Source organism: Falco cherrug, chromosome 19 (assembly GCF_023634085.1).
Source record: "Falco cherrug isolate bFalChe1 chromosome 19, bFalChe1.pri, whole genome shotgun sequence".
Lineage (NCBI taxonomy): Eukaryota > Metazoa > Chordata > Aves > Falconiformes > Falconidae > Falco > Falco cherrug.
Genome location: NC_073715.1, coordinates 5,708,054 through 5,837,416, shown reverse-complemented (window position 1 = coordinate 5,837,416; position 129,363 = coordinate 5,708,054). Strand labels below are relative to the sequence as shown.

The 129,363-nt window shown below is 51.5% G+C and overlaps 7 protein-coding genes across 7 annotated transcripts; 4 read left to right on the top strand and 3 right to left on the bottom strand.

Moving 5' to 3' along the window:
• Positions 1–7,346: 7,346 nt before the first annotated feature.
• LOC102048267 (keratin, type II cuticular Hb4-like) lies at positions 7,347–11,220 on the top strand. The gene is made up of 9 exons (XM_055697250.1): positions 7,347–7,661; positions 8,155–8,363; positions 8,879–8,939; positions 9,203–9,298; positions 9,550–9,714; positions 9,855–9,980; positions 10,376–10,596; positions 10,898–10,929; positions 10,994–11,220. Exons 1-9 carry the CDS (start codon positions 7,347–7,349, stop codon positions 11,218–11,220), a joined length of 1,452 nt encoding a protein of 483 aa, XP_055553225.1.
• Positions 11,221–16,043: 4,823 nt separating this feature from the next.
• On the bottom strand, positions 16,044–25,973 carry LOC102059645 (keratin, type II cytoskeletal cochleal). Its single transcript, XM_005443281.4, has 9 exons — positions 25,572–25,973; positions 24,604–24,812; positions 21,962–22,022; positions 21,375–21,470; positions 20,440–20,604; positions 20,175–20,300; positions 18,735–18,955; positions 18,179–18,213; positions 16,044–17,353 (listed from the first exon to the last, which is right to left on the bottom strand). The coding sequence occupies exons 1-9, from the start codon at positions 25,965–25,967 to the stop codon at positions 17,166–17,168; spliced, it is 1,497 nt and encodes a 498-aa protein (XP_005443338.1). The 5' UTR covers positions 25,968–25,973; the 3' UTR covers positions 16,044–17,165.
• A 13,574-nt stretch (positions 25,974–39,547) lies between these two features.
• Positions 39,548–55,827, top strand: KRT80 (keratin 80). Its single transcript, XM_005443282.3, has 9 exons — positions 39,548–40,129; positions 43,602–43,816; positions 49,081–49,141; positions 50,148–50,243; positions 52,773–52,937; positions 53,436–53,561; positions 53,656–53,876; positions 54,249–54,304; positions 54,397–55,827. The coding sequence occupies exons 1-9, from the start codon at positions 39,803–39,805 to the stop codon at positions 54,597–54,599; spliced, it is 1,470 nt and encodes a 489-aa protein (XP_005443339.2). The 5' UTR covers positions 39,548–39,802; the 3' UTR covers positions 54,600–55,827.
• A 19,835-nt stretch (positions 55,828–75,662) lies between these two features.
• On the bottom strand, positions 75,663–79,409 carry BCDIN3D (BCDIN3 domain containing RNA methyltransferase). The gene is made up of 2 exons (XM_055696463.1): positions 79,204–79,409; positions 75,663–77,140 (listed from the first exon to the last, which is right to left on the bottom strand). The coding sequence occupies exons 1-2, from the start codon at positions 79,393–79,395 to the stop codon at positions 76,526–76,528; spliced, it is 807 nt and encodes a 268-aa protein (XP_055552438.1). The 5' UTR covers positions 79,396–79,409; the 3' UTR covers positions 75,663–76,525.
• A 4,240-nt stretch (positions 79,410–83,649) lies between these two features.
• Positions 83,650–99,831, bottom strand: FAIM2 (Fas apoptotic inhibitory molecule 2). The gene is made up of 12 exons (XM_005443280.3): positions 99,455–99,831; positions 97,662–97,842; positions 94,128–94,231; positions 93,905–93,969; positions 93,070–93,123; positions 90,716–90,766; positions 90,145–90,184; positions 89,702–89,739; positions 88,595–88,682; positions 87,936–88,031; positions 86,022–86,075; positions 83,650–84,269 (listed from the first exon to the last, which is right to left on the bottom strand). Exons 1-12 carry the CDS (start codon positions 99,467–99,469, stop codon positions 84,120–84,122), a joined length of 936 nt encoding a protein of 311 aa, XP_005443337.1. The 5' UTR covers positions 99,470–99,831; the 3' UTR covers positions 83,650–84,119.
• Positions 99,832–111,931: 12,100 nt separating this feature from the next.
• On the top strand, positions 111,932–116,791 carry AQP2 (aquaporin 2). Its single transcript, XM_055696461.1, has 4 exons — positions 111,932–112,299; positions 114,415–114,579; positions 115,432–115,512; positions 116,300–116,791. The coding sequence occupies exons 1-4, from the start codon at positions 111,934–111,936 to the stop codon at positions 116,513–116,515; spliced, it is 828 nt and encodes a 275-aa protein (XP_055552436.1). The 5' UTR covers positions 111,932–111,933; the 3' UTR covers positions 116,516–116,791.
• An 8,469-nt stretch (positions 116,792–125,260) lies between these two features.
• On the top strand, positions 125,261–128,955 carry AQP5 (aquaporin 5). The gene is made up of 4 exons (XM_005443278.3): positions 125,261–125,697; positions 127,128–127,292; positions 127,562–127,645; positions 128,234–128,955. Exons 1-4 carry the CDS (start codon positions 125,335–125,337, stop codon positions 128,417–128,419), a joined length of 798 nt encoding a protein of 265 aa, XP_005443335.2. The 5' UTR covers positions 125,261–125,334; the 3' UTR covers positions 128,420–128,955.
• Positions 128,956–129,363: the final 408 nt, after the last annotated feature.

Below are 129,363 nucleotides of genomic sequence, written 5' to 3'. Positions count from 1 at the left end.
GTTGGCTCCAGTGCCCTGGTGCAAATCCCGAGTAGATGCAGGACTTCGATTTGCACCAGCACACACAAGAGCAGAACGTGTCCCTTCACCTGCTTATGACAGAAACCAGGAGGTGTGTTGAGGCCACGGGCTCCTGTCCTCCCCCCTAACCAACACTGCCCCTGCTGCTGGGCTTGCTCTCCCCAAAGGCTTGAAGAATCAAAAAAGCAGCATCTTTCAGTACAGAGGCAGCTGCTCTGCTTCCCCATTCCTCTAGCATCGCTGTTGTTCCACTCCAGGGCTCTCTAGCTCTACCCACTCCCAAAAACACAGCCTCGGTTTTCCATAGGTGAAAGAGGTTGGCTCTCTATAGCGCCCAACTCCTCAACCACCCAGAACATATATAACTTCAGCAAAAAGACCACAAAACCTACAGGTTGCTGGAGCCTGTCTCAGCAGCAAACCCCCCTCCTTTCCACCAGCTGGAGTGAGCTGGAAGTAGAGGCAGGGATTAAAAATATAGGAAAAACAAAAAGGAGGAACAGCAGGCTCCGGTAACATAAATTTTACATAACCTGGAAAAACATCTCTGGTTTAACGCCTTTGTTCTTAGATTATTAATTTTTTTTCCTTCCCTTATATGGAAGGCAGAGGGAGGCAAAGAGGAGGGTTGGAGAATTATGTGCCAAGATGTAACTAGTTCATTTCCACATCTTCTGCTCCCGTTGAACTGTATGACTTTTACGAAATTTCTTCAATAAACTGCCACCAAACTTACCATGAGCAATGTGGGTCTTCTGTGCCATTATGAAATTCACCTAAAAGTGTAATTGTAGAATAACGTTTAGAAGGTTTGTGCTGTCACTTGGAGCCTTCCCATCCCCAGCTCAGTCCTGGAGAGGAGGGGAAACATTGGAGCGAGGGGTCACAGGGCAACAACACCCGAGCACTTTGGGAGGTTTCCAAGTTGCACAGGCAACAGAGCAAGGCCAGAAGGTGGGGCTGGTTTCACCTGGCCACAAACGCCTACATCTGAGCCAGTCAAAGGGCAGAAACAGGCAATTTTGGGTCAAACAATTTGTTCCCCAGCAGCACCTCCCTCCTTCCCTCCCTTTGCGGGACTGAAAGCGCTCCAGGCAGTTGGCTGAAGATGTCTGCGTTGCAGGAGCACTCCACTTTTTTTTTTAAAGTCAGGAAAGATAGATCCCATGCGTGAGAGCTAACCTCGGGCTCGTTCCAGGCCTGCAGCTTGTGCAGGGAAAACGGGGGATTTCTCTGTCCCCTCCCTGGAACGGCCAACAGAGCCATCAGGCCAAGCGCTGGACGAGGATGCGATCCCAGCACAGCGAGATGCTCCTGAGCTGAGGTTTCTGTTGGGTCAGCAGATCGGAGCCGGGCTGGCTCAGACAAGCTGGCGGTGCTGAGTGCCGCTCAGGTCTGTAATTAAAAACCCAAGAGAGAGAAAGTGAGAAGAGAAGCCAACATGACTTCTTCCATTTCACAGAAGATGCCAACTATCATATGTAGCAGCTGTTCTCCAGCATCCAGGGCACAATCATGAAAGATGCTGAGCTCTCTGAACTCCTTTCAGGCTGAGTCCCAGAAAGTGCTCAGCACATACAACCCCCACACGGCTTCGCCCTGGATAAATGCGTGGCGGAATGAGGCAGGCCAGCTTTCAGGCTTGCATGCATGAACTTCTCTCCGATCCTTTTCATGGAGCAGAACGTGTTCTCAGGCCATGGTGAACGCCAAGAAAATCACATAAAAGCAAATCCACATTAGAAAAGGCCAAGATTCTCAGGGCTAAGCCCTCAGTGTTATCCCGCTGGAAGCAGAAGGATTCAGAGGGTTCCCACCCACGGCACAGAACCCTTTAAATATTTCAGCAAAGATGGGACTGAAGATCACCTGTTTAATTTTCTAGGAAAGACTTATCTACTTTGTTGGGTCTTTGTCACTCTGAACCCACCTCCTTTGCTGAAAAAAAAAATAAAAATATATATATATTATTTTTTTTTTCAAACTTACATTCAGAGGGATTTGCCAAACGATTTCACCACAAAGGAGTGACCAAGCCCAGTTCTCCTGTAACCTGTTCCCCGTGGCAGATGCTTCTGCAAGCAATGAGGTGAGAGGCATCGATCCACCTGACCGGTGTCAGTCACGCTGTCCCCAAAACTAGGGACAACAGCAGGCTCCCTCCAGGGCATTCCATAGAGGAGGGAAGCACGCAGGTAGCTTGAGAGATCACCTCGATCTATTCATCCTTTGCCTTTGGGCTTTTTCCTGCTGGAGCAAAGGTCTGAGCTGGAAAAGCCGTTCATCGCCCTCCCCTGCTCTCCCCCCCCTTCGCTGCACCTGTTTTCTGCTTGTAGTGATGGAGCAGCAGAGCCCTGGCACCCAGGAACGCACTTGCACAGGCCCATCTCCACTCCCCAGGGAACGAAAAGATTGTTCTCGAGGCCAACAAAATCACAGAGGTCAAATGGAAGAAAGAAAATGAGTAAACTGTAGAATCAGGCTAACAAAAGGAGCAACTCCGGCTGAAGGCTAATGTAACACCCAACCAAATCAGCCTCAGTGTTTGGATCCCTGGAATATTCGCAAGGGTTTAACTCAGATTCTTCTTTTCCCACATGTAAAACAAAGCAACGCTCCTTCCCTCATGCCCGGCGCCCTGCAAACATCAAAAGATCAGTTCTGCTTCTCCCTTTCATACTTACTATAAAAAAAGGGAGGTTTGCAAATGCAGTTTTTATGGGACCAGGGATTCCCTCCCATTCCAATTAGAAATGCAGCCTGTAACTCAACAAGAGGTGTGTGCTTAAAAGCAGCTCAGGTCACTGTTCAGCAGAAGAGATGAGTGGGACATTACCAAACAACCTAAGCTCATAAACATCTTTATAAATGGTCTTTTGGGGCTGGTTGTGCAGCCAAAGCCCGTTTTCCTGGGACATCAAAAGGTGATGGCTCTGCTTTTATTGCAGAGGGTGCGTGGCAGGGTTAGCTCACGTGCATTGCCTCCCGCTCCTGCGTTCCCTTTTGGGCTGGTCCCAGCATCTTGCTGGTCCCACCGTGTCTGCTCCAGAGCTGGGGGCACGTGGAGCCTCAGCTCTTGCTCTGCTGTGGTCCTGAGAGGTGTGAAGAGACACCCCACCAGTGCTGTCTCATGCCGGGGATGCCTCAGCAGCAGAAGCCTTGGTGGCAACAGAGGTTGCAAGCCCGAGCTAGCGGTCAGCAGCCTTAAAGCCTGAGATCTGGGACTGCGGCCCCAGAATCACACAGTAGGTTTAATTACTGACTCACCTCCTCACTCTGGTATTTATTTTCATTGCGTCTTCTCTCTCCTCAGTATGAGGAACTGAGAGAAACCACCGGCAAACACGACGTCAGCTTGCATAACACAAAGGATGAAATTGTGGAGCTGAATCGGGTGATTCAGAGTCTGGCTGGAGAACATGGAAACACCAAAGCCCGGGTAAGGGTGACTCAGGGGCAATCATGTGTCAATCGCCATCCAAGGTTGTGGCTTTCCCGAAGTTCTCCGCTAGAGCAAGGGAGCAATAGACAGTTTTGATGAAACGCACGTCAGCTGCTCGACACTGAGACTTGCCTATTGCCCAGAGTAAAATGCTCTGTCGTGACTAACAACTACACTACCATCAGCAGAGACCTGCAGTAAGAAGACACAAACCCCAACACCCACCAGGTCCCAGCTAGGCAGAGAGAACTGTCCTGGAGTTAGAGGTTTTACCTACAGAGGCTGAAAATGCAAAGGTGCAGGTGGGTGAACGCACCGACAGGCAGAGTCGGGAGCTCTGAGCTATTCAAAGCACGTGCGGATGAAGAGCAGTAATTAAAATCTCCTACCTGCAGAGATGCAAACGGGAAGGGGCATCGCTGAGGAGCACAGGGAAGTGGTTGTTGAGGATGCAAAGTGCCAACACTCCAAGCTGGAGGCATCCCTGCGGGAGGTGAAACAGGACACAGCCTGCGTGTACCAGGAGCTGATGAACATCCAACTGGCCCTGGACATGGAGCTCCTGACCTGCAGGAAGCTGCTGGAGGGCGAGAAGAGCAGATAGGGGCTGGCAAAACCCTGCAGGATCCTTGCAAGGAGGAAACAGTAGCACATGTCACCTCACAGCTACCTGATGAGCATCACCTCTGATGGCAGTAAATCCCACCGAGAGCCGTCCTGGGGAGCGGCGCGTCCCAACGCGCTTTCCAGCACTTATGGACCCAAACGCCTGACGAAGCCAGAAACTCCTAATGCAGTCAGGCATTGGGTCTTCTGCCAAGTGACGGACCTCACAGAAATAAAGATGATGAGCTGTGCAGCCTCAGGTCTTATCAAGCCAAAGACTCAGCTGCAGCCAGAACGACCGGGTACCTATTCACACGCGAGCCAACGAGGGGACGGGGGCAATCCCCCGGGGGGATCGCATACTGACCCCATGCTTTGATGGCAGCAACTCTTCCAGCAGCAGATCCCAGTCCAGAAGCAGAAAGCTGGTGACCGGAGGAGGCATCAGCAGCAAAGGCATTACCACCTCTGGGGACACTCGTACTCTCATACCAGCACAGGTGGATAGTGCTGTGAGTGGGAAGATCTCCAGTGTCAAACTGGGATCCTCTACAACCTCCTACAGGTCAAAAGACTAAAAATCAAATACTAAAAAAACAGAAAGCATTTGAAAGGAGGGTCCTTGCTCCACCAGTTCACGACAGCAGCAGCCTGCTAGCAGCACACACAGGGCACATGGGGGGGGGGGGGGGGGCGGTGTTAAAGCTTTTGATCCATGCCGCATCACTTATTCCCTTACTACCATTAAGAAACTTGGTCTTTTCGTCACCTCATGCTACAGGTTTACAAATCGGCTCTTGCCAAAGTTTGCCTGTTCCTCCTGGGCTGTGTAGGTCTGGCAAAGCCTGGACGGCAAAGCTATTTTACCAAGGCAGCGCACAGCTAGCACAGCATGTGCACTAAGGAACCCCTTGCCTGGAAAGATAACTGGGTTAAAAATACTGCGGGAGAGAAGTTTCTGCTCCTCCAGTGTATGGACATGATTGCGACGAAAAGGTAAAAATCCAGGGGAGCAGAGGAGTCTCAACTAGATCATCAGATTCCTCTATGATGCTTGTTGTTGCCTTTATCTTGTTTCTCTATTTCTCCCCAATAAATTGACACAGCAAGTCTGAGATGACATGATACAGCTTTTCTTTTTAGAGTTACAAAACACATGCTAACGAGACAATTTATGAAAAAAACCAACCCCAAACTCAAACCCAGGCCAAAGACATCTCTCTTTAGTGTCCCCAAGAGAGCCACTGGCTTTTGGAAAATGCAAGGTGGAGAGCTGGTTCCTGGGAAGAGGGAGGGGTGAGGACATCAGGTCACAACATCTCCCCCACCATGCTGCTCCTGTGTCCATCACTCAGCAAACATCACACCCCTGACCTGATCCCCCCCCAGACCAGGATGAAGGAGGGAGGGATGCTCAGAATCACCGTGGCACGACAGACCCACTAAAAGTGGCTACAGCTGGGATAAAAGAACATAACAGGAACAAACCGGGTGATACTTTTGTCCTCTGAAGACTGTGGTAGGCTGGAAAAGGAGGAATTCTCCCATCAAAAAGGGGTTTTTTTCTGAAACAAAGGCTTGTTTTCTTTTTTTAATTGAGATTTTTCCGTTAAAAAAAAACACTAAGTAGCACCAAAAGGGCTCATGCTCAGCCTGATTTGGACTATTTGGCTTAACTGAGCTAGCTCAAAACATCGCAGGTTTTTTGGAGTCCATTCAATAACACATTCAACTGCCTTTTTGCCCTGTTGCATTGGAGAACCTGCAGCCTTATCCATCACCTCTCTCTCTTTCTGGGTCACCTCCCTGCAAGCCCAGCCTCCTGCAACCCCCCATTCTCGGATTTCTGTCCAAAAATGCTCTACAGTCACATCTGGCACCAGTTGTCTCATCCCGAGCAGAAAGTGTTTCCTAGAACAACAATGCGGGTGGAAGAGATGCAACCAGAGCACCATAAAATACATCTACAGTCTGGTGCAACATAGTCTGACACGTGAAGATTGAGGACGATGGCAGGATTAACTCCAGATCTTCTCATGCTCCGTTCCCCTAAGGACGCCTGCGAGCCCGGGAGCTGCAGCGTCCCAGCGCTCCCAGATCCTAGCAGCAAAGCTGGTAATTTTGGCTTGCAATTGTAACCAACCACTGAATAGGGAAGGGGAAAGAAACGCAGTAAACAAAGCAAAATCATTAGTTGGAATCTTCCACCCTGCCCCTACCAAAGACGCTGCCCTCCCACACAGGTCCTTCCCGGGACCCGCACGCGCATACCAGTGGAGGAGGCGAAGGACCAAGCCTGGCCCTGCCCCACACCAGGCGGGAACCCAACCCCAGGCTGAGGGATGTGGGACAGGAGACGCCGGTTTTCTGAGGATTTGGCCAATAAGTGTCTGCAAAAAGCTACCAGGTTCCAAGTATCGGTTTCAATTTCAACTGATCAGCAATTCCCCCCAGATAAATTACCATGTTGGAAAACACTCGTATCAGCAACCTGCAGAAAAATCACCTTGAGAAACACATGTGGCCCCATGGATATTCGCCCAGCGTTAAACCGTGTCGCCTTTTTGTAGGCAGAACCAACAAAACACGGTCATTTACCACTAACCTGCCTGCAAGACTTTGTTCGTTAATTCTCAGTAAATTCACATTTATTACTGATAGTTTTTATTAAACAGCAGGCTGAATCACATTCTCCTTCAAAGCTCTCACTGGCAAGCTGAGGTACCAGCAAAACGTCAAGACACCCTTTGATAGAAAAGGATTTTCCATTTCCAAAGTCTGAGATCCGATTCATCCAACCTATAAAAAGGGAATCTGCAGTTTTGATCACGTCTCCCGAAAGCAAATCACCCAGCACAACTCCCCTCATTTTTGTTGCTATTACACAAGAACTAAACACGACCGCTCTGCCTTAACAGCGTCCTTCAAGCCTTTATGGGACAAACACACTGCCGCGTTCTCTGCTGGTGAGCACAACATGCTAAGCAGTTCACATTCTTTGCATCACAAAATATTTGGTGGAAGTTTCACGCAGCCTCGCCCCATTTTCCACACAAATAAAAGGAAGAAGGTGCTCCACCGTGGTCAGAGGGAAACACACTTGGGATCTGCTCCCAGCGCATCGCCTCCACCAACCCCTCTCCCACCAGCATCCATGTCTTGCTGCTCCTACAGCAGCAGCTCTGGCCATGCCATCAGGAATTTCTGCTCTTCCTCCGTAGCTTTTCCCAGGAATCGACGCAGTTTCAGTGCTGCTTCGTGTCACTGGGGTGGTGGCATGGGCTACCGTGGCTTGGGTTACTCCAGCAGCAGAAGCCTCGGTGGGGTGGCACACTCCAGGACCACAGCAGTGGCTGGAAGACGTGGATGCGGCTTTGGTGCAGCCAGCACAGGGCTTGGCTGCGGAGGCGCTGGCTTTGGCTACAGGGCTGGTGGGGTCTTCAGGCCACGCACCATCACACCCATCACCATCAACGAGCAACTGCTCCAACCGCTCACACTGGAGCTCGACCCCAACGTGCAAACGGTGAAGTTCCAGGAGAAAGAGCAGATCAAGGCCCTCAACAACAAATTTGCTTCCTTCATTGACAAGGTGAGCTAAGAACCCCCTCCCAGTCCCAGTTTGCAGGCACTGGAGTCCACGGGAGGTGCCTGGTGCGGAAAGGGCACGGAACCCGTGTAAGACAACTCATTTGAGACATTGAGGACAATTTCCTAAGGGTGCCAGCTGAGCACCAAGGGGGTTATGAGCAACTGGGGAAGCTTCAGTGTACAGGCACCATTGCTCCGATCTCTGTGCCTCACTACAAGGAGGGAATAAGCTAAAACTAGTTTCATCAGCCTCCCAGTCCCTTCCCATTCCTCTCCACTCATCCCAAGTGTATTGCAAATCTCTCCTTTCTAGAAGCACTTTGTTTGCTTGGTGCATTTCCACCTGGGTGGCCCAGAACAGAAGCACACGGGAACAGGACACACTGCACTCGTGTAGCAGCAGCAGCAACAGGTTTCCCTGCTGTTGCACGGACACTGGCTCTCCTGAGCTCTTCATCCTCATCTCATTTCCTATTTTGCTTTCTGGGATTCAGGTTCGATTTCTGGAACAGCAGAACAAGGTGCTGGAGACCAAGTGGAGCTTTCTGCAGGGTCAAAACCCCTACAAGAACAGCATCGTGCCCACGTTGGAGGCTTATATCGGTTACTTGAAGAAGCAGCTGGAAGCACTGGGGAGCAACAGAGCCCAGTTAGAAACAGACCTGAAAACTGCACAGCAGGGTTTGGAAACCAACAAGAAAACGTAAGTAAGAAACCAAGAGATGTGAATGCAGGGCTCAAAATGTTCACAATTTGTAAGCAGGCACAGACCGCGAACTTTCCATGGTAGTAAATGGTTCCAGGGAATGAACAGGTGGATGGAGAGATCTACCAGGATCTCAGTATACAAGACAAGGTCCCAGCTGACAGAGATGGAGGGAACAGAGGATGTACCTCTTTGAGGTTCTCTTTCTCTCCTTCCTAATTCAAGGAATTAGCATTTAGAAACACTCAGCAGGTATTCACTGTTGCAGAGGTCAAACGAAAAAACAGTTCTGCTGCAAATTTATAAAGATGCAGAAACCTCCCTGAAAACACATTTGCTTTCCCATGGGCTACGAAACAAGACCAAAGCAACCCAAAACACTGTTTGGGGAGAGGGGAAAAAAAAAAAAAAAAAAAAAAAAAAAGAGTTTCACTTCTTGAGAGAAGGCCTGAAGAAACCCAAACAAAGGTGTAATTGCACCAAATTCAAAGATCTCCCGTTTTCCCATGCAGGTACAAGGATGAGCGCAGCCAGCGGACGAGCACCGAGAGGGAGTTTGTTGCCCTGAAGAAGGTGAGCAAGGGGCTGTTTGAACTCTCCTCCTCAGGTTCAGGTCTTTGGGCTGCACACAGTGATTTATTTCCCCAAAGCAGCACACGGGACAAGTACAAGCAGGAGCTGGTGCGTGGGTTTGCTCGGACTAAAATCATCAGCAGCTGCGTAACGGGGCGCTGGCGCAGTCACGGCACCAGCAGCGAGAGTCCCTCACCCCAAGGGCAGCCCCAAGCCTGCTCTTGCCAATAACCTTCCTTCTTCTATCCCCACCGCCTCTCCAGGACGCGGACTGTTTTTTCTTAAACAAAGCAGAGCTGGAAGCCAAGGTGGAAAGCCTGAAAGAAGAGGTTGAATTCCTGAGAACGTTCTACAAGGAGGTAAGAAGCCTTAACATTGCACCAGCCGTGGTTTGCATTTCCCAGCTGGGTTTTGGAGGGGGAGGAAGGGGGGACGCAAGGCAGTGGTCACCCCTTGTGGTGAACGATGAGCATCAGCAATTCACGTCTGCATGGTCACTGCAAAGGGGGACCAAGCGGTGCAACGCGGGTGATACCCCGGCTTGGGGCTGGACTGGGAGCACAGTGGGACCAGTATCTCTCTGACCAGCTCAGCTCCGTGTTGCCACCAGGAAATCCACCAGCTGCGGGCCCAGATCGCAGATTCCTCAGTGGTCGTGCAGATGGGCCACAGCCAAGACCTTGATGTGGATGGCATCATTGCGGACATCAAGGCTCGGTACGAGGATGGTGCCCGCAGGAGCCGGGCAGAAGCACAGGCGTGGCATGAGAGCAAGGTAAGAACACTGGGCAGCGGGAGGATCTGGGACCAATTTCAAATCCAGAGAAACACCCCCCACTCTCCTGATTTGCTCTGATTTCACCCAGAGCACTTGTTTTGGGGATAGGCAACGATGTCTTTTGAGTGTTTTTTTAGTTTGAGGAGCTGCGAGCCACTGCAGGCAGAAATGCTGACAGCCTGCGAGAGACGAAACCCAGGATAGCTGAGCTGAACCGGGTAGTGCAGAGGCTGGACGGAGAAGTCAAAAGCGCCAAGGACCAGGTGAGCACAGCCAGGTCTGGTTGTTCCAGCAGGGCACAGAGGGAATTGCTGTTCCTACAAGCTCCCACGGCCAAATTAAATGGTGCTGTAGCACCTCGCAAGGGGCGTTCATGAGCTGGCTCTGCTGCTCCAGGTCGGGCTGCATGAAAGCCCAACTCATGCAGCACCTGAAGGCAGATGCGGTTACAACACCCCATCCTCCGCCAGCAACACGGGGGGGGGGGGGCACCGAAACTGCATCTCCGGCTGCCCCAAACCCCTGCCAGAGGGGATCGCATCTCCATCTTACTGCTGGGCTGAACGTGCAACCAGGCTTTAAACCCGTCTCTCGGTAACACGTTACGCTTGAAGACAGCAAGAAACAGCCAAGACTGATGGTGTCTCACTCCCTGTAGCGCTGCAAGCTGGAAGCTGCTGTGGCCGATGCGGAGCAGCGTGGGGAAATGACCCTCAAGGATGCAAAGCAGAAACTGGCCGAGCTGGAGGATGCTCTGCAGAAAGCCAAGGCTGACCTGGCCCGGCAGAGCTGCGAGTACCAGGAGCTGATGAACGTCAAGCTGGCCCTGGACATCGAAATCGTCACCTATAGGAAGCTGCTGGAGGTCGAGGAGAGCAGGTGGGTGACAGACCCCAGCAGGGCTGCACAAGCTGCTCTAGGTGCCTGGGTTGGAAGAAGAAACGTCTGGACGATGCTATCGCAGCTGCCACACTGCACATCGCCACACAGCCCTGATGCAAGATCAGTTCTCCCCATCAGTCCTGATGGGCCTCCACCAGTGCAAACCCACCCAAACAGCTGGTCCTGCTGCCTCCGAATGGTGGGACAGGCTCGGGAGGGTCAGGCTCGCTTCTGAGGCTAAAGGGCTTTGCACTTGAGGACAGGCTGGTGACATGCAACCTTCTCCCACTCCCTACAGGCTCGGTGCAGAAGGCTTCCCCGTCAGCATCTGTAAGTTATTCGCCTTCCACCAGACCCACGCCCCTTCTGCCTTTTCTCCAGGGAGTTCCCTAAGCTGAAACTCAGCTCTGCTCTCCTTTTGCAGCTGCTTGTGGTTCGCAGGGAGGTCTCCCCTACACCCCGGAGCCTGGCTTTGCAAGTGCCCATGGATCAGCCAACAGAAACACGTGCTGGACCAGCAGCACGGCGCTGAGCTGCTGTGATGGCGTTAGCAGCAGGGGCACAAGTTGCTCCCACATGACGGAGGGATCTGTGACCAAGTCAGCCAGGGCCAACATGTGAAGAGCCATAGATAAATGGCAAGGCTGGAAACGAAGCGACACGCACAGCAACAGCCGAGCCAGAGCCAGCGCACATCCTGCTCCCCAGCACCGCCTGCGCGTTCCCCGTTACGTGGGGGTACAGAAAGCAAAGAGATCTTTTCTATGCTCGAGAGTTTTGCTATTGCTGCCAGGGAATCTAGGAGCAAGAAGGGCTAAAATCCCCCTCATCGTGCCCATTGCTCTGATGCCTTTGGTGTAGCTCCCTGATCTTCCCACTCCTACAGGTTCAAGGATTGAAATGAAGTGGGAGAGACGGCGCCTTCCACCTCAGAGCGTTTTCATTCGCACTTTATCCATCCCAGCTGCCCCAGCAGCTCTCACCCTGCACCAACCCAGTCCTATCACTCAGCCTTTTAGCTACAGATACACCCTGGCACGAGCAGAGCCCCCCCGCAGCTGCCCAGCTCGCAGCTCCCTCGCACGCCACATCGATCTCATCGATTACTTGCCCCAAGGGGTGGGTTTCAAGGGCTGCTGCTGTCCGAGGCTGACGTACTCGCGTTACCTGTTTTGAAACCGATCCACAACTTTTCATCTGGGTTTTTCAATGGTCTGGCTCATCCGTTGCCACAAAGGGCATCGCGACCGGACGGCCGGGGGACCAGGGTTCCGGTGCGGGTTCAAGGGGTTGATCCGTTGACACGCTGCCTTAAGGCACAAAGCTCCTCTGCGATCTTGTTCCAGGGATCCAAACCCCACCTGAAACATGTGAGACCAGCACCAGTTGCCTTCCCAGTCACCCAGCATCAAGGGCGCTGAACTTGGAGTTAAGTACATCGACCCTGTTTGAAGGGAAAGGGGAAGCAGAGATTTATTTCTGATGCCCACGTATTTTGCCAGCAGCTTTTATTCTCGCTTTAGTCTTGCGTCTCCAATAAATTGACATAGCAACTCGGTTACCTACACCCACCTTCCTTTGGGGAAAGGAGGGTTAATTCTTGTGTCTGCTCCCCGATCTCAAATGCCAAAGCTTACAGGGGTCTGCAGCAGGCACAGGCAAGCCTTACACCCGATGGGGGCTCTTCCTTCGTAACCCAGACACCCCAATGGTCTCCCACAGCCCCCAGCACATCCATTCCCATGCAGATGAGCAGCTACGCAGGGAGCGGGGTTATAACCTCTCCAGAGCAGCACCGAGCTGAAGGCACAGCCCTCTTCTCCCTCACACCTGCGCACGAGGAGCAGGACCCATTCCACCCAAAGCTGAGCCGTTACGAGAGCTGGCTGCCAGCGAGGCACCAGACGCGGGTGCTTCCCAGGTCAGATGTCTTCGTTACGACAGGGTGGAGCCCCAAATGGGTTTTTTCCCCCAGGAAAACCAACGCAACAAAAACATTTAGAAGGCACTGACTAAGCAAAGATGCTCTAGCAATTTGCATAAAGCTAACTGAAACTTTTCATTGCTACCATTGATTGCTAGATCCCCTTAAAACCGTCACCAATTGCCTCGACTTACCTGGCAGCTCTGGGTGGTGTGACACCCCCTCGTCCTTCCCCTCACCCTGGCGCTGACCAGGTCCCGGCTCAGCTCATTGCAGGACCCCCGGGGGCAGGGCAGACCCAGCTCCTGGCCTGTGCCATGAACCCCTTCCCAGGCTGGAGCTGCCCCGAGCACAAAGTCCCACCACCTCCCTCTGGAGTAACCTCTTCTCATCTCCAGTCTGTGGGGTGTTGCCCTTTATAACCTCATCAAGCCAATTAGGCTTCCCATCAAGCTAGTTAGGCATCTCAGGTGGAAGCCCTCCCAGGACTGGAGTTGTCTCCCCCGCACCTTACCCAGTGGAGCTGGGGACTCAGGCCAGCCCATACTGGTTTTGTGCCGTTTAATTCCTTTTAAACAGAAGATGAAAATCTCAACCAACCTCGGAGTGGGGTTTTAGCCTTAGTAGTTACTGAAAAAGTGATGGAAACTGAAGCAAACGCAGCTTAAACATGGGGGAACTGAAGAACGCTCCCCACCGTCTGCAGCTTCCTTCCCAGGCCTGGTTGCACCCAAACGCTCACCCCTCCTCTGCCTCAGTTTCCCCACAGAACAGAGCAGAACTCACTTCCTTTGTAAAACCCTCTTGCCATCCGCGGGCGAAGGAAGCGCGTTGCCAGTGACCTCAGTTATCACAGGAACACACGTCCAGCCTCACACCCCAGCGCTTGCAGCTGGGGGTACGGCAATGCCGTGGCGGGAGGCGGATGGAGCAAAGGGACCCCATCCGGCAACGCAGCCCAGAAGGAACCACCAGAGATGGTCCAGCAGGAACACAGTGGGGCACTTACCAGAGAGAAAATCAGGACAGCTCACGAGGTGGGGAGAAATACAGAGGCCGGGAGCAAGCAGAGGTGGCAGAAACACTCAAAGAAGCATTACGTAAAGTATTAGATAAAAAACTTATAAAGTATACATAAATAAGGTATAATTATTGTGCACTTTAGCCTACAGAGAGCAAGAGGCAGAAGCTGAAGTGCTCTGAGCCTTGGCAGGGAGAACCAGGCTTTACACCCGCGTGGAAACCAGCAGTGCCACGAGAAGGAGAGAAGGAACATCGCTGCTTTTATGAGCTCGGGAAGCAGCAAGGTTTGCTGGCGGAGCTGGCTGGGGGAGAGGATATATTACTGACGGTCCCAAACGCAACCAGATGGGCATCTCGAATGCCTGTGAGTAAAGCCCATGCAGGGGGCGACCTGCCCAGCTGTAACAGCCTCACCAGGGCAGAGCTGCTCAGGTATTTCAGTGATGTGATAACAGCGACGGGCTTTGGGGTGTTCCAGCGATGAAGGCATCAGCTACGGAGCTGTACTGAGGAAGGCACAGGTGGATGCACTCCCGATCGTGCACCGTTACCTGCTAAACCATAACGGGAGGGAAAACAGGGCTGGGATGTCCCAGCCTTACCCTGCCCCGATGCATGAGCAGAACAGTGTCCCTCAGGTGGCCCCAGGGTCCCCGGCAGCCAGACCAGGCGCGTTCCTGGCCCCGCACCGACACCAACACCCTTTGCCTGGGTGGGATTTTATGCACATTTCAGATGCTGCTTATTTTTCTTAGTCACTGCTGCAAAGCAGGGAGGCCAAAATAGCCTGCCTTCTGCGCCGTGTTACGGCTTCTACCTTTCCGTACCTCGAAGCCCGTGTGCTGCCATCGTGGTTCTTCTTGTGCCGCTGTTCTCCCCAGCAGCGACACCCAGCCCACCAGCGCAGGCAGCTCAGCGGCTCTTCAGACAGGCAGTGGGAGGCGAAGTCTGGCACCCAGGAGGCTCAGCCCCGGCGAGGAGAGAGGGGTGACAAGGAGAGATGGGTGACGGGCGGCAGCACCCCTGCAGCTCAGTGCCGCTCAGCCTGTTGGTGGTGGGGGGCTCGGCAGCGGGCGGCAGCTCGGTGTCTCAGTCACGGCTGTCTCGCTTCTCTAGAAGTGCTAAAATCTCCCCCATTGCGAAGAGCTTCTGTTATTTCCCCTGAATCTAACCCAAGGACAATGACAGTCAACAAGGCACCGAACACGCCTGCTTTTACACCAGCTCAGGGCACTTTGCCTTGGCAACGCCAGCAGCCCCTCCAAGCAGAGATCCAATTTCAACCAGCTCCACGCACCAGCCCAGGCTGAGCCAAGGTTGGACCCCAAGAAAAGCACAAAGCACCAAGTCCCCCCATCCCCACGGACTCACAAAGCTCCTTCCCGCGGTCCCCCGAAGCGCGTAGACCCTTGTCCCCAGCACCACGACGCACCGTGTCCTTCCGTGGACGCGGCAAAGCTGCAGCCACGCAGCTGGCACGTGCTCCTGCCCAGGCCACGCTGCAAGCCCGAGAGCCACGAATTCGAGGGGCAGCGACGGAGCTGCTGATCTCCTGTAATGCCAAGACCACCCCACAGCTCCTCACCAAGCGCTGCAAAGCCGGGCAAAGGACAGCAACCAGTGCCAGCCCCCACCAAAAACATCTGGGCAACGTCTGTCTGAGCTCTTCATGCCAACTAACTTCAAGGGATTTTTTTTTTTTTTTTTTTTTTTAATTTTGATTTTCTGGCTGCAACATAAAAGCCGCGAGCTGGGTATGCTGGCTCTGCTGGGCAGCCTGGCTTCCTCCCTTCCTGGCCGTTAGTGCTGCACGTGTAGCAAAGCCACCCACAGGCTCAGCACCGCGCTCACTTGGCCGTGAGGTGCTGGGCTGCGTTGGAACGGGGTCTGGGTAGCACACCGGCAGGTGAAGCATCCTTCAGGGATGCCATCCTCGTCCTGGAGGGAAGAGCTTTTCTCAGTGGCTACAAAAGCTCTGCCTGGCCCCAGCCCCGCTGCGGTGATGCCCTCTGCGGCAGCAGCTCCCCGGAGGGCTCGCCACACATCTGGGGGGTGGGAGCAAGCACAAACCACCCGTGGGGTGAGCCCTTCTTACCCCACAGCATCCCAAAAGGAGCAGGAATGAGTCGTCTCCACACAGGAAGGCTCAGTTTCACCTCTCCGAGTTTTGGCCATCTGCAGGAGAGGTGTCTCCTCCAGCACGTAGCTCCTCTCCTTGAGGGGAGATGGTGCTCAGAGAGGGACTGGTTTCAGCCCTGATCAGGAGCTGGGCTCAGGCAAAGTGCTGGAACAAAACCAGTCCCGTCCCGCCACTGCCCAGACGGTGCAGAGCAGGCAAGGTAACACTCACCCAGGAACGAGACTGCAGGCAGCAAACCCTGACCCCTGACCCTGAGCAGAGCGTGGCACTGCTCCGGGGGACACAGCCGGAAAGGGGTGGGTGACATTGGGATTTTTTCCTGGGCAGCACAGACAAGGAACTCCGCTGGGACCGAAGAAGCATGCAATAGGGAAACTTTATTAGCGGCCTCATGACAAACTCTCAGACCACAAAGGCATAAAAAGTCAACCAAAGATACACTGCTAGGACATGGCTGAGCACGCGACGCGACAATTCTGCGCAGTTTCTTGGAGTTATTTATCTAACAATTCTTCCTACTGCAGTAACGACCTAACTATTTCCCTGGCATGTTTAAGTTGAAGACACATTTTGGCAGGAACAAGTGGTTATTGTAATGATGCATCAACAAAACACGCTTTTTCCTCGCTGTAGTACAGACACCAGGTATCACTACACTATCACAGACACACTTTAAAATACAGGGTGGTAATCAGAGACACCCGAGGATGGGGAATGTTACCTCCTGTTTTAATGTGCTACTTATCATTTTAAGCAGCTTTGTATCCCTTAAGCTTCGGGCTTCTCTTAAGGAGAGGGAATGGGCAGGGGAGCTTCTTTATGAGTTACTTTCCTATAAAGAGCCTGCAAGTACATTTCTCTGCATTGTTTTCGGTGAGAAACCAGCTTCGTTTGGAGGAAAATCGTTGAATTCCATTTCTGAGCCCATTTCCAAAGAAAATGAGAGGCCCAGAACAGTTTCACTGTTTACTTCTTGGTATACTTTAAGAAAACAAACCCAGGCTGAAATCTTAACAGGGGTTGGCCTTCTCTGAGAAGCCTAAGGGAATAAAGTCTTCCAAACCATATTAAGAGGGAGATAATCTTCTGGTCTCTTTTGTAAAACCACAGCAAGAAATGCAGAATAGCTTGCCACTCACATGATTACTTTGCCCTTCAAAGGGTGAAATCCAGCCCTGAGCAGGGGGTACCAAGCACACAAGTAACAAAAGCTTTATCCCGCCTGCTTCACTGGATAAATTTCACCCTACAGGCTTGAACCTGCTCTCAGTGGAACGGTTCCCGCCAAGTTCAACAGTGCAGGATCAAGCCTTAGGCATGAGACGGCAGGGTCAGGTGCTCTGATGTGTCTTATTCCAATTCGTTCATCACTGCAGAAATGTTGCAGCCAATTTGTCCTATAAAAGGCAACACGACTTTTCTTTTTAAGGTTTCCCTCCTCCCACGTAACTGATACCCCGCTGCTCTCCACGCCTGTAGTTACTTCCTGAAGCTTCTCCTGCTGGACGAGGTTGTGGTGACGGTGTAGGATTTGGAGCCACCCCCAGAGGAGAAGCCGAGCGCCCCGCTGCCCATGCCTGCTCCCAGGCTAAGGCCTCCTCCGATTCCTCCTCCCAGGAGTCCACTGGAACCGGAATAGCCACCTCCACCGCTGGAGCTGACCACAGCTGTGGCACAGAGAGGAGGAAACAAAATGTGAGCACCAGGAAACTTCAACCCCGGCTTGGCGCTCCCACAAAAATGGCTTTTTTAAATTGCAGCAACCAGATGAAAACTCTCTACAATCTCCCGCAAAACACAGGGCCTGGGACACTAATCCCTTTCACGTTTTGGCCCAGAGCATTTATTCCCTGTGCTGAGCCAGATGCACGTGGGGGCTGAGCAATCCATCCCCTTCTCCGTCACTCGCTCTGGCTCAGGACCAGCTGCAGCACGGAGAACCCCGTATCATAAACACACCCAGCTCATCTCTGGGTGCACCCAAGAGGCTGTGGGCATGCGGCTCACCAGCTATCGGCAGCAATGAAGTGGATGAAAAGTGCAGCCAACTGGTTTAGAGCTGCAGACAGCTTCCCCGAGCCACCAGCACCCACCCAGTGTCCAGGCACGGTGATCACTCGGTGCCTCCCAAGCTGGAAAGACACCCTCTAACATCACCTTTGTGCTAACCTCCGATTAGGCAAGGCATTTTGTCATTAGTACATTTTTCTCTGTCCAAAAACAGGAGGAAAGAAAGATCAGCATTCTCCCAAGTTAAATTTCTAACAGATGAGTTCGAGCTGAAGTCCACCACGGAGCCAAGAGCACACGATTAGCTTCTGTCTCGGGGGGCTCCTGCTTGAGAAGGGGCTTAACTGGGCTGAGGAGCTAAGGCAGGGCGCGGCGAGGCCCCACCACACCGACCCAGCTGGTCCTCACCTGCATTTTCCATAGGTGTATTTAACACACACGTTACCTATGTGTAACTGTTACAAATTCTAAAATCAACTCACAGATATTGACGCTGCCAACTCCATCACCAGCCAACCTGTCAGGGAAGAAAAACACAAAGGCAGAAAGGAAAAGGATGGGTGAGACTCAGCATTACTCAGTGCTCCCCCAGGGCCTCGGCGCTGGGGATGGAGACAATGGCAGTGAGTTATTATTGCTGTTGTAAATAATTCAGACAAGATAAGTGTGCCATCCAGCGCTTTGTTCTGGCCCTACATTTACAAGCTCTGTTATCACCCGGGGGGAGCTGGAAGAGCATGGAAGCTCTGTCCTAATTCCGTGGGGATTTGAGCCACTCGGAAATTCTCTGCCACAGTATTGAATATGATGGAAAACAACTTTTCTCCTCTTTGCCTGTTTTCACCGTAAGTATCAAATTTTCCCCAGGATTTGCCTCTTCAGCCAAAGCATTTTCAAGACCAAAACTCAATTTCAAATGCAAGGTTTCTTCTTCTGCATTTCCTTGCAGAAACTGGAATTGGGCCCCCACAGTGTCCCCAAGCAAAGGGAACAAAGGGCTGGACCCTTCCCCACGTAAAGCCCACCAGTTGCCCCCACCTGCTCTCCTCGCCCTCCAGCAGCTTCCTGTAGGTCGCGATCTCGATGTCCAGGGCCAGCTTGACGTTCATCAGCTCCTGGTACTCGCGCAGCTGCCGGGCCATGTCCTGCTTTGCCTTCTGCAGAGCTGCCTCCAGCTCCTCCAGTTTTGCCTTGGCATCTTTGACAGCCAACTCGCCACGTTCCTCGGCTTCAGCAATAGCCGCCTCCAGCTTGGCACGCTGCAAGGACGGAGCAGGGTATGGCAGTGGGCATCTCACCTCCTTGATGGAGCACACCACTGCCCATGGACTCCTGACATCTACTGGCCAGACCATCCCTGTGTATCTGCAGAGCCCTGGAGCCATCTGCTCAACTCACATCCCTAGGAATTCACGCCTACACATTTTTGGGGGCACTGGATGGAGATCAGCCTACAAAGGAAGCTCATCTCACCCCAAGATACGTTCTTCCATAAGGCAGACCCTATTTCTCTCCACTGGGTACATTTTCAGAAGACTTTCTTCAGGTGTTCCTCAGCTTCTCAGCCCACCCACGCCGCACACAACAGCACAACACTGAGGGTTACTGCAAGCTCAGGTTTCCTCTCCTGTTTTGCCCCACAGCTTGTTCAGAGCCAGCTGGTCTCCAGCAAGCTTTGATGCGAGGCAAGCCTGGACTGGAGCAGCCCTGCAGTTACCAAACAATGCAGACTGACCCCAAAAGCATCCCTGTGGGGCCGCATTGAGCTGGCAGTCCGATGCACCCTCAGCTGTGCCCCTACACCTCCAAAAAAGCCCCATGTTTGGCAGGAAGGGCTCACAACGAACCTGTGCTTTATACTCTCATTACTCAAGAAAGCTGTGCTGGGTCAGCTCCTTGCTTGTAAGTGTGTGTTGAAGCCTCCCTGCCCTGAAACCAAATAAATATGAACGCATGAATCACACTGGCTTATCTCCAGCTTCGTGCACCCTGGTTATTCACAGCCAGTTTTCAGCCCTGAACATGGTCTCAACCACTCACTGGTCTGGCTTTCACCAGCCTTTTGATAAACCGATAAGAGCCCCGGGAGAAAGCAAACAGAACTCCCGTACAGCTGGAAAATTCTTTTATACGCCCAAACACAGCGTTCCTTTCTGCAAAAAGGGAGTGGACAAAGCTCCCAGAAGCAGGAGGGCACAAGGAATGTGTGTGGCTGGGAGGGGGACCACATGCAGCCTTGCCCTTTGGAAGCGGCTCTGCATCACTCCCCTTCTGCGCTGCGGGGTGGCCTGCGGGCTCCTTCTCACCAGCTGTGCAGCTGCCTGTCAGCATCCTGTGGCTCACAACTCTCAGCCGTGGGGGTGAGCACGGCAGCCACCCCCAAAACGTTTCTACCCATGTTGTGTTACGCCCAGATCCCTGGCACAGCTGCTGCTGCTAAATCCACTGCTCTGCAGCAGGAGAAGGGCAGCTCCTCACCTGGGCCTTCACGTTTTCAATTTCACCCTCCAGCCTCTGGATCATGCGGTTTATCTCTGAGATCTCGTTCTTTGCGTTGCGCAGGTCATCTCCGTGTTTCCCAGCAGTGACCTGCAGCGCCTCGTACTGTGACATAAAACAGGGCAAGAGAAAAGGATGGAGTCAGGCCGGCAGTCAATCAGCTGGCTGAAATCTCTCCCATAAACATGTTTTTTTCTGGCTAAAAGCAGAAGCTGTCACTGCCTTTATCTCTCCCATAACTCACCTTGCTCTGGTACCAGGACTCTGCCTCTGCCCGGCTCCGGTTGGCGATCTCCTCGTACTGCGCTTTGACCTCGGCGATGATGCCGTCCAGGTCCAGGTTTCGGCTGTTGTCCATAGACAGCACCACGGAGGTGTCAGAGATCTGGGCCTGCAGCTCACGAAGCTCCTGCCAGTCGAATTAAAAACAATACCATTAATCACTGACTTTTAAGGGACCCTTTTCCGGAAGCCAATTAAAGAGAGAATCCAAGAAGAAAAGGGGAAGGGAGGCAGATAAGAAGAATTCAGTCAAAACAATCATTAATTAGTAGGAAACCATCTGAATCCCATCAACCTTGCAAAGCACAAAGTAACAAACAACAGCAGAAATGGAGCTACTCACCACCCACGTTTGGACAGCAAGGTTAGTTTACCTCACTCCTGAGGTAAGAACACAGCACGAAATGCCAGTCCAAGGAGCTTAAGCATCAGCTTCACAACAACAAGACGGCCAAACTCCATCACCTCACCCAAGGATGCAATGTGACCTGTTCAATCAATCTCTTACCTTGCAAACAGTGGGTAAGGTGAAGGAGTATGGGATAAGGAGCTTTCCTTTCTTTCTCTCACACAGCACACACCAGCACTACAGCACTGGCTGCAATACACTGGTTTTCCTTGTTTTCATACTAACAGCATCAAAAAAATAATGCATGTCCTGGCTAAATTGGCAGCAAATTCATCTCATGTTCCAGACAGAGAAATCACTGTGACTATTCACAGGTTACACACTCTACTTGCAGGCTTCTTTTTCCTTATGTAAGGGAAGACTCCATGTCTCCATCACCCCTCTCATCTCTGGTAACAGCACATTAATGGTCTCAGTCACCATTCACTGTTCTTCACCCGCTAGTGGCGCTACACTGCAGCAGCTGCAAGAAGCAGAAGGGACCTTACCGCTTCATAGAGAGACCTCAGGAAGTTAATTTCATCCGTCAGCGCATCCACCTTGGCCTCCAGCTCCACTTTGTTCATGTAGGCAGCATCCACATCCTAAAAAAGAGTGATAATCCACTGAGAATGCTACAGCTTTGGTGACTTAGCTCACCCAGCCTTTGACGGCTTCAAAAGCAGCCATGAGCCCACCAAGCTCCCTGAGCCATCTGCTCTCTGCCCAACGACCCACCACGTCCTAAAACTATCTACTGATACTAAATATTGCTGGTGTGCAGGATCCCACATGTTCTGCAGGGTCCCCTGGGCCTGTGTTTGCAAGTCCACTGTCAGTTTGAACCGTCCAGGGAGCCCTTAGGAAACACCCCAAAGGAAAACAGAGCCATAACTTCTGGTACCCCTGGGATCCAGCGCTCCTGCCCAGCTCCCTAGAGAGACTTTGGTGCCTCCAGAGAGGCCAGAAATGAGAGCTGCAGTTCTTCACCTGCAGGTCTCTAGGCACAGCTGGAGCAAAGGGAGTGTAGGGGCAGAAGGGGGAGACGGGCTGCAAACATCTGTGATCAGTCCCAGCCAACCCCCATGGCACGCACCTTCTTCAGCACCACAAAGTCGTTCTCTGCTGCCGTGCGCTTGTTGATTTCGTCTTCGTATCTGCCAGAAAGAAAAAAAAAAAAAAAAAACAACAAAGGGGTTGGTGTGAAGTCAGAGCCTGGGTAAAAGGAAAAAAACATCACAGTGAAGAGTTGCCCCGATTCTCTTCCCTCTCCCTCCGTTTCTCTTTGTGAGCCACCCCAGCAAAGCCTGTGACCTCTCCAAGCAAGCCAGCCCCAGGCAGAGCCTTGCTGGACAACTACGATGTGTGCTTTGCACCAGAGGTACCAGCTGTGCGCCACAGTTCCAGGGTACTGGTTGGACGAGCTGATGCCTGAAAGCTACTCTGGTCCACACCGCCAGACCACTAACCTGGAAAGCATTTCTCACCCCTGCTTTGCCATATTCCTTAAAATTCACTGCACTTAGGAAGATTTCTGTGCCTCGTCCTCACTCACGGACAGCTGAGGCTCTCTGCTTTTTCACTTGCCCCTTAAGAGAACAAATACAAACGCAGAAGAGACGCAAGCAGACTCAACGCATTTCTCTAGGCTGATCAAAGCACCTGCTAATGCCACTTTCACTGCACGCTCCCTTATTCCAGACTTTTGAGAATATTGTGCAGGTGTCGATCACATGCCATTGTCCTGGTAAGAGTTAAACGGAATTATCCTCACTCTGAACCGAGTGGCTACGCTTCAAAGCTGCACCGACTTCTAATAGCGGCTACAACCCTCCTCTAGGTGTTCACCTTTAGATGGAACGAGCCAGACCCACAGCAGCTAAAAATCATGTTCCATTGACTTTACGGAAGGATCGCGGATTTGCACCACTTGCAAACCTGGCCCTCAGAGCCTGCCTTCCACCAACCTGTGCACAGCCAACCCGCTGAAACCAACAGCAAGAATCTGCTGAACGAATCCTGAAAGTCATCCCAGGAACAGAGCAGGAACCACTTGCTCCGGCTGCGTCAGAACTGCTGCTGCCGAAGCTCGAACACTGCTCTCTATTTACACAGTCCCTGCGTGGCTGGTGCTGTAATTTGCCTTCCAAAGTGTGAGCCACTTCACTTCCAACGGCCTTCGTGTGCCTCCCCTGCTGCTCCATGCTGGAAGCTTGCCCACCCACACTGGCATAGATGGACACTGTCCCTTTGGAACCAATGACCTGCATCTGTTGCTATTGCAGAGTAATACATGACCTGGGAATTACGTGATTGTGCTGCGTAATACTGCACAGCCTGCAGCGCAGAATGGACGGTCTGGTAAATATATATAGGTAAATAAATATATCTGATATATAAATAACAGGTAAAAAGACTGAATTATTCTTAAATTGTCTGTGAAAGTCCTCATTTCCTGGGGGAAGCTCCACCAGGGATCAATGAACTACCAAGTCACGCAGCGTTCTCCGCTGGCTCCCGACGTGCCTTGGGAAGTCCGGCACACCTCAGCACACCTCAGCACACCCGGCCAGCGCGGACACAGGCTGCTCCTACCCCTGCTTGCTGCAAACCGCACCCCTCATCAACGCAGCTTCCGAGTAAGGGACTGAGCCCATCCCCTGGAGCCTCGTGCGTAGGAATCTCCTTCCTGACCCCCCGATGTAAACTGAGAATTACTGTGTAAATTACACATTACAACCGACACACAGAGCGCTAGTCATGTTTTACGTATCCTACACAGAAGATGGTATTTTCTTCGTACAAATGGGGAGAAGCAGGTTCTGAGCTCGTTACTACTGCCTCACTCCCTCTGCTGCACTAGCATCTCAGGCTCCCAGTTCTTGCTCCCCTTCTCTTAGCACAGACAGGGTTGGGTTTTACGTGGACCTGTAAGCTGAAGGAATAAATATGCACCTGTGCACCTTGCAGTCGTGTGACATGCAACTAAAATTAGGGCTACAGTTCCTCTGGGTGCAAACCAGCCCCGTGCTGCTGCCTTGCAGAGATGCAAAGTGCAGCTGCGGGTGGGCACAGGGTAGAAGTGACTGAGCGGGGCGGGGGGAAACATCATTCCTATGCACCTCCTTGGGAATCACTGGCTATTGACTTTCCCTAAACACACCCTGGGGATTATCAGATCTGTTTGTTTTCAGTTCCTGCTCGATCCAGTTTGCCAGCTCCCTCTTTCTTTCTTTTCCTTTTTTTTTTTTTTTTTTTTAATTAAAGGCATTCCCCTTTACAGCTGGGTTGGGCACAGGCTGGGACAAAGGCTACTTTCTTCATGGGACTCCTCCCAAGCGACACGATTTAGACTGAAAAAGTTGCTTAAAAATAACAGCTCACCTGCTCCATTACCCACCCACAGAACAAGCAGCGGCTGGCTCCCCGCCTGCCAGCCTGCTGAGCTCCCGTGGGGTTCCTACAGACCCAAAACGGCACATCCAACCCAAAGCCATCCCTGAGGAGGCCCCAAAGCAATGGAGCCACCAAAGACCATGTGGGAAGAACGTGCCAGGAACAGCGAGCGATCCAGCCTGGACAAATCCAGGCAGCTTCCCTGGCCTGGCCAACCTAACTCATGGCTGGAAAAAAAAAATAAATCTCCCTGCCTAGCAGAAAAGCTGGGGACATCTCTGCCAAGCTCCTGACCAACCTGCCAGCTCAACTACCCTGTTAGGTGGGAACATTGTACGTTACTTGGTCTTGAAATCCTCCACGAGATCCTGCATGTTCTTCAGCTCGCCCTCCAAACGCCCTTTGTCGTTCAACAACCCATCCAGCTGGCGCCGCAGGTTGTTGATATAGGTCTCAAACATGGGGGCAATGTTACTCCGGGTGGTCTTCTGGTCCTGCAGGAGGGTCCATTTGGTCTCCAGCATTTTGTTTTGCTGCTCCAGGAAGCGGACCTGGAAAGCAACCAGGAGGTCATTTGTGAAAGCAGGAGGAAGGGGGAGCTGCCACTACAGAGTCTGCAGCCAGGGGAAGGACAGCTCTGGCCGGTATCTGAGGAATTTAGATTGCTCATAGGAAGGACCTAAACTCTGGAGGGTGATAAAAACATGAGGGGGAACTGCTGCTCTGGGGCTTGCTTTATGACTTCAAGGCTTTATATGGATTAAAGATAAGCAGATTCTGCTTGCCTGACGCTTGACAGAAGCTATCCACAGACCTCAAAAGTCAGCCAATTACTCAAACTCCAGGTCTGGATTCCTTGCATTTCGGGGATGCCAGAGCTGAAGTTTACACAGGATTAATTAGTGCAAGAGAGTAAAGCCACAGAGGTACAGGGCAGTGCAAACAAACACAGCGAGCCCTGACTTAGGTAAAGGTCTGTTCTACCGGGAGGATTACCCTCCTCCCCGAGTTTGGTGGTGCTGTGCTTGGGTGCAGGTTTGATCTTTAAACCCTGCACCTGCACTGGGGGCAATGCCAGCTAAATAAAGGGGGTACAAAGCCAGCCTAAGCAGGGCAAACCCCTTCACTGACAGCAAAGCATGCAGGGCTTTAATTAAAGAGTTACTGGGTTGCAGCAGGCAAATCACACCATGCTCTTGAGGACCTGATCCTGACCCCGCTTATGAATTTCCCCCGGGGTTAAGTGAGCTTTGGGGCAGACCTGCTTTTAGGCAATGTCCACGGAGCTATCAGTCTTTCCAACATCTCACCTTATCAATGAAGGAGGCGAATCTGTTGTTGAGCGTCTTGATTTGCTCCTTCTCCTCCTTGCGCACCCGCTGGATATTGGGGTCAATCTCCAGATTCAGGGGCGTCAGGAGGCTCTGGTTGATGGTGACCTCCTGAATGCCCGTGGGGCTGAGTGTCCCACCAAATCCCATGCTTCTGTAGCTGGTTCCAGCGGGAACGCTGTAATAGGTAGTACCCACATGGGAGATCTGCTTGTTGGAGCCGAGGTTGTAAAGGCTGGAGCTGCCAAAGCCACCTGCCCTGCCTAAGCTGGCACCCCCTCCTAGTCCGCGGGTCGAGGAGACGGTGCTGAGTCGCACTTGGCTGATCCCTGGGATGGCGGCAGAGCGAGAGCTGAAGCTCACAGAGCGGGACATGGCTGCCTGGTGAGTGTCGGCAACACCCCCCACCACTCAAAAGCTCAGGGAAGCTGGGCTGGAGACCAGGAGAGTGAGCTCTCCCGACTGCTTCTCCTTTTATCCGTTAGAAAAGCTGGGCTTGGCCCAAGGGCAAAAGAGGGATCATTTTACTGCCCTGGAGGGCTGGGTGTGCCTGGCTGCCTTCCCACCCTCTGTCAACCTGCGGGATCGAGCAGAGGAGGAGGGAAGGGCCAGCGAAGGGACAGGACACACCTGGCGCCGTGTTCCTGCGGTCGGACCTGGCATTGTTCCGCACTTCCCTCGGCCTCTGCCGCAGGCACAGCCCAGGGACGTGAACCACGGGCTCCTCCGGGCGCCCTGGGCAGAGCACTGTGACAGGACAGGTCCCGTCCCTGCTCCCTCAAGGCTCCTCCGGTCCCCTGCGCTTGCCTAAATGGACGGTGAAATGAGAAGAGGGGGAATATGCGTTGATTTTTCACTCTTGCAGAGCAGGTAGCTCCCTGGAAAACAGCAGAAAAGAGATAAGGGCCCTGAGCATCACGTCCAGCCTAGTTTAATATAAACCAAAGCCAGCTGCAGCCTTGGACACACACGCCGTGCTCTGCCAGCAGCACCCAGCGAGCCTGTGCCATGCAGGGCAAGGAGGGCAGCACACAAGCAATGCCAAGCTATCCCCGGGCACCGTGGTTTTGCTTTCTCCCTCCTGTTAGCACTAAAACAAAGACTGTTTAGGTGGGCTGCACCCTGCATGGGGAAATACCCAACATGCCCGTCCACACTCAAGAGGAAACACGACAGGTTTCTGCTTAAATGTATAGGTTCCTATGCAGAAGAGGCAGTAACAAAATTATTTTTATGGGCTTTCTGCATTTTCAAATAGCCTTAAAGGGACAGGTCTCTCTACCACAGGTTTACTGTCAGGTGTAAATCCCCCATGAGATTTCAAAGTCTGGCCTGAATGTGTCACCCTTTGGCTTTTCCCCTCACCAGGACAGCAAGACAGGGCTGGCGACGTATTCCTGCCACAGCCTGTTCAAAGTATGAGCTTCCTTCTTTGTGGGAGGAACACCAGTTGGCTGGAAATTGCAGCTGCTAAAAGAAAATTCTCTTTTTGAAGAAGGGAAAAGGGGAGGACTGAGGCAGACAGAGGCATATGAGGCAAGATTCCTCCCTGGCCTGCAAGCCGGCTCAGCTTCTACCAGCAAAAAAAAAATAGCCTGTTCAGTGTAAAGCAAACTCGCATGCTATGCACGCCCAGCTACGCTTGACCTGATGCCTGATGTAGAGAGGCTAGGGTTCCTTCCATCCATCACTAGCAACAAGGCAGAAGCCTCCAGCTGCTTTACATATAGCTGCAGGTGAGTTCACAGAGAGAGGCAGGCTGCTCTCCCGCAACTCCCCTGGGCCGTCTTGCGAAGGCAGGGATTGAATCCGAATGTGTGATGTAAGAGTCAAGAACAACTCCCACCGAGGTAAGCCGCGGCTGCTGGAGCTCATCAGGTTGCATTCCAGCCTCAACCCCTTTGTACCAGCGGACAGGGATTTTTTACACACCATCACACGCGAACCAGAAGGCAATCCAGCCGGGTAAAATACAAACCTGCTGTCAGATAAACTGTCATAAAGGCAAAGCTGTTCTCAGCAGCCTCGGCAGAAACACTAATTCAACGGTAAGAACCGAACTTCACCCTGGTTTGCACTATCAAGGCCCAGATCAATGAAAAGCCATTTTCTAATCTTAATTACTGCCATGAAGCACCACTGATTTTAGGTAAGCATGGCTCTGTCTTCCATTCAAAATTCAAGCTTTCTTTTCTGTACCATTAGCAACCCAGCCAGTGCAGCAGACTCAAGAAAGCCTCGTTCACCTTGCTGCTACGTGCTCTCGGTGTCCCAGAGCCAGTTTAGACCCCTTGCACCCATCCTGCAAAGTGAACATTCCCCATTGAAATCCAGTTTCAAGTCAGGTTAAGTCTGAGCAGGATCCAGGAATCCAGAGATGACAAGAGCAGAGTTTGCTTGTGTTGTTGGGATGCCACGGCAACGCTGCACACTTGCACAACCGCGCAGGCTGGTAAATACTTCCAAGCCCCGGTTAATGACCCCCAGGGACTCGGGTTTGGTAACACAGAAGACAACACTGTATCAGCTGGTTAAACACCCTGTCAGGGAGCAGAATGCTTTGTGACACTGCTTGTTGTTTGCTGTGCTTGGTGCCACAGAAGCCAGCCCGGTCCCTGCACCCCCAGGAACAGCCCCTCGCTGTGCACCAACACTCACAAAGCCAACGCAAGAGCCACAAACGATAAATCCCTTCACAAACCCTCGGGAAAATGAAGCAAGCTCTTAATTCTAGCCCAGAAAGCGTGTGTGTGTGTGTGTGTGTAATCAAATATGGTCACGTCCTAATGGAAGAGGGGAAAACCCTCTGCAGGCGAACAAAATTGTGTAAATTTACCCAGAAAAGTGTAAAGAACATGTTACTACGCTGATTAGTGTCAGCCCATTGTTCCCACATCTTCTGTCGATATCCCATGGGATATCTCCTGCTGTCTGTTCAGATTGCAATGTTTGGATGGAAAGCTGTCTGGAGCAGGGAGTGTCCTTGGGTTCTGTGTTTGCACAGTGCGCTCCTTGGTTGCGGTGACTGCTCCGAAGGGCTTCGGCAGTGAGTCACACATTAATTAGTGCCCTACCGACAAGCAGTGTTTTGGTGGTCTCATGACTGGGGTCTCGCAAGAGCAGGATGGGGCACGGATGGGGCTCTTGCAATGACATCCTCAAGCTGTTAACTCTTGCTAACACCACCCCAAAGCAACGCCAACACGGCGGCACCTCCACCAGCACCTGCCACCACAAAACTGCCGTGCTGAAGGTTCCCCCCATGCTGCAACCACAGCTCCCCCCTTTCAGGATCTAAGTAGCCTCATTCAAACTTTCTAGCTCATCAATAATTCCTGCAAACATATAGAGCTTGCTCCAGAGGGAACTTGTTCTCTCACTGTCCCGAATGCAGGTGCCTTATGTCAACAAAGTGATGCACAAATGAGCCACGTTAGGATGTGGTGGCTAGCTATCATGAGGGTTTATTGACTTTAGTCCTCCTTCCTGTGTCACTTGGGCTATAAAGCTCAACATGATGACGCAGCTCTTCAGCCTAGTATCTCGATGACAGGAAAACGGCTTTTCCAGAAAGGCCACGGCTGGCTGATCTGAAGGATCATTTGTTCTAAAGGTTGGTACCTTGGTACGGTTCATTGCCTTGCAACAGCAACCCTCCTACAATAATCAGAGCCTGACATCTCATTTGAAGTTGTTTAATTGGTGTCTTTAGTTTCTTTCTTTCTTAACTAGTTTTCTAGTTAAATGCACTTCTGAAGCGCTTAAATGGCTCTCTTGAACCTGGTGTGATTCCCCTATTAACGTTAAGTCACTGCCCTCCCAGTCTTACTTTGGATGAACGGAGTGGGCTGAAATCATCATGTATTTCATGCACAAGTGGCTTTTCTGAGGACTGGAAATCCCTTCCGTGGCCTCTCTGCTCCAGCGCCCTTGACACACACATCGGCATTGTCTGCACTGCGACTTCATGCAGTTTTACACACGGGAACCTCATTTTGCTCCCAGCTCTTAGAGCCCTGCAGCTGCAGCGGCCTCAGGTCTCACCTGAACTGCGCTCCTTTTTGCAGCAAAGCAGCACAGCCTTAGCATTCAAGGGGCATCACAGGGAGCAGTAGGAATAGCTGGACACAGCTTGCCGGGGTCAGCTTGCCAGCTGCTGCCGAGCAGAGGCAGCTCCGCATTTAACAAGGCTTCCAGCAAGCTCCTGTCCCCCCAGCAGCTCATCTCACCTTTCCTCCTGCCTCTGCCGAGGATGGGAAGCTCTCGGCTCAGCTCCGTGCTGCCTGGCCACTCCTGGGAAGCTGCCTGTTGCTGGCTGTGTAATCCACTGCCAAAAAGCTCGGCTTCTGGAGCTCAGAATCGGCCGTACTTGTTCTGTGAGCTGGAACCCAAAAAGAACATCGGTCTAAACCCCACGGCGTTTAGATAATAGCACAAAACCCTTCGCCAGCACCTCCAGAACAACTTGGGACCCCAAAGGAATTGCTGCTGCTGGTGTCTCCCCACCTCCAGCCTTTTTCAGCAGCTCCCCACGGATGGAGCCCCATGCGCCTCCTGCCCTGCTCACAGAGGGAGCGTTTACACCCCACGCTGTGGCTGCAGCAATGGGAACCTCTGCTCGTTGCCATGAGCTCCCGGACAAACAAGCAAAGCCAGCCCACGCCGATGGGCTGCAGGAACCTTCCCGGGGACACGGCGTGTGGTGGGGCACCAGCTCATCAGAAAAACTCTCTGTGCCTGACGCATGGCGGAGGCATTCAAGCTATGGACTTCCCCCCCCCTCCAGCCTATTTTACATGCACCTAAAGCTGTTTTTTTTCCCCTCTCCCCCAAATTACAAGATCTTATGATTACAAGAAATCATGAAGGAATAACTATAAATATAGTTATAATTATGTATAACCATAATTACATGGATAATTTTTACATGAAAGTTGAGAGTCACTCCCACAGCTAAAGCCTTAAGGAAAACAAATAAACAAACAAACAAACAAATTAAAACATTACAGTTCTCAGAGCCGAGGTGAAATTGCCAGCCCTGCTAACGCTGGGCTCAGTTTTTCTGGAAACAGCACGTCTCGGGAGAGAATGGAAAATCCATGTTCTGTCCCCACAAAATCACACGCGACTTTTGAGTCCTGCCCATTGAATCTGTTCGGTTTCCTAACAGCTGATCTGATCTAACCTCTGCGGATACTCACACGCGACGGCGCAGGCAAGCTGGGTCAGATCAGAGTCCATCTATCTCAATACATGCTGGCCAACCCCAAAATACAGGGCAATTATAAAGTGATCCTTCCTCTGGCCACATTTCTTCAGCCATCAGCTGTTTAACCCTTCCCAAGTTGGAAGTTGCATCCTAACCAGCACCATTTAACTGCTGCTGCTGGTCCTCTCTCCCCGTTACTGGTCCACTCTAGTTAAACTCATCCCTGCTCACTACAGCCTGCAGCAGTGAGATCGCATGTGGCCTGAGATGATCTTCCTGTGTTCCTGTTTTAATTAACTCAATGGCAAACTAATGTGTCCCATTCAGAGCAGATGGAAACTGTGAAGTCATTTCACTGCAGTCAAGCGAACACCACCAGTTTATAGCAGCTGAAATAAAACCAGTGCAACAGTACTCAGTGTTATTACAGGAGCTTGCAGGCCTGATTCATGCCTAGGTTAAGGGATAACGAGTGGAGCAAGGAAGGAGAGCAACAATCTAGCACAGTCATCAATGAGCAATGCTCTTATCAGAATTCTGTTTCATCTAATGCAGCTTGGGCAGAGTCAATGGCACAATGCCACTTTACACGAGCTAATCCGCCACCTCTGACTCCAGGAAGGATTAAGTTCTTACTTCCCCCAAAATACTAAGCATTCAACACTGCAGCCATCCTAACTCAGCTGTGTTTGTACAGCCCTTGGCGCAGCGTTAATTGTGGACAATGACTGGGTTTCTTAATAGCTACCACAACACAAATAACCATCTTCACCCTGGTGACTACATAGGAACAAAGATGCTCTGCAACCTCTGACCCCCATTACAAATTCCAAGATCTTTTGCAAAATCAAAGCTGTCCAAACAGACCTGTTGCCCAATAAATGCTCCTAAGGAAGGAAAACAACAAAGAAAAACACAGAACTGTATGCGGTGTTTTAGAGATAAACTATCCTGCAGGCAGGAAGCACGTGGGAGAGGCAGGAGTAAAACCCGCAGTGCCTCCCTCCACCCCCTACGCACGGGGCGACACGTTACCAAACCTGTGGCTGCAAACATTCCTTTGCATCTTCAAGCCCTGGGACTGCAAAAACTCCATCAGATTCAGTGTAAACTGTCCTCCTGCTGCAGAGGGTGGTTTGTACCAGCCAGGGCTTCCAGCGACGGTTTCTCCCAGACAAGCACCGAGGATGTCAGCAGCAGGGACGTTCTCCATGTGCAGCTGCGGGAGTTTAACACATTCAAACTTGTAAAAGTGGGATCTACCAAAACAGCTCAACCTGGGAGCACACAAACGATTGTGTGAAAAGCAGAGGGGCTAAACCAAAGAGGTGTGTGACCTCCTCCCAGATGAGTCACTGTCAGAAGAGAAGGGCAAAAAAAAATTTAGATTATTAGTTTGTTACAGGTATTTTATTTTGGCTATAATCACCAAGCTGAGACTGTTATCTCTGCTTATAGAGGGGCCAGTTCAGCTCTCAGGGAGACAAGGGTTTTGTTTCCTACAATTACAAACAAGGGAAATGCAGAAACAAGGAGAATCGTGCTCCCGAGAAGTGGGCTTCAGTACTTCCCACCCGTCTGCAGCTGCACCAGCCAGGTATAAACTCAGCATTTATTTATCAGCCAGCAAGGCACCCTGCTTCAGCACCCAGCTTTTAAGCCAAATACGACCGAGCTGGAAGCTTCCAAAAGCCAAAAAGAAGGCGCAAGCTCCCCCCTCCCTTTGGTCTTCCTGGGACCTGGTATCAGGTGCTGCAGCGTGAGCAAAGGACACAAGCACAGCCCCGGACTGATGGGGAGCCAAGCCCTGGGTGCTGATAGCAGCAGAGGGTGTGGTGGGTCTGCGTCAGGCACCATCATAATCAATACATTCAACCATGACAATAATAATTAATTATAATTGCCTTGCACCTGCCCACATTGAATGAATCTTTCCAGGTCTGTGGGAGGGGAGGGAAGATCAGGTCCAGCATGGTGTGGAGCTGGGGCTACCCACGGCCCTGCCTGCTGCTCGGAGAAAACTCCTCCAGCCCCAGCACCCAGCTACCTCCTCCTTTCACCCGCCAGCACCCCGAAGCCACCTCCAGTCATCAGCTCCACTCGTGGCAGGTTTCCACGTTACACAAGGACGGTGTGGGAGGAGAGAGGCTTGGCAGGAAATAGAGAAGAGGAAAAAATAGTGCCAAGAGCAAGAACAGCTCTCCATAACACTGAGGATGCTTCCTCCATGCGTACCGTGGGCTGCACAACGCCTCAGCGAAGGGAAGAGCTTTACCCGGTACGGAAAAAGGTGTAAGGACCTTTCAGGGCAGGACCGAGCTTCCAGCTTACTGCATTCACCAGGCATGCACCAGGCATGAATCAGTCGTGCAGAATTTGACCCCAGGAATTAAAAATCAGGATGAATCAGATCTGGTACCCGATTTAACAGGGATTACAGGCTCGCTGCTGGGCTTAGTGCCGGGGTGGCCCTGTGTCGCACGCGTGGCGTTGTGTAGGGCCGTCGCATGGGCACGCGCAGCCCCAACATGCCACCTCACGACTGTCCTCGCGCAGCAGAGAAAAAGCAAAGCAAGCGGGCGATGCCTCCCTCTGCCTCAAGGTGCTGACTTGGGCCCGTGCCTGCACCTCGTGCACCCTACGAACCCGTTGAGCTACGCTACAGGGCACACTGTTTGCTGCCAAAATTTCCCTTGCAGACATGTCAGGACGGCAAATGGGCTCCCGACCGCTTGCTGCACTGCTCAGAGGCGGCTCCAGGAGTTAACCGGCCCCTGGGGTTAACCCAGCACCAAAACCATGCAGGCAGCAACGGCCCCTCTGCAGCAATTCCAGCGGTGGCCAGGCTGTGCCCTGCCCCTCTCTGCCCAGGCTGCGACGGGGTTGGATTGCATCATTTAGGAAATATGCAGCAGGATAAACTGCCCCAGGAAAGCCATGGTGAGGCATAGGCACGGCCAAACGCCTGCTTTGCATTTATTTCAGAAAGGTGTTGGTGGCACAAGGCAAAAAGTGGGAGACCGAGATCCGATCCACGTAAGCGTCCAGGAGAAAAATAAAATGAGACCTTCTGCCTGATGATTTGGGCACGTGGCCTCCAAAGAGCGTGGGCACAAGGCAGCTGCAAGTGAGGGGGCATGGAGGCACTGGTTCTCCAGCACAAGTAGCTCCCACCCTCATCTTTGTGGCATCCTGTGGCAAAACGTCCCTCAGTTTGTCCTAACAGAGCTGCTGCATCCAGCAGTGACACCGTCCCCTTCTCCCATTCCCACTCCTACCATGTCCTCGCTCCCAGCTTGTGGCTCCCACCTGATGACAAACACAGCGAAAGCCCAAATCCCTGTCTGTCCTCACCAAGAAAAAATACACCCAAAGACATCCTACCCGATGTGCCATCCCTCAGATTTCTGGGCTCACTCCCACTACGCTAATTTTAGGAGAGAAGCCACTGCAGGCTGGGATTACTCCGATCAGCCTCCAATCCCCACCTCGGTGCAAAATGATCTGTTTCTGCAATTCCCAATGCAAACCTTCTATCACAAACTATCACCTTGATGCCTTAGGTCTTCCCCCCCAAAAAAACCAAAAAAGATCCCAGTGTATTCTGGCCTCAGAACCTGCATGTTGCAAAATAGGTAGATAGCCTCATAAATATCCAGGCAACCTCATTAAGAGCTGAAGGTTCACAGCACCCACTGAAACACAATACATCATTATTTATGCTGCAAACCATGTGAGAATGACACAATGCAGAAACAAAATGCCTAATTAAAAGTGACACAAGAGCACAGAGCCAGATGGTAATCAGTGGTGGATACTGGGTGCTGTCTAAACGGAATGAAGTCATTTGTTCAAGTGTGGATTGAGAAACACTAAGCAGTAAATCCTCACATTGTGCGTCTCATTTATGCTCTTTTTATAAGCAGGGATGTTGAGAAAGGAGAAGCCGTTTGCCAAGGTAACAGGACAGGTTATTAGAAAGGGAACTGGCAGCCTTCGGGCTCCCAGCATAGCTCGGAAGAGTGGGCTCAACACAAGGACAAGTGGGGATGAGGGACAGCTGAGAGCACACAGAGATTCACAGACTTCGGGACAACCTTCGAGAGAATAAAGCAGCGGCTTCTAAGATGAAGCAGAGTCCCTTTATTTGGGAGGTGATATGAGGCAGCTGCCTGGGGGAGGTCTAGTGCCCAGCAGTTGCTTCCCCAGCCGGTATCACCCAGCCTCCTCGTACAGTGGGAAGGGAAGAGCCTGTAGCATCCCAGCAGAAACAAGTGATGTCACCACCACTTAATTAGTCTCATTTTTTTCAATACCTGAAATTTCCTGCAAACTACGTGAGCAAAAGCGCAGCAGATGGGTTGGAAACCTTCCTAAGTGTGAAGCAGATGTGGGCACGTCCCATCCTGCCTTCCAAACCCTTCCATAAATTCTTTGCAAGTGATGTCTATTTGGGGGAAGCGATTTAGATGGCTGTGCTCTAGCTACTTTCACCCAGAAATCAAAAAGGAGGAAGGAGGGAAAGGGGCTGGCAGGAGGAAGGGGATGTGGATGGCTCTGGGCAGGCATACGAAGGAATGGAAGGAGGAGGTGCGAATGGAAATGTGACCCTAAAAGGGTGGATGAGCACGGAAAGAAGGAGTAAGTGGGACAGAAGGAAAGAGCAGGGATGGAGGGGAGCTAGAGAAGGCTGCAGAGCTGTTCACAAGCACCCCCCAAACCAGGGTCCACAAAGACCCACAGTCTGGGGTGAAATTCTCCCTTCCCCGGCCACTGTGCCCCGATGCCATCGTGGGCAGGGTGGCCGCAGCGCTTCCCTCGGTGCCCACCCACCGTCTCCCGGAGTTGGAGGGGGTCAGACAAGGAGAGCAATGGTAAACCACAAGCGTGCCCAAATTAGCGTGCAGCCCTGTGGTCACTGGCGTGTCCCTGGCTGTCCTACCACAGCACTGGTCCGGGCATGCCTCCAGCCCAGCCCAGCACCTTCCCTTCTCCACCGGGCACTGCAGATGGGCTGGGAGCAGAGCTGAACTCGGGCGTCTCTGCAATCAAAGACTCTCACCACAAACCCAGCTCCGGGCAGCGCTGCTGGCTGGTGACCCTGTACACCGACCCCGTCTCCAGCATACACCACAGAGCAGGGAAATGCCTCTCCTGTCACAGCATGAGGGCCAGCAGCTAAATTTAACACCAGCAAATCACACATTCAACAAAATAGGCCCCCTTTTTTTTTTTTTTAGACCTGAAGTGAACTCGGTGGACTGAACCTGGCTCTCTGGAACCTGCAGCTGGTCTGCCTGGTCCTACCTGTGGCCACAGTATCAGCCATTCTCCTGCGATGCGTCATTCGGCTGAGCACACCGCTCCCGCTCCAGACGCTCCTCGCGTGCCTGACGAGGCTTAAGTCAGTCCTGCTGACCCACTCGTTACCGCCGCAGCTCTGCATCCCCCAGCCCGTCTCTGTCTTGCTTAACCTTAATCATTCAGATTCCTTGGGGCAAATGCTGATTTGTTGTTTACGCTTCATGCGTTACCCATACTTAATAAACAGCAATTACTTATGGAACCTTGATAAATAAATTATTCTACTATGCATACGCGTATTGAGCCAATAACCCTAAAAGGTGATTTTCCAGCTGGCCAGGATAAATCACCGTATGTCAAGGGAAGGGTGACAAGACTCTCTAGGTTTGCCTGCAAAGGTTTAAGCACCCCCAAGCCACCCTGTGCCCACCCCCAAACCTCAGCCCACCACAGAACCACACCACAAACTCAAAGCAACGTGTTGCCTTACTCCAGGTGTATCCAGAATGGGAGATCCTGGGACCACTTGGCATCTTTGGATGGCGATGACTCCATCCAAATGGATCAGGAGACAAGCTAGACCACACTGCAAGGACACAGACAGCAACACTACGGGAGTAGGAGGACACAGCAGTTTAGCTGGAGGTGACCGGACCCTTCACTGCAACCTCCAGAGCCTTCTTCACCCTGTTACCACCTTCCTCTTGTCCCCATCCTTTTTTGGCTTGTTTTCCCGTGTAGCCAAGAAGACTGGCACCAAACCTTAAAGCCCAGTTTTGGAGACCAGCCCATTCCAAATTGAACCAAATACCTGGCCGAGGAGGAGCATCGAGAACATCAGCAGGAAGGGAAGAAACACCCTGACTCAGCACTGCCTCTCCCATAGGGCAGGGAAGACAGCAAGGGAGAGAAACATGCAGCAAGGCCTTGGCTGCCGCTGTGTGAAGCAGCCCTCCCTTCTCCATCCTCGCAAAGACAACACGGGGTGACAGGTTTCTGCACTGCTAAATGCGCCTACGACACCAAAGGGCAGCGTCAGTTCAGCATCGGGCTTTCGGGTGCTGCCATGGGGCAATGCCCTGGCTAGACTGAAATTAGGGTCCCCCTAGGGCCCAGCACCACGAGCAGCAGTGTCCCCCCTTAACTGGCCATCCTTGGATCCCCACCTTGCCCCTCTGCCTAGGAGGCAGGACCAGCAGGAGCTTCAGCCTCGGTGCCTAGCAAGGAGAGAAGAGAAAGCAGGTTAATCCTTCTTCTGCAAGCTCTTCCCACACATCCTCACATCACCTGCCAGCAGAGATGACCACTTGCAAACACTTTCCTTAGAGGGTTACTGCAAATTACACCCATCTCTTTAGGAGGAGGCAGGACTTTGAAAAGCCTGGCTCATCTCAGAGCCGAGCGAGCCCAATATTCCCACTGAAAGATACTTTCCACCCTGTCTTTACCAAGCATTAAAGGCAGCTTTAATCCTAAGCCATCATCCTTCTGGGGCAGAAGAATTCGTTCGACCCTGCCTCCAGCACCTAATAGAGAGGATGTGCATTGTAGCACAGGATGCTGTGCAGGAATTGGGACTCAAAAGTCATCAAGCAACATGTTACAATTAGATCTGGTCACCTGGAGATGAGTTTTTTGTGCCATTCTGCACTGGGAGATGCTATTTCAGCCAAACTGGATATCCTCACAGGCTGGACTCCAGATTAGAAATTTCATTTCAGGAAAAAATAAAAAATAAAATAAATAAAAAAAAAAAGAGGCGTGCGAGAGAAAGAATTGATACTTAGAGGAGAAAGGAGTAGGGGTTGATGCTCAGGCTGCGACGACCAGCGGTGCTTTCTCCGCGGCAGTGCCTCCTGGGATCTTGCAAAACATAATCGTGCCACATCCCGCCTCGCTGCGTGCAGAACACTGCTCCCAGCTGCTAGTAAATTGAACTAGCCCAATTCCACCTCCATCTCCTTCCCTCAGAGGGATCATGCCTACGGAGCCATCACAACTGCCCTCGGTACCAGATGAAGCAAAAAACTTGCCAGATGACCCCATGACCTGATGCTAATCAGGAACACTGATGTGCCGGCAACCGCAAAGCCACAAACGAGCAGCCCACAATGAGATAGATAATCTCACCTCACCTTGCAAGAGCCACGAGCTTTGACATCTCCCAGATATAAATTTTGTTTTCATCCTTAAAATAAACCATCAGGTTTAAACTGCAAAGTCCTGACAAGGATCCATCAAGTGCAGGACTTGGATCAAATGGATCATCAGGGGAAAGAAACACTTTCCCTGGAAACAGTGTTTTGGCAAGATGGAGATGCCACGTGAAAGCACGCTGTTCTTGGCAAAATACTCAGACTATGCTTGAAGAAAAGGTTAACCTTACTGGAATGGGTCACCTGCCATGCAAAGTCCTTCTTAAGACAAAAACTACTACATCATCAGACACGTTTCTTGTTGAAGCAGGTCTGTGACAGATCCAAGCTTTCTTTCCCTTCACTTGGCAGGGAAACTGTCTTCCAATGTGGGGCAGAACCAGCCCATAAACCAGCAGCTTTCCCACAACACGGCAATTCAAAGTTTCGGCTGGAAAAGACCATCCCTATCCTGGGAACACCGATGCCAAAACCAGAGGCAGAAATGGGTGTTCTGTCCTGATTTTTTTCACATGAGAAACTGAGTTAAAGGAGGAAAATGCTTCCAAGAAAGCCACGTCCAACACTGATTTATACCTAGGTCCGAACAAGCCTTTAAGGGCGTGCCAGCTTGGCAGCCTCAAATTCATTAAAAGCCAGTGGGTTTTGGTGTCTCCACCAAAAACCTTTTAAAGGGCTTTCAAGGAGCGGGAATGTGGCGGCCAAAGATGGACCCGGGCACTTTTGAGATCCAACTCGGTGTCTACAGGTTTTGAAAGTCTCTGTTGTTGCCAGACCAGATGCCTGAATAACCTCTGGACCCTTGGTCCCCACACCCAGGGGCCTCAAAAGCAGACCTGTCATCCCTAAAACACTCAGAGTTCCAGAAGCTTCTGCAATGTGCCCACGCGGGCAGAGGAAGACCACAAGTGCCTCTAATCGTGATGAGCTTGAGCTGTGTTTCCAAACCCCTGCCATTCTTAGCCCATTCAGACTCTTGCTTTACAATTTTCAACACACCCCCACCAAAAAAAAAAAAAAAAATCACAATTTCTTCCTGCAGATTTTGGCTGGAAACCAGCCAGGGGCTGAACCCAGGCTCCGTGCACCGAGTGCTCCCTGAGCCTGCTGCAGCCCAGCACCTTTGCTTTCTTCACCATTTAAGGATGAGGAAAGCAGCTGCTTGGGGCCTGGCAAATTACCTGCGAGTGATTTGTTTTTGCTGCGAGTGCCTGTGCCCTCACCACACAAACAAGCTCCTGAAGAAAGGAGGGTACAGACAGAGGAGGGAAGGAAAAAAAAAAAAAAAGCCAACAGGTTGATCTGGATTACATCAACGGTTACACCCTCCTCCGTTTAATGAACATAGGAGAACAGGTGCTTGTAATTCATTAGCCAACCCACAAGCAGAGGAGACAGGAATTAAGCCGACCAAACTCCTCAGCGTGCCACTACTCTCCTTCCCTTTGAGGCAGCAGCAGCAGCAGCGAGAAAACTTCATCTCTTTTTTTTTTTTTTCTCCCCCTTTCCCTCCCCTCGAGCTGCAGAGCCACAAGCTGAGCATGACTAACCCCTGCAAAGCCTTCACCAGTGGCTCCCTCTCCTCCTGGGAGGTGTCAGGGAAGATGAGCAGAGGAAAAGCAGCCAGCCCGTCCCCGGATCGCCTGGGCCGCTGCAGTCCCAGCGGGTTTGCCAGCAACGGCTACAGCTCTCTCAGCCTCCATGGAGATGCTGGTTATGGATGCTCCCCCTACCCCTCCTTCTCCATCAACGAGAGACTCCTGGCCCCCGTGCACCTCGATATCGACTCAGACTTCCAAGCCATGCGGCAGCAGGAGAAAGAGGACATCAAGTTGCTCAACAACCAGTTTGTGACCCTAATTGAGAAGGTAAGGTGAGCTACCATGGTGCAGCACGGGGAAAAGGATGGTGGTGGGGAAGCAGGCACTAACCAGTCGCTCGGGAGACTTATCAAGGCCTTCAGCTAACCATTGCCAGGCTCTGAAAATTAAGCTAATTGCCTAATCGGTTATTCCTTCAGCGCTATCTGCTTTAACAAGGGCCTAGCATCACCTCTTGGGGAAGCCGGGCTGCCTCCGTGGTCAGCAGCATCGGGCAGCCCGTGCATCTCCTTCGCTTGCCTGTCACCCCACGGGTCCCTGGGAGGGCAGGCAGCTCTGTCCTCGGGGACACAGCCCTGCCCGAGCAGGCACGGCAGGGCCACAGGCACGGTGCCGGTGACAGCAGGCCTTGGATCCCGTAGTGGACAAACAGCCATGGGCGGTGACGCCGATTAAGGCGGCAGCTCAAATTCTTCTCCAACTGCCAAAGAGAGCTGGAGATTCACCTTCAGAGCAACGTGGTGGGCAGGGGACAACCCCCACCCACCTCCCTCCGCTGTGGTTTTTATTGCGAGGGGTTGCATGCTTAGCCAAGAAAGTGTCGCTTTCATCTCTTAAGATCCATGAGAAGGCAGAAGGTTTTCTCAAAGGAAAACAACTCATCTAGCTGGGGCAGGTTTCTGCAAAGCCCTGGTGCTCTGTAAACAGATGGTAATCTCCTAGGAGGATTGCTTCACTGCAGTCTACAATACAGGCACTCAATGCCAAGCTACTATGGCTTGGGATTATTTTATTTTTTTTTTAACTCTACCTCTAAGAGGACCTGAATTTGCACTGGAGAGGAAGGAGAAGGGCGGGGGAACCTACCGTAGCATCTATCCAAACTGAATAGCTGTGAACCAACCACACCTACCTGTGCAAACAGGCCTGTGGTGGTAGCAGGGGGCTGACCCTGGATGGAGGGGCTTGGCAGCCTTCACCTCCGTGCTTTTCCAAACATGCATCCTTGGCAATGTGGATTTGGAGAACCCCTGGTTTGGAAATCACCCAGGTGGGTCGTGTCGCACATGCTACAGGACTGGTCCTTTGACTATCTGGACCCAGAGGTCAAGGTTTGTGTGGATGTTAGCCCTGCTCGGAAACCAGAGCTCAGCAGAAAGGATGGCGGAGATGGAAAAAGACCACGCTGCGACAGTACGTACGTGAGCCAGGCCACAAGCACTAGCCTGTTCCGTGCAAAGAGGGATGGAAGGAGTGGGAGAGCCTCCAGGTTTCCTGACAGACCCAAGCGGGCAGCCTGCTGATAAGCGTGCACTACAGGGCACGATGGACAGAAGATACAAACACCCCACCTTAGCTGGGTGGCTTGCAGTGCTAGCAGCTCCTGCGTTTAGCTTGGAAGGCTGCAGCTTCAAGTGGCAAACTTCAGCCATCTGCCTCAGGCCCACATTCCAGAGGAAATAATGACACCTCCTTGTCAAAGAGAACTTGGGGTTTGATTAATCAGGAATTCGGATGGTCTCAGGCCTGAGCAGCTAATTCCTCAGATGAATGACCACATTAACTTCAGGAGTTTGCTGTTGATGGCTTTCCAGCAGGCTGTTCCAGATCTGCTAGTATCTATTTTCCATCCAGGTGGGAGAAGGGGAAAAGCCAAGTCATGGAGCCCCTGTTGGAAGCCCTACCTTTAGCCTGCACAGCACAGAGGTAGAGGCCTCTGAGAACTAAGCTTTCGTTGTTTCTGTGTTCAGGCATGATTTTCCAAGAAATGAGGCCAGATCTGGGTGATTCTTCTGCTGCAAAGCTCACATTAAAAGGCTCTGCAAGGAAGAATTTCTGCTAAGATGGACACAGCATAAAAAGCCAGGATGTAAGCAGTTCAGCCCAGCGGACAGGTACGGTTTGGGAACAGGAAAGAAGAGTGTCAAGGATGGAGAAAAAGAGCAGCTGAAGATTAGGAGCAAGGTCAGGACCTGAGATTTGATTGAGTGTCAAAGATGAACGTAGAACAACAGCTAATGCATTCGATCGTTTAGCACCCCAGCAGCAAACGGGGAAGCTGCCTTAAACGAGAGGCTGTTTGCTACAGCCCAACCTGCAGGCTGACCCCAGCCCCGCAGAGGGATGCTCTGTCACAGCCCCCGAGATGTCTCAGACCGAGAGTACAAGTGGCCCAGCTAGTTCCTGACGGCCCTGGAGGCCACCTACTTGTGCCACTTGCAATGCCCCTTCCTGGCTCTGTGGCAGCAGCATCCTCTTGGTTCCCAGCCTGACGTCTGCACACACACAGCATGCTGTGCTGGTTTTGTACCAGGACAAAGCAGCCAGTCAGCAGACTGGACGACTGATGGGATGTCTACAGCCACGGGTTAAGGTATCAGGAAGAAAGGATGAGGCCTCTGACACCGAGACCTGTAATATCCAAACATTCTCATCCCTTCTGCTGGGAACTGACTGTGAGCAGCCGAGTGCTTTTGATTTGCTCGGCTCCTCTCTGCTCCTGCTTCTCTCTCTGTCCAGACAAGAAGTGTTTTGGGAAAGATTCCGTCTCTCGCCACGTGCATCTGTGCAGCGGTCAGCAGCTGGAACTCTGCCTCTTCATTGCACTGATGCTGCTTCAGGCCACAGAAAGTTAATGTCAAAGCTGATGGTCAAGGCCAGATACCATCTGCACCCCGCACGGTGACGGTGTCAGCACTGAATCATCCCCGCAACAGAGGGGAGGACACTGGCGGAGGCAACTCGCACATCACCAGCCAAAACGTGGCTGAAGGAGTTTGGTTTTGTTCACAGAGCAGTAGGAGAGAGAGGTAGCAATTAGATAATTAATTGAAGTTAACCAAGAGCTTTGAAGATGAAAACTGTCAAATACTGAGCGTTACTGTTAAGATTGTGAATATTAGGAAAGAAGAGAGCCAGATTCATCAAGCAGTGGGTGGATGAAATGTGGTGTATCCTCTCCAAGCAGACAGGCGCATGCACACACAGACCTCACGTGGAGTCTGTAATTATTTTGCTTATTCTCTCGAGTTCCCATAGGCCTCGTCTCTGTTGCTTTGCAATACAAACTAGGGCTCTGATTCATTACTCCAACTTCACCATATAATCTAACAGATTTGACAGCAGTTATCTTTGTGCCACTCCGAGGCAGTAAATCTGCCTTTCTCTCGCTCTGGACATCCATGTGTGACCTGTGGTGGATTTTCAGCCTTTGCTTCGGTAGGTCCACAGGCGAAGGGGACTAGCATCAAGCAGTCCTTATCTTTCAGTGACTTAATAAAAGATGCCAGTTTGATGTGAACATGTTCAATCAAGAAATAAATTAGTAGGTAATGTGCAAAACCTCTAAAAGCCCCTATAACCCTCCATCCTCAGGCCTAATTTTCAGGGGATTTCTCACTTTTCCCTGGAAATCTCTGCTGATTCCAGCAGCTTCTCACTACTCTCAAGGTCTCCAGTTCAGTATCTCCTGCCCTGCCAGGAGCCAATGTCATGAATGTCTCCAAAACTTCTCCTGCAGGTCCAGTGCCTGGAGCAGCAGAACAAGATCCTGACGACAAGGTGGAACTTCCTGAAGGATCAAGACAACTCCCACTCAGAGTCTGACATCAAGGCCATCTACGACCAGTACATGAGCAAAATGAATCAAGAGATGAAGGCACTCAACTACGAGCAGGAAAATCTTGAGGCAGAGCTAACAAGGGTCCTGAACACCATGGATAACTTCCGAAGCAAGTAGGTGCCCAGCCTAGCTGGCGGTTACAAGGGGGGATGTGTTTCAAAGGTACCTGTTCAGCTGTGGGCACAAAGAGGAATGTGGGCTTGATTTAACAAGGATAGACTGGTATTCCCAGGAAAAAATTCCTAGTTTGGTGTGCAAAGAACTGTGTATTGGAGAAGTCAGCACCTTAGCCTCTTCTAACTAGAGATGAAAGCAAACCCATAAAAAGCAAAATACCAAAGAGCTCTCGGCATCTGACAAATGCCTCAGGCTCTGAGGAACAGTGTTATCGGGAATGACAGCCACAAACACAGAAATGTTTATTCTCCACACTATTATCACAAACTAGAACTTTCTTGCCAAACTGTTTTATGGATCGAGGCTGCTTACTATTAACAAACATCCCCTTCTTTCCCCCTTCACCCCACAACATTTAATACAAAACTCTGCTTTGACCAAAAAGTCAGACTTTTACCCAGAAAAGCTCTTGACAGAAAATACTGAGGGAGCTGAAAGTTTAAGGGAAGACCAGCTGCCATGTGCTTATCGATGCTTTTGCCAAGAGCTTTGAGATCTTTAGATAAAAGCATCTGAGATGTGCCATGGCTCATTCAAGAAGACAATGCTTTTCTTATTATCACTGTCATTTGCATACCACAGGTGAATCCACAATTAGATGCTTTCCCTTACACTTACACCCATCTGCCTGCACAAGATCACTGGAGTCTTCCATGCTGATTTTGTAGCAAAGAGCCGCCACGTATGGGCACTCTCAAATAAAAACCATGATGCTAAGGGACTACTGCCCTTTCGCTGGCACTGACAGACATCACGGCAGTAATAGCCCAAACCTGTTCCTGACGTACAAAGTGATGCACAAATAATAACAGTGCCCCCTCTAGAGAGTTTAGCCCCAGGGTCTTACAGCTCTTTGCAGACTTTGATTAAACTAGCTACCCGATGTGCCTGCCAGTTGGGGGAAGGACTGATACCTCCACTTTACAGATACACTAACGGAGACACAGCAATTAAATGCCTGTCTTAAGCTCACAGAGCAAGCTGGTGGCGGAGCAGGAATAGGAACTAGGAGTTTGGTTCTCGACCTTCTCTGTGAAACCATCATACTCAGCATCCTTCCAGAAGTGACACGCTGATACCCAGGTGCCTAGAAATACCTGAATTCTCCACAGTGGGTGTCTGTCTTCTCTTCATTGGGATGTTGGTTTCACTGTAAGCCCGGGGCTCTCTGACGCTTGCTTTGCTGACAGGTAGAACCCTGAGCTTGGATCAAAGCCACAATATGGACTGTGCCATTTACTCCCGGCCTTAAAAAGGTTAAGACCTGCCTTCCCTCTCTGGAGCACTTGGTCTTCCTTGCACTTCCCTGAGGAAGTAACTGTTCCGCAGCCCTGCAGTTATAAATGATACTTCTCGGGTTATTCCCTGACAGTCAGGAAAACCCAGCTAGGAAATGGCTGGGCTGGTGGAGAAACGTCAGATCGGTCACCCCTGTCTGCTCTCACGGTTTGTACTCATACTTGTACTCAGTAATTGCCTCGTTAATTGCCTATGCCTGGCACTTACTTATTTTTCAGCCTGATTTCTTAAGGTGCTGACACACACAGGCTGGCTGTGCGTTTCCCCCTACCTTTTGATTTTCTTGGACAGTTACTACCTAGCTGGATAAGACATGATAGGGATGCTACATCCCTCAAAATTAAATAAAGAGAATGACTAGAGGAACAGGACCTGTGCCACACCCAGCACAGAGAAGACAAGGATGTGCATGTGTGCTGTATTAGACAGCAGAGAATCCACAATAGCTACCAGCTTATGGCCACCTCAACTATCATTCCTGAGAAGGGTTCCTACTTTGTGGAACTACAGGGCCACGGCGAAAATACCGTTCAGAAATGACACGGCTCCTCAGAACACTTTTCCTTCACTTGCAGAGCCTTCCCCTTCCGCTTTCTCCCGTTTGTGAGCTGTAAGGCACAAGCCCTGCCAGGGGCGACCTGAGCCACGAACAGGCAAAACCCACCCTGCCACTGGGCGCTGTTAACACCCAATGCCAGCGCAGGTGGATTTCTGTGACTGTGACAATCCACTGCGCTGCTCCCAGCGGTTAGTGATTCATGGGGAGAGAACTGCTGCTTCTGCTGAGCCTTCTCCAGGCAGCAGTCCAACCCCGTCCTAACCCACGCTGGCTCTGTCGAGTCCTGCACGCCACCTTCGAGAAAGCCGCCTCTGCCCAGTTGTTTTTCTAGAGCAAACGGTCTGTCTAGACCATGCAAATTTTGGAGGCTTCCAACTCCTCTGGAGGCTTATTTTCCCAAGGGAAAGTTTTTCTGGGGAGGAAAAGCTAATAAATTAACTGGTTATGTTCTCATCAAAGCTGGGGTGCTCCACATGGAACGCGCCATACCTGTGGTGACCACTCAAGCAGGCTACTGCCCAGCAATACATCACTTACAATGTGAAACGTGCCTGCCCGTGCTCCTCTGTAAGGCCTTAATCTGTTTATCTTCTCCATCCAGCAACTGCTTTCCAAAAACCACACGGGAGATTTTAGTTGGGACACTCGCACCCCCTCCCCAAATTAGTTGCCACTGACCAGCAATTCCAAACGCAGAGGGGAGTGGAGAGGGGACAGGGAAGCAGCCTGGAGACTGGCACAGCATCTCAAACCCTGCTTCTTTAGGAAGTCAAGCTAAAAATCAAATACCAAGCCACACCTGAGTAGGGACGACTGCCCAGAGGTGCACCATCTGCACAAAGCGTTTGCTTCAGCTCCCCACACGTGTGATTTCCACATGCAAAGAGCCATTTGAATAAGGCAGGGAATTTTTGCCTGTGCTGACCTACCCTGCGGTGGCACTGGGGATATACAGCAGGGAAATATGGGGCATGCAGCCCTCAGAGGATCCACTTCTGAGATCCAACGACTACGTTAGTCAAATCTGAAGACCAGACAGTTGACAACCCTCTACCTTCAACCTCTGCAGCTGGTTTTCAGCTGCTTTCTGCCCCATTTCCTTGCTCCACAAGAGGAAGACTGACTTAAAGTCATGCTACCAGGCTCAGATTCATCCCACCGCTCTATCTTCACCCTAAAATAGTCTTGAAGGCACATCCAGAGAGGAACACAGCCTGCCTGAGATTTGGTTCACCTCTGATTTTGCTTCACTGCCTATGGAAGGAGCCCAAGGCGACTAGACACCTGTCTCAGGTGTGTCTTAGGCGCATGAATCGAGATGGGATGGATTTACACCGTAATGCAAGACTGCTTAAGGATTATCTCTAAGGAGATAAATCCTGCAGTGTGTTTGTGGAATGCTCCATCCCCATATGAGTCATCTCCCGGCCGCCAGGTCCCTCCAGAGCTGAGCAGTGAGCATGTTTGGCTGGCTGGGCCTGCTCTCTTTCAGTCAGGAGTGCTGTTTGTTCAATATGCAGGATTATGTCAACGCTTGGCAATGCGTGAAGGTGCCTCGGCAGGCTGGGACAGACTGGGATTGGGCTGAGGTGCAATGAGGATGGAGGAAGAGTGGCAGGCTGTAATTAAGCGCAGTACATAGTTGCTGGCAGCATAGCTAACATTCCAGCTAAAGAGGAGAGAAACCAGACAGGTAAATCTCGTTAGCCATGCTACCTGACATTATAAAAGCAGGCAAGGAGAGGGTGAGTTTTAACATCACGGGGGTATTCAAGAAGAACCTTAAAATTGCCTAACTGTAGAGCTGTGACTGTCAGGTCCCCTCCCTATCCCCTCTGTCGAGGGAGCAACAGCTCCAGGGTCCAGGGAGCTGGTTTTGATATTTCAGGCCAGCTCCTGAGCAGGACTTAACCCCTTGCCCCACAGCGTGATCCCCTGTGCTGCACTGCCAACACCTTCTCTCTCTCTCTGCAGCGAGGCACAGCTCCTCTTTCTCCTAAAGGTTTGTACAACAGCAGGGAAGGCTCTTGAGAGTAACTGGAGTGACGATGGACCAAACCACCAAACAACAGAATATGGCTGTCATTCCCAATTTTACCATCATCATCACTCTGTTAGGAGATGCCATTTTATCTCATTCTCAAAGGTCTCAGCCTTCCCCATATCAACTTGGTGGCATCTGTAAGTAGCACTGAAAGGTTTAATTCAAAGCCTGGAAATGCTATGCACACATTAGGGTCGGAGGAGCATGAGGTATCATGGAAAGCAGGGAAGCCACGACCTCCCTGAGAGCACAACCTGCCCTGGTCTCAGCAGAAAAGCCAACATTTCCAAAGCGTGTCCAGCAGCACCACAGGAGATACCAAACACTCATCACATAACGCTCCTGCACAGCAAACGAACAAACCGCTGCTGGCCATACACCAGGCCCAAAAAAAGACCTCGTGGCTTCCTGGTCAGACACCTGCTTTTAGCAGCCTTAGGGCTAGCCACACGCTTGTCCCGAGAGCCAGCAAGGGTTGGCGCCTTCCCTAAGCTACCCTCCCGTATCTGCTGCTGGTCATCCAGAAATGCATTTGCCCCTGGACTGTGTCTTTGCTATCCTGGTCCTGCCTTATCAAACCTCTTTTTAAACACCTGCAGGGTTGGTTCCTCTGCTGGATATTTGGCCATTAGGACTCCACCCTGTCCTATCCGGGTTTTGTTACCTTCTGCTCTGTGGGCACTGTTTTCCACGAATTGCTTTGCCAGGTCCTGCATTACTTCGCAAATCGCACTACGTTTAGGCTAAGTTATGACACCACACCGGTATTCTCGGAATTTTCACAAGCCAAAGTCTTCTCGCTGAGACGACTCTCGGGCTCTGGAAATTAAATGCTGAGGATACCTGAAAGAAAGAGAAGAGGAAGGCTTAGGGTGAAAATTTGGGAGTCTTTGGGCATGCGACTGGGTTTCACAGAATAACTCACCACACCCCACTTCTCCAAGCCTGCTCTCTCTTTCTGTAGCAAACGTGAGCTAACCTGAGGCTGCTCAGCCCTCAAATTAAATGAGAATTAAAGATACCTGCTCTCTACTCTGGGGCTCTTCAGCCTTAAAGTACTCGTGGTGTTAGTACAGAGCAGCTGGCATGTGGCAGCTTGTTGTCCTCTCACTTGTCCAGGATGCCCACACTTAAGACATATCTCTCCCTGCTGTCTGGCGCACATCAAGGAGGTGGGACATCACAGTAAAAGCAGACAGCTTTGATGCCAACGCTTTTTGGGGCCAGCAAGACAACCTTAAGCATCCCAGAGGCTCTCGCCATGTGTAGTTTCTAACTGTTTTTTTCACTCTCCTTAGATACGAGGATGAAATTCGCCTCTGTAGCGGCATGGAATACACCTTCACGGAGCTCAAAAAGGTCAGTGGCAAGAGCAGCTTTTCATCCGCACACCTCTACAGCCACCAGCTCTGTGTAGTCACAGAAGAACTTGGAGAGGCAAGATGGTCCAGGCTCAGCTAGCTCTGAACAGAGTCCTTGTACCACAGAGGTTTTGTGGGGTAATAAGGTCTTGAGGAGGACAGCAGAGCGGTGAACACAGTCACCATTTCAACAGAAAAAGTCCACATGGGCTGCCCGCGGTTCCAGAAAAGCCCCGTGGCTCTTGGTGGAAGCACCAGGGGGTCAGACCATGCCTGCACCCAACCACGCTGCAACTGCACTGGCCAGACCTGGCCTGGAGGGGTCTGCACCCAGGACCCTCTGAGGCAACACCCCTCCTCGCTGGCATGTTTTCTCTCAGAATGATATCGTAGGTTGGGAAAGGCTGGAAATTGATAAATGTGTTTGCTTTTGTTCCCTGTCACATGGCCACGTCCTGTTTAAACATCCCACCCCAGGAGTAGGTGCATTTGAGTATCAACTGGAACGGGAGGCTTTGTGCACAGCCTTTACATTAAAAAAAATAAATAATCCAAGGTGCATGAATGCAGGGTATTATTAGACAGAGGAAACGTTCTCCGCAAATTATTATTATGGCTAATTGCATGTTTTCCCTGACACACTCATCGACCAGTAAGGGCAGTTCTGGTGACTTTTGTGGATGGCATCAGAGTTTTCAATAACCTGTGCTTTTTGTGGTGAACAAAAGATGAGTGGGTATGGACCTGCCCTACCTGTTTCCTTCTCCACCCTACCTCATTTGAGACTTCCACCAAAGATCTCACTCAAAAAAAATTTAAAAAAGCAGAGGAAAAAGGTCTGCAAAGCAGCCACCCTACTTGCAGAGCAGGAGAGCAGTTTCATAAGTACCTGCCAATAAACAGCAAGCAGGGCACTTGCTGGGGGAGGAGGCGGCAGTGGGAAAGACTTCTGGCTACTAACTCAAAGCCAAACCATTGATTAATATGCTTTCCATCTCCTGTAGGATTTAGATGTGAGCTCCTTGCACAGAACTGAGCTGGAGGCAAAACTCAATGGGCTCCAAGAGCTGATGGAATTGAAAAAAACCGTCTATGAGCAGGTAAAAATTCAATTGGGAAAGTGGCCTGGGAACACACAAGCTACTATGCAAAAAGAGAAAAAAAAAAAAAGGGGGGGGGGGAAAAAAACCCCAACATTTTTGTGGCCTGTTCCACTACAGAGAGGGCATTCTTCCAGATTTACACCAAAATGAGAGCTTGTCCAGGGAAGTTGCATGGTGTTGCAGACAACTATTAAATGGCTTGAGGGTCTCATGAGATAATCCCCTTCCCTTCACTAAAGGAGTGCATTTTAAAGTTGACCAGGAGGGTCCTTTTGCCCCGCAGCTCCTGCAGGGAGGCTGCTCCAGCAGGTCCCCCCTCTAACAGCCAGGAATCCCCATCCAACACCGGAGCTGGCTCAGCACCTAACCCCCAGCGCCCAGGCTCCCCAGGTCACAAGCGAGCGGAATATTGTCCGATTCAGGCTCAGAGGAAGGGATCACAACGAACGGGGCCAAGCCACCGTGAGCCTGGGTGAGGTGCTGGATGCTCTCTAGCACAATCCAACATAACGCATCCCACCTCATGGGAAGCACGCACTCAGGTGTTATGTCACTGAGGGGGGCAAGGACGCAGAGGCTGCAGCCCTTCACACAAACCCAGAGGCTGCAGCGTGCCTGTAGCTACTCAAACCCAGTAAAGCCATTACAGCCACTTACTCAGAGCCTGTAAAATGTTACCAAGCAGGCTCAGCCGTGTTTTGGGAATACTAATGATTTGTCTAAATTCTACCAAAACAATTAAAGTGCTTGACAGAGGAATGTCAACATTCCTTGTGGGGAAACTGAGACACAGAGAGACAGAAGGACCTGCATAATATCAGAACTGCAAAGAACACATGCCCTGCCTGCAACTAACCATGAAACCTTACTTTCTCTAAAGTTCTAAGATTTAAGTTGCCTTGCACCAGGAATACAGGGGTAGATGGAAATCAGATCCTGCTGTCAGGATCTTCTTCTTGAGCTAATTTCCTCCAGGTTCCACACTGCTGTCCTGGCAGAAGGCTGCACAATTTTTTTCACCCATGCTTCATACAAAGAAATTACACTCCATCTCTTCCTCTCTCTCTGTGTCCTCTCAACAGCTTGTTTTCAGGTTAGTCATTTTCTCGCCTGTACCTGTTGATTTGACTGACATCAACATATAGGCACACATACCCAGTGTAAGGGCAAATGAGGAAAACTGCTTGACAGCTTTGCTCACAGCACGTTGGTGTGAATCAGAAGAAAATCCCAGCCTCAATCCTCATTAATGAGACACCAGGTTTTTTGGTTGGGTTTTTTTTTCCCCCTCCCCTGGCAGAGGATGCTCAAGTATTTGCAATACACTTGCATCTTCTCATACAGCTATTAACCTGCTCAAAGATTAACAAAGAGGCTAAAGGATTTTATACAGAGGGGGGGAAAAATACATTGATAATCCTGGTCTTTGGAAGAGCAGAGAGGTATTTTTCTGTTATTCATGAATCACTATGTCAGGGTACCCTTTGTTTCCCCAGTCAGGGGAAGGCAAGGCAAACAAGGTATACAAATGCTTCTCTAAATAGAAATCAGAGCCCTCAGCACAAAAGAGAAGAACAAAAACATCAAGATGAAAGGTAAGAGATGGGGAGAGATGGATGCTGCTCTCTAACACCGGTGTAAATCAGAAGCAACTGCAGAGATACTGATAAGGGTGACACCCCTGCAGGAACAGTCTGAGGCTGGGCAGGAGCTGCCAAGTGAATGTTTACACCATCTGCTCAATGTCAAGTCATGTCTTGCCTGGATACAAACCACCCAGGAGTGCAGTTTACAGGCATGGATTAAGGGTCCTTTTTAGGTTCACTGAGAGGAACAACTCCTCATTGTTTGGCTCCTTTTTCTAAAGCTGTGACCGAGTCAGCTATCAAGAGCAAATATCCCAGTCAGTGATACTGCAGCTTGTGTGTGTGCACGTTCCACCTTCCCCCGTGCTGGCTGAAGTTTGCCCAGCGTAGGAGAGCAGCTCTGGGGAGTGGGATAGGTCTGCCAGCGGTGGATGTGTTCAGAGAAGGGTCCTGTCTCTCTCCTCTCTAACTAGAGACAAAGCAGACTACAACACCACAAGCGGCAGCCACAGCCTCTCCAGGTAGCGAAGCAGAGCTGGGCAAAGCCATCTTCCCAGCACCACCAGCCTGCAGAACGGTTCATGCTGCCCTGTCTCTTGCCCAAGACGCACATGCCCACCATCTGAATACCGGTAGAGACTGAAGCATGGTCACCAGTTCAATTAACTTGCTGTTGATGCAGTACAAATGCACTATTTTACCAGACTCTTTAACAGATTGTATCCAAAGGTCCCGAACCAACACCTTAGCCCGAGTCTGGATTTTCCAGAGAAAGTACCAGCTCCCAAACTTCAGAGACTGAAAACCTAGGAAGTTTCACCATCTCCATACTGCGTATGGAAGATGTTTTGCCTAGCTACCTGCCCAGGTCCAGCTCTCTCCCAGTTCATAGCTTTCTTGACTACTTGTATCTCAATCCTATTCTCTCTTTGCTCTTCAGGAACTCGAGGAGCTGCTGACAGAAATTAAGGACATTTCTGTTGTACTGGGAATTGACAATGCATGCAAACTTGATCTGAGCAGAATTGTGGAAGAAGTGAGGGCCCAGTATGAAGCCCTGGCTCTTCGGAGCTGGGAGGAGGCTGAAGCACTTACCAGGAGAAAGGTATTTGTCTCCTTATCTGATTGATACTGGGGAGAGGCAGGGAAAGAAGAGGGAGAGAGATCAGCCCAGAAACTACAGGAATCAGCAAGATGTGGAGGGACAGACTACAGCTGGGAACTGAGGGAGGAACAGGGTGCTAACCCAGATCAACTCCTCCTAACACAGGTGTGTAAATTAGTAGTTTCATCGCTCTAGGCTCTCCATACTGTCAGTGGAGAAAGGCAAGGCCATCTCCCTGTCCCTCCTAAGAGGCAAATGACCTTCCACTGGTGCCTCCTCCAAACAGGGCAAGAATGCGATTAAGCTCAAGAGACAGAGTGCTCTATACCTGCACAGCTACAGCCAGACAAGGATATGAGAATGAGCCCTAAGTCCTTCCACACACCCATTATTTTTCCTGCTAGGCATTTCTCCTCAAGGGCAGTGGGAATCCTTGCAGAATCCTTTGCTGCAGCAGAGGAGGCGCACAGATAACCCAGTCTTCCACCTCTCCTGCAGCTGAATGAAGGAAGCACCCAGTCAGGCACCTACAGCAGTCATCTCCTTGACAGCCGACGGGAGATCGCAGACCTGAACATACAGATCCAGAAACTGAGGTCCTGCATTGTGTCCCAAAAGAGCCAGGTGCGTCCTGGGGTGGGCGACAAAACTCTGACACACAATCTGAAACTACAGCATGCCTAACACCTCCACCACCCTTTTCCCTTTGCAACACCAGTGCCTGTACTTAGAGGAGCATATCAAAGAAGCAGGAGAGCACGGTGAGATGGCCCTCAAGGATGCCAAAGCCAAACTGGTCAAGCTAGAAGAAGCCCTACAGAAGAGCAAGGAGGATATGGCTCACCTGGTGAAAGAGTATCAGGAGCTGATGAACATCAAGCTGGCACTTGATGTGGAGATTCTCACTTACAGGAAGCTGATGGAAGGGGAGGAGAGCAGGTAAGCTGGGCTTCCTTGTGGCTGAAGAGGGGAAGGGATGCACCCAAACACCTAGGAGAAAGCAGACATCCTGAGCTTTGAGTCTGGTATTGAAGGTTCGATCAAGGAAAGAATAAATCCCAGCAGTCCCCACACAGTTCAGCCCTGTTTCTCACTCTGAAGTTTTTCTTAGACTCCCCAGACTGGAGGGCTCCAGCACTTCTCTAGATGATGCTTTGCCCAGGTGCTGCTGAGTTAGCCTTTCACGATCCAGCTCTGCACTTGGCTCTGCCCACATAGGCCAGGCTCACATGGGCCAAACTCGAGTCCTCTGTACCTCCCCGGCATCGCAGAGGTTAATACATGTCCTCATGACTGTCCTTGTGTTCACAGCATGGAGCAACCAATACCCACAGTCATCAGCACCATCCGCTCCAGACCAAAGCACCGTAAGTGGTTTTATTCATACAGCTTGCTAGAGCAGAGTGTGAATGAAACGTTTCTAACCCCCCACCCTCACTCCCCTGCCCCACTCCTGCAGTTTCTGCCAGCACCTTGAGAAACTCCAAGCTGTTTGCCAGAGGAACACACAGCACCAACGGTGAGACGAAGCCAGACGGAGCCAGCACAAAGATACTGCCCTCTAGAAGCCACAGTGCCACCACAGTGCCACCTGAAGCAGATGCCTTCATCAGCAGCGCCCGGCCAAAGCTCAGCTCCTTGCCCACTGAAGAATGCTCCTAGGAGAAACGGAGCCTCACAGCATGAACGCCAGGCCTGTTGGCATCTGTAGCCAAATGAGGCCAAAGCACTTTCTCCTGAACTCAAGCCAACATCTGGAGTGGACTCTGGTCCTTTGTTCCTCAGGCTGTCTCTTTTAGTTTGCCTTTACAACATCCCAGCTAACAGCAACATTATCAGTTACAAGCATAAACCAACCCAGTATTTTAGAGATTCTCCCATTTTTACATTAACCACACCAGCATCTTCCTCCCTAGGTCTGTTTCCCCAGAAGATCTGCATTCACAGCCTCTGACACCTACCTACAGGAAGCCTGGCAGGAGGGGAAGCATCGTTACACCAGCAGCCAGGCGCCCCCGGCCCAGCCATTGTATCAGTATTACAAAATCACTCTCTCTGCTCTGTCCCTGCTCTGTGCAGGTCTGTGAGGTATCCACCGATGTGGCTTTCACAGGAAGGCAGCACCAAGCTTTCCAAACCCAGCTGGTGGGGAGATGCAGGTGAACAACCTGAGCCAGGTGGATTTGCATATCTGATGACAAACATGCTGGCTGTAATGGGGGATCCTTGGCCACCTCAGAGTATTTAACTGATTTTACTGCCTTTTGGGTGGCCCCTTGTTCCTCCCCATGCCGCCAAAGCTAAAACTCCTCAAAACTTCTATTTAAGCTATCTCTCTAACAGAGAGCATCTGTTGGTCTCCCCTAAAGGCCCTCCAGACTCCACACACATGGTGCTAGGTCCTACAAACGGCACGTTGGTTCCCATTTACAACAAGTAGGACTTGTCTTTGTATTTATTGAACTTACACAGCAGCTTTTACCTTACCTGGCTGACACTTCCAACGCACACCAGTCCCGTCACACCAAAGCTACTAGAGCCAACTCTGTAGATGCCATGTCGCCCTGCGAGCTAGGTGGGGGGAATGTTCTGGCCTCAACAGACATTTCCACAGCCCTCTTGCACAAACCAGCGTCGACAGTGCCCTGCAGCATTTCCTTTTACGAGGCCAGGCTCTGGCCTCAGCCGCTGCCATGCAGCCCCACTTGAGTTCCCAGATTTTGAGTTCACAGGAGGAGTTGTTAATAGTCTCTTGGCATATTTCCATTGAGTGCATCACAGTATTTGCGCACTTCTGTAGGATAGACTACTAACATAGTGTCTATGTAACCAGAACACTGGCTCTCTGGGGTTATGGCTGTTCTAATAAAGTACAGAGTGTCATACAGCACGCATTGGAGTGTTGGGTTTCTCTGAATTTCTTGCCACAGCCCACCTGAAACAGTAATTCCTTCCCCAGTCACCAGCACGTCTCAGCTGAGGGCTCCGGCTAAACTCTGGCAGCCAAGTGCAGCTGAAATCGCTTCCCAGGTGATTTGTGTGGTCCATGTGCGCAGGGAGAAGTACATGGGGCTGGAAGGGCAGACAGAGCCAGCAGCCAAGGCTCTGGGGAGCTCGCTGCTCCTCTGCCACCAGGCTCCCACGTGGCTTTGAACCACAGAGCAGCTCAAGCATGTTTCAGGAGGTGAAGGGTCACCGCACAGGCCAGCACAGGCCCACCACTGTACGCACCTCCACAAAGCCTCCCCTTGCACCTCTGCAAAGGGGAACTTCTGCACACGTGGGGCCCAAACCCACCCTGGGGAAATGCACTTCCATGCAGCCCCTCATCTCAGAGGTGCCCTTCCCGAGCACAGGGGTGTTCCTGGGGCTCTGTGCTCAAAACCACCCACCTCCAAGGGACTTATCTGGGAGATCCAACATGGACAAGGCCCCTAGAGGTGCTACGAGACCTGAGATGGGGAGCATCTCTGCTCTGCTGTTTTGCCCATCTGAAAGAAACACCGCGCTTTCAGGGTTAGCTCAAAGGGTACAGAGACAGAGGATGGGGGATGGGAGGACAGTCCAGACCAGCAGAAAGAGTCCCCACCTGTTAAACCTGGTTGCCCAAAGTGGCAGGGATGGGAAAGGGGGAAGCTAAGAGTGAGCTCCCAGTTGTACAAGCTACTCCCAGCTTCAGAAGTAGGCAGCACTGTAGTGCAGAGCTTCCCCTGGAGGCAGGAGCCAGCAGAACCCTTCCAGCTGGAGGAACAATGCTGGGTTTGTGCAAGGCTGAAGGGACACCAGAGGTGTGTGAGGCCCAGGAGATGAATGACTGCTCTGAACAGCCTGGCATCCTTGTAAGGCAGGGTGGGGCTGAGGCGGCGGGGGGGAAGGAAGGAGGAACACAGAGCTAGTGTTGCCCAGAATGAAAGCTGAATGGAAAGGGAGGCTTTGGGAGACCTGAACATTCAACCTGGGGGAGCGGAAGGAGAAGGTGGTCAGAGACGTGTGCTCACAGGCCAGGCCAGAAAGGGCAGGGGTTCAACAGCAGCCCAGTCCTGCAAGAAGAGAGTTTCCAGCTGTTCCCTCCCTGCCATATGGGGGGTTTGGGGTTTTTTTTTGCTGCTTCTGAGCCTTCACCACTCAAAGAACTGGGAAAGATCCCCGAGGCCAGAGCAAGGGAAGCTGGACTCCTGGGTTCATCTGCTGCTCCAGGACCCAGGAGAGAAGGACCCAACTCGCTGTTTCACTGTCTCAGTCACTTCACTGCTCCGTGCCTCTGTTTCCCCACTGACAACTGGAGAGTGTACATCAAGCCACATCATACCAGGGCAAGGATTTTACGCAGCAGAATAATTCCTGCACTGCACTGATGGGAGCCGAGCTATGCCAGAGATAGTCACACTGCTTTGGGACACTCGTACCTGCCCATGCAGGTATCCTTCCCCCTCCACCATACTACCCCTTAAGCACTGACTTCATCTGAAGGACCAGTCCTTCCTCAGCAATAATTTCTGCAGCTGTTCTCACACCAGACACACAGACAGCTCTAAACCCAGCTGTTTAACCCACTGGGGAGTTCTGTATGTTTTTTCTTTGTCCAGTGAAGGGAATCACACCCCTTGCCCCCTTCAGAAACACCAGGCAGTACCATCAACTGAGGATCTCTGATCCCCCTTAGGTTGCTGGGGGACAGCCCTACAAGGGCAAGGATGCTGAGCCAGCACAGTAATCAACACAGTGGCCAGATTTAGTTGCTGCTAAGGAGACTGGCAGAATACAGGCAAGCCCATCTGCGTTATCTGGCAAGCTACATCTCTGCAATCCAAAGCACAGCCACCTCCAGGTAAAGCTGTATCAATTTCAACTGCAAGAGGCTTCCCAAAGATGATCTCAAACCCTGTCTGGAGCCAAAGATTGGAGCATCTGCCCAAGCGTGGGGAAAGGAGACATCAGATGTCCAGGACATGGCCCAGTTGCGAGACAAAGCCCAGGGGCAAAACGCAGGGACTGATAAATCCACACACTGAAAGCAGGGGGCAGAGCCGATTTTGGTGGGGCAGACTGGCAGGGAAGATCACCAGGGAAATATTCACATCTGCACAACAGCAACTGGGCTGGAGTCCAGAAGACAAGCCAGAGCAGACAAGAGGGAAGCAGCAGAGCTCCTCTGCTGTCTTCCAAGCAGGGAGAGCCTGAGCCCCAGACCACATCTAAGGGTAGCGCGTACCCGGGCAGCGGAGCGCCCAAGTGTGAGCTCCAGGCTCCCTCTCCTGGGCAGGTGACTCCACTGCAAACGCCTCCAGAGGAAGCGCAGTGGCCTCCACAAGCCCTGGATCCCATAAGCTGCCACATCCCAAACAACCCCCTCCTCCCTTCCAGCACGCCCAGCCTCCCAGGGAGAAGGGAAACAGCTCCCACACAACAAGAGGACACCATGGTCAGGATCACTCCTTGGATGCTTCATGAGACTACGAAGGGAGTAAGGCACAAAGCTTCGCCCAATCTAAAGCAGTTCCTCACCCACGAAGAACCCACGTCCTGGTGGAAACCATGCCTGTAACCCAGCCTGGCTGGCCCAGATTCATTTCACCGCGCACAGACGGAGATCTCGTTCCTTCATAGCCCACACACACTTTGAATCAGTCTGGGGATCTGCTTGAGGAAGGTGAATTAGTTCCCAACAGAGCTACCAAGAACGAGAAACACCTCCCTCAATCAGATCCCATCAGCCCAGGGAACAGACCTGTTACGTTCCCCTCCTTAGTGTCTGGCTTTTGTGAGCAACACCGAGAGCTCTGGCTGGGGAGCGTACTGCCAGCCCCACGCTGAAAAAGGCCAAGGACCCTTTCTGGCCTGCAGACACACACCCCTTTTTTGTCCCCTTTGGGCTAAATCCTGCAAGAAAACACTAAAAATAACTATATAGAGAGACAAACCATGTTTCCCTTTGGAAGCTCAGCTTTCAGCCCATCTGCTCCCCCTGAAATAGCCATCCGGCTGCATGTGGAAGGATTTCTGGTTCTTCTCCCACCTCTCCTTTCCCTCCGGATGTAGGGATGCTCTTTTGCGCAGACCCAGAGAGCACCCACCAGGCTCATACCAGAACAAGTCACAGAGCTGGTCTTGAAGCAGACACCCATCTTCTAGTCCCCCCCTGGGGCGCTGAGCAGCCAGGCTCACAGAGACAAGGAAATTTAGACAGGGGAAATATGGCTCATGCTCTGTACCCAAGCTGGGGGGGAATACCTCCACATGTTCCATGTTGTAAAATGTGTAGGAAGAGAGATGGAAATGTGTTCCTGGGATGGAGAAAGGCTGGCCTAGAGCGTTAAGAGACTTTCCACTACACCTAGTCCCACTGAGTGCAATTGCATTCTTCCAGAAACACCCTCAAGCTCACTCCACTTTCCAGCCCCGTTTAACCTGCCAGTCCCACCTCACCCACAGCTGCTCCCCCTGGTTCTAGCTCAGGTCTGAAGTGAAGCCAAGAGACAGGGCACAAGACAGGAGGAGAAAGATGGATCCTCCCGGCTCATCCCCCAGGCCTGATACCTGGGACAGGCATTTCCAGGGACTGAAGCAGTTCACCCCAAGAAATCGGGCGCTGGGAAAAGGAACTCCCAAGTCTTGGGCAAAGACAAGAGCTTTATTTCCTTTCCCTATGCGGTCTTGGAGAAAACTGTGCCTCAGTTTCTCCTATTCATTTTTGCCTGCAGCCTAAGATGGGATCACATTGAGGGGGGGGTATAATTTAGTTTTCCTAACCAAATACTCCGGCCCAGGCCAGAGAGCAGGCAGTTCAGCAAGCAGGAAGGAGGCTCAACCAGGCAGGCAGTGATCTGTGCCGTCCCTACCGCCTCCCCGAGCTTGAAGAGATCTCCAGCCCCACCAAAGGGCACCCTTGCGGGCCCACCCGTCACTTCCCTGGCTCTTGGGGGACACAAAACCAGCCGCACTCGCTGTGGGGAAACAGCCTTTTTGCAAGCCCCAGAAATCAGCCACGTGGGCTACAAAGCCAAGGCAGAAATCATCTCCAGGGCACCTGGAGAAGGGAGGGGAGGACAGGGAAGGGCGGAGGAAAACATGCCCAACCCCATCAGCTCATCCACACCTCCCCACATGTCCCTCCTCGGCGCTGGCTTTTTTGACCGTATAAGGCCCGATTTTTCTCCCCGTGGCCCATCTGGGGAGGAATGGGAACACCTGAGCCTTGCCCGCTCTGCCAGGCCCTGCCCTGCCCACAGCCTGCCTCCTTGGCCAGGTGTGCCCAGCAGGGGAGGGGAGGCCACCTCCACCCACCCACCCCACACCTGGCACAGAGCAGGGGAGAAATCCTGCCTGAATTCACCACAGCGGACAGCACCCCAGCCCAGGCTCTCCTCTCCCGCAGCGCTTCAGACTCCCCAGGGTGGGCAAGCTGAGTGCAGGTTTTCTGCTGCAAGGCTGGGTTGCCCCTTTCTTTCAACTATTTCCAGTTTTCCACCACCCCAGACATGTGAAACACCTCTTCTTCTGTCCTGCAGCCATCCCTGTTGCTTAGTTTTCATCTCCACCTGCGCCTGGCTGGCTCAGGGCAGCCCTGGGGTCTCTACCTCCCAGACAGTGCCTGGGAGACAGAAACCTGCTAAGGAAGCTTCACCTTTGAAATGTCCTCAGCCTGGCTTTGGTTCAGGGGAACTGGATCACGGAGGGACTCCATGCATCACCCCGTCGCAGCTGGGACTCCCAGCAGTACCAAAACCAGTGCGCAACAGGGCTGGCAGCCTTCTAGCCCAATGGCTCCTGGTACCACATCTCACTGCCCTCAGCCCAAGGTGAGAAGAGGAATGAAGGACAAGGCTGGCTCATCACTTGGTGGCCCCAGACTAGTAAAAAAAGAAAAACAAAAAGCCACACAAACCAAAAACAAACAAAAAAGAGACCGAAGCTGCTACCAGCTAGGAAGGACATAGGAGAGACCCCGAGCTGCCAGCCCCCAGCCCCACAGGCCTGTCCCCAGGCCTCACCGCCTGCCTCTGCAATACCTGTGCCAACTCTGCCATGACTCCGCATGCCAGCGCCCTGACCAAACGGGCCCAAGAATTTCAGAGAAACCAGCATTCCCTTGTTCTGCTGCCAAGATTCGGTACCCGCCTGCCAACAATCCTGGTTAGAGTGGGACAGATTCCAGGAGAGTTGTGTCAGCTCGCTGCCCTTGGGCTTACAGGGTGGGAGTGCCAACAGGTCCCACACCTCCGCCTCCGGGCACGCCAGGGACTCGCACACGCAGCGCAGTGAGGCAGCAGCAGCTGCTGCTTCAACACACTCCCCACCCAGCCCAAATTCCTGCATATCCACAAGGCCGTCACAGGCCTGGAGGAAGCCTCACCTGAAACAAAATGGCAATAAGGTTGGCCATTTGATGTTTGCCCATATTTAATCTTGCACAGCCCTCCAGGAGGACAGAGCCCTGGTGTGGGGGCAAAAAGGGTGGGGAGCAGCGTGCGTGGGAGGGCAATGTTCCTTTCCCTGGAAGGCATGAGTCAAACCAATATTTCCCAGCACCTCCTGACCCGGCCTCCCCTCTACACACACGCCATTTACGCTACAGAGCCACATCACCCGGTGGCACGGGGAGTCTCTGGGACCCCAGGGCAAGAAGCAAAGGGGCACGGGGAAGAGCAGCAGCTCTGCCCACAGGTGGGGACACGAACACTGCCCGGCAGGAGGGGTGCGAGGTTGTGGCCCACGCTAACCTCCATATCGGGTCTCGGCAGAGATGGGGACATTCCTTCGCAGCGTGAAAAGTTCATCAGAGCTTGGAAAAGCCAGCCTGTCCAGAGCGCAGTTGGCATGCCAAGGATAGATGTGCATGAGCTGGTGTCCATTTTGCTGAGCAAACAAAGGAAATCAGAAAGAAGGTCAGGTCAAATCACTACCAGTGACCAGGACTGAGACTTCGCAGCTGAGAGCAGGGCCTGCCTGTGCCAGGTTTCACATGCTCCAAGCTCAGCATGGTGCAGAGACCATGTCCAACCTCACACCCATCATCTTTGCTCTGCACAGATGCCAGCTGAGCCCGAGACAACTTTCAGCTGTGGAGCTTGACAGCACATCATGGCAGGGACTGCAGACCTTCACTGGTGGCTTGACCTTGCTGGCAGGCACTGCGAGCACAGAAGACCTGCTCCCTTAAGCCTCCGTAGACTTTCGCAACCAGAGCTTGCAAGTGGGCTTTAGAGTTTGTTGTCTACTCGAGAGGTCTGAAGTCTCAGCTACTGCATCCTCTCTGCTTAGCTTTAAGCATGGCTACTTAAACCACACAGCCCTCAACATCCTCACCAGCAACAACCAAGCGCTCGTGGCGCGTTTGAGGAAGCAGAAGAAGCCCAACACATGGCAAATGTCCACCCTCAGGAAAGGGAGATGGTTCAGTCCCAGACCACCCAGCTGTGCCCCCTCCCAGCCCGACAGATCTCTCCAGTGCACAAATACGCCAGGCAGCCTCCAAACCTGATGCAGCACATCAAATCGAGACCCATGGAGGGGCCTGGGTGAGCTGAGGCAGTGCCCAGTGTGTAGGGCAGGGCAACAGAAAATATTTGAGATTGCAGGTTGGATGAGGTGAGTCACACAGGAGGATGGGCAGTCCAGCTGCTGGAGCTGCCGGCTCAACTCTCCACCCCTACCAGCACAGTACTCTGGGAAGCTGCTAACCGTGGGAACTGGGATATCGCAGCAGGCCAAGTGAGTACAAAAACATGGCTGTTGCTGAGAGGAGATTAAAACTGTCCATCTCTGCAAAGAAATGACTTAGCGAGAGGAGCAAAACTCCAGAGCTCAGCAGGTATCGGTGCTCGAGATTGGCTGCTCAGCCTGGCAGGATCCCCGTGGCAATCGGCCAGGTATTCATAACATAATGGGAACAGTGCTCACCCATTCCTGCTGGGGCCTGCGCGTGTTTGCAAGATTTTGTAGACACACCCTTCGATTCAAGGCTTTGGAAAAAAAAGCTCAGCACCTGGGGAGGAGGGGGAGAAAGAAGAGAAGGAACCACTTCAGAGCTGAGGAATCCCAGCTGTGACTCAGTGCGGGGCAGGCATGGGGGCCTCTGACGCAGGAAGCGCGCGGGGCTGGGAACGCTGGGGAGAGGGTCAGGGCAGGCTGTCTGTAGCCCTGCAAGGGGCCCCTCCGCTAGAGTCACCCAGCATCCAGCCTCCTCATGCAAAGCGGGGCTGGTGCCATCACAGACCAACTTCTGCTCATGGAAATGGGCCTGGCTATTTTTTAGCATTAGCAAACCTGGCCTGCACACCTCCCAGCTCCCTAACATCCATGTGCCCAGCTTTACCCACGTCTGTGGCACTGAGATCAGCTCCAAGAGTCCCAACATCTCCTTTGTCTCCGACATTTCTCAGGCTGGTGACATCCTGGTGCAACACCAAGATCTTGCCTGGCTGACAGTCTCTGCCACCCAACAAACACTGGCCCTTTTGAGCTGCCCCACCAACACATGCACAGAGGAAAAAGTTCACGCTTTAAAAACGGAATATAAAACATCTGGAGCTTGGTTTCCAACTCTTCCACAGACTTATCATGTAGCCAAAGTAATTGTGTCAGCTCCTTTCCACAGGGTAAGTACAGCAGGACTGGAAGATACCACTATCAACAGAAGAATGCCGATTTGGAGCCTTTTGTTCAGTTTGCAGGGTTAGAAATACAAGACAAGGCATGAGATAACACCAATTCAGATCCATAGCTGCAGATCCACTCTAGATTTACACATGCCTGTCCCACTGCCCTCAGCAAGGTGTAAATCCAGCATTCCCTCAGCATTTCACTGGATAGAAGCCTGTGTAACTTCACTGAAGTCAGTGATGCTGCACCAGTTTATCCCCCCCAGTACCAGCTCCCCCCAGAGGGTGACACTGCCTCAAGTCCCAGCTCCTGAAATCAGGGCAACATGGAAGAAGAGTTGCTCTCCTAGTTCAGAGCAAAGCTCTAGCCTACCAACAAGAGGAAACACTCAAAACCCGAGGCCCCAAAAGACTTACAAACTAGACAAGAGGGAACAACTCCAAATGCCTTTATCTTTTAAAGCAGCGGACCACAAGGCACAAAAAAAATAATATATCCTGAAGTTTATTTCACCTTGGATTTGCCCAGGGGGAACCAGAAACTTAGCAGCATGCAACGTTTACCCCTCTTAAGAGCCAGACCTGAGCTAGCATCAGACAAGCCATTTGGTCCCGCAAACAGATTACTGTTCAGCCTCCACATCAGTGCTTTCTCCAGCCCAGTTTGGAGCACACCAAGGTGGTGCGGAGTCTCTGCATGGAACAGAAAGGCTCCATCCATACATGCCCCGCTGGCAGCTTCCCGGACAGCCAGCTCATACTCATGGCAACAAACACCTATGGGACATGTTCTGACCTGAATGCTGAATTCAGTTCTCCCTGGAGGATTCGCCCACGTACATATCTGGAGGGTGCTCTGCAGATTATACAACACATGTTATCTAGGGCAACAACGGCAAGGGGATCCAGAGAAAAGCCCCTGACTTTGCAAGGGCCTGGGAGATCCCAGTTGGACCAAGGTTAAGGATTCAGTGGTTGGCAGGACTGAATTTCAATACAAAATGCCTGACTGTAGCCCAGAAACATGAACTTCTGCCTTGCTGGAAGCTTGTCAGCCCTTGGTGAGACCTTAAGTAGAGTAAGAAGCAACTCAGGGTCACATCTTTGATTTTATGAACAGCCCTTGACTGCAGCAACGATCCAGCCCTCTGCATTGGTTAAAAGACCCGGCTCACAACTGGAAATTGCCTCTTGGCCTCACTTCCTATTCACCACTTGGTTCTGGGAAGGGTCAGCATTTCAGTCTCTCCTCCTTCCCAAAGCCGGCTCATCCCTTCCAATCGTATTGCCACCCCAACCAGGAAAGAGCCCCAGTTCTTCACTCAAGCAAAGAAAACAACCCACAGCAGCCTGGCTGTGCTTGTCCATCCAGGTCTTCCAGCTGCACAAGGAAGAGGCAGCATCAGCATAGACAGACTTATGTTCCTTCTGAGGACTTACGTTCCTTCTGAGCCTCCTAAAATCCTGCTATCATCATAGCTCTGATCCCAAGATAAACCCTAGGTTTGTACCCAAAGCAGATACTTGACAGTGCTAAGATGACAGGGCTGTTGGGACCAGTTTCAACAGCATTGAGGATGCTGCTGTCCACAGGCAGCAGAGCTGGCAAATTTAAGATCAACTTCAGCCTGACTTCAAGGCCGTGCCATCACCTTGTTCCTGATTTATGCCGCTAATCACAAATATTGGCATCTGCCCCTCTGCCACCTTAAACCTAAGTGGAATAAGCAAAACTTCAGCAGTACAGTGGGACTAGAGTCCCTGTGGATTTTATGGGACCTGGACTAGGCCCCTTAGAGTTACTTTTGTGCCAATTTCTCCACAATTTATTGAGAAGTTTGAGCTTTTTCAAACCATCCCAGCCATGCAAGGAATGGGGTGGGGATGTTTTGACATGGAGTCTTGGATCACTTACAGATCCCACCCAGCTCCCTCTGTGCTCACCTTTTAATGCTCTCTACGTGCTCTTGTTTCTCAATAACATCAAGCAAGGAGCAATTCAGATAGCGTAATTTAAGAGAAAACAGACTGCAGGGAGCAAACACTGCACAGACCAGCATGAATATGCACGGAATGCTGCTCAGGACAGACATGGGCAGCTGCTAAAGAAACATTGATTTCCACTACAGGCTGGAGGGTTTAAAAAAAAAATAGAACTTACCAATTGCTGGTTGGAAGGGAGAGAGGACTTAAAGCCCATAGGGGTCTTCTCTCTTTCAGGCCTCTGGAGTTTAAGAGAAAGTAGACTGCAAGGAGGAGACACTGCACAGACTAGAGTGAATACACACGGCTGTTAGGCCCAGGCACAACCTGCATGTGGATGCAGCATCCGAGGCTAAACCTCCACCTGTTCCCTGTGTGCACAAACACATCTACGTGTGTGGGAGCATCTCTGCTTGTTGAGCTTCACAGCCCATACAGACTCTAAGTAATGCCACCACTTAACCAGGATTCTGAGAGGCTTGGCCTGGCAACAAGAAAAGGGGAATGCTTGGGGCAGGTCCTGGCTGCTGGTCAGAGATGGAGGGGCTGCAAGGCCCCTAATTAGCCTGGAGTGAATTTCCTTCAGCAGCACCAAATACCCTTTGCACCACCAGCTGCTAAGGTGGTGCAAAAAACCTCACAAAAAAACCCCTAACAGATACAGAATTGTGCTGCCTAACCAGATGAATTTAGCATTAGATTCCTGACAGGTTAAGCTAATCCTGTGAACATCACTAACGTTATTAAAGCAGATCCTCATCTCAGTGCAGTAGCACAGCCCTAATTCACATTACCCCCCTTATTTAATTTGCTTCACATTTGCTGCAGGTGAGGTTGGAACCAAGGCTGACAACACTCCCTTATCCTTCAGTTAAATTCTACCCTGTAAGAAAAAAAAATTCAAATTCTTCCTACATTTTCACAACAAACAGCTGCTTCTCACAAAGCAGAACAGACACAACTAATGAATGCATACACGACTGCCCCTGTTCTGAGTGTTTATCACCTAAGAAGCCTTGCAGAATCACATTTGTTTAGTCTGCAGTGAGATCCAAATCCAGTTTCAGACATGGATCTGCATTTCACAACTGGCTTTTGTTCCTCTATCACACTATTCCAACCTTTCCACCTGAATCCAAAAACCTGCCAAATTCAGTGGGTCTTCAGATCCGGTGCTCACCTGTTGAGCCACGAACCTTGCACTGATACAGCCCCTGATGAAGACACCTGAAGCAGCCCTACGAAGCAGAGCTGCTTTCAGTCTTCACCAGTAAGAGCTTTCCAGAATTCACAGAAGTGTATTAAGAGTTAGTAACAGTGCCCAACTGCACTCCACGAACCATGCCAGGGGAGGGCAGAAAGGCCAGGAATGACTTTGGTACTCCTAAAAGGGCAACAACAGATTTCATTTTGTATGCTGGGGTAGAAGTAGCCTCCTGGCACACACCTGGGTACCCCAGTCCATGCAAATACTGCTCTGAAGGTAGGAGAGTGATGGGGGCAGGCGGATGGCCCTTGGGCTGGGGAACCTCAGGAGACGCAGCCAGCTCAGGCTTCTTTTTCCACCTCGCTGGGAAAGGAGAATTCAGAGCCCTGGCCGCCCAGCCCCAGAGGGCTTTGTCAGCATTGTTTGCAGCAGGGAGCAGGCTGTCAGCCCCGCCTGGCGCTTCCCTTTGTGCATTTGCTGAGCTCTGATCTTACTGCGTCCATTGCCGTGGGGAGGGAACTGCTTGCAACCAGGGCAGACGGCTCCAACCTACTTTCGCTGGGTTTTGCACAGAAGGCAAATCTTGCAGGTTTCAAAGTTTCTACATCAGCAAATTGTCTGACAAGTGCCTTACCTGACGTATTGTCAAAGAAATGCCAATGTAAGGGAAGCGCGGCAGGGATGTTCTCTCATACGTGGAGGTGCCCAGCTTCTGTATTACACTCAGGAATAGCTCATCTACCGCCCCTTTCCTTTCCCTCAGCCCCTCAGGCCTAGCCCAACCTGCTCTTTGCCATCTTCACTGCCCCCCAGATCCTGTTTTGCCATCGTGCAAACACAGCGCAGGTGCCCCTGCCTCACAGCAGGTGCCCATGCAAAGCAGTTCCTGTGATGGGGGGAGAATGGGCCAGTCTCCCGTCTTATCACACAACCAAGTTTGTATTTCTGCTACATGATATCCATAAACAAATCACAAAGAGGAATCAGGGTGAGCCACCCTCCATGACCTCCCTCTAAGGGATCTGAAGGCCCCTTTGTGCTTCTCTGCTTTTTAAAAAGAGTCAAAGTCGTTAAAGACTACCCCTTAAGACAATACTACACAAGGTGCTGCAATAGCAACTGAGGGACTCTGTGAGCCCACCTGCCCCAGGCTCCGAAATTGGAGCAGGGAGTTTAAAGGAACCAGGTTCTGCATCAGCCAGTTGTTCCCTGTAGAAGTACGCGGATGACTGTCACAGTTGTCATCAGTGGAACATCAGGCCCTCTGGAAACCTCCAGGTATCTTGGTATGTGCCTTCTCTCCTCCCTGTCTCTGCGTACACACCTGCACATACACGACATTATCAGGTTTACTAGTGGCTTTATGAGCATTTACACACTCAATAAACATTCTTCTGCCTTGCAGATGTGCTAGCTGTTTGTAAATCCTTAATACTCTTCCTTTTGAGCCTGGAAGGGAACCAGGCCACCTCTACCAATACCATTCACTGTGGTTTATAGCTTGCAACTCCTTAAAAAGACTTTCCTCCCTCTCCCCTAAATCTCTACCCTTCTGAGTCATGCTCTGCGCAATGCCTGAAGTCAGCACTTCACACAAACCAGCTGAAGCTGGTCTCGGAAAAAATGCAGACACACACACACAGAGCAGGGAACAGCTACCAGCCGGGACCTGCAGCCTTGGCAAAGAGCGGAGCAAATTTGCTGGTGACAGCACCAGCTAGAAACGCAGATCAAGAGAGAACTTGGAGAAGCAGAGCAGCTCTCTGCTCTCCACCTCCCCCGAAGGCAAAGATCAGTGTTTGGGACACTAACTAGTCACCTGGGAAACTTGCACTGGGGGAGAGAAAGGCCTAGCACAGGCCTGTTTTTATCTTTGCATTACTCTATTCTTCAACCTACAGCCTAGGTAAATGCACCCTTTGGCCTTGGGAATGTCCCCCAAATCCATTTTGCACTGATGTTATTCAAGGCCAGATGAGATTCCTACTTTCAGCATCAATAGAACAATCCTCAGGAGAAAACTGCTCACAAATACAAAGGCCAGGAGGTACCCCAGGAATACCTAATTTGATTCCCAAGTCTCATCCACAGTTACTCTCCTCTTCCCTCCTCCTCTCCAAAGCAGCTACGAGGCTCACCACTCCCGTGAGGTCCCTGTTCCCTTTCACTGAGCCGTAGCCTCTCAGACAGTATCTTTTCCACTCAAGGATGAATACTCCATTACGCATTCCCATGCTCTCAGGGCCAACACCTCTGCTCTCTCAGGGCTCTTCCATGAAGGTAATGCTTGCCCTGAGCACTCTACCAAATGTCACGGAAGAAGCCACACCATTTTGAGAAGTCCCACAGGCTGGTTGAGGCAAGGTAGACAAGGTGCTTTCACAGGTCACTGCGGCTGCCCTGATCCAAGGACAAAGTTGTCCACTGAGGTGATCTGCAGTGGGCTCAGAAACAAGCCAGGGCAAACCAAAAGCAGTTCTGTTTTCTAGTATTCTAGTCCTGAGTAGCTGTGGGTATTTTGAGGAAAAGACTAAGCAACACCTGTTTAAGTAATGGTTAAGATGTGGAGTTAAAACTCAACCTGAGTCAGTAAGGAATGCACTGCAGGTCCTGCTCTAGGGGCTGGAGGACAGTAAATAATTCAGCATCTGCCCTACTTAGCCACCCTGGACAACCAGAGTCAGTGCTGGTCAGGCTAGGAATGTCCAGACAGGGAATGCAGCGGTTACACGAGTAAATCAGTCCCAGGAGATCCAAGAGCCCTGGATAATAGCCACCACACACATCCTGAAAAGCCCTCACAACTTTCAAATACAGCCCTGCCAATTCACTTGCCTCCATGCACTGGCAGCAGCGAGGTCTAATCCCTGACGTAGTGCGACAGCAGCCCCGCAGAGGAGCCCTCCTGCCCTGGTACCATGGAGGCACCGCAGCTGCGGAAGGGGATTGATGTCCTCTCAGGAGGGACTGACACCGGAGCCCACACGGGGCAGCTCATCCAGCTCCCCTGCACCCTTTTACGCTCGTGCTGTGTCACCTGCTCTGATGGGACATGGAGATGCTGGTTGTATTAGAAGGGTATGTTAAAACCTTCGCTGTCGTGCATGCTTTCTTCACAAAGGGCAAGAGAATTCTTCCCCAACATGCAACCAAGGACCACTTCCTCACACTAGCCACTTCACAGAGGAGCTTTTCCCACCACCATCTCACATGCTTGAAACTGTGATCTTCTAGGAGGTAACTGAGATTAAAGGGACGTGGAGAAAGAGATGAGCAGTCTCAAGGACCAGCCAGGAGAGGAGCCGCCCTGCTTACTCCCTTTTGATCTCCACAGAGAACACCACGGAGCTGCCCTTCTCTTTTGATGTGTCACCCTGCAGCTTGTTCTCTGGCAGGAGGGCAGGCCTGTTGCAGCATGACTGCTCCTGGATTTCAGCTGCTGGGGTAACAGTTGCATTTCAGCAGCTTCTGTGTGTTTCACAGCCTTCAGAGTCTCTGGGCTGACCCCAGGGGTGAAGGGGAACTGGGAAGGCCAGAGGGACACCACCCTCAGACTCAGCTCTAGCTAAACCACTGTCACTCGCATGGAAGATGCATAAATGGCTAATGTGACAATAAAACAGCATTATTTACTATGGAATCGTGAAGCACTCCACACGCTGAAACAGAGCAGAGGATCTCAGTGCCATGTCTAATCCTTGGCCCACCAGATACTGCTTAGATTAAGGGGCTTTTAATCATTTACAAAGGCGCTTACTGGAAGTGCATTCTGCTATGGAAACATGAGTAAGATCCCTCCTTACCTTCCTTGCTTCACAGCAAGGTCCCCACACCACAGCAAAGGAGTTTAGAAAGCTCCACTACTCCGAGAACATTATCCCACTGAATAAAACCTTCTGCTCAGAGCCAAGCCGCCCTGTGAAGGATCCAAGGACGGAGCGGTTTTGTTAAAAGTCAGGATAAAAATCCAGACAGCTGATAATAAGCATTTTGTAAGCCTGATCTACAGCTGATTGAACTCTGACTGTCTGGTGATAACAGATCAGGCCTGTATAGCATTTCATACTCACTCAAGAGCTTATCGCACCAGATGTCAGGTTATGCTTCCCAGTGAAACAGAGCACAGGATCAGAGGTCCAAAGAAAGGAGCAGCTCAGCCAAGCTCTGCAGCCAGCTACTGACAAACCTAAGAAAGGAACCCGTACTTCCCAACCTAAAATGAAGGTCCTTTAGAACTGAGCCCCTCCAGTTCTTGCCAGAGCATTATAAGCATATCCTGACCCCAGATGACGACCCCAAGCTTTCTTCTTCAAACTCAAGACCCCTCTGGAGTCTAAACCTAGTGGGTAACCAGCTCTAAGGCAACAAGGACACTCCCACATAATAAAGTCCAAGAAACTGAAGCTTGAGCTGATAAGAGAATTGGTGGCAAGGCTCCTGCCCGTCCAAGGGACTTTTGTGCAAAGGCCTGTGGGAAAGCAAACCTCCTGCCCATGTTAACACAAGCAAATCTAACGAGAGAACCGTGGTGCCTGCAACGAAACCCTGAAGACTAAAGAAGGATCCCAATGGCAGGAAAAACTTCCCACACACCACTTATCGATCACCTCTCCACTAGGCCCAGAGAGACTGCATCGAAGCTTTGGAGACTCAGAGCATTCTCATCCAGGCACCAAACTGAAGTGTACACAGCCGAGCTGCATCCATTTCCATAACCAAGAGGGCACAAAGAAGCCAACAATTAATCTTTTTGATCCCCTCTGACCTCCCCAGCGCTCCTCATTTGCAACAAGGCCAAACAGGACCAGCCTTCAGCACATCCAGAGTGAACCTCAGACTCACACCTTGGATTTGTGGTTGCTTTTCCCACCAAGCCCCCCAACTCTGCCAAAAGGGCTCCATTTCCTCATACCTCCACCTCGCCTAACAAATCAAAACTTTGCAAGAGAACAGGCTTACACCTGGAAGAGAAAAGATATGTGTTTGGTTTGTGGCTGTTCTTTTCTCAGGCTTCCACACTGCCAGAAACAGATGCCTCTATTTCCATGGGCTGACACCTCTCACTTTTGTCCTTTAACTCACGGGCAGCAAAGTGCCAGGAAGAACATGAACGAACTTGCCCTCAGCTGAGCAAAGGAAATCCGAAAATCTGCAGCTTCTGCCGTCCAAGCCTGTGGTGACAAGTTGCTGGGTTTCCAGCTAGAGGAAGCTGCTTATAGGAGCAGACAAGTTGCTGCCAACTTTGAGTTCCTAAACTTGATTCCTCCACTCTTGGGCTGGTCACACATTCTGGGGAAAGTTGAATTAAACAGTTTTTAAACCATGACACCATTTAGAAATGCTGATGAACAGCACCTGCATGTCTGTCAATACATATATGCGTAAGGGAAGCAGACAGCAGCGAGATAGGTGCCTAGAACAGTCATTTGTTCTGGCAGCTGTCAATGTTAAACTGATAAAATTGCTGCTGTTGCACCATATTTACAGACTAAACTAATCCCCACTGAGTGCAAACCTTGTATTCATCCAGCACAAGAATCCAGGAAACAACAAACTGTCTTCTTGGCATAAGCACGAGTTAAAGTTAAAAAAAATAAAAAATAATAAAAAAAGAAACTCTCATTGACTCCGTCTAAATCTTACTTCCTGCAAAGGCTGAAGGCAACTGCAGAATCATCCAGAAACCGGAACCTCCAAGTTCTCAGCCTCAACTTTGACATTAGCTTATGTGTGACTAGATGCTTCACCTCTTTTGCCTAGATTTTTCCATCCAAGGAAGGGGGATAGTTACCTGTGACTTGCTACACAGCAGTGGTGTGAGACTTAATTAGTCAGAACACTTTGAAGGTATGGTACCTAATTAGTATCTGAAGTGGCTGCAGTGATTATTATGGACAATGGCATAGCTCACAGCTTATGATACAGCTCAGCTCATCAGTACTTTTCATTCTCAAAACTGCTGTGCAAACAGACAATCAATATTCTACATCAGAAATCTCCACAGCGGTGTGTGGTTATCAAGCTCATTTTGTGGATGGAAAAACTGAGGCAAGGTCTGATGGGGCCCAGCAACAATCACAAACCACAGAGCATGGGAACTTCACAAGGTACTCACGGGAACGCCTTGCTTGCTGCCGGGATGGAACAGGGCAGCAGCCCGACAGTGCCATCGTAGTGCCCCGCAGTGTTCTGGGTCTCTTTGGAAATGCTCAGCTGTTGTGCTCTCTGCAGGTGTTGAATTTAGCAGGCTCCTGTAAGAATAGGAAAGAGCAAGCAGGATCTCTTAACTAACCCCACAACGCAGATGCACATACACACACAAGTAACATGGCACATGGTGAGCGAGCCAGGACAGCTACAGGACCTACACATCAGCACAGCCTGATGCCATACGCTCCCAGCTGAGCGGTGCGAGCACAGCCCTCCCTCTCCGTACTCGGGGAAGCTGCATCTCCCTTGATTTAGCAGCAGCAACCACCATCAGGTTGGCCCCATCCTTGGATCACGGAGATGAGCAAGCAGTACCTCCAGCAGAGGCCTCTGCGCCATCCCCTAACGTGGGTACCCCAAACTCTGCAAGGGTCACCACCCCCAGAACTCACACAAGGGGCATCTGTTTCACCAGCTGAACGACAACCAACCAACCAACTTTGCCAAGTGCTCTCAGCAACAGAGAGACAAAGCATTGGTTTCCACCGTCATCTTTTATTTCATTCTGTCCTGCCTTCAGGAGACCTGGGAACATGTTTTAACCACATTGCAAAATGCAGAGAGTATATAAAAAAAGAAATTCTCCTGAGCCTTACATAAGCGCTGCAGTTGAGATCCATAGGCTCTCTTCTATCACTGTCACGAAGCTGGGTTCCCACCTGTCTCATCACCCGACAGCTTCCTGGAGAGCAGAAGGAGCAAGCTGAAAAGAAAAGGAAAGAGGCGTTTGGGGTTTTTTCCTCCTGTCTGCTAAAGGACTGACTCCATTTTGAGCCCTATAGTATACCAAGAACTGCAGAGAGATTTATATTGCTGTTATTTTAAGCTGCATTTGTGGCAATATCCAAAGGACAAGAAACAAAGCGCGCTGCTGCACCAAATCCAAACAAAGCTAGTTTTGGAGCCATTTCTGAGACAGTGGGACATTGATATGAGCGATTTAGTAGTACAGACTTGAGAGACAGATAAAACGTCATCATACTGTTACATACACACTGGGCTGGCTTGCAGGTCTGTACATGGCCAGCATATAAAGGCTGGGAAAAAAAGCAAAACAAACCAACCCAACCCACAACCTATCAACAAGCAGCAGCCCAGAAGAATCCCCCAGGCAGCAGATACTGATCTATCACCCAGTGTATAAGGAACATAAAATAGGGTCTGTTTGTAGGGGAAGGTCATTCTAGATGGGTACAGGACAAGTCTCCTGTCTGTAACTTAGGGTTGTCTCCCTTCCTAGCAACGCTTCATAAATTTTTTCACAGGCAGGTGTGTAAATCCCCAGGGGAAAATGAAAGCGAGAAACCCTACTCACCCCTTTAAAGTTGAGCACTGAACAGATAAGTCCAGGTCTATTTTATAAATATCTCAAAGTTCAAAGAAAACAGCAACTAATATTGACACAACCCAACAGAAACATCCCAAGGGGCAAGGCTGTAGGTTGCATGATACTCCAGTGCCACCAGCTGCACAAGGAAGGACAGCACAAGGAAGGGGAGGCTGAGCTGCCCAGCAGCACTGGGTGAGCCAACACCCCGCCCCTCAGTGGCGCTTACCCATAGATTGTAATGAATGTCAGATGAGGTGCTTAATTACCAAAGTGATACATTTTATAAGCTGCAAGAAAGATCAGGCACTTGAGCAAACCCTCAGGAAAATACATGACAAGTTGGCTCTCCCTTCACTCCCAGAGGGATAGTGAAATCAGCCCCAACTTAAAATTGTCTTCAAGAAAATTAACAGCTGCCACCACCACCAGGAAAGGCCCATTTGTCAGCAGCTGAGAACGCAGAGGAGCTCTCGGGACTCCTGCTAGGAGTCCTAAACATTTTCTGCATAGCACAACACTGCTGAAGGCGCATTTATGTGAAGACCCTCAAAGCCCTTCTGTGACCTCGTCTCTTTTAAACACACATAGACTTTTTCCTCAAGCCTATCCATGGATCCCAGCAGCTTTTCATCCACAAGGCTGTGGCCAGCCAGCCAGAACATGGCACACGCTTCACTCTCAGAGCTCACTGTGGAGGAAATCAAAGCTTTCCTTTCCCCTCCACTATCACTGCATGAGTAAATAACAAGAAAGTCCCAGTAAGGACAAACTAAAACACAACCAAAGCTCCTCTCCACCCCTGCACAGAGGCTCACCTCGACATGAGAGCTGCTAGGCAAGGGTACCTCCTGGAGGAGAATTCCTCCTCTCCACTCTCTCTGGTAGCAAGCTCTCATGACACAACACTTAGGGTGCATACCTGGGCTTCCCTCTCACCTCGCAGTAAGGAACCTAGAAATTTGTAAGAGTCATCAGTTACCTACTTCTATGTGTCATAGTCTGCTCAAGTGAGGTTTTTAATCTGTTTAGACAACACTGTAGAAGTGCAACTCCTACTTCCTATCAGAGCTAACAAAACCACTATGTATGAACTAAAGCTAGCAGGGATATTAAACCAAGAAAAATGAAGTTAAAATATGGCATTTTGCTCATCTTCTTTCCTCTTAGATTTTACTGACAAAAAAACCCCACCAAAACCAAACAAGCAAAACCTAACCAAAACCACAACCCTGTGAAAGCTGTAATACTTTAACCTTAGCCAAACACAACTTCAAGCTTACCAAAGTCTCATTTGAGTCTGTAAGCCTGACAAAACTATAAACTCAGTTAGCTGGGATGGCTTAGGTGTTAAAAACAATGTAAACAAAAAGAAAAATTAAAAAAACCAAACACTATTTACAATAAAATTAAGTTACTTTTATTTCAAGGATATTATTACAAAAATCACTCGCTCCGTTACACACTTAAACAAGTACATGCCCTACCATATAAACCCCTCACTCCACAGAAATCACACCATTCTCAGCCTCCCAGGCACACTCCAGGCAAGCCTCATCGGCAAAGGTGCACTGATCACAGCCCGACCAGTATCATCGGACCACAGACTGGTTTGGGTGGAAAGGGACCTTTACAGCTCATCCAGTCCAACCCCCTGCCCTGCGCAAGGACAGCCTCACCTAGGATGAGGTTGCTCAGAGCCCCGTCCCACCTGAACTCGGATGTTTCCAGGGATGGGGTATCCACCACCGCTCTGGGCAAGCTGTCGACCAGACACCCTCTGCCAACGATCCAATGCACTTGTTCATTGCTGGTAAACCAGGTTATATGTTTTCCAAGAGTATTTTATACAGAAGACGTGACAAGCAGCAGAACAAACAGTGCACTGCAAGGGTCCACAGAAATTTGAAAAGCTCCTTTCCTTGAAAAGCTCCATGGACAAAAAAGGCATGTTCTTTCTTCTTCCAGGGAATGTTCTTGGTACGTATACAATGCACACATGTAGCAACTTTGATTTCAAAAGCACTTTCTAGGAACAGCAATCTCAGAACTCACAAGGTAGGTTAAAAATGCCACCGCATTTTGCAGATGCAAAGAAAAAAGTCATTAAAAAAAAAAAATCACACAGATATTTGCCTCCAGCTCCCCTGGAGGTCAATGTCTGGCCCCAACAGGGATTTAGGAATTCCTTGATCTGACTCTGTAAGCAGCAAGCACCGCATTGCCTACGAATTCATGAATGTGAAAGACCATTTATCAGTTACTGCTCCTGTTCTGAAGGCCCCCTGCCCTCACAATTTGAGCCATTTGATTTAAAAAGCAAGAGGCTTCTGTCCCAGCTGGTGCTCCCAAAGCAACACACCAGCTCCATGGCGCAGTCCTTCGTTAAGATCTGGGTTATCCTCTCCGCCATATCCCCGTTGATAGCAAGAGATCGGAAGTGATCAAAGTCATTTCTGCCCAGCTTCCGCAGGCGGCGTGCAGCTGCCCTGTAGCACTTCCAGGGCTGAGGTTCAATCAGCAGGTACGTGCACAGAGAGGAGAGGAACGACAGGAACTCCATCAGGCCGCTATCCCCATGATTCAGGTGGATCCACATGGTCACAGACATGCAAAACACGATGTCAAAGGTGGAGCGGCCAAAACGGCTCAGGTAGGAGCTCAGGAATGGCTCCCTGGCACTGGAGTCCATGATGTCCAGGTTGGCAAAGGATATGGAGGCAGGAAAGGGGCTGCACTGCCGAGCCCTCTCAATCAACACCGGATCAATGTCACAGCACAGAAGGTTCAGATCCGTTCCAGCTGCAGGCCGCTCCAGGCTGCCTTTGCTCTCCTGAAGGCCGAGGAAATGCCTGTACAGAGCCACACTTAGCTCCTGCAGAAAGCAAAACAGGGGTTCATGGGGCCTACGCTGCTTCAGTAACACATACCAAGCACACAGGAACCAACTCTCAGCAGCAAGGCACAAGTGCCACCTCAAGAGCTTTCTCTCGAAGTTCAGAACAATAAGCGCACCAACGATCTTCCTTTCTGTAGCAAAAAGCATCACGGTATTCCTGACTACTGAAGTCAACCAGATACTGGAACTAAAACTGTATCAGCCCACACTTGGGGTTTTGCTCCAAAAACTACAAGAAAGATGAGTTTTGGTACAGGAATCTTGCTGGATATCCCCATCCAACGTGGGGGCGAAGGCTTCACTGACTTCCCTAAGCAAGCCTCAGAGTTCCCCCGTGGCACCAAGAGCTATATATCTTGCCTGAATTGGAGTAAAAATTTCTTCTGCCACTGCTAAAGTAAAAGACATTCCCTGACCACCAGACTGCTGCTTAATAGTTAACACGAGAGCTTTCCTTTGAATTTCCTTCCACAGAGTGTGCCACTAAGTGGAAAACTTATTAATATTTTACGGAATGAGCTCCTGAATGACACCGGCCGAGCTCGCCGCCCACACAGGCGGGCAGAGGGTGTCCTCTAGTGGCGAAAGCCTCTGCAGCGCAGAAGAACCGTACCGAGACCATTTTCACCTGACCTGTTCCACAAGTTCACCTGAAATAGGATCTAGAATCGTCCTTTAGATAATGCCTTAGGCAGACTTTCAAACCTTCTGGCAGGGGGCTGGGGGAAGAGAAGCCATGGAAACAGCAGTACTATTTTCTTCCCCTGCCAGAATGCAATCTCATTCTGAATGAGTAATTGTTCCTAATACACTGATAAAAGTCTCCATCTGAAAAAAAAAATATCTTAAAACATTATTAAACACTGCATCAAAGATGCACAAATACTTCTGAGTTACAAGACAGCAAAGCTACACGCTAAGAAAAAGTCATGAGAAAAAAGCTGAACTACGTAAAGAGAATGAACTTTCAAAATGAGCAATTCTACACGATTCACCAGCTCTGTCACAAGATCCTCAGGAGCACGTGACCAGGATTTTAGTTTCAGGTTCTGTCTCATGGATAAATGATGTGATACTACACAATACACAACCGATTACAGTTTCTTGCCTCAGGTTTGTCCAGTTCCCTTGCTCTTAGGGGTCCTATACCAACTCTCTGGTGCTCAGGACACACAGCACCCACTGACAATCTCCTGAGCCCCACCAGTCTCATGCTGCACACAAGTCCTGCTTTCCCACTGTGCCTTTTACACAGGCTCAACCCCATCCCAGGCTGCTACCCCTGCCCCGCTGTTCTAGGCTGTTCCATTCCTCCCCAACCCCACAGGTCATTGCTCCCCAGAGCCTTCCCCACTGCCCCCACCCAGTCTTCTCAGTCCTGCCCCATTCTTTCCCAAATCCCAAGGGAGTGCCTCCCTCAGCCCTCCCAGACTTCCCTCCAATGCCCCAACCTCCCCACTCTGCCCCAGTGCCCCCAACACCCCACCCCAGTGCCTCCCCATCTTTCCAATCTGTCTCCCAACACCCTAAGCTCCTGCCTGTCCCAGTCTCCTCCACCTGTCTCACCACCTTGGGTCAGTGCCTTTTCCAGTCTTCCCAGTTTGCCCCACTGCCCCTCTCCCAGGCCCTCATCCCCACCCTCCCCACCTTCTCAGTCTGCCCCCACCACCAGTGCCTCATCCCTAATCTTTTCCATATGCTGGACTGTCCCCCAAAACCCAAGACAAGTGCCTCCCCAGTTTGCCCCACCACCCCCCAATTCCGCAGACCAGTGCCTCCCTCCCGTCTCTCCCAAAGCCCCCCCAAACTCCCGATCAGCACCTCCCCCTCAGGCCTTCCCACAGGCCCCAAACCTCCAGACCAGCATGTCCACTCAATCTTTCCTGCAGGCCCCCAGTCTCCAGAGCAGTCTCCCCCCGAGCCTTTCCAGCCTTCCCCACAGCCCAGACCTCCAGCCCAGCGCTCCCCCTCCCGCAGGGACCCCCAGGCCTGCCGCCCCGCGGCCTACCCCTCCCGCTCCCGCCGAGGCGCCCTTTTACCCCCGAGTTGCACCCCACATCGAGCCCCAGCACCGGGCGGGCCGCCGCGGGGAACAGGCTCCGCAGGAGCCCGCCAGGCAGGAGGCGGACTCGCCCCTCGGGCGGGTGGAAGCGGGAGTAATTCGGGAAGTTGCCGTAGGGAGCAGCGCCAGGCTCCGAGGCGGGAGATCCTTCGCTCATGGGCGCCGCCATTTTATCCTCATCCCCGCGCGCCCCGGGCGAACACCGGACGTGAGCAGAGACGTTCCGGGGAAGAAAGGTTCCGGGGGGCGAGCATTGCCTCACCGGGCCCATTCGAGTGAAAAGATGAATGCTTAGAGATTTTGTGTAAAAACAGCCTGTCTGGGCCCCATCACACGAGGGCAGGCTGAAGCAGGAGAGCTCCAACAACCCAGGCCCTGCCACCTTTGACCCAGCATTGCCATGGCGACGCTGCAGCCTAGCATGGGGGCACAAGCCTTGGGGGTCGATCTTGGGGTCCCCCCCTTTCAGGGCACCTCTGCGGAAGGGCCCTGGGGGTGCCACTGCCCCCAGAAACTACCCAAATAGAGCCAGAAATTTTATCTCTGCTTTTGCTCCATGGCAGTGTCAAAACCCACCAGAATCTGGGCAACCCAACTCAGCCAGTGCTCTCCCTGTTTATAAAAGCTTTACAAACTTTTATACAAGTGCTATTTAAATATATATATATATAAATACTGTATAAACATTACTTAAATTACATTTAAACATGGGATAGCCCAGGCCCCCATAGGCAGGCAGCTGGCAGGAGGTTTTACAGCAGAAGTTAAAGGAGGACAAGGGTTGGCACGGGGGAGGTTTTAGGGTCAAGTTGACAGAGGGAACCTGCATTTTATTTCACGCTGCCTTTTTTTTTTTTTTTTTTTTAATCACATTATGAAGAGCAGAGGGCGCCAGGAGCTCAGAAATGCAGGTGAAGAGCTCCTGGGCCCTTCTTGCATGTTGCTCCTGCTGTGGAGGCAGCAGCAGGGATTGGCCGGGATACAGGCTCCATCTTTCCTTGAAATACCCCAAGCCTGCAAGGGAAGGAAGTCAGAAATCAGTGCAAAAGTAAATAAAAATTGCCCCCTTTCCAGATGGTGGAATTCAGGTGTTCTGAGGTCTCCTCTGCCTCTCCCCGGCTGCATTTAGAGCCCCCAAATTCCTGTCCCATGGTTATATCCCTACCTCTTTCCAGCATCCTTCACACCCTGATGAATCTCCCCATCACCCTCCTTGTCCCACATCCCTGTATCCCACCTCTGAATGGGCCCACTTGAAGCCGAATCAATTTTTGCCCCATTCCTCAAGAGCCAACTGTTGAGATTTGAATCATCAGCCTTTTATCCTGTTTGTGGTAATTACAGGACCAGCTAATGATGCCTCATAGAAATACTCATGGCCACCTTATTGTTTGCAGAGAAATGCTCCGCTTCAGTTATTTTTCCACGACTGCTGTCCCACAAACAGCAGCAAACCACAGGGCAAAATACTTTCCTTGCTGCAGAAAATGCATCGGTGGGCAGTAAAGTGCAGACCAGCCGTACCCTGCTGTTTAGCCAGGCTCCTTAGGAAACAAATCTCACCCCCAGCTGTGGGCACAGCAACTCCCAAAGAGCACAAATCTGTCGCAAGAAGATGCTGCCACTGGGATTTCTGTCCTCAGAGAGCTTCAACAGCCTGGGCTAATCAGCCCTTTGGAGCTGATGGAGAGAGAGAGGAGTTTTCACCCCCTGGTGCAGGCACTCATTTAGGTCAGGTGAATTGCTCTCTGGAGGCATTTCTTTCTCTCACTACTCTAGAGAAAGCTTAGTACGTCAGTTTGCTCTCCAGAGCTACAGAAAATGCCCTCTGAGCAGGTGCCTTGTTGACAACACTTGTTTACCCCCGCTTGCTTCTTTTTTAATCCTGTAGCCACTTAAACCAAGTCTGAGGGAGAACAGCATCCTCGCTCAAGGAGCCCTTTGGTCCTCAGTTCTCAAATACTTGATGCCTACGCCAGAGCCACATGCATTTTATTCCTTTGTGTAGGATGTGTTCCTTAGTCATAACCAGAGGAGGGACAGCCTGGTCCCCATCAAAACTTTGAGCCATGCCACAGTCTTGTTTATGTTTTCTCATTTAAAGGGATGAAGCACCAGCTGTGCAACCAGACCTTCCTTCAGCTGTACTGCAGTAAGGAGACCTCACAACAGCAATAACAGTTTTGCAACAATTTATTAGCAATGTTCAGAGAAAATACAAAATCCTATTTACAATGAAACAAGAAGAATGGCTGGACAAAGGGAGCATGGGGATACAGAGCAGGGCCCGGATGATGCAGACCTCAGACAAAGGACATCCACATGGAGGAAGAGAAGCAGCCCTGCACCTTCCCTGCATGGGTGGTCGGGGAACCTGGGAGGAACATGCCCATAGCTATATGCCATCCCTAATCCTGTGTTACTCAGCCTCATGAGGACTTACACCTCTCTAAGCACGTAGATATTACTCACTGCTTCAATGCAAGTGCTTTCGGCAGGTCTGGCTTGGATGGACTGCAAGCTGTGGGGTCAGCACAGAAGAGGTACCAGGACACATGCAAGAAGGGAGCCCGGCAGAGGGGCATGGGAGAGCAGCAAGCCATTCCCACTCAAGTGGCCTGGAGATGGAGCAGGTGCCATGCAAGCTTTTTCCACACAGGAGCAGAAAGCCAGGACGTAGCAGAAGCTCAGGCAGCAGCAAAGTTACTCCACACCAGAAGAGAGAAAAAAAAAAAAAAAAAAAAAAGAGAGCAAGAGATCCAGAGTGGGCTGCAGATCCGTGTTCTCCTCCCCAGGTCCCAGGGTATGCAGGGCCAGTTTGGAGGAGTCCCAGTGCAGATAGGAGGGCTGCAGAGCTCTGGTCTAGATTGTCCTCCAGAGGAGGGGTTTTAAGACTATCTCAGAGTCAGAACTCATCATGTAACTCCATACACCCTCCTCAAAAGCAGAAATATCTGCAAGGCCTTTTGCTGTGAGCAAAAAAAGCTACACAGCCAGTCTGCTAAGATATTTCAGAAATGCCTGCATGGGTCTGAGCCAGAAAATTCCCTCCTTAAACTGCTGTTTTATAAACTTTTAGGGTGCTTATCCTGCTGTCCCCTCTCCTGATTCAGCCTGCTCAGCAATTTAAGGCTCTTGTTTCTTCTCTGCAACACACTGCAGAAATCAGTGGGTCATGAACGTAATGCTGTCATCACTTAGTAGTAACCTTTACCCCTAAAAAGATTTTGGCTTTGGCGTTTATTATTTTGGGGGGTGTTGGGGAGGTGAGCAAGGTGGAAGGCATCACTTGTGCTGCTGTATGATCACGGACAAGGTCAGTGCAGCCACAGAGGGGCTGAAGCATTTTTTGACTCTCTGCACAGTAACTTTCCTCTGCCCAGCTCAGGGCATTGCACACGTGTGGCAGGAGGATACAACATGTGAAGGGTAAAAGCCAGGGCAGCAGCAGAGGAGGAATGTGCAGTATGGAGCATTTTGGCATAGCCTCTCTCTAACAGGAAGGGATTGCTAGAGGCAGCTCAGTGACGCACTTGCCCTGGCATTCCCAGAGAGATTGAAGATACAGGTTTCTATCAGCAGGAAGGATCACTTTTTAAATAAGAGCAAAAGGCCTCTTATCTCCACCTGGAGCTTTACAGTTAGAAATTAGCCAGCTAATCCTCAAACAGGGGAACGTGAGCAAGGGGAAGATGGAAAGTTACCTGAGCACTCAGAGGCATCCAGTGCCCTCACTGACATCCCTGTTTGGGAGAGCAAAACTGGAAAATGGCCGGAACAAGAGGCAACATTGGTGTTTGCTACAAAGCAGTGCCCGTTCTGAGCAAGAGGCATTCACCCTGGCCTCAGTCTCTGGGTAGTAACCACTTAGGACTCTTAATCTCAAGCAACCAAGACAATTTTGTGAAGACATCAGATCTCATGATGGGTCACAGGATCTCAGCCAGCCATTTCCCACATCAGGATGCGTCTGGCTTTGCATGGGCTCTGAAACAGCCTCTTTCATCGCCTCTGCCAACAATCCTTACATGGGATCACAGCTCTCCCAGGTGAAGAGCCACATGTCAGAGAGAACTGTCATACACATCCCCCTTGGGTGGGTAGGGGAGCCCACAGCCAGTGGTCCTGCCATCCCACTCTGGGAAGGAAAGCAAGTACATCCTCAGCCCCACAGCCAGATGCAAAGGATACAGAAAAATTCTTCCTGCAGGGGCGTTCGGGATGTCCTCAAAGAGGCTGCACATCCTGAACAACAAGTTCCCTTGTGCCTGGAGGATTGCTGATTGCTGGGACATCCAGACTACGTGATCCCACACTCTGCATTTCTAAAAGCAGGCACTATCAGGAATATATCTCTGCAGAGGCCACAAGGCTCCAAATGAATGCAGGAGAGAAATGGGGGCATGCAAGGATTTCCCTAGCCTTTTTCCTTTGTTTAGCTAGTTTTCCTGCCAGGATCCTAGCAAAATTCCCTACTCTCTCTCCTTAATGTTATTTTCCCTTTGCAGAGCTGTTCTCAGCACTTCAACATCCCATGATGTGCAGGACTCAGACAGGCAACTCTGACAGCCTCTGGGGAAAAGAAGATCTTGGTCTCATGCCTCCCAGTCTCTGGTCTGGTTTGATCTTAGTAGGAGCAGAGGGAGCAGAAGAGACATAACACTTAAGCCCTGCTTTGCTTTCTGGGTCACAAAGGCCTAACAGCATATATACAAGCTGCATAAGGAACCCAGGGGCTTTGCTCAGCTGATTGAATGGAGCCTGCTAGTGGGCCAGAAAGGGTGGGTTGGTTTGTGTTTGTTTTTTGTAACCCTCTTTTCCTCTTCTTATAACTTTTTTTTTTTAAAAACACATTTGCATCTTGCCAGCAAAGAGAAGATACTCTTGCTGCACTCATTCCTGGCTGGAGCCAAAGAACTGGAGGAAAAAGGAGAAGATGTAGATGATGTCCAGATAAATATTGAGGGCTCCAAAGATGTATTCCTCTGGGTTCAATGAGTACCGACGATTCCCCATCAGCATCTGGGTATCAAGTGCCAGGAACTGTGAGGAAAGATGAGGAAACCCAATGACAGTCACATGGAGATTTGGCACAGCAAGGCAAGAAGTGCTTTAATGGCAGGAGTTCTCCCAACTGCTTCACTGTGCCCAGAACAAAAATGCAGCCACTTTTTATGGGCTGTAACTGCAATTTAATCGTTCAGAACAATGCATGTTGTTTCCCCTTCCTTCATTTCATTCTTGATAGTCAAACCCTGAGCCTGTTACTCAAATCCTGCTTCCTTCATGCTCCACCTATCCCAAATGTGCCCCAGGATCAGCTCTGGAGCAGTTCTCCCTGTTCCTCCTCAGCCAGTCCCTACGACTTATTATTCCAAGACTTCCCCCTGCTCAGAAACACCTGCCAGGTAACAAGGTGACCTGGACCCAACATGACATTGCAGCAGCAGCACTACCAGAACAACAAAGAGCAATAAACCCCAGATCCTGGGCAGCACCAAGGTCTGCAGAGCTGCCAGTGGAGGTAGCCAGACCCAGAGGGGAGCTTACGCCTTTCTGAAGCAGACACAACTGTGTGCAGGGCAGATTTTACCAGTGAACCCTTACAGTGGTAACAAACACAGGCTGCAAGGCAGGCTGGCGGCCCAGCTGCAAGAAAACCTGCACCTTGTTGCATGACTTCAAGCCCAGTATCTTCTCCCACCTCACCTTTACTCTCCCTGTTAACCCAGCCTGCAACAGACACCTTGGCACGGAGCTCTTCAGGGCTGCCAGGGCATCTTCGCCATCGCCTGGGGTCAGCTGGCAGCTCTGCCCTCCCCAGTCATAAATAACTGCTGAACTCCCCAGACGCTACCAGCCTGAGCTGAGGTTCTGACTGAAGTTTATGGGGTAATTATAAGATGTTTAGCCTACTTGTATTTCACAGAACAGTCTTTAATCATGAATCACAGAAGAAATACCCGAGCTCACTTGAAATGACTTTTATAGCTAATAAATGAAATTGCTCAACTGTTCTTATTCACAACATGCCCAATGGGCACCGCCTTGAACCCCAAGGCAGCCCTCCTCCTGACCCCCACCTCAAGGTAATGCCAAACATCTTCCCAGACAACTCCCACAGCTGAACGGCAAGCACATCGCTGCCGGGACGTGCTCCGGGAAGAGGCTTGCAGGAGAGACTGCCGGGGAGCCGTCGCAGGAAGGAATCAAGACTTTTCAGCTCCCCTCGAAGGAGCTGCACAGTCTCAAGGCTTCGCCTACCTGCAATGAACCTTCCTAATGCCCCTTAATCCCAAACCACGGCCTGGGTCTTCCTGTACCTCTGTTGCTGTTAGTCAGACTCACACCCAACCCTTGGCTCACTTCGACTCAGCTGACCCCAACCCAACTTTGCTCACTTCTGCAGCCGCAGTGCATCCCCAGGCTCCTGCTGAGCCCTGCAGCCCAGCTCCTGCTGCTGTGTTGAAGCTTTTCCCACTCCAGAGATGCCTTTTTGCCCTTTGCCTACAATGCTTTCTGCTGTTCACACCTAGTATTGCACATACAGCACAGGTTTGCTAATCACACCATGCTCTGCACCAGCACCGTCACGTACACCAACACCTTCTTGGGACAAGGCTGAGGTCACTGCAATAATTGCTATTCATGAGCCACTGGAGGATGTAGAGCTCTCTGCAATCCTGCACCTCACACTCCTCCCTTCCCCAGGCACCTTCAAGACTAAAAGCATTTGCTCCTTGCTTATTTTTCCTGCCAGCACACTCCCAGGCCCCATGACCAGCACCCACTTACCATAGTAAAGATAATGGCACCAAGCAGAGCATAGATCGCGTGGAGCCAAGGGACCTAAAGGAAACAAATCCACCAGTCAGTGCCTGGGAGAAAACTGGTTAATTGGGATTTGACACAGAAGAGGGCTTAGCTCTCATGTGGAAGATAGGACACAAGTTAGGGAAAGTGCTCTAACAGCCCAGGATGGACTTGCACCACTTCCACCTCCAACAGTTTCTATTGCGGACCTTTTCACAGCAAGGAACAGGTCCCTGTGCCTCAGTTTCCCTTCTTACTGTGGCGTTTATGTCCAGTTGGTTCACAAGCATCCAGAACAGGTACTTGGGCTTCCAAATAGCCTACTCCACCACAGCTGCTGTCTCTGTGGAAAAGTCTTGGCACTATCCAGATGGAAACACATTTTGCAGCAGCCCTAGCAGGTGTTTATTTACCCAGACAAGGCTGATCCCACTGGAAGAAACACCAAATGCTTCCAAGAGCCAGAGCCAGCTTTAATTAACAAGCATCACTTAATGTGTTCATCTGCTGGAGTCGCAGCAGGAAATTCACTGGAATTAGGACCAAACCTCAAGCCCTGCTTGCCGTGGCACAGCAGCACACTGCGGCAATGGAGAAGTTGCCTGTATTCCAGGAGAAGGTGCCCACGTGGACAGCTGACTGAACCCAGAAATCACAGCCTGCCTCCCCAGATAGACAAGCTCATTAGAAGGGTGCCTCGAGCTATGCTTATCTTGACAAGCTGCAAGATAAAGAGTAGTTGTCTCAACAGTTTAGTGTCAGTGGCTTGGCACTGCAAGCTGCTTTACCCTCACGTCTGCATAGGGGAGAGGTGGATCTCAAGTCAAGGCAACCAAAATCCAAGCTCCCGTTTTGGAAACACCAGCCTGTGTATTTGTCCATCATCAGACCAACCCCAGGGCTAGCGGGAGTGTCTCCTGCAGGTCTGTAGGGCTGAGGTCCCCAGAGAAGCCAGCTGAGATGGGAAGAGCCTGGAGGCCACTTAAAGGCTGCTGTGACCAAAGCTGGGTGTCTCGGTCTTCAGCACAAGCAAGAGTTCAGGGTGATTAATGGTGGCTGCACAGCCCCACACACCTTCCCTCTTTCATCAGCATCTTCCAGGGTCTGTCAGGCTCTTGCCTGAATGATGAGTCGCCTAATGAAACACTCTTGGATGGAGACCAGACACTCCGTACTGCCACACCAAACCCTCTATCAGGTGTGGTCACAGGCTGCTCCAAGAGTTCGGCTGGGCAGAGCCAGCAGCAGCTGTGACCAGTGAGACCAGAGGAAGGGTACGGAACCATGCAAGAGGGGCTGGCAGCAGCTGGAGGAGCGATAAGGTGGCCACTTGTCATCAGGACTTGTCCCTGTGGTCTGAATCACCCTCCAGAGGTGCTTATTTATGAGAAATTTGAGCCTTAAGATGTAAACACTCCAGGACGGTGCCTGGTGTTAGTGTCGATACGGCCAGGTCTGGCCACACAGGCATCCCACTGCACATATCCAGAGTTCAAAAGTCCTGCCCTGAATTTGGGGCAGAAGCCCTGAATTTGGGGCAGGAGCCCACTTGAACGTGCTCACCACCCTGGTTTTACTGGAGTGGAAGCTGAGGCACAAACGGATGACGTGACCTGGCATGGAGTCATTACGCAGGTCTGGGAACAGAAGCAAACTTCCTCAAGCCCCAGGCCAGCACTGTCCTACAACCTGATATCTGGTTGTTCAGCCACCAGGCAACAGCCACCTGGTCTCACCTTTTCTTTCTGTTGGTGTTTCTACTCATTTTCAGAGAGCAGGCTGGGACCTCTCGAGCCCAGCCCTGGAGTTTGCTCACATCAGGCTGATCAGCTCCCAGCCTTGCACCAGGACTGGTGGCACTGGGTGAGGAAGGAGGTCCAGCAGGTCGGTACTCACGTATTGGTAGGGCAGTATCACAGCCAGGATGATGCCACCAAAGAAGAGCACCATGAGCATCACGAAGAGGACGCCCTGGTAGGAGGTGAAGTCAAACTGCGGAGGTAAAAACCATCATGTTACATGTGCACAGGTGCCGAAACAAGAGGCAGTGAGGAGAGCCAAGCCTCCTGGTGTCCACGGGAAGGGACTCCCCAGCTGTACCCCCATCTTGCTGTCACATGGCAGTCACTTCATCTGCATCCCAGGTCCTATAGACACATCTATACAGCACAGAGCCAAACGCTTGCCACATCCCCTTTGTTGCCATGGGCAAAACCTCAGCACCCATTGCATGCCTGAAATCCAAAAGCCCATCATACACGTTTGTGCAGTGCCCTTCTGTACCCCACAGCTTAATCCTCCAAAAAAAAAAAAAAACCAGGTTACCCCCCCCACATTAGCAACTTCCAACCCCATCTATACCCCTGACGGATCCCTCACCCCAGCATCTGTCCTAATCTTCCCATAACCTTGGCTTCACATCCCAACACTCCTCAAATTGCTCCTGTGGGCAGAGCCCTACAGACCTGCCCCTTCTTCACACCCCATCCCCAGCACAGCCTGACCCTGTTCCCAGGAGGTGCTTCTCCCGGAGGGACTGATCAGCACAGGCTCACCTTGCTCTGGAAGCTGAAGATGGTGACAGACAGACACACCAGGGCTGTGATCCCCAGGCACAGGAGGACTGACTTGGTATTGTAGTAACTGCAAAATTAACAGCAAAAGCACTTTTCAGTGTTTTCCACAGGGAAAAGTAGAAGGAGGGATTAAGATGGGCAGAAGCTTAGCAGAGGTGTACAAGGAAAGCAAGAGTCCAATTATCAGTGTGTGTCATGTCGTGTCCCGTCCCCCCTCCCTTAATGTAAAAAGGGAAAGGTGGAAAACACTAAAAGGAAAAAAAGCTACAAACTAGATGGGTTTTCCTCCTGCTTTAAATAGAAGAGGGTAGGCAGGAGGGCATTTCTAAGCTGCTCATGAGTTCCTCCCAAGAGGCAAAGATGGGGACTTACTATAAAAATCTATCTGCCCATGGACAGATGGAGGAGGAGGAGGATTCAAACTGGGAAGTAATAAAAATAGGCTTATAAATGTCATTGCAGCACAATGAGAAATCAGAAAGCTGCAGCCACTGTTATGCTACTGATGTGCTTGTAGCAGGGGTCTGGGTCTTGGAAAATGGCAGGGAAGGAGGGATGTGAACAGGCAGAGAGACTGCAGGCTTAGATTATGATTTTTTTGTGTGTCTGACTGCTGGTTTTGATTGCATCACCAGGCTCAGCCCTAAGAAAAGCCAGTCCCCACTCTTCAGTTTGATTTGAAAGTGATATCACTGGTATTTTCCCCGAGTTGCTGAAACCGCTACTTTCTTTGTCTCCAGCACGCATCCATCAACACCCACTGGCTCATCTGCCTCATCACCAGGGACCCACGTGAACCAGGGCTGATCTTGTGAGCAGATTGTAACAGTAAAAAAAAAAACACCAAGCAAAAGGGAGCAATCTATGGACTACAAAAAAGCTGAAACTACTGGAAAAAAATCCTTGTGTCACTCCAGCCCCATCTGCTGAAGTGCTGCTTAGTGGAAAAGGCGAGACCACAGGGTATGGCGACTGCCTTGTCCCTGGCTCCCTAGTGCTTTCCTATAGGAGAAGCAGGGAAGATTTTTGCAGGAAGAAAAAGGACATGGGAGCAGAAGACACCCAGAGACCATATGCTCAGCCTACCTGGAGAGCATCCCAGTGAGATAAGCCATGGAGAGTGTCTGGGAGGGAAAGAAACCCACATTATTTCTGCATTCATGTCCCAGGGAGAGATACGCAGACAATAAAACATTTCAATTACAGTGATAAGGGCAGTGAAACCTCTTAAACAGATGCTCAAGAGAAACAATTTTTGCATAGTTTCTAATCCCCCAGCTCCCACCACTGACCAGCCTCTGCAGGCTTTTTTTTTTTTCCCTAATTGTTTTTAAACAGAGGCTCCCTTCTTTCCTGCTTATCACATTCTAGTTCAATTACAGCTCCTCGGTCCAAGTGCAGAGCAATTAGAGGATGAAATTCTTGCTTTCTGTGTGAACCCAGACCAGACACGTCTCCTGCTTGGAGCCGTTGCAAACCCCATGCTGGCTGCAGGGGTAAGGCAGACACTGTCCAGATGTGCTACTTACAAAGATGCTCAGCAGGATCAGATTCCATGGGAAATACCTCCTGCAAGTAAAGAAACAAGGGCTGGTCAGCCCCATGCTGCAAAGGGCAGAGGCAGGCAGCAGCACTGCACAACAGGTTGCATAAGATGCGCCATTAATTAATGGCCTATGCAGCAAATGGCAGGGGTGGTGCAAGGGGACAGTCATTCTGTTGGGAATGAGAGCACATCTAGAGTGCTCCTAGACCAGGAGGGTGAATATCCCCACAGCATTCCAGCAGAGCAGCCAGCAGTGCCCTGCTCCGCTGACAGCGAACCCGAGCAGCCTCTGCAGTATTTAATAATGAAAACTTGGGGCCGTGCAATTTTTGCTACCACATAGCTTCTCTCCAGTTGCACTTTGACTCCAGCTTTTAATGCTGCATTGCAGCAACCCGCAACTGCATCAGGCCTGAAAATACAGCTGCCACCGCAGTCCCTACATCACTGTGTCAGCACGACCCTGTCCCATCTCCAGAACGTTGCTGGTCATGTGTGAAAAAGAGGAAAACAGTTTGCAGGGCTGTTACAAATCCAAAAAGAAAATATTTTACCTGGGTCCAGAGCAACAGGCAAGAATCAAGTAGGTCACAAAGAAAACAGCACTGCAAGAAGAGAAAAAGAGCAGTTTAGGGAAGAAAACACAAGCACGGTGTGTTGATGCAGGAGAGTCTCCAGCTGACAAGTTTCAGTGCTCTGCTGCGCTGTTTAAAATGCCAGCACCGTGCCAGAAGTTGAGGCTGGCTGGGAAGCAACGCAGTGCCTACCTCTCACCGAAGTAGTTTTCTGCCCACTTTGCATATGCCAGTCCCCAAGAAACCTGAAGGATGGGGTTAGAGCACAGCAAGGGTCCAGGACAGACAGAGCACCCAAATGTCTTTGCTGTTGGCACCTCATCGTGCAGGAATTGCTCATGCAGAGGTGGCCAGACTTTGCCCCTGGCTTGGTGGGATCAGGGCATCCTGCTGGGATTTCAGCAACACTTAAAGCAAGGTTCACAGGGCTGGTAGTGGGACTTGCCTAAGGCCAGGTGGAAGGTCTGTGTCGGAGAAGGGAACTGGTCCCATGTTACCGCACAAGCGCTTGAGGAAGAGCTCAGGAGCAGAAGGATCCCCTAAGCTGGGTGAAGCTTGCAGACCCAAGCCTAATATGCTGTTGCACAAGCCATCCCCAGGTCACAAGAGTTATTTATCTGACATGACTTGACCCTTCAGCAAAGCAAAACAAAGAATCCAACAGCTGAGGGATGGTCTCCCTCTCTCCAGCCGTCACGCAGCCCAGGTGTTTTTCCACATGCTGGATGGGTTGTGGCACAGTGGGAACCTGCTTACCCGCTTCACCCAGAGCCTGGGGGGGGGGCAGGGGGGAAAACAGCTTCCAAGCATGCCGATGGCTGCACGATAGCCAGTCACCTTGGGTCTAATAAATGAACGTGACGGCAAAACCCACGGGCCATGATAAATGCACCAGAGATAAAGCTGAGCATTGCTCTCCCACAGGGAAACCAGGAACGCTGGAGTGGACACGGCTGAATAGATGGAAAAAAAGCACACAGGGAGCGGAGAGCGCCGCTGCAGTTGTTCCATCTCCTTTGCATCCCTTGTTGCACACCTGCTCTTGTTTTATTCCCTCTGAGCCATCACCCCAGCAGCAGGAAAACACCCTACGGCACCCCCTTTTATTTTACAGCAGTGTATCTAAAGTTGGGGTCTCTGCGTATGAAGGAGATCCAGACCCAGACCAGGGCAAGCAACTGGGGACACTGGGATGGAGGGAAGGGTTGGCTGGCTGGGAGGCGAAACTTAAGTCCCTCAAGTACAGACCCTGCCCCCAGCCAGGCCAAGACTTGTTTGCTCCTACTGGGAGGTAGTAAGAAATCAATACTAACCGACCAGCGAGCTGCAAGAGACGAACCCAAAAGTCAGAGCATAGACCTGAGCAGAGCTTGGTCTCATCTCCCTACAAAGCAGCGCTGCTTCTCCAGTCCACCAACCGGCCAAGGAGGAGCACGTTATCTTCCCTTGAGGTCAAAGGGGCACACCAATGCCAGTTCCCTTCCATTGCTGCTATTTTGGGTCTTTTTTTTTTTCTAAGTTATATAAGCTGGTGTCTCATCTCCGGACCTGGACATATTTCATGGTTTGGGTGTGAACTAATTAAAGCCGAGTTCACAGAGCCTTGTTCACAGACAATTACATCGCACACTCTGCCTGCTTAATTAGCAGCACTAACACAACAGGCATCCAGGAAACCAGCACAACTGCAAATATACCAACGCACTGAAGCGCAGCCCACGCTACCTCCCAGCTGACCTTTTGGACCAGGCTTGGCTAATGAACGGCATCCAGATTCTGGGCACCGAGAGCAGCTCTGCGATGCAGACCCAGGCATGACAGCCCCACTCAGACACAGCCAGAAGCATCCTAATACCCCCCGTCGTACCCCCACTCCCTGCACCCTTCTTCACATCCATTGCATATCAAGGCATGAGATGTAAACCCAAGCAACCCCCTTGCTTTGAAGGGGACAAGCCCAAAATTAAGGCTCTAAGGTACCCTAGGCACCCTTTCAGGTCTCACCTCTGTGTTCCTGCACTGGAAGCCCCCCAGTTTCACCTGGTTTGCTCTGCAAGCAATACTCATGTACTTACTTTGACCCCGGTTTGTAGGGCCCTTTTTTGGGGAGTATTTGGAGATACCCAGCATCTCCCATGTCTTATACTCATTTAGTTTTTTTATCTTTCTATCAGAGTTATCCATGAATTTTCCCGGCTTCCCCTGCACACATATTGGAGCAATTCTTCACATGCAAGATGCAGAAGTGTTTGGAAGGTGTCTCCACGTCACTGCAGCCGCATCCAGAGCCGTTTGGAGCATACATGGCCATAGGAGAAGAAAGAGATACTCACTAGGAAGCCCAATACCAGGCAGAGTGCGTCTGAATGTACCCCTTGACCGGCTCACTGCAAGACAGGAAACAAATGCTGAGCAGAAAGCATAAAAAAGCTAATCACTTCACAGGCTGCTGCTAAATTAAACCTGGGAACACACACAGGGTGATGTGGCACAGGGTATGTGAAAGAACAAACAACAAAACAAAACCAAAAACCCAACAGAAAAACCACAGCTGAAACTACCTGGCAAAGTGACCAGCTGGAAAGAAATTCAACCTGTCAAGTCAGAAAGACAGCCCTGCTGTTATCCATTACACAGCCAGGCTTGCCTGGGGAACGGTCACTGCTTTCTCTGAGAAGTGACTAAGGAACCAAAAATCCTCAGGCTGACAGTGATTCATTATTTATTTTGGAGGCAACAAATGAGCCCCACGTGCCCCAAATGCTCAGTCATCTAAACCACAGAGCCACCACTCGAGTGTGGGGTATCTGCTTCTGCAAGGTAACCCAGCCCCTGAAGCCGAGGTAGGCTGGGATCTGCTGGCCGTGATAACTCCCGAAGGAAAAATGGAGCAGTCAATGCTCAGGGGCAAGCAGCCCAGGCCTCCTGGCTGGGGATGGCACCAGAAGGGACGATGCACTGTCCAGAAGAGACACAGGAAAGGCAGATCAGGTACTGGAGGACCTCTCAGGGCTCCTTCAGGTTTGTTTTTCTATTGGAGCACATGGGTGGGGAAAAAAAAAAAAAATCAAGTACCTACATAGCAGACAACACCCCCAAGTAACAGGTAATTCGGGAGCAGGTCATATATAGGACAAAGCAAGCATTACTGCTACACAAGAGACCTACCAGAAGGTGAAGAAGGCCACAATAACAACAGTGACCAAGAGCTGGACCATCAGGATGGCATAAACCTGCAAGGAGAGGCAGCCCATGGGCAACCCGCAGGCTCTCTGCTTCCCCCCCAGCCTGGGGAGGGAGCAAAGCCATCCCAGCCAGGTCCCTCCAAGAGCTCAGGGCTGTCCCCTGCCTTCACAGGGGAAAGCTGAGCCTGGAGACTCTTGCCCCTTACCTTCCTGATGAACACTCTGCGCACATTCCTGTCATCCCAGCTGAAGGTCGTGAGCATCTCTGTGTCCCCTGGGTACCCGCCACCGCCATAGCTTGGGCTCGTGCCTGAAGCAGAAGCCAGACAGATCAGCTCCTGTCACCCAGTTCCCTCCCCAGCTGCAATAACCTGACCCCAGCACTGACTGCAGCTCAGGATGCCCAGGTTTCAAGGTTTTATTGTTGCACTGCAAAACAGAAGCTTGCTGGCATGCACTTTGCTGCCTTCCCACTGCTGCATCTTATTAGGACCATCTCCAGGAACAGAGGGGGAAACCACTTCTGCAAACTCCAGCACAGCAAGGACACCAGGGTTTATTCCTGTCCACGGTGCCACTGTACCTTTAATGGCAATTAGAGGGCTCGTATCATATCCTTGCTCACCTTTCACTGAATATTAAAGCATCCCACCCCTCCCGAGGAGCAGTGACTCAGCGCCTCAGTCATTCCCATCAGGAGCTCGGGTGCGGGAGGATTCCCTGGCTGCTCTGTGATTGCCTGAGCTGAGGCTGTGTCTGCATCACATCTGATGTCAACCGTGTGCCCTGTCCTCCTTGAGAAGCTCCTTGCAGCCAGCTTTTCTGTAACACCCCGAATCTGATTTCCATGCGGGGAGTCAACAGTTTGCAGCAAATCTAAACGAGGGGGAAGACAACCCCAAAGAACCCCAATGCTGCTGCTGCTGCTGAGGGTACCCACCCCCCACCCCCAAATAATCGCAACACACAACCCAGCTCTGCTTTGCTGGAGGCTCTGTAGTACAGGCGGCTGCTGCTGGAATTTCCCTGCAGAGGGGCGAGCTGGACCATAAAGCATCGGTTTGCTCTGCAGCCTTGCGGGGGGGGGAAATGTCAGGAAAACCTCTGCCTGCTGGGGAGGGGGCTGTGCCGTTCAGCCAGGGATGAAGGTAGCCGTGAGGATACGCAGGGCAGCAGGCTGCAAGGAGAAATCCAAAGCAGCAGGTTCTCCCTAAAATTAGCTGCACAAATTAGACACAAGATTCAGCCTGCTCCATCTCCTGGAACCTCATGCTCAAGAAAAAATACAACAAATACTGAAACCTCAGCTGTCTCAGCCCATCATTCCCCTACGCTATTTGCTTCTCTTGCAGATACCCCTTCCCTGTTACTAACAGTTTCCCTGCCGGAGTTTCCTATAGAATGAAGGCTTGTGCAATTACACCAGCTATACATTCACGTCCCTGCCCGTTTGAGAGGTGCCTCCCCTCCTTCTCCAAGCTTTTTAGCTCAGTGATACTCAGATCCTTCAGGCTGATGGAGGAAAGACCCTCTCAAACTCAGAGGACCAACTGCAGGCACCAGGAAAGCCAAGTTCAAGGTCCTGGATTTTGCCAGGTTTACCGGTCAAAGGTTGTTTGCTGTGACTGCAGAAGCCTCATCCTAAAGATGACCCTTAGCAGGAAATAAATCCCTTGTGCTCTTCTTGTGCCCAACAAATCTCTTGTGCCTTCCTCTATGCTCCAGTGGAGATGAAATTCCTACAGCGGGTTGTCTCTGCATTTCTGTGAGATCTGTCATCACCCCCACCTGGCGGGGAGCCCCCGAGGCCCATATCCCCAGGACACTTCAATGCCTCCTGCGTCAAAGCAATCAGGGCATCTAACTTTGCACTTAAATGCCTCAGAGGAAGGAGGTTTCCTCCTCCTGACCAGTGTCGCCAGCACCCAGCATCTCCCACCCATGGCCACGTCTGAGGCAAGACAGTGTGTCCCAAGTTCGTTATTAAAGAAAGCAACCTAAAGCACGTGCTGCTTTTCTCCAGCTACTTCCAGGCTCATAGAAGCTGCTAGACACAGCCCCATGGCATGTGCCCCCTCCCCCCCAGACCCTGGCATAGGAGCCACAGCTTGCAGCATGGCTGAGGGCGGGGGAAGGGGAGAAGGACACAAAACCAGAGGAAAACAGCAGAGAGGATCAGGGCGCAGGCACAGCTGCAGAGAGGAAGCCCTGCCAGGCTTGTCAGGGAGGGGACAAGAGATGACACATCACCTAAACAAGTCCTCCAGGATACCCAAAACACCGGCTTCCTAACCCATGTGGGCTTTACCCATCCTAATTCATCATGACAGTAGAAAGGCCCAGATGGTCGTTGTAGCAAGCTGGGAGGTTATTTATCCCCTCTGTTTCTGGCCCCTGAAGGCAAACAAGAATGGAAAAAGTCTGTGGGACCATGGGAGTGCACAGGCACACATGGCTCAGAGGGGTTTAGCTGGCTCTTTCCCCTTCCCTAAACATCTTCATCCTGCAGCTGCGACCATCCCCGCTGGATGATACAGGCAAAGCGCAGCAGAGGGACTGAGCAGGAGCGAGGACTCAGGAGTCATTAAATCCAGTCCCTCCAGCACTCCCTCCTGTTCGAGCCGTGCTGACTGAGCAGTTGGCCACCCCAGCAGACTTGCTTGCTGGCCGCTGCATCCATCGCAGCTATTCCCCTGCACCGGGCACAGTCGAGCCTTTGTCTGCTCGCCACGACCAAGCGGATGCTGTATGCGGCACCCGGGGAAGAAACGCTGTTTGTTGGCCGAGGAGCCAGCACACAGAGCAACGCTGGAACATTCAGCCCTCGAGCCCAGCCGTGTTCCAGCCTCCAGCGGCTCAGAACACCAGCTTGCAGCAGCCGGAGATCACTGATGCTGCGACATGATTTTGCCAGTTCAGCGGCTTCTTTGAAAGCCGGGGCTGAGCAGGAGCTGGAAGGGGGGTGCTGCCTGCAGAGCCGTGAGCGCCGCACCAGGGCTCTCCCCAGCCCTGCGAGGTGGCATTGCCCAGCGCAGCAAGCTGGGAGAGGGGATTTTTCCCATCCTGGTACTGGGAAGGGGAGCAGGGACAGAGCATTGCAGTTTAGTTCCCCCTCTGGAAGGCAGTGGGATCTAGTGTTTGGGTGGAATGGCTTTCCCTCACAGATATAGACTCACAGAGTCATGGAAGGGTGTGGGTTGGAAGGGACCTTAAAGACCACCCAGTTCCAACCCCCTGCCAGGGGGACCCCCCCCCACCAGCCCAGGGTGCTCCCAGCCCCGTCCAACCTGGCCTTGGACCCTTCCAGGGCTGGGGCACCCACAGCTCCCCAGTGCCAGCGCCTCGCCGCCCCCACAGTAAAGAATTTCTTCCCAACAGCTGCTCTACATCTCCCCTCTTGCAGTTTAAAGCCACCCCCCTTGCCCTGTCACCCCCTACCCCTGTAAGAAGCCCCTCCCCAGCTTTCTTGCCAGCCCCTTCAGGCACTGGCAGGTGCTGTAAGGTCTCCCTGGAGCTTTCTCTTCTCCAGCCTTCACGACCCCAGCTCCCCCAGGCTGTCCCTATAGGGGAGGCACCTATGTGGCCCAGAGCCACAGCTCTGGGATGAGGTCTATCACAGACCAAACTGGGCACCACCTCCCTGGCTCCCCCCTCCTCTACAAGCCCATAGGGTGAATCTCTGCACCCCTCTACCCCCTCAGCAAGGGGCTCACCCTGGGTACCACCATGGAAGAACTTACTGGGGTCAACGTAAGCCCAGCTGGGGTGGAGTGGGACCGATGGGGGAGGAGGATAAACACCAGACTTCATCCCTTCTCCTGCTGTTGCCTCCTCATAGGTCGGAGGAGCTGGTGGAGCTGTGGCATTGTCCTTCTTCTCCCCCTGCCCCTCAGAGTTGGGGGGCTTGTTGTTCACAGAGAGCTGCACAGAAAGGGGGTGGGGTGGGGGTGTAAGAGAGCAATTAGACTGTAAAAACAGCACAGAAACTGCCCTGCAATGGGAACTCAGGGGGACACAGACAGGGGCCTGGGGGTGCATCTGTTGGAGGAAGGGATCGGGAACTGAACAGACACCCAGCAACTCCTGCGGGCTGGCAATGGACTCATCCCTGCACTCCCAGGAAGGAGCATCCTCTGATGCAGTTGAGGGAAGAGATGGGAGAACACCTGACACGTTAAAGGGGATGAAAAGTTACAGGCAGCCATGTCTGAGGGGAGACACAGCCTCGTCCAGGGTCCTCCACGGTGTCTCAGGCACATATACAACACTGGAAAGAATCCAATTCTCTGCTTTTCAGCCTACTTCTTTCTAAATTTCCCCTTTAAAAAAATAAAGTTTTCACTTACTGGGCAGAAAATCATGAACACCTTCATTTCCACTTACACCCACATTTGGGGGAGTTTCTCCTAGCCCCCAGGAAGTGCTCTAGTTTGGCCCTTCAACATTTTCTTCCAGCTTGTTCCTGTCTGCCCATCTAGAGGCTCAGCCTTGTTCCTTTCCAGAATCTGAAGGTGCACGTAAAGGACTTGGGATCCCAGGACTTCAGACTATGAAATCCCACCGAAGAGCCAGCCTCGGGCCACCCGAGAACTTGCTTCTCCTTGGGAACTTGATCCACTTCACCTTCTAGATCTTTGTCATCCTGGGATAAGCTATGAGCCTGACACCCTGCCCTTGCTGCCAAAACGTGCCAGCTCAGTGTCAGGGACAGCATCCCATGGATCACAGTGACGTGGGACTGGAGCCACAAGAAGTCCAAAATGAATGTAACAGACTAATTAGCACTGCAACAGACAGCATGGTCCCTGTAAGTATGTCTTAAATTTAAGGTGTAACAGGCCCTTGGAAATAAAGCCAGGGTACCAGCACGGGATGTGCACCACGAGCTGCATCAAGATAACTGTGTCACCTCCCCTGCCAGCCATAGGGACTGTCCTCACCCCGTCCTTCCTTACATAGCCCTTGGGCACAGGGTGGCTGATATCATGCAAGACCCCCAGAGATAACCAAGGAGATACAAGAGGGATGGTGCTGCCTGCATCCAGGCAGCCTCCATCATCGTTGCCATGGCAATGGTGCACTGTGCTGGCAAAGGATGCATAAACCCCCCTCTCCCTTGCCTCAGAGCATTGCAGAACCCCCAGACTCCAGAGCTCCCTGGACCAGGAAGGAGGTGCTCAGGGCAGGTGACAAGTGCTGACTGCTGGGAGCACGGATGGGAAAGCACAAACACCCCATCAAGCTCCCTGACATCCAGGATGGGTGGAGGAAATGGCCACAGGTCCAACAGCTGCACATCCAGCACCAGAAAAAACAGCCCCCAACCCCATAACAGCGCATCCCTCCATCCCCTTCCTCTGCCAAAACCAGCCCCATCGCAGGGGCCAATGTGCTGTGCACAGGTACCCAGCTCCCCCCTCCACGGCGACTTTTATTCCTTAAATCCTCCCCTTCAACCCACTTCCCCACTCCAAACATGCAACAATTATGCAAGCAGGACAACTCATCACCCCAGCACCGGCCTCCCACCTACCTTCCCCTGGGTCATGGCTCCTCACTAATGATGCTGCTGGACCCCGCGAGCAGCAGCAGGAGGGAAGAGGCTGCAGCTGAGCACCAGCCTCCCGGCCAGGTCCTTTCTGCCTCCTTCTCCTGGGATGTGTCAGGGCTGGCTGCAACCGCTGCAGCCTCCCCAGCCTGCGCTGATGCCTTCACCTTCTAGCAACATCCACGGAGCAACGGGCGCTGGAGGGAGGACCGTACCATTCCCAGCCTGCAGCACAGGGGGAAGCTGGGAAAGAAACAGCTAAAACGGAGGCTAGCAGCCACCACAGCGATGGGGACGATGCCTGGATACAGCACTGGGTAGGCGGCAGCAGGGCCCCACACCAGGGGTTCAAAGCAGCCAGCTCAGAGATGCTGAACTCAGGGCTGGGATGGCAAAGGCAAGGGAGAGGCAAAGGATGCTTCGCTGCAGCATCTCTCTGCTGCTGCATGTCGGAGCCAAGCCTGGACCAGGGAGCGTCAGCTCCCACAGGCCCTGCTGCAGCCAGGCACAGCAGGGAGGGCTGCCACGGGGGGCTGTGGGCTCTGCTGGGGCAGAGACAAGGCCTGAGCCAAGCTCTGTTACGGGAGAGCAGGAGGGAGGAATTGCACGCAGCCCTGGCTCCTTCCTGACCCTTTCGGGCTTTGCACGGAGCAGGGATGGAGGGGATAAAGGCTCATTCACCCCACACACTGTCCTCTCTGGACCAGTGCAGCCCCAGCAGGGGTGGGGGGGCACGAGGAGGGTTGGGAGGTGTCCCAGGCAGCGAGCAGACCCCGAGCACTACACAGCCCCCATCACCGAAGCAAGATTATTAATTCAAGCCCATGAAGGAGCGGGCTAATTGGGGAGTCCGGCTCCCAGCCCAGAGCATGCCCAGGGGAAGGGGCACAAAGTGTACGAGGTTTTTGCCCATGTCAGGGTCTGGGAGTGGGGGGGGTGGGGATTACAGTCTCTAGGGCACAGACAGATGGAGACATCTCCTTTTACACCACAGGCAGCAGGAGAAGGGGAAAAAAGATTGTCCCTTTACATAATGAGGTGCTTCACATGGGCAGCAAATTTGTCCAGGACAGAGACAGACAGAATCCTCCACCCAAACTCATGGCAAGACAGGCTTGTGGCGAATGAGGTGTCAGCAGAGCAGTCTTGCACTGTGCTCCCACAAAATGAAAGCAGAATTTTGGGCAGTTCTGGGACTACACTCTGACTAGGATCTGTGCCCCTACCTCCCAGCCCTCCACGTCCTCCCTCCAGTCCTTCCCCAGCCCCTCCACATCATTCCTTGCTTGTCATGCCAGCAGCATACATCACACCTCAAATTAGTTTGCCAAGCCTTATGATACAGATACAAAAATAAATTAGCTTCTCTGTTTACTCTGGCATGAAAAATGGCCCTGCCACCTTTCAGGCTCCCTAAACACAGTCCTAGAGAAGGTGAAGAACAAGCCATTTGCAAGGAGAGGGGATTAAAAAGACCATCCCCACCCACAGCTTCCATGAAGAAGCAGGCAATGGAAGGGTTAAAAGGAAAGCATGAGCTGGAAGTGAAAGAATGCAGCCAAGCAATGTACAGCTGGCATCCATACAGACCTAGCCCGAGCTATTCAATTGGAAAGGGAGGCAATTACCGCAAGGACTGCAAAAACTTGTCAGGATTATTCAGAATCAATTAAGTGCCAGTTAACCACAAGCTCCTCAAGGGCTTTCATTCTCCTCGAGGTTGAGCAGAGGCATAAAACTGGGCAGGTCCCAAGCGAGGGAGAGAAACTCAACCCAGCAGGTGGGGTTCTCACTGCTCTGGGCAAGCACGAGGGCACCCTGCTTGGCTTCTGACCCTCTTCAAGCATGGGATGAGCCACCGTCTCAAGGGTCTGGGAACAGAAACTCCAGGTGATGAGTGGCATCATGGTGAGAGAGGAGACACCCATTTTCTTAACAAACCCCAGAGGGACTCATCCCAGCTGCAGCCCCTGGCCAAGCCAGATTCCTTGGTGGGATAACTCGGGACCTCACATGCTCCATCCCAGGCTGGAGATGCTACAAAGAGGAAAAATATGGGGTCTGGGAGAGGAAAAACCCTCAGCAAAGAAAAGCAGATGGCATTGCCTACCGCAACAGCCTCCCTCTGAATGAAAAGCAGCAGGGAAGAGAAACCAAACCCCACCACCACCCCATTGTCTAGAAGGGCCATTCCCACACCCTGAACTCCCAGAGGGCATCTCGGTCTTCCCTTGCTGCCCAGCCCCAAAACAAATGCAGCTCCAACAGGCAGGGTTTTCAGGGGGCTCTGAGGAACTGTCCTGCCTTTCCCCAGCCAGGAAAATTAGCTGGGAAAGCCCATGAGCTGCAAGGCTTGAAATGAGCCTCATCTCTGCCATGGAGAAGGCAAGGATGACTGTCCAGCTGATAGGAACGAAAAGCAGAGACCTTCAGCCCTTGCAGGGACCATCCTTCCCCCAGAAAAAGCTGCTCCAAGCCTGGTTCCTTGCTTTCCTGTTTGAGCTGGAAGCTCTTAAGTGTGCCAAAGTGCTACCAAGCAGGTATTTTTCTCTCTGTTTCCCTTTTCCCGATTTCACAGGTGCACGAGGAGGATAGGTACCACAAGACCCAGATTCCAGATCATGATGCTCACACACAGCATCACAGCAACTGTTCAGCATCCCACATCGAGCTCCCTGACCAACCGCTGGTGCGGCTCAGCATCAGGCCATGTGAAGCAGCCATAAGCACATATACCTTTAATACTCAGGGGGGAAAGAAAAAAGAAAAATAAAGAAAAGAAAAAAACCCTGTCCAGGCCACGCCCTGCCAAATCCACAAGGGATTTCACAGGGATTAAAGCAACTTTGCTGAATACTGAATCACATGAAAAACAAGGTAAAGAAAACCTGATGGGATAATTAAGGGATCTGTTGCATCAACATACATGATGGCACACCCAGGAACCCTCTTCTCCCAAGTCCCCAGTGGCAGTGAATGCTCTGTCATGGACTAAAAAAAAAAACAACAACAAAAACAAAAAACTACAAAAACTCCAACAACAAACCATTAAACCCCCAGGTAATTTACCCTAGGCTTTCAGGCTGCTGACTTACCCACAGATTATTAATGCTAAATCCTGCCACCAGCCTTAGTGCCTAGACGGGAGATTAACATGCAAGCTGCAAACATCAGGGCATGCACAAAGAGGGGTTTGAGAGGATGGAAGAAATAACCCCACCCTTAATCTTGAGGGGCAAAGACCCAGCCTCATCCACACCCTGCCAGCATCCCAGGGTGGGCAGGGAGACCAGACCCCCAGTGCCCACCAGCCCCAGGTGGGCCAGCCCAGAGCCTCACCTCCCTGGGAGGTGGAAAACTGCTTCCAAGAGCCAGCAGCTCCCTTCCTGGCCAGCTCGCACCTTCTTGGTCTTCTGCAAAGTCCTCCAGTGAAACAGCCCTCCTTCCTCCCCAGGCTGTTTTGGAAGAGCAGGAATAACTTCACCTTAATGTGCGATATGAGGAGCTGGAGAAGCCAGAGCTCTTTGTGGTGGGATGTTCTCCTCACTGGCTTCCACAGCGAGCATCAGCCCCTAGCTCAGACCTTGATAGCCAGCACTGGTGCCTGAGCTTAAAAAGAAGCCCAGCCCTCCATCACCCCCTTTATAACCCCTTTATAGTTTCCATTGCCTGGAAGAAAATCCTGCAACCTGTGCCCAGCTGTGCTGTCACACCTGATCGCAGGCACCCTGACTGCTGGGTAAATTAATTTCAGCCCTCAGAAGGGCATTTTAATTAGAGAGGGCTCAGCTCAAATCCCAGTGGTGGGTAGTAGCTGTGTGTCAGCTGGGGACCATTATCTGAGCAAACCTCTCAGTCGCTGGCAGTTGTTTGCTCATGCTGTAGGGCTAAGGCAGTGCCAGGATCTGGCTGTTTTGAAAAACTTTGCTCAGTTTTCTTTAGATGCCTCCAGAGCTGCGGTTTGCGATTTTTGGTGAATTGCTAAGAGGTTAAAAAATAAACAGAAGCGAAATCTGTGATACCTGCAAACCACGTCAGAGAGTAACAACAGCACATGCACATACACCGACCAAACAAACAGACAAATATAAAGAGGAGGCACTCCCCAGGATTAAATCGTTCAGCTGCTCAGGAGTGCGTTTCACTCATCGCTGCCAGAAGAACATGTTCTTACCACCATCATGTGCACTTGAGGCTGTTAAATGAAAGGAATTGCACAAGTATGCAAACTTGCCTCATTTGGGAGTGGGGGAACAGAACAGGTTTGGGTGACACTTAGAGTGACACCTTCATGCCACTGTGCAGTTTCTTCTTTAAAATATTATGAAGGAACTTTATATAACACAGCCCAGGGATGTGCAGAGGGTTTGAAAAAATTTTTGGGAGCCCATACAACAAGTGACCCATGGCCCTGTGGTGAAGCAGCAGCCTGACACCCAGGACCGTGGCAATCTGCAGGGAGGAGAGATGAAGGAAAGAGCTTTGCTGCATTTCTGGGCACAAATTTCCAGCCCTGAAACTGGCCTAAAATCCAGGTTTTTTGGCGCTGTCCTGGAAGGAGCCTCTGTCTTTGCCCTAGAAGCAAAAAGAAGTGAGGGGGTTTCCTGTCTGGCTTAATGACATCCCAGGAAGAGCTTGTAATGTGTTCCCTGTGCTCCAAGCCCATGATATCTGCCTGCCTTGCCTTTGACCAGAGTGAGCAAACACCTTTGTGTTTCCTCCTTCACACAGCTCTGGAGTTCCTGGTGAGCCACATCCTTCCTCTCTTCCCTCCTTAAAACACCTTTCCGGCACCTTCCCTGCGCACATGACTTTGCTAGGTAGGGAGATGACACCTGCCTTGCTGAAAATAACTTTATTTCCTCAAACTCTGCCAATTTCTCTCCCACCGTTATACCACGAGTGACCCACCATGCTCTATCTGGGTCTGCACAGTCATGCACCGCACCGTCCTTGCCCGCGAGCAGGATCGGGGCTCCGATGCTCCACAGGAACCGAAGGCAGAAGAACTGCAGTCTCGGCGCGTGCTGGTTTGAGTGGGATTTTCTGGTGTGTGACAATGGCCTCCCACCCGCCTCAGTGAGACCTGACCCCTCTTGGAATGACACTGCAGCAGATGTACGAGCTCCATCAGGCCAGCAAAAAGAAACTCGGAGCTCCCTGGGCAACTCGGTGCTTTCCACATGCTGGACTTCGCCAGCAAGGTCGTGGAGGAGCTGCTGATGCTCCTCTCCACTTTACACAACTCAAGGAAGTGAAGCAAATTGCACTGACACTCTAGGGCCAGATCCCATCAAAACAGGCGTAAATGCAGAAGAAAATCAGCACAATAGCTCAGATTAAGAAAAAAAAATAAATAACTTTTTACCAAAGCAGGATGGCACTTCACACTGCTGACAACAATCCCTGCGCTGCACCCAAAAACCCTCACAGAAATCAAATAATGAGCCACAAACAAAAATATCCCACGCTGAACCTTTATTCTCAGAAGTGGAAAGAAGCCAGAGGCTTTATGAAACCAATGTGTGGTTCGCTGGCTGTCGCAGCCTTGGCGAGGGAGCTGGTGTCTGGGCAGCACCAAAAACCAGAGACAGAAAGAGGCACCTGGGGGAAAAGAGGATGAAAGGTAACAGACAGGCAGAGAGTTAAAAAAGGATGGAAGGAGGGAAGAAAAATGGCACGTTCCATTTCAAATTTAAAAGCAATAGGTTGTATCTTCTCCTACCTGCATGCCTTATGTAAAAGTGTAAGTTTTAGGAGCAGTTTTGGAGCCTGTCCTAGCCTGTCCCAGCGTATGTCGATCACACAGACCAAAGGAGACCTCTGCAGAATCCAGCACAGTGGAAAGGGTTAATGGCCAGCTCTGAAGGCTGTTGAGGACTTTTTGCATGGTATCCCATCTATCAAACCGTCCTGCTCCTTTCCCTGCTTTTCCCACCTTGCCAGATTCCACACAGATCTCTGTCTGGTGTGGGAGGAACTTCCCGAAGCAACATGGAAAACACGAAAAGCATAAAGCTGGTGTTTTATGTGAAAACGATCATCACCACAGCAGTCCTCAGCTAGCAGCTTGGTGGAGAAGACCTTCTGGGGGCTCACGCCACAGTCCTAACCTTGTTCCTGATGCTGTTCCAGAACAAAGTTTCCAAGCCAGGGTCCAAGCCCCTGCATGGATAATTTCAGCAGCTGGTGGATGCCCATGAGCAAAGTCGTTCTCCCACAAAACCGTTCTCGCCCTCATGGCTCTGGGCCAACCACCCTGTTCACCTGCTGAGCTGCTTCTTCCCTGGAGCCCACCTAGGGTGGGATCCCAACCTTCTGTTCATCCTTCAGCTGGTTCTCCCAAACCCCTTTGTGCCTTTGGGCACCAAGCACTGGAAACCCCAGGGTGGAAGATGACCCTGCTGCGGCTGGGAGCATTCGGTAGCTCTGAGGGTTATGGAACAGGTGACGCTGCTTCGTAACCAGCTCTGGGCTGCTGGTGGGGTCACACGTGCCGAGCTTCACATTTTTAGGGTGATGCTGAGAGCTGAAGACCCCTCTGAGCAGTGGCAGCCACCAGCTTCCTGCTCCACCAAAGCAGAGGCAGAAGCAGCTTCTTACTCAGCAACTGATTTTAAAATGACTGTTGGGTTTAATGGCTGGGAGGGATTTAACATGATCTGACACCTCATCTGGCTTTCTCCCTGTGTTGCACTGAAGTCTGAAAGCGATCCTTTTTATCCCCCTGTGGACCACAAAGTTTCTTCCACTGCTCCCCTCGCCTGGCTGTACAATGAGGACCACGGCACCGACCTTGGACTCAGGTGAAAGACGCTGTTTTCAGAAGCCAAGCACCTTTCACTTTCTCCATCAATCCCAGCTGGTTGTTACGGGAATTTGGGAAAAAAAACACCCCTACTTTCATCCATGCACCATTCATGTACCTCCTCACCACACCCACCAGCAGCTCCCCAGGAAAGATGCTGAGATAACAGCCTCTCCTCAAAGGTGAAGCTGCCAGACACACTCCCGCTTCCCTCCCAACAAAGATCAGGAGATAGCAGCCAGAAAAGCCCTGCAGCACTGTGAGCAGTCCATACACAACCTGGTGCCCACAGTGCTGATATTGCAACAGCCCTAGCTCTGCAATCCCGGTGATGCTACAGAGGACCAGACAGGAGGAGACACGGGACATGGTGCCCAGAGCCACCAGCAGGACCAATTCCTGGCAGCATCCAACCTAGTTGTTTTTTGGTTGATTTTTTTTTTTTTTTTTTTGTCAGATCCAGGACAATTACCTGGAGAAAGACATCTGAATCACTGATTTTTCCTTCATGGACTTCAACTTGATTACTTCTGATTTACATAAAAATGAGGAAAACAGTGAAAAGGCCAGCTGCTAGATGCTCTCAGGCAATGTCACTGCACGATGTCAAAGCCACGTCCCCAGTTTACACCCGCTGGGAGTTTGGCTCCTTAGATGGGATTTGTTTTGCAAACATGACACTGGGTATCTGGTGAAGGGTGAAGCTGAGGTCTCCTGCTCCGTTCTGTCACCCGAGGATGACGTTGCCATCTGATTGATTTGAACTAATGTAATGTTCATTCCTGCAGCAAAGAGTTTACAAGACCTGGTGAGGCCACGGGGTCCACGTCCCTTCAAAATCTGCTGGCTGTATGAATCCCCTGGTGTCTGGCTTTATGTGTTTCATGGATTCAAGAGAAAAAACGTTGATTATTTTCCTATAAATGTTTATGCAAAATATGCCATGGCCTAGCCTTGAACTTCAGTGCTCAAACAAGGGCAGAATGCCCTCCTTTCTTCACCCCTTAAGGCATGATTAACAGAGGTCATCACCTAAGTCAGCCCTTTCTCTGACCTTGCGGTATGTTGGGACTGGCCATATCTTGCCTACTAAGTCTCTCTGCAGAATTAGAAGCCACGGTTTCTCATTCTCTTGTTTCTGCACAGTCTGGGACTTATTAGCACATTGTTAGCAAAAGAAAAATTATATTTTCCTGAAAATCACAGGAAGAAAGAGTTAAATCCCTGCCTAGGTGCTTTATGGAGATCAGATCATGCCAGGGTGGAAGGCTTCATGGTCTTCACGGATGTCACGGTTTTATACAGCCACCAGAAGTGTGGACTGCTCCTGACATGGTCCCTAGCCCAGCTCCAACGCCACAGTCTTGCTGTTGACCTTGATAAAACCCTAGGCAAACACGCAGGACTGAACTTGCAGATCCTTGAGATGGGATAAAAAAACAAAGCCAAGCCTGCTCCCAGCACCAGGCCCAGCGCCTGGCCCATGCTCAAGCTCAATTCATTGAAGTCAGTGAAGGAAATCAGGGCTGCATTAATCCTTCTGCTTCAATTAAAACAAGAAGAATAAACACTGCAAGAGCCAGCAGAAGTTTTGCATGAATAGGGATTTAGGATTTGGCCTGAAATGCCAGAAAGGGTGCTGATTTTTTCCCCATTTTGCTCCTCTGGGTCAACGTCCTTTCGATGTGGTATGACAATGGGGGAATAGAACTTCTCCCGATGGCCGCTTCGCTTTGGGGAATGCAGACGTTATCCTCTGCTCGGCTCTCCAGCCAGGAGGGAGGGAGGTAAGACTCCCGTGGTACATCTGTGAAAGGCAGTTAGATACGTGCTTTGGTTTGCATTGCATCAAAAGCTGTGCTGCTGCATCCCACCCCGCGGGCAGCTGCAAGGGATGTCAGTCCACTCCCTCGATGCTCTGCAGCCCACCGTGACCCTGCATCGCCCTGCCGCATCCTGCAACGGGTGGCGGGGGCTGGCAGTTAACAAACCCCACTTGGAGGAGGGTGAGGGACCTGCGCTTGGTCCTTCCCCTGCCCGCAGGACCCACACCCAGAGACCCACCTGCCTGGGGGATGCCCACAAGGGTCAGGACGTGCGGGGTGGGAAGGTCCCTGCAGGTCCCTAACGCTGCAGGTGCCCCGAATCCCAGGTGAGGAGCTGGCTGGGTGTCCTGCCCCTGTGGATCCCAGCGCCAGAGCGCCCGTGCCATCATCCCCATCCGCTCTGCTCCCCCACATCTCCTCCTCCAGCCCATGGCTGCCATTCCCTGCACTCTGCGGCGGCGCCAAGGGGGCCGGAGGCACCAGCACATCCATTTATCCAGGCAGCAAGAAGAAAACCTCAACTGAGAAACGAGATTAGCCACGATACCAGAATTATGAGGTTTTGCCTTTGCTTCTTTTAAAGGCTTCCCCTCGACAGCTCTTAGAGGCAGCATTTTCCATTTTACATCTCCTTTCTTGGAAGGAAAACATGAGTTTCAATCAAGAGCAGACCCGATAGTAGCCAGGGTTCTATCAAGTTTTCCCCCGACACTTTCTCCTGCTGTGGATTCTCCAGTGTCTAATAAAAGGGGCGCGCTGCCCTGCGGAGCGTGGGTGCCAGCTGTCTGTTGGGCTGTCAGAGGCGCGGGAGCTGGCTGCCGGCACTCTCTGCTAGCAGGAAAGAGTGAAACAGAGTTTGCAGTGAGGTCTGGGCAGCACATGCACCTCCTGCATGTCGGGTCTGAGCAGGAAAACTTGCTGTTGTTTATGCAATAAATCTTTTATTCGCTGTGGCTTGGAGGTATTTTAGATGGAATGGCGATACCTTAAAGATGTTTATACTTTCCTGAAAGCCAGGGAAGCAAAGATATCTGAGCCATCTAAGTCACTCGAGAAGCAAGTTGTTGTGCAAGCACAGTTCCCTCACTTGCAAAATGTTCCTCAAAAACGTGTCACCAGGCCATTTTCTGCCATCAGGAGGAAGCACGGGGTATCAACCCTCCGCAGGCGCCAGCTCGCTCGTAAGGAGCATTTGCATTTGATCCCAGGGGAGGGCTGATAATGCTGCCACACTCCCAGGGCTGCGGATTACCAGGTGAAATAATGCATTTTCCCAACTCAGCCTGCTCTGCAATGCTCTTTGCTGCTCCCGAAGCTGCAGCAACTTTGGTGTAAGGTGTAAAGCCACATCACCATCACCACCAGCAGCTCCAGGAACCCCTCCTAGACACAAGCTCCAGCAACGCAGCGCCAAGCTCTCCCGTTTCTGTTTCCCAGGCATACAGCAGGACACAAGGCAGGAAACCTTGGCTCTGCCGCTGGCTCACCGCCTGGCTTTGGCACCAGCAGCACCTGGCTTCGTGCCATGGACCCCCTTCCCGTGGACCCCCTCCCTGTAAACCCAGAAGGATGGCAATCACCGCAGGGCTAGAGGTCCCTGGGTGAAAGCTGGGATGAGTTATTATTCTTGCTGGAAAGCAGCATCTCATAGCAGCGGTCTGCTCTGCCCCACAAAGCCCACGAGAGCAGAGCTCCCTTCCAGCGAGCTGGCGCCCAGCGCAATGCCGACCCTTCCTCACAGCACGCAGCCGAAACCCACCGCCCACAGCACAAACAGCTCCAAGCACAACGCAAACAAGAGCTGCCATGAACTTTTGCATCGCCAGGGAAAAGTGAGGACCACGAGGCTGCGTTAGACTTTTAAGTTGCTGGGAGCTAATCCTGCTTATTTCTCTTTCCTTTTAATTAGTCTTCATTAAGCACTGATACATCAAAACTGCTCGCCATGTATAACTATTAATCACATAGGGTATCAGCTTCAGTTAATTGCCCATATTTGTTCTCTGTCATTCCCCGTGCTAATAACAGCCTGCGTTCATAACCAGTCCCTGACATAACTAGTTGTTGAGTAATGCTGAGCACACCAGTCTGCACCAGGCAGGAGCAGGAGCCCAGGGACTGGATGCGACCACGTTTCCATGGCTCATCAGCACCCCAAATACACTGAGCCTCACAGCCTGTTGTATGAGACTGGCTTCATTGCTGGAAAACCGGAGGCCAGAGCAATACTGTGATGGGCCAAAGTCCCCAAGGAAGTCCAAAAGAAGGATTTCCAGAGGAGAAGGTTTCCTAGGAGCACAGTCCCACACCCTTCAGAGCCACCCCCAGATCGGGCTTGCTGTCCCCGCAATCTCTCCCTTGTTAAGAGCAACATCCCCATAAGCATCTTGTAAAAAGAGGACAAGAATGGAACAGAGCAGTTTGGTTGGACAGTACCTACAACAATCTTCTAGTCCAGCCGGCAGCATGGTTACCCATCTTTTGTGGAGGAAAGAACAGACCTTCACAGATCCTCATAGGTCCCTTCCAACCCGAGGTATTCTATGATCCTATGATCTAATTCGAGCAACACGGAATATTTTGCATCAACCTTTCGCATCAGTTTGGTGGCACTTGCACGGTTCCTCTGGAGGGGAAACATATTTGGTTTGTCGTACAGGAGAAGCCTTTGTTAGAGCCAAAAAATGGGCTCAGTTGTGGTGCTCTGCATCCCTCTGAAATAAAATGGTCCTTTCAACTCCAGCTCTGCCCTGGGGGAGCGCTCCTCCCAGCCCACCGTGCTTTAAAATAACCTCAGAGGCTGCTAACAAGGCCGGGGGCGGGGGGGGCCGGGGGGGGGGGGGGGGGGAGAAGAGAAACAAGCACTTTCTTCCCAGCAAACCCACCAACCCCAATGGCACAGGGAGCAAAAGGCTATACAGACATTACCCAAGGACGGGCAAAAAAAATTGCTCAGTGCCCCGAACAACGGAAGAAAAAGGAAAATAGACTTGTTGGGCAATCAGTGGATGGTTTGATGTGAAGAACCATGCTCCAGAGGAGAAAATACCATTCCTCTTTTGGGGATTAACACCAAGGAGTAAAAAGACATTTCTCAAGAGCTGAGAGGGCCAAAATCCCCGTAATTAGAGCACAGCCGGTCCTCCCGCTGTGCGTGTCATTTTTTCACACTAGAATTTACTTCCTGACAGTCATTTCTTGGGGCTGGCTCCCATTTTTCTGGGTAGGAAATCCATGCCCAGGCTGTAAAATTCTGACACTCTGAGGCATCAAGCTGCAGTAAGTCACTTGGAGTTTTGTGCCCCGGACAGACTCTCGTGCGTTCAGTTTTGCCTGGTCATTTAATCACAGCCCACGTCCTGCTCTTCAACAAAACCCACACTCAGCTCCACCTCTGGGTCCGCAGAACCCCCCTTGCTCTCCTCTCCATGCTGTGGGTGGTAGAGCTTGGAGAAGAGAGGAGCAACAAGCACCTCCAGGGATAGGTCCCCTAGTAAGAAAGCACAGGAGAAAGGGAACAGCGTTTCGTGGCATCGCTCAGGGCTGATTTACAACCTCCCAAGGGTGGCGAACGCTGCATTCCCCAGCTTTAATAGCGGGGGCAGGGTCTGATGTTTCCTCAGCTGGAACACAAATGAAAAAAAGCATCAGGTTTCCTAGGACCACACTCCCATTTCCTTCAGCAGGTGATCCCTTGGCCCCCCTCACCCAGATATATATATATATGTTGTCCCCTTGTCATCCTCAATGGACACAGCAGCCGTGGTAGCGATTGCGTGAAGACACCGCAGGCAGGGTCAGTCCTTGCAGCCTCCAGCAATCACCATCCCATGATGTGGGAACTGCGATCCGTAGCCTTCACCCGGGCTGTCTTTGCAGAATTTCTGGCAACTTTGGTCTTCATCCTCTTTGGTCTGGGCTCTGCTCTGAACTGGCCCTCAGCTTCCTCCCCAAGCATCCTTCAAATCGCACTGGCTTTCGGCTTGGCCATCGGCACACTGGTCCAAGCCCTGGGGCACATCAGTGGAGCCCACATCAACCCGGCAGTGACGGTGGCTTGCCTCATCGGCTCCCAAGTCTCCTTCCTCCGTGCGGTCTTCTACGTGGTGGCGCAGCTCCTGGGGGGCGTTGTGGGGGCTGCCATCTTACACGAGATCACCCCAGCGGACTCCCGGGAAGGCCTGGCCATCAACAAGGTAAGGCTTCAGCCCATGGATGGGCTTGAAGGGGAGCGGGAAAGACTGGGTAGAGCTTCTGGGAAGGCTGAGGGATATGAGGAAAGGTTTTGTGGCCAGCAAAGACCTTCTTTATTTAATGCTGGGTAGGAAGCCATCATCAGCTGCAGCCCAGCACCATAAGCCTGCTGCACCAAGGGTCCTTCCAGGAGCAGGGATGAAGGCAGAACTCCAGGCTGTCTCCTCCACTTTTTAGACTAAAACCAGAGGTACAATTCAGCTGGCCATGTCGACACCTCCCTTAGAAGACAAAGCCACCGGCATCTCAACTTTATGAAGGGCTGTATTGTGGAGGAGCAGGGTTGGGAGGAGACCTGGTGTTTAGGGAAGGATGTGACCAGAAGTATCACCTCATCATTCCTCTGGCCCCAAGCTCACTCCTTTTTCCAGCCTTGCCATTGCTGCAGGGAGCCTCCTCTCCCCTCTGTGTTAACACCACCGCTATTTACAGGCTGCTGTGCCAGACCCCCAGCAATGGGGATGTTGTGCCAGGGGATGAGGGAGCGGGGGGCATGGTTTGGGTCTAAATCCCAACTTTTCATTAGATAGCACTGCTCATTAAGTTGCTTCCTGTTGTGACGGGATGGCCGCACCAGATCCAGCTGGTTCATCCCAATGCCTACCACACATGGGTGCCCTGGCAGTGCCGTCGCACAGTGCCAGAAGCATCACAAGGATCCAGTCTGGTTTCAGGAAAAAAAACATCCAGGGAGCCTGGTTTCAGAAAAAAAGAAAACCAGGGAGCCTTAAGAAGCCATGAGGGGACTCCCCAGTGATATCCCAACCTCCAGCATCCCCCTCCCCACCGATGCACATAGTACAAAGGGTGGGGAGGGGGATCATGGGGTTCACCACCCCCTCTCCATGTCCTACCACTCCTCTTCAGACAGGTAGTCAGCTGCATCTCCTGGAGATGCCCGTGCCAGGACCAGCATCACCCCAAGCCAAGACGCGAGGGAGGAGGCAGGCGGTGTGCTTTAGGAAGCAGCACACAGAAATCCCCCTCGGTGCGGCAGGGAGGCACTGCCAGGACCCAGCTTCACCGCCAAAGAGATTAGGAGGGTTGAAAAAGGGATTGGGGATTAATCTGAACAAGACTATAATAGCCGAGGTTTCACAAGTTTTAAGAGAGACTTTCAAAATGCCCAGCTCTGTTGCTTAAACCACCAAACAGAGGGAACAGGAATTTTGTTGGTTTGTTGTTGTTGGTTTTTTTTTCCCCATGGGCTGTTCATCTTGTAGCTGCCTGCACACACACACACACAAAAAAAGAAAAAAAAAAAGAGAAAAAAAAAAGAGAGGAATATCAGAGAGGAGCACAAGCAATATCTGACTCTGGATCCCAGCCAGGAGGGCAAATTGCCACTTTCATGTCATCACCGAGCCAAGTGCTCTTGGGAACCAGCATCTGGGAGGATGCACGGTGTCTGCAGCAGGAGTGACACAGGGAAAGAAAGGGCAGTGATGTGCCAGGACAGGCTGGGGGAAGCGACAGCAAAGGGAGACCACAGGCAGCAGGACTGCTGGCTGCAGATCTGGCTGGCAGGGCTGCCAGATCCACCCAGATCTGGATGAAGAACCACCAAGGTGGAAGAATAAAGTATCAGAAAGCAGAGCTGGATATGGGGAGCAACCAGGCAAAGCTTCAGATCAAATCTGACAAATCCTTTCAGTCACAAGAGTGTGGCAAGGGGAATAGGATTTTTTTTTTTTTAATGCCAAGACATTTCTTTTTTACATTTCCAAAATGCAATCTAAACTTTTCCAAAAGGCATTTTGCATTTTACTTAGAAGGAAAAGAAAAAAAAAAATATATCCTTGGAGTGGAAAGCAGAGTGGGAAAAGATACCCAAAGAAATGCCAATAAAACATTTTCTGCCAGGTCAATCAATTTATTACCCATTGACCCACTTTTCTTTTTACCTGAGAAATTTTTCCTCCTTTTCATATTCGTGCCAAAACCCTCACCTATTCCCTAGTCTGTTTGGTTCCCCCTGATCTGGGATCCCCCTCCACATTTCCAATCCAGTCACCGAATTTTCCTGTCCCTGAGACCCATTTTTCCTCCCCTTCCAGCTGCACAACGAGACGACGACGGGGCAGGCGGTGACCGTCGAGCTCTTCCTCACCTTCCAGCTGGTCCTGTGCATCTTTGCTTCCACCGATGAACGCCGAGAGGACAACCTGGGCTCTCCTGCCCTGTCCATCGGCCTTTCTGTTGCCGTGGGGCATCTCCTTGGGGTGGGTAGAACTGGGCTAAAACTCTGCGCTTTAGGTTGTCCTTGCATTTGCGCCCAAAGCTGCTTGGCTGCATGCCCTGGGGTGGACGGGGGATTTGAAACCCAACTGGTGGCCAGGGCTTCCTAGTGGAGAGAGGAGAAAAATCTCACCAGAGCCATAACAGAGACGTAGCCTGAGCTCTGCTTTTACTGGGCTCTTTACTTCTGCTGGGCTCTGCTGCTCCTGGAGTGCTGTGGGGAGCTCCAGGGATCAGTGGGGTCATCAGTCCTGGAGTGAACGTGTTAGCAACTGAGGCACTCTAGACCACAGTAAGGCTGGGAAGTATCTGGGATGCACGCCCAGGGAAATCCCTCCTGGACGACAGACCGAAGCAGCCCCCGACACTCCCAGCCTCTCAGTGCACGCACTAAACCAGCAACGCTGCACCACATCTTCCATCCTCAGTGCTCTGCAAGCCCATGTGTCGTTGAAGATTTGGTGGATGTAAGATGGAAGAAGAACAAGGGACTGTTCTTCTTCCATCCTCAGCAGCAAGGAGCAGCGCAGGACCAGGCACAGCAGGGGCTCATCCCCGCAGTCCTTGTCACACCACAGGGCACATCACCCAGCCTGCAGCTGAGTGGCACCGTGCTCAGCACACATGTGCTTGCACAGAAGATGCACAAATGCGAACAACTCACCCATGCTGGCTCAGGTGGTGGGAGCTGTTTCCATCCCTTTTCCTGGAACAGGCGTGCTGGAGGGTGAAACGTCAGCGTGGGGAATGAATCATGCTAATAACACACCAGGATCTTTTTTTTAATTGTGCTAAAAGGACATAATGCTAACCCTAAGCGTGGTGTTTCTCGGCAGATCCGTTACACTGGCTGCTCCATGAATCCAGCCAGATCTTTCGCCCCTGCTGTGATAGTTGGAGACTTCAGCGACCACTGGGTAAGAAGTCAGGTCTGGATGTCATTTTGGTGGGACAAGCCCCCCCGGATTACCTATATTCCTCGAAACCCACAGAGCCAGCCAGATTCCTGGCATTTCCGTGGCAGCTCCCAGCTGGAGGAGAGATGTAGAGATTAGCCAAACGAGGTGGGGCTGCTGGGCGCTTAATTGGTGCCTATCTAAGCAGGGAGCATTGCAACAGGAAAAGGGCGTGCGATTTGTTGACTGTGACTTAGTAAAAGCAGCAAAAGCAATGGCGAGTGGAGATCATCTTGCCGGTGCTGGGGACCTTTCCCAGTTCCAGCTGGATCTAGGCACACATTCTGCATCAGTTGGGAACACTGGCAGGCACTTCCATCTGCAAAGAGCATGCTCGGAGCCAGAGCTGCAGCGGTTCAGGCTGGCGTGCTCAGAGGTGTCCAGCCCAAGCTGGCAGCCTCATCTTCTCTACACTCCTCTCTACGGGTAGGGAGACACTTCTCCAGAGGAAGCCAAATCATTAAGCATGCTCCTGATGGGCCTGTCATTAAGATCACACAGCCCTCAACAGAGGAGGAAAGCCAGAAGAGGATGGTTAGGTATAATCAGGCACAACACAGCGGATGGGAGCTCAGGTCAACAGTGCTGGCCAAAGCAGAGCTGGCTTCTGCCTTTGGCTCCCAACGCACCCAGGGTAGGAAGGAACATCAGTCCCCTGCAAAGCTCTTCAGAGATCCAGATTCTTCTCTGTCCTTCGACCTCAGGTGGGTTTTTGCTCATCTGATTCTTCTCTTTCCCTTTCCTCCAGGTCTTCTGGGTGGGCCCCCTGGTTGGGGCAGCAGCAGCCTCCATCATCTACAACTACATCCTCTTCCCACAAGCCAAAACCTTCTCGGAGAGGCTGGCCATCTTCAAAGGCTTCGAGCCGGAGGAGGACTGGGCAGAGCGTGAGGTCCGGCGGCGGCAGTCAGTGGAGCTTCATTCCCCACAGACCCTGCCGAGGGGGATGTCCGAGAAGGTGTAGCCAGACTTCCCCCCAGGCCAAGAGAGGAGCCGGGGAAAACTCTGGCATCCGTTTCAGAGACGGTGCTTGTCCAGATCAGCATTTCACCGCTCGCTCTTTCCCTTCATTTTTGCTGGCCAACTCAAGTTGACTCATGTCCTGGGGAGATGCACCGTGGTGGTCCAACCCACCTTCTGCTGCCCAGCTCTCCCCATGGCTGATGGTTTTCTGATGCTGGGGGAAAATACCATTAAATCAAAGCCACCAGCATAGCAACAGGAACAAGGACACTGGGATCCTACCCTGGGCCGGCTCCTTCCACGTCCTCCCTGCAGCAGGTAGCGCTCGGCGGAGCTTGTTGCCCTTCACAAAGAGCTCTGAGGTGCCACAGAGTTGTTATTATAGCCATTTGCTGGGTGTGGAGGTTGCCACCCGATGCCTCATTACTGTTGAACTCTACTCACCTGTCTCCCACTTCTTCTGGCTGCCCAGCTGTTTGTGCACACACACACACACATGCAGGAGCGCTCGCTCCCTGCCACAAATATCTCACAAACTGCAAGTTTTGCTGCTGCAAGGAATCAATTCACTGTTTACCACCCACCACGGGACACAGATGCCCTTCGCTCACATGGAGGCTTTCTGAGAAGTGGGACTGGAAGCGTCTCCTTGAGTCCCTGCTGGCCCCACTGGGGAGCTCTTGCAACAGCTCTCTCCTGTGACCATGAGAAACCTCCTGATTTTCAGCCCAAATTCATTCATGGCTTGCTTGTTCTCAGACCAGTGTTGTCCTTTAGCTTCAATGCTTGATCTTTCTCTCTGATTTTTGCTTTCTTTCCTCTGTTCCTGTTCCACTCTAATTCTCAGATGGGTAACACAAAGTGTTTCAGGTGGGATCTTCATCATTTGCTTCCTACAGCCCAGACCTTTTCCATGGCTACACCACGCCAAAGCCTCATAGCCATCCCACCCCTTTCTTCGGCTGTATCAGGACCTGGCTGTGGTCCCCAGCATCGTCAGAGCATTTGATTTAGTCTCTGGGATGCAACTTTGTTCTTTCAACCATTCATTTAATCCTGTTTCTATTACTTAGCCTAAAAGTCCTACATTTCCAGCACAACACCCTAATGCTTTTTTCTGTTGGTGATGTCTTCCCAGCACTGCACCCTCACAAAATGTCATCACCACATTCAGGCTTTTTCTGCTAAGTCTGTTAATATTCAGTGAGATTGGACCCAGTTCCAAATCACAAGGAACATAATTGATCATTTTCCCCTCTCTGACTGTTTTGACAGGAACCACCACTAAATGATGCTCTCCTCTACCTCTTTGTCCACCGTGCTCTACTGGTACCTGTCTCCTTCTACTGAATTCAGTTTCCTCTATTCCTCGCTGGGCTCTTCCCCAAATGTGTACTAATGGCTATTGCTGGAGAGAAAAGGAATAAACAAGATTTTCACCTGACCCAGACAAGGTGTTTTCATGGTCTTCGTTTCACCATCCCAAGTGAAGCATGAAGCTGCATCGCAGCAGCTCCTGCATCACCTCCTCTAGCTGTTATTTGCTGTCCCTGATGCCAGGCTGCAAAGCAAGGGGAGAAATTCTATCGCAGGTATCACGCTTTATTTGTTGAGCCAAGGATCCATTTTACTCGATTAGTCAATTAATACAAATATCCCCAGAAGGCTGCTATTGGTGTGCAGCAGGTTTAGCACTGGTTTAACCTATTCTCCACAGCAAAAATATTGATTCTGGTCCTCCACGTTGTTCCTTAATGGCAAAGGAGCATTTGAATATTATTTCAGAAACGGCTTTTCAAAAAAATCTGCCTGATCCCAGCAATGGGAATTAAAATCATGTTTCAAATCAGAGTATAAAACTGTATTTAAGTTACCACATGCTCAGTTTTAAAAGCAGTTTGTATTTTTGTTACCTTTCAAAGGAAAACAAATCTATGTATGCCAGGAAAACCCAAAGAAACTTACCTAGAAGTTATCCTGTCAATGATTTGCTTTTTAAAATGACATACAGCTGAATCTTCTTTTCTTTTTGGCAATGCTCAAGTTAATTACGTGCCTCTCCTCCTTCAGATCTAAGCATTTAACTTATTATTTACCCTGACAATGTTTAAGACTCATATAAACTGCACAGAGCCCAAAAATGAGTTTTAAAGTCTAATAATCACTGTACTCTTTCAAATAAAGTTCTTTAAATTCACTTCTACCCACTGAATTAGTACATGCAAACCAAACAATGACATATTTATGGACATATAATATATATACAGTCATATAAAGCAACCTCCCAGACCCTAAATTCCACAGCCACCAGTGCCGCCCAGCCCAGTCTGGCTTCAAGCGCAGCTGCCTCATGCCAACAACCTGCTGATGGGCAAAAGTGGCGTTAAAAGAACATCTCCCGTCTTCAAAACAGGGACTCACCAAACAAAGAGCATCCCTGCTTCAGCAGCCCTTGGATGCTCTGACGTCTGATCTGGCCAGATTCTGCTCCTGGCACACCAGGGCTGACACAAAGCCATCTCACTACACCACATCTTCAGGCGGCCAAAGCAGCCAAAGCCTTCTCTAGTCACTCACAAATTTGCTTTCTCTGCGGAGCCGTGTTGTTGATTTCAATGACACTGCCAAAACCTGCACCGTCAGGAAACCGAGCCAGTCATTCCAGGTTTACACCGGTACGACTCGAATTAGAGGGCAGGATCGGCAGCCCAGGGATCAGAGCTGTGACAGACCAACCTAGAACCTCGCTAAGCTGATAACACTTTGCATGTTAGACCGCAGGAGGAATGCTTTGAAACCACCCAGCCATGCCTACCCGCGAGCTCCTGACTCTCCACAATAAAGATCTGCAATATCTATTGCACCATACGTTAACAACTTCATCAGGGACCTTTAATGAACAGTACAATCACGAAATCCAAGTAAAACCCACTGTACGACACGTCTCAGACCACATTGCTGCTTATGTCCTGCCATCACTCGAGACCACAAGGCTCTGCCTCACCTCCCACTGTCCCACCTCTGGGTTACGGAGGGCTTCAGCATGATCGGGTTTGGGGTCATTCTGCAAAGCACTACAGGATCCTTGGGAAAATTCAAGAGCGTTTTGGACATGCCCAGACCCCTTTCCTTAACTTTGCTGTTTGGCTGCCCTACTCAACCCGTCCCATTGCTTTAAGATACCAGTTAAATGCCAAAATACTGAACTACTGTATGTTTTCAGCACAAATACGGGATTTCACAGAAACATCATCTGGACCACTGTGTTGTCACCCAGGGCACAGTCATGCAGCTCTTGGAGGTGACTCCCCCGCCACCTCTGCTACGCTCTTCATCCCACCGGGTCTGCAGGCATCCAGAGCTACACAGCCCAAACACTGGCTACATCCCAAGACCTGAAGAGGCTGCCGGGACCAGCATCCTTGGAGCTTCTCCACAGAACGACAGCAAACCAAGGCACCACAGTGTTTCCCAATGCACCAACTCTACCTGGGGGAGAGAGGACAGATGCAAAAGGTGACAGACATGCAAAACGTTGTTTTGAAAAGTAACGTTACATTTTCAAGCAAAGGAAATCTCCCCTTCTGCACGCTCCTGTGCCTTCAACATCAGCCGTTCCCCACTGACCTCATGAGATGCAGACTGATGCCTTTTACAGGCGTCTTAGAATGACAGAATCATAGAATTGTTTAGGTTGGAAAAGACCTTTAAGATCATTGAGTCCAACTGTTAACCTGTTAGCCTTTCAGTACTTACAGGGAGCTTCTGAGAAAGATGGGGACAGACTTTTTAGAAGGGCCCATAGTGGTAGGACAAGGTGGGATGGTTTTAAACTGAAAGAGGGTAGATCTAGAGCAGGGATTAGGAAGAAATTCTTTACTGTGAGGGTGATGAGGAGCTGGCACAGAGTGCCCGGAGCAGCTGTGGATCCCCGGAAGGGTTCAAGGCCAGGTTGGACAAGGCTTGGAGCAACCAGGTCTGGTGGGAGGTGTCCCCATGGCAGGAGGTTGGAACTGTAAAGTCCCTTCCAACCCGACCCATTGGCTTGCAGCAAGTCCTGCTTCACAAGGCTCTGCCAAAGGGTCTGGATGCCAGACCGGAGGCTCTGTTTTGATTTTCAGCCTGATTTTCCAGGAACACAAACAACCTAAATAAAAATCAGCCATTTCTCCTGAGACCACTGAGTGCAAGAATATTGCTCCAGACCTGATGCAACAAGGGATGAGTCTCTTCAAATCCTAATCAGTATATACTACCTAAATTTTTAAGTTGAGAAATTTCTTGATGCATTTTCTCTGGGTCTCAGAGGCAGAATGGGGTGAAAAACTGATTTTCCAGTTCACCAAGGTAACCAGCTGTCCCTGTACTGTCACCAATTTTTCGCTTTGCAAAGTCTTGGGCTCCTGCAGCCAGGCGATTATGCGAGAATTTCGTCTTTTAAGAGTTTCCAGATTCCTCTCTGTTATTTATGGCATTCATAGGTGCTTTGGAGCCTGGTGGTGCTTTCAGTTCTGCTCTGCCTTGATGCAACTCAACCACCTCCACCCCAGAGCTGGCCGTGCTCTCCGCCAGCTCCGTGCCTCCCTGTCCCAGCAGTGTGGTATTGCAGAGGCAAAGTGGGGGGATGGCTTTCCCGGTGGCAGCCCTCCCCCCACACCATTTCAGCATTGATTCCCACATGTGGTCCTTGCAATCTTGAAAGAAGCCTGCATGGGCGAAGACGACATTTCCATGGCAAAGGCATTTCAAGTGGAAAAAACCCACTGCTCCACACACAGCTCTGCCTCCATCCCGAGGACATCCATAAATGGCTGCTGGCCCGTAGGAATTCCAAGTATTTCACCAGGTGAGCAGAAGTGCAGCCTCTCGACGCTGCTGGTGCAGGTGGCTTCACTGGAAAGGACCAGACCTGAAAATCAAGACACCAGGGTTTCAAGCCCGGCTTTCTTACTGCGTGATCTCGTGCAGGTCTTTTTTTCTAACCAGCCCTTTGCTTTCCCTGATACACATTATTATCCCCATGTGATCATTTAATGATGATTTCAATGCAAATTAATTAAGGGTGCTGGTGTTTCCACTGCAGACCAACCGCGAAGCATTTGCATCCACTTGCACGCCTTAGAGACCGTCAAGCCATTTCTAAGCAAGGAGCAGAGCGATGCTGTAATTAAGCATTAACTCGATTCAGCATTTAAAAAGCATCATCCCTGTTTGCAGGCTCCCCTGTTACAAGGTCACTGCGACCACCCAGCTCGGCACAGCGGCCACCGAGGGCTGGAGGACACATTCAGGACCGGCTCCTTGAGCCAAAACAGTGGGTTGGCATCAAGGGACACTGAGACATCCCCAAAGCCAAACTCAAGTCTCACCAGGGTTTTTGCCCCAAAGCTGGGTCAGTTTACTAGGGGAAGCGAAAGCCTTGTTGCTCCAGGGCAGGAGAAGGTGGAAACACCACCAGCCTCAGGCCAGCAGAGTAATCCCTGGCCTGCAAAGGGAGCGTGGGCTGACGGTGGGTTAGATAAGAGAAATCCTTGAAAGCCCCATCTGAAACACCTGTACGGAGACATCACGTTGCACCAGAAAGCAGCAAGGCTTTGTGCTGATACCGTCACCTTCCCCACCACCACGGCAGGAAGCAGCCCCAGGGACTGAGGATGAGGAGGGGAAAGTTTGCTGCTGCTTGCTCTACTTTTCATTCCCAGCACATATTATTTTTTTCCCCATCAACGGCTTGCTGCAAACTCCCAAAGCTGAGCCAGCAAGATACACCCTCTCTCTTAAAACCAAACTTTCTCCTCTGGCCATCTAATCCCAACTAATCACAGATTCCAGCAGAAGCAGTTGTCTGATATTACTATTATTATTCCTGCTTGTATTATTGCGCCAGATTTAAGGTCCTTGGTCAAGATACAGAGCCAGGTGAGGGAGGAAACCCAAAAACCAGGCTGGTCTAGGACCCAGCAGCATTTAAATTCTGGATTTAGCTGCCTGCAACACCACCTGCCAGGCTCTGAGGTCCAACACGGGGTTGAACTCATCAGAAATCTGGACTGCCACGGAAATGACAAGTTAATAGCAGCCCCGTGAGGGCTCAGAAAATGAAATCAGCAAACTGGGGACAACAGGGACCGACACACGTATTCAGTTAATAACACACACGCCTCCGCAGGTGAGGCAGAGCCTTGGGAGGGCCCCAGGCGAGGATGAGGCACCAGCTGCCTTCCTCCCACCTGGGCATCCTGCACCCCAACCCGGCAGTGGGCTTGGGTCTCCAGTGCCCACCTTGCCCAGCGACGGAGTGGGTAAACGTGGGCGATTTTTGGTCGTGTTGTTTGCCTGCAGATGCCAGCGAGGAGGAGGAGGGAGACAGCCAAACCCGTCCTCCTTGCAAAAAGCCTCCTCGTCGTCTTTCCTCCAAAAGCCTGGGGTGAAACAAGGCATGCGTGACCCCACCACGTAGGTGTCCGTCTGTCAGCAGCGACCTGCATAATGCCTCCTCAAGGTCTTGCCCAATTCAATTATGTTTGACACATCAAAGGTACTTTCAGTTCACACAAGCTCCTCGGAGGGCAGGCAGCCAGGGAGAGGAGAAGGAGCCTTCCCAATGCCTGCTCAACACAGTTAGACATCAGAGAAGCCAAGCAGGAATGTCCCAGTGGGGCAAGTCTAGCAAACAGCCTAGCAAACATCTTGCTTCTCTCCAGAAGTTCTCCCCATCATTTCCAGCTTTATTTGATTGTAGCTCCTAGTCAGCCAGAGGATTTTTCTGGGAGGTTATTATCCACAGCTGGGATCCTGGAGAGTGTCTCTCGGCTCAAACGCTGCTTTTTAGCTGAGGTGAGGCACGTGGCGGAGGAGCTGCCAGCAAAACACAGCCACCTCCAAGGGAGATGGGTGGTGGGCACGTTCCAAAAGGGTTTGGAGGATGGGAACAAGGCACGTTTTAACCAGCTGGAGCCACAGACAGGGCTGAAGGGAAGCGGCAAGCAATTACTCCAGCTGGAACCTGGCCAGAGGTGTCTTGAAATACCAGGTTGCAAAACTTTCACCAAAACGCGCCAACGGACCAGGTGTTTCTAGGATAACAGATCTGGTCTTTTAACTCTGCAATCTGCCCCAGGATCAGCAGAACCAGGAGAAAACCATTATCAGGAATTAATGCTGTAACGGATCCTTGGTCCCTCAAGACTCACCAGGTCTGTTTGCTGAGCTCAGGACTTTGGGTACAGCTGGAGGAGAAAGGCTTATTTATTTTCAGCTCTGGAAGAAGTCGTCCACTCTTTTGGCTCTGAAGAAGAATCCCTCCTAGCTTTTGGCCGCACAGGACACGTGCAGGTCTGACTGCACCCAGCAGAAGGCAGCAGTGAATGCAACTTTTTAAGCACTTTTTAAATTTAAAGAGGGATTAAAACGGTTTTACCGATCTCCTGCATGTACAGCGCTGCTCACCAGGTGCTGGAGTACAACTGCTTCTGCGGAGGCGCGTGGCAGCTGTGGAGAACCTCAGCCTGGGCTCTCTGCTTTCAGCATGGAGGGATGGCATCGCTTGAGAAAGGCGAGATGCAATCAGCCAAGCAAGGAGAGCAGATCTGGCACCCAAACCCATTTAAAAAAAAAAAAAAAAAAAAAATCAATCAATTAATCCTGGCACAAGGCTACAAGGGCTACAAGGGAACCAAGAACTCATTGTTAAGTGTCACCAGAGCCTTTTTCCACCCCAAAACATCAGTCCTCAACAGCTCTGTGTTGCATGGTGCTGAGAGCCTCCCCGCTCCGCTCCCTGCCTGCCAAGGGTTTACAGCTGGACAGGTTTAGGACAAAGGGCAGCACCACAGGCACATGAAAGGAGACGTGTAAACATGGCCTGTGCCCATGCAAAGCCCGCAGCTTTACGCTGGCGTTCCCAAGAACAAAATCATTGGCCTTGTTGTGCAATAGCTTAAAAGGCAAAAAGAAAGAAAAGAAAAGGGCCCAAGATGACAGGAGTAGGATACACCCTCGCTGGCTACAGGCAGCGAGCACCCTGCACCCCCTGACTGCCAAAACCAAAAAAAAAAAAAACCAACACACTGTAAGGAGCAGCAAAGCAGTCCACAGCCAGGCTCTGCAGTGGTCAGCCTTCTTTACCCCAGCCACCCCATCCCACGCAGCCCGCATCCAGGCAGAGCATCCCCCAGGCGCTGCCCTGCTCCCAGGACCATTGCAAGCCACCCGCTCCCTGGAGTTGAGCCGTCTGGGAGCAGCTCCAGGTGCTTAACTTCGCTTTACATTTCAACATCCCGTGTAAACTGAACGCACAGGGAGCCCTGCCCCAGGAGAACTCCACCAGCCTGACACCGGCAACAAAGCTTCTAACAAAAATACAGCCCTCTCCAGTCTGCAAGCAGGCAGAGGAAGGGAATATGAACTGCACCTCTACTAACGAAACACCCAGAACCTGTCGAGAGGTAGTAAAAGGGAAAAGCAGAGGAGGGAGCACAGCATCGTTATGCAACCGCGTTATCTAACAACCACAGAGACACTCTATAGGGGCTCTTTGTTTGCAGAGAGAAAGAGAAAGAAATGCCACCAATATCTGAGTCACTGGTTCACCAAAAGGCTCCGAAGTTATTTTCAGATGGAAACTTTTCCAGTTTCACATGATAATTTGGGAGGACTGGCTAATTCCATGGCTCCACCCACCGCCTTGTAAGACAGCTCCCTGCTGCTCTTGCATATATAGATAGGTATGGCCCTACAACTGGGTGCAGGCAGAAGAGCCTGGAGACAGACGAAACCTAAACTTTCTTCCTTCCTAGCTGCTCTCCACCAGCTCCCACCATGAAGAAGGAAATATTAACCCTGGCCTTTGCTCGCTCTGTCTTCGTCGAGTTTATCTCCACGCTCATCTTTGTCTTCATCGGCCTCGGCTCAGCCCTGAAGTGGCCGTCTGCCCTCCCCAGCATCCTTCAGATCTCCCTGGCGTTTGGCCTGGCCATCGGCACGTTGGTGCAGGCGTTTGGCCACATCAGCGGCGCCCACATCAACCCGGCGGTGACCATCGCCTTCTTTGTCGGGAACCAGATCTCCTTCCTCCGGACGCTCTTCTACGTGATCGCCCAACTGGTTGGGGCCATTGCTGGGGCTGGCATCCTCTACGGCGTGACACCAGCCAACACCCGTGGCAACCTGGCCATCAATGCAGTAAGTCTCCCTACCCTGAGACGGCTCACCTGGCCACGCGGGCTTTCCTCTCCTTCCCTCTCCTTCTGAGCAAGGACCCGGTGCCAGCATCAACCCCGAGCACCAAATCCATAAAGACGGTTGGTCTCGGCACGTCGTCCTGCATGCACAGAGGGATGGGGATAGGACAGGAGCAAACACCGGCACAGCCAGCAGAGCAGTGACATGACAGCTTTATTGTGTGGGGTAATGAACGGCGTGTTTTTTTCCTCCTTTAATGAGCGCTTCCTCTATCCTAAGGGCCTGAGTGAGTCACCTGCACCATTGAGATGTTCTTGACTGCAGCCTCTCCACCTGGAGATTAGAGCTGGGATAGGAGCTGTGCCAGGATGCAGGGGGGAGGGCAGGGAGCAGAGCCCAGTCAAACCAGTATGGGCAGGGGGAGCAGAAGCCCACTGGAACCGGTGTGCTGGGGGAGCCTGGTGGAGAGAGGTGATGGAGAAGAGCTCACGAAGGAGCAATGATGGGAGGGTGCAAGGAGGCTGCAAGCGGCAGGGGCTGCTCTGGGAGAAGGAGGAGAGACAGTGGGACCCTCTGCAATAAAGCAGGGACAAGGAGCATGTCTCAAACCCTGGGCAGCACTGGGAAACCACCTGAAAAGGGAGCGGTGGAGCTACTGCTCCAACCATGGCTAGGTCTGGACCCCCCCCCCCGAGCAGCACAGCCATGTTGCAGAGGGTTCCATCACTTGGACGAGGTGCTGCAGCACCTTAGTCCCACACGCTCCATGTCCCAAACCAGTCAGCTTTAGCTCAAAAACAAGCTGCAATGACAACTCAGGTCACTTTGCCCTTCCCATGCCCAGGAGGGTTGAGTCCATCTAACAGTCCCCAGCGGTTAGTGCAGAGGCACTGGGACAACAACCACCCGTCTTGCCCCCATGGCTGCACCCCCACATTCATCCCAACCCTCACCCCTCATCCTGCACGCTCGGCGGGGGTGCTGGCTGCTCCCAGCCTCCTGGGAGGTGCTCTGCAAAGCAGAGGGGAGAAGAGTCAGGATACGACCACTTGCAAGGATCAAGGGGGAGAGGAATGAAGGGGAAAAGGGACAAATCAGCATGGGATTTGGTAGGAAAGGGCTGAGTGTTGCAGAGACAAGCAAGTGGAGAGAGATGTGGAGACCCCCAGAGGAAGGGAAGGGCTCGGGGAGACAGATTTTGGAGCATTAAACAGAAGGAGAGATATTTTTTTCCCTTTCGGGCAAAGGAGCAGTGAGCCTGAGCAGCGGCCGGCACAGCACCTTGTGCCCCAGGGATGGGCAGGGGACCCAGGGGAACTCCTCATGGTGGCTTTGCCAACCCAAACCCACCAGAAAAAGCACCCAAGAGCCCTGCTGGTGATGCCAAGCCCCAGGGGTGGTTAACTCTTGTCATTCTCAATGGTCTACAGCTCAACAACAACACAACCCCGGGCCAGGCCCTCGTGGTGGAGATCATCCTCACCTTCCAGCTGGCCGCATGCATCTTCGCATCCACAGACAACCGCAGGAACGGCAACGTGGGCTCCCCAGCGCTGTCCATCGGCTTCTCCGTTGCCTTAGGCCACTTGGTGGGGGTGAGTATCCAGGCAGGAGGACAGGGCAGAGGGTCCTGCTCAGAGAGGGCTCCCCACAACACTCTCACGTGGTTTATCCCAGAGGGAGTTGCACTGGGAGAGCCAACATGGGATATACTGGGGCTCCTTCTCCATGAGGATGGGGGGACCTGCACCCCTCTGCAAGTGAGAGCATCAGGGGCCATTTCAGTCCCTGCTTCTGAAAAAGCTGCTTGTGTCTGCTGAGTGACGCGATGCATCTTAACCCGGTTTCCTTCCCACACCGACAGATCTACTTCACCGGCTGCTCCATGAACCCAGCCCGGTCCTTCGGGCCCGCGGTCATCGTGAGGAGGTTCAGCCCAGCACACTGGGTGAGCATCAGCAGCGCGCTGGGGCGGCCAGCTGGGAGGCTGCCAGGGCCATATGCCGGCAACGAGGGGAGGGGGCAGAGATGACCCCAGGGGTTACAGGGCTGGGTGTTCTAGAGCCCATCTCAGGCCTGAAAGGATGAAAGGGGGTTGGAGAATGAAGGATGTCCCCTATGCATCGAGGGGGACAAGAGGTTACCCCCACGGCACAGAGCCGGCGAGGGGACGAGCGTAAACCTGCAGTGCAACAGTGTGCGCTGAGCAAGGGCATCATTTGAGGTCAATAAAGTCTACAAAGAAGCCCAGTTTAGGCTTTCCACTGGCCCAGCACCACCTGCAGGCTCAGACCCAGTCTTGCAGAGCAGCATTGGTGCCTCCTCCCTAGCACACCGCATCTCTGCGTCACAAAGAGCTCGATGTCTTCAGCAAGCAAAGGCTGAGGTGAATTCAGCCCAAGAAGTCTGCTGGAACGGGTATCTGCATCTCTCCAAGGGCTAGGATGTGGAGCAGTGAGGAATGCTGGTGTGATGGCTGGACCTGGCACACCAGCCTCCGAGACCTGCTCTCACTCTCTCCCTTGTTGCTTTCTAGGTGTTCTGGGTTGGACCCATCCTTGGGGCTTGCTTGGCTGCTCTGCTCTACTTCTACATCCTCGTCCCCTACTGCATGAACATGTCAGATAGGGTTGCCATCATCAAGGGCACCTATGAGTCAGAGGAGGAGTGGGAAGAGCAGAGAGAGGAGAGGAAGAAGTCCATGGAGTTGACCCCACCATAGGAACAGCTGGGGAAAAAAACCCCAAACAACAACCAACCAAGCAGAAGGAGGGGAGGAAGCCCCACACATGGGCTCATGTGTGCACCAAACCCAGCTACGGCAGGCTCTTCAGCAAAAGTCTTGTAACTCAAAGACCTAAGTGCCTAAGAAAGAAAGGACTATTGCAGTGTCTGTATATAATCCCTCTACCTGAGCGCTAGAACCTCTCCTAGCTTAGCTGCAGCCACCTAAGCCCACCAAAGGAGCCTCAGCCCAGGGCAGCCCACCCAGGTGGGACACAGCCACAATTCCCAGAGGCTCAAGACCACGCGTTCTGGCACACACAGGATTTCACCCCTGCCTCTGACGGCCCAGGGGATGGAAATACCGTGTAGGTACCAGCACAGAAGAATGACAGCTTCGGGCAGGTGGGTGTAGCAGCCCCCCCCCCCCCAGCTTTCTCCCTGCCACAGGGCCCACGCTGCTTATAGATGCTCTTTCATGCATTAGCTGATGCTGGTGAGTCCTACTTATTTGTGGCTGCAGAAGGAAAGTGATTTTTGGATTTTATGTGGAGATCTTTGTAATATAGAATATTATTTATTGTGAATAAAGGAAATTTTAAAGGAGTCACGGGCACAAATATGCTTGGCTATCAAATGTTAAGGGGAGAAATTAATTAAGCTGGATGCCAAGCCATCCCAAAGAGCCAGGGTAAGAGCAAGCACTGGGATCCCAGATCCTGCAGCAGCTGGTACCACAGGCAGGTGGTTTGGGAGGCAACAGTCATTAATCCTGACAAGGGAAAACAGGCACTAGTGTTGGAGAGGGGCGAGAGCAGGAGGTTCCTCCAGCAGGGTGCCAGGTCCGGGCAGATGGGAGCCCATCTCGGAGGCTGGCAGAGGCTGGGAGGAGCCAGCAGCAATCTTCCACGCACTTTGCCAGTTTGACTCAGGCACAGCTTT

What these genes read in the sequence shown, in the direction of transcription:
- AQP2 (XM_055696461.1), top strand. Translation starts at nt 111,934, where the DNA reads ATGATGTGGGAACTGCGATCCGTAGCCTTCACCCGGGCTGTCTTTGCA. An exon ending in AAGGCCTGGCCATCAACAAG is followed by an intron (nt 112,300 to 114,414) that starts GTAAGGCTTCAG and finishes CTCCCCTTCCAG; the next exon opens with CTGCACAACGAGACGACGAC. An exon ending in GAGACTTCAGCGACCACTGG is followed by an intron (nt 115,513 to 116,299) that starts GTAAGAAGTCAG and finishes CCTTTCCTCCAG; the next exon opens with GTCTTCTGGGTGGGCCCCCT.
- LOC102048267 (XM_055697250.1), top strand. Translation starts at nt 7,347, where the DNA reads ATGGGCTACCGTGGCTTGGGTTACTCCAGCAGCAGAAGCCTCGGTGGG. An exon ending in TTGGAAACCAACAAGAAAAC is followed by an intron (nt 8,364 to 8,878) that starts GTAAGTAAGAAA and finishes TTTCCCATGCAG; the next exon opens with GTACAAGGATGAGCGCAGCC. An exon ending in AGGCGTGGCATGAGAGCAAG is followed by an intron (nt 9,715 to 9,854) that starts GTAAGAACACTG and finishes GTGTTTTTTTAG; the next exon opens with TTTGAGGAGCTGCGAGCCAC.
- BCDIN3D (XM_055696463.1), bottom strand. Translation starts at nt 79,395, where the DNA reads ATGGCGGCGCCCATGAGCGAAGGATCTCCCGCCTCGGAGCCTGGCGCT. An exon ending in ATGTGGGGTGCAACTCGGGG is followed by an intron (nt 77,141 to 79,203) that starts GTAAAAGGGCGC and finishes TGCTTTCTGCAG; the next exon opens with GAGCTAAGTGTGGCTCTGTA.
- KRT80 (XM_005443282.3), top strand. Translation starts at nt 39,803, where the DNA reads ATGACTAACCCCTGCAAAGCCTTCACCAGTGGCTCCCTCTCCTCCTGG. An exon ending in ATGGATAACTTCCGAAGCAA is followed by an intron (nt 43,817 to 49,080) that starts GTAGGTGCCCAG and finishes CACTCTCCTTAG; the next exon opens with ATACGAGGATGAAATTCGCC. An exon ending in AAGCACTTACCAGGAGAAAG is followed by an intron (nt 52,938 to 53,435) that starts GTATTTGTCTCC and finishes CCTCTCCTGCAG; the next exon opens with CTGAATGAAGGAAGCACCCA.
- LOC102059645 (XM_005443281.4), bottom strand. Translation starts at nt 25,967, where the DNA reads ATGTCCCGCTCTGTGAGCTTCAGCTCTCGCTCTGCCGCCATCCCAGGG. An exon ending in AGTCCTGGTACCAGAGCAAG is followed by an intron (nt 20,301 to 20,439) that starts GTGAGTTATGGG and finishes TTTATGTCACAG; the next exon opens with TACGAGGCGCTGCAGGTCAC. An exon ending in CTGGAGGGCGAGGAGAGCAG is followed by an intron (nt 18,214 to 18,734) that starts GTGGGGGCAACT and finishes CTTCCCTGACAG; the next exon opens with GTTGGCTGGTGATGGAGTTG.
- AQP5 (XM_005443278.3), top strand. Translation starts at nt 125,335, where the DNA reads ATGAAGAAGGAAATATTAACCCTGGCCTTTGCTCGCTCTGTCTTCGTC. An exon ending in CCTTAGGCCACTTGGTGGGG is followed by an intron (nt 127,293 to 127,561) that starts GTGAGTATCCAG and finishes CCACACCGACAG; the next exon opens with ATCTACTTCACCGGCTGCTC. An exon ending in GGTTCAGCCCAGCACACTGG is followed by an intron (nt 127,646 to 128,233) that starts GTGAGCATCAGC and finishes GTTGCTTTCTAG; the next exon opens with GTGTTCTGGGTTGGACCCAT.
- FAIM2 (XM_005443280.3), bottom strand. An exon ending in GCCTGGTATTGGGCTTCCTA is followed by an intron (nt 90,767 to 93,069) that starts GTGAGTATCTCT and finishes CTCTTCTTGCAG; the next exon opens with TGCTGTTTTCTTTGTGACCT. An exon ending in CTCACTGGGATGCTCTCCAG is followed by an intron (nt 88,683 to 89,701) that starts GTAGGCTGAGCA and finishes TTAATTTTGCAG; the next exon opens with TTACTACAATACCAAGTCAG.